At 34.7% G+C, this 142,236-nt stretch overlaps 18 protein-coding genes and 2 pseudogenes across 23 annotated transcripts; 9 read left to right on the top strand and 11 right to left on the bottom strand.

The window, feature by feature from the left end:
* Nucleotides 1–1,179: 1,179 nt before the first annotated feature.
* On the top strand, nt 1,180–5,200 carry LOC105157197 (serine/threonine-protein kinase 52). The gene is made up of 6 exons (XM_011073532.3): nt 1,180–1,751; nt 3,530–3,651; nt 3,807–4,003; nt 4,108–4,282; nt 4,562–4,696; nt 4,775–5,200. Exons 1-6 carry the CDS (start codon nt 1,424–1,426, stop codon nt 4,979–4,981), a joined length of 1,164 nt encoding a protein of 387 aa, XP_011071834.1. The 5' UTR covers nt 1,180–1,423; the 3' UTR covers nt 4,982–5,200.
* A 2,481-nt stretch (nt 5,201–7,681) lies between these two features.
* ATVEX1 (Nodulin MtN3 family protein) lies at nt 7,682–10,515 on the bottom strand. Its single transcript, XM_011073531.3, has 6 exons — nt 10,081–10,515; nt 9,648–9,684; nt 9,343–9,559; nt 9,068–9,229; nt 8,831–8,950; nt 7,682–7,837 (listed from the first exon to the last, which is right to left on the bottom strand). Exons 1-6 carry the CDS (start codon nt 10,121–10,123, stop codon nt 7,682–7,684), a joined length of 735 nt encoding a protein of 244 aa, XP_011071833.1. The 5' UTR covers nt 10,124–10,515.
* Nucleotides 10,516–19,402: 8,887 nt separating this feature from the next.
* Nucleotides 19,403–20,260, top strand: LOC148788599 (RING-H2 finger protein ATL66-like). Its single transcript, XM_088879017.1, has one exon. The coding sequence runs from the start codon at nt 19,684–19,686 to the stop codon at nt 20,137–20,139; it is 456 nt and encodes a 151-aa protein (XP_088735143.1). The 5' UTR covers nt 19,403–19,683; the 3' UTR covers nt 20,140–20,260.
* Nucleotides 20,261–27,346: 7,086 nt separating this feature from the next.
* Nucleotides 27,347–28,819, top strand: LOC105157400 (UDP-glycosyltransferase 90A1 pseudogene; annotated as a pseudogene).
* A 9,769-nt stretch (nt 28,820–38,588) lies between these two features.
* On the top strand, nt 38,589–40,234 carry LOC105157399 (UDP-glycosyltransferase 90A1 pseudogene; annotated as a pseudogene).
* An 8,870-nt stretch (nt 40,235–49,104) lies between these two features.
* On the top strand, nt 49,105–49,521 carry LOC148788598 (uncharacterized). Its single transcript, XM_088879110.1, has one exon. It carries the CDS (start codon nt 49,105–49,107, stop codon nt 49,519–49,521), a length of 417 nt encoding a protein of 138 aa, XP_088735236.1.
* Nucleotides 49,522–52,718: 3,197 nt separating this feature from the next.
* On the bottom strand, nt 52,719–55,702 carry LOC148788597 (uncharacterized). The gene is made up of 4 exons (XM_088879109.1): nt 54,560–55,702; nt 54,078–54,368; nt 53,808–53,994; nt 52,719–53,320 (listed from the first exon to the last, which is right to left on the bottom strand). The coding sequence occupies exons 1-4, from the start codon at nt 55,700–55,702 to the stop codon at nt 52,719–52,721; spliced, it is 2,223 nt and encodes a 740-aa protein (XP_088735235.1).
* Nucleotides 55,703–57,314: 1,612 nt separating this feature from the next.
* LOC105157194 (UDP-glycosyltransferase 90A1) lies at nt 57,315–58,991 on the top strand. The gene has a single exon (XM_011073529.3). The coding sequence runs from the start codon at nt 57,422–57,424 to the stop codon at nt 58,895–58,897; it is 1,476 nt and encodes a 491-aa protein (XP_011071831.2). The 5' UTR covers nt 57,315–57,421; the 3' UTR covers nt 58,898–58,991.
* Nucleotides 58,992–62,348: 3,357 nt separating this feature from the next.
* Nucleotides 62,349–64,366, bottom strand: LOC105157193 (protein DELETION OF SUV3 SUPPRESSOR 1(I)-like). Its single transcript, XM_011073528.3, has 3 exons — nt 64,209–64,366; nt 63,911–64,007; nt 62,349–62,669 (listed from the first exon to the last, which is right to left on the bottom strand). The coding sequence occupies exons 2-3, from the start codon at nt 64,002–64,004 to the stop codon at nt 62,527–62,529; spliced, it is 237 nt and encodes a 78-aa protein (XP_011071830.1). The 5' UTR covers nt 64,005–64,007; nt 64,209–64,366; the 3' UTR covers nt 62,349–62,526.
* A 384-nt stretch (nt 64,367–64,750) lies between these two features.
* LOC105157192 (U-box domain-containing protein 19) lies at nt 64,751–67,092 on the bottom strand. Its single transcript, XM_011073527.3, has one exon. It carries the CDS (start codon nt 67,010–67,012, stop codon nt 64,961–64,963), a length of 2,052 nt encoding a protein of 683 aa, XP_011071829.2. The 5' UTR covers nt 67,013–67,092; the 3' UTR covers nt 64,751–64,960.
* Nucleotides 67,093–74,460: 7,368 nt separating this feature from the next.
* On the bottom strand, nt 74,461–78,602 carry LOC105157191 (benzaldehyde dehydrogenase, mitochondrial). Its single transcript, XM_011073526.3, has 11 exons — nt 78,153–78,602; nt 77,533–77,670; nt 77,296–77,438; nt 77,032–77,185; nt 76,681–76,910; nt 76,471–76,560; nt 75,967–76,140; nt 75,753–75,890; nt 75,492–75,629; nt 75,006–75,067; nt 74,461–74,873 (listed from the first exon to the last, which is right to left on the bottom strand). The coding sequence occupies exons 1-11, from the start codon at nt 78,220–78,222 to the stop codon at nt 74,600–74,602; spliced, it is 1,611 nt and encodes a 536-aa protein (XP_011071828.1). The 5' UTR covers nt 78,223–78,602; the 3' UTR covers nt 74,461–74,599.
* Nucleotides 78,603–84,675: 6,073 nt separating this feature from the next.
* Nucleotides 84,676–87,753, bottom strand: LOC105157190 (uncharacterized). 2 transcript variants are annotated; one of them, XM_011073525.3, is made up of 4 exons: nt 87,315–87,753; nt 85,914–85,994; nt 85,209–85,358; nt 84,676–85,118 (listed from the first exon to the last, which is right to left on the bottom strand). In XM_011073525.3, the coding sequence occupies exons 1-4, from the start codon at nt 87,627–87,629 to the stop codon at nt 84,984–84,986; spliced, it is 681 nt and encodes a 226-aa protein (XP_011071827.1). In that variant the 5' UTR covers nt 87,630–87,753; the 3' UTR covers nt 84,676–84,983. The 2 variants fall into 2 exon arrangements, with proteins under 2 accessions (XP_011071827.1, XP_011071826.1); XM_011073524.3 differs by having other exon boundaries at nt 85,219–85,358.
* A 4,320-nt stretch (nt 87,754–92,073) lies between these two features.
* LOC105157189 (pyruvate decarboxylase 1) lies at nt 92,074–94,980 on the bottom strand. Its single transcript, XM_011073523.3, has 6 exons — nt 94,341–94,980; nt 93,803–93,966; nt 93,059–93,709; nt 92,848–92,965; nt 92,573–92,761; nt 92,074–92,485 (listed from the first exon to the last, which is right to left on the bottom strand). The coding sequence occupies exons 1-6, from the start codon at nt 94,863–94,865 to the stop codon at nt 92,315–92,317; spliced, it is 1,818 nt and encodes a 605-aa protein (XP_011071825.1). The 5' UTR covers nt 94,866–94,980; the 3' UTR covers nt 92,074–92,314.
* Nucleotides 94,981–97,443: 2,463 nt separating this feature from the next.
* NFD2 (Ribonuclease III family protein) lies at nt 97,444–98,937 on the top strand. Its single transcript, XM_088879009.1, has 4 exons — nt 97,444–97,627; nt 97,715–97,802; nt 97,968–98,062; nt 98,342–98,937. Exons 2-4 carry the CDS (start codon nt 97,734–97,736, stop codon nt 98,742–98,744), a joined length of 567 nt encoding a protein of 188 aa, XP_088735135.1. The 5' UTR covers nt 97,444–97,627; nt 97,715–97,733; the 3' UTR covers nt 98,745–98,937.
* A 3,641-nt stretch (nt 98,938–102,578) lies between these two features.
* On the top strand, nt 102,579–103,620 carry LOC105157187 (uncharacterized). Its single transcript, XM_011073520.3, has one exon. The coding sequence runs from the start codon at nt 102,795–102,797 to the stop codon at nt 103,284–103,286; it is 492 nt and encodes a 163-aa protein (XP_011071822.2). The 5' UTR covers nt 102,579–102,794; the 3' UTR covers nt 103,287–103,620.
* A 1,569-nt stretch (nt 103,621–105,189) lies between these two features.
* Nucleotides 105,190–107,579, bottom strand: LOC105157398 (B3 domain-containing protein REM16). The gene is made up of 5 exons (XM_088879106.1): nt 107,469–107,579; nt 106,770–107,346; nt 106,609–106,671; nt 106,198–106,374; nt 105,190–106,037 (listed from the first exon to the last, which is right to left on the bottom strand). Exons 1-5 carry the CDS (start codon nt 107,577–107,579, stop codon nt 105,814–105,816), a joined length of 1,152 nt encoding a protein of 383 aa, XP_088735232.1. The 3' UTR covers nt 105,190–105,813.
* A 1,637-nt stretch (nt 107,580–109,216) lies between these two features.
* On the bottom strand, nt 109,217–113,859 carry RDR2 (RNA-dependent RNA polymerase 2). The gene is made up of 4 exons (XM_011073519.3): nt 113,203–113,859; nt 110,383–112,286; nt 110,145–110,295; nt 109,217–110,072 (listed from the first exon to the last, which is right to left on the bottom strand). Exons 1-4 carry the CDS (start codon nt 113,767–113,769, stop codon nt 109,293–109,295), a joined length of 3,402 nt encoding a protein of 1,133 aa, XP_011071821.1. The 5' UTR covers nt 113,770–113,859; the 3' UTR covers nt 109,217–109,292.
* A 1,021-nt stretch (nt 113,860–114,880) lies between these two features.
* LOC105157184 (RING-H2 finger protein ATL46) lies at nt 114,881–116,911 on the bottom strand. The gene has a single exon (XM_011073518.3). It carries the CDS (start codon nt 116,227–116,229, stop codon nt 115,264–115,266), a length of 966 nt encoding a protein of 321 aa, XP_011071820.1. The 5' UTR covers nt 116,230–116,911; the 3' UTR covers nt 114,881–115,263.
* A 3,983-nt stretch (nt 116,912–120,894) lies between these two features.
* LOC105157183 (protease Do-like 9) lies at nt 120,895–131,864 on the bottom strand. 2 transcript variants are annotated; one of them, XM_011073517.3, is made up of 9 exons: nt 131,201–131,864; nt 126,725–126,924; nt 126,464–126,644; nt 125,082–125,273; nt 124,020–124,252; nt 121,877–121,978; nt 121,735–121,785; nt 121,510–121,614; nt 120,895–121,403 (listed from the first exon to the last, which is right to left on the bottom strand). In XM_011073517.3, exons 1-9 carry the CDS (start codon nt 131,781–131,783, stop codon nt 121,305–121,307), a joined length of 1,746 nt encoding a protein of 581 aa, XP_011071819.2. In that variant the 5' UTR covers nt 131,784–131,864; the 3' UTR covers nt 120,895–121,304. The 2 variants fall into 2 exon arrangements, with proteins under 2 accessions (XP_011071819.2, XP_088734770.1); XM_088878644.1 differs by lacking the exon at nt 131,201–131,864 and adding an exon at nt 128,336–130,138.
* A 5,083-nt stretch (nt 131,865–136,947) lies between these two features.
* On the top strand, nt 136,948–140,930 carry LOC105157182 (rac-like GTP-binding protein ARAC10). 4 transcript variants are annotated; one of them, XM_088878773.1, is made up of 9 exons: nt 136,948–137,089; nt 137,300–137,434; nt 137,896–137,983; nt 138,133–138,242; nt 138,342–138,405; nt 139,717–139,781; nt 139,859–139,924; nt 140,327–140,421; nt 140,698–140,930. In XM_088878773.1, exons 2-9 carry the CDS (start codon nt 137,330–137,332, stop codon nt 140,735–140,737), a joined length of 633 nt encoding a protein of 210 aa, XP_088734899.1. In that variant the 5' UTR covers nt 136,948–137,089; nt 137,300–137,329; the 3' UTR covers nt 140,738–140,930. The 4 variants fall into 4 exon arrangements, 3 of the variants coding, with proteins under 3 accessions (XP_088734899.1, XP_011071815.1, XP_011071817.1); XM_011073513.3 differs by having other exon boundaries at nt 136,948–137,093; XR_002286717.2 differs by lacking the exon at nt 136,948–137,089 and having other exon boundaries at nt 137,100–137,434; nt 140,260–140,421.
* Nucleotides 140,931–142,236: the final 1,306 nt, after the last annotated feature.

Here is a 142,236-nt window from a genome sequence, read left to right as displayed (position 1 = left end):
ATTATTATTATTATTTTTTACTACCTTTTTTTACAAAGTGAATCAACGTCAGTTTAACACCAATACATCGATTTTTTTATTGTATTGACAATACTTTAAATTATTACTTTTTTTTGAAAATGTGATTTATTGATTTATATATTTTATTTTTATTTATAATATATTGTATGCAAGAAATGCGTTCGGCCCAAATGTTGACCTGATCCACGTTGAAACCCAATTCATAAAAACTTCGTAAGAGAGCCCTGAAGTGAACAAGGCCCAAGAGAAAGTAGTCCCCATAACGTGGATACCTGCACCTAGACTCAAGGGAAAATGGGCCACAATCAACGTCCATCGGCCCAGGGAGCTCGGTGCTGACCTGGCAGTTAGATTGGCCACTCTCCTAGGTGGCAAGAGACCATTCGTGTCAAGAATGAGCAGACATCCATGTAACGAGAATAAGAAGATAATTTTGGATGTTCATGCCCCCTCTCACCTCCCCAATTGCCTTCTAAAAATTTGGGGTATATCCCTTTGAAAGCTTATTCCCTTAAAGATTCCCCTACGATCAGAACTCTTTGGAAAATCTTTGTTAAACGATTTTCAAATTTTAAAGAGGCTTATCCATAGGATCTGTTGGCCCGAGATTAGACCTCTTCAGCTACCACTGACTAAGGTTATAAAAGCCGGTCTTCCCCTTTCGGTTAAGGGTAACGTTCTATTAGTACAAGCAAGCATATTGATTCATTATTCGAGTACTCTTATTAGCAAAACTATTGTTTCATCTTTTAAGCAATTATTGTTATTATTCTTAGAGTTTATCTTTTTATAGTCGATTACGGACTTTATTCTAATATTTTTTTTGTAGGTCCCTTTTTTAGGTTTACTAAAAATTCAACCCAAGAACTTCAGGTTCAAGGACTTCATTAGTGAATATTTTTTTGCTCATATCTATATATTTTAAAATATAAATAATTATTTATTATATGTATGTAAAGATAACGTATCACAATGGATAGTTATTAAGAAAAAAAAGTAATTATTTTTTAGGATACTATTTGGGGGTGTAATAGGAAGTAGGATTTGAATGAGAAAAGAAAAGGAAGTTGTGGCCTTGTGGGTCACGTACACACGTTGTCTTCAGGCAATTCCATGTGCCCACATGGCGCTGCCTTCTCATAATGCACATCACATTACATTACATACATTCATATTCACACACAATCTCCCTCTCTCTCTCTCTCTCCAGTCTTCCCCTTCCCTCAACTATCAATTTTTTCCTCCTCCATCGATTCTCCTCTGACGTAAACTCAAGAAACCAAGGAAAATCAAGAAAGTTACTTCGCCATACAGCGCAGATTCGTATGTATGTATTTATTTACATATGTAAGTAGATAACACCATTTTTCCAAGTATCAGTTCAAGAAAGAAACAGGCAGAGATGGAGAAAAGCAGTAATGGGTTCGTGAGAGCAGATCAGATTGATTTGAAAAGCTTGGATGAGCAGCTGGAGAGGCACTTAAACAGGGCTTGGACTATGGAGAAGAACAAGAAGAAGAATCAAGAAGAGTCCTACTCCAGCTCCACCACATCTACCGCCGCCGTCGCCGTCGCCGCCGTCCCCGCCCCCGTCCCCGCCGCCATCACCCCCAGGAGGCAGAGGCAAGAGTGGGAGATTGACCCCTCTAAGTTGATCATCAAGGGCGTGCTTGCGCGTGGCACCTTTGGGACTGTTCACCGGGGCATTTACGACGGCCAGGACGTCGCCGGTCAGTCACCGCCTTGTCCCCTTTTCCTTTTTAATTCAGTAGTTTCCAGTTACAACTTTTGTAAAGTTCTCAACTTTTTTGACTTTCACTTTTTGTCATTTTCTGGGCTCTTTTCAATTTCATAGTTATGGTTATAGTTTAATTTAATACATCTCTGTATGTAGAATAGAAAAGTTTACCACTTTCTTGATTGTCTTATGTTGCTTTAGATGATAATAATAATAATAACAATTATGTAGCTGTTGAAATCTGATTGAACTCATATGACAAAGTGTTGTTTGTGCCTAAGATTCCATGTATTAGTTTATTGGTGTCCGAATTAATATATAAACCTGAAATAAATAGTAGCAAAGTTAGTGTTCGGAGCTATCATAACATGGTCGGTTCAACATTAATTTAGTGGGCCTTTTTGATAAGTCAGCTTTTAAAGTTTCTTGCTCTTTGTGGGGTAGTGGCAAGAACTCTAACATATCTCTGCCCTTGGTTTCTTTTGATTGCCCTTTCTTTCTTTCTCCATTTTATCCTACACACACACACACACACACATATATATATATATGTATTTATATATATATATATTGTTGGGGGGTGGGGGGTAGGAGGGAAGGGTGTAGACTGGCATAATGAATGCATTCTTATGGAATCCGTGACTTACGGCACGGGTTGGATTTGGAGGTGACTGCAATAACTTGGACTGGTATTTCTCAACTTTCATGTGATTCAACCAGTTGCCAAAGTTTTGACTTTTGTATCTCAACAAAGATAACTGAGAAACATTGGTGTACAAAAAGTGGACAATTATTAACTATAATAGTACAGAGAAGTTATTTTAGTTAATAGTTAACCACTGCCTAGAATGTAGGATCTTGGTTATCTGCCTGAATATTATATTCCATAGGACTTAGTGATGTTAACTTCAATGAAAGTTACTGTGAGGCGTAGATCAAGTGGTAAAATTTTCTTGTAACAGTGAGGCCCCAAGTTTAAATCTTTGGTAGCACAACTTCTTGTTTTCGACGTCACAGTGTTAGTAAACTGATTCTATATTCATTGATCTGCTCAAAGAGGATGAAGTATTCAGCCTCACAAGATGAAGCTTTTAACTCAGTGATGAAATATCTATCTCTGATAAAGAGTTGCCAGTACTAATACTATAGACTGTATTGACAGTGGAGTTTGAATGACAAAAGAACGGAAGGATCCAAGGAGCCAGAGGAGAAGTTGAGGTACAATACTACAATGTCTAGGTTAAGACCAACCAAAGATATAATAAACATTTTTTCCAAGTATTGCCATGCTCACATGGTTTTCCATATCGAGGTCTAACAAATGATTCGAGTTGGAAACAGTTTGAGGGAGAAGAATGTCTTCTTTCCACTCCATCTCTGAGTTAAATGAAACGAGTAATCAATGACATAAACAGGGGAAATCATTAAAGGACATAAATTTACTCTCCGGAAGGATCCTAAAATAAAAATCAACCAGTAATGGGATCTAATAGAACATTGAAAAACAAGCTCGTGGCACCTTAACCTTTGCAGCTTGAAGCTCGGTACGAGGTGCTGTTCTAATTCTTGGAAGTCAGTTTAGTTTCCTTATTATTATAAGTAAATATGTCATTTAGACACGGCCTATTTGCTAATGGTCATTCTGGAAAACGGGATTGATTATCTTTATTCATCAATAATTTCAGACATTTCCTAATGCAATTCATATATCTCTGCCTACTTTGTCAAGAGTTTCCTCATTAATAGTTGGTAGCTTCCTCTGATCCTCAGTTAAACTGCTGGACTGGGGGGAGGAGGGCCATAGGACAGAAGCTGAAATAGCGTCTCTAAGAGCAGCTTTTACGCAAGAAGTTGCAGTGTGGCATAAACTCGACCATCCTAATGTAACTAAGGTTAGATATCTTTTTCTGATTCTTTGAGTTTATTTTCATATCAGATTCTTTCAGTTGATCTGTGATAGCTGCTGTAATCATTTGAACTTCAACGAACTTTGTCTTTGTAGACTCTTCTTATTAATGGTCTGATATTTGTGGAAATCCATTTGCAGTTTATAGGCGCGACAATGGGCTCTTCGGACCTTAACATTCAAACAGAAAACGGTCACATTGGCATGCCTAGTAACATATGTTGTGTTGTTGTGGAATATCTCCCTGGAGGTGCCTTGAAATCTTACCTCATAAAGAACCGGAGGAAAAAGTTAGCGTTTAAAGTAGTTGTCCAAATGGCACTTGATCTTGCTAGAGGGTATCTTTCTTTCTGGATTTTGCAGTTTTTCCTAATTATCAAGTGGCTTCAAACCTCTTTCTTTCTTTTTCACTAGAATTACGGCTATTTGTTTTGCTTTATAGGTTAAGTTACCTTCATTCTCAGAAGATTGTTCACAGAGACGTTAAGACGGAGAATATGTTGTTAGACAAGACACGGACCGTTAAGATAGCTGATTTTGGTGTTGCTCGTGTTGAAGCCTCGAACCCGAATGACATGACGGGGGAGACAGGAACCCTTGGTTACATGGCTCCGGAGGTATGTAGCATTGGAGCTGGATACTGATTTCTAGAAGTTCATGTACTTTCTTACATCTCCTATGTGTCTTCGTCAAATAGATTTTCTGGTAAGAAAGATGATATAGCTAAAAACCCAAAGTCAAACAAACAACATTACAACATGGTAACTAAGGTAGTTACGATCATTTTGATCGAGGTCTGCTGTTTTCTCTTCTGTAGTAACTCAACGTGACACGAGCTGTCTTATTAAAAACACTGTCTTATTAATGAAGCCATGTGTCTGAACAATGAACTGCAGGTCCTAAACGGCAATCCATACAACAGGAAATGCGACGTCTACAGTTTTGGCATCTGTCTGTGGGAGATATATTGTTGCGACATGCCATATCCCGACCTTAGTTTTTCCGAAGTGACGTCAGCTGTCGTCCGACAGGTAATGTCTCTTTCTCTCCTTCCCAAAATTCATTGGCTCATGAGCTGGTTTATTACTCTCGTCAAACGTTGTCTGCAGAACCTGAGGCCCGAAATACCAAGATGTTGTCCCAGCTCCCTCGCAAACGTGATGAAGCGATGTTGGGATGCGAACCCAGACAAGCGGCCTGAAATGGACGAGGTAGTTTCCATGTTAGAGGCTATCGATACGTCGAAAGGTGGTGGAATGATCCCCGTCGACCAGCAACAAGGTTGTCTCTGTTTCCGCAAGTACCGTGGCCCGTGAAAAAATTTTCTGTGTACAACTAGATTTCTTGTGTAATGAACGAATATCAGAGGAAACCGGAATTAATGAAGCCAGAAATATATTTGACAGTGGTGGGTATAGGCTGAGAAGCTGTGCTGCATATCTCTGCATGGTGTGAAGCTTTGAAAATGTTTAAACGTAGTGTTTTATCATTGACAAGCTATCATTATTAATTCATTTTATTCTCTTTTGTTTTGAGTTTTTTCGGTATACGTAAACAGTTTTAATGGAATAATGTTGCATGGATACGGATACGGATACAGGGATTTCGATTGATCTGATGCAAATCAGATTGGATTTTATTTTATTGTTTTTTTAAATTTTATGGTATTTTTTATTTTATTTAATATATATACACAACTTGTAAGTAATATGATAAAGTCGAGGGGGGGGGGGGGGGGGCTTGCAAAAATTGATGTCTCTAGATCTGTAAATTAAGGGATGAGTTCAAACAGCCCAAAAATGGCCATGTACTGGAAATAAAATGAGCTTAGTTCCCAATAGCAGCAATAGGTTATGATCATCTTCACTTCTTTCACCCCATCCTCAAGTTGGAGTTGAGATGGATCAGTCAAGCGCAACTTGAACAGTAGAGATAAGAAAAATGGTCTTGTAAGTGTCTTATTGAAGATATCCGCCAATGATACTCGGAAGAAACATGTGAAGGAGAAACGAAATTACGTTTGTATTTATCCCTCACCTAATGACAATCAATTTCCACGTGTTTTGTGCGTTTGTGAAAGTCAAGATTGGTTATAATATGTAAAGTTGTTTTGTTATCACATAAAAGAGAATAGGTGTAGGAATTTGAATATGCAAATCTTGTAGCAAATAATAGATTCAAGTCAATTCACGCATTGTACTATATTCTGCATTTGCAGTTGACATAGAGATTGTTGTTCGCTTCTTTGTTTTCCATGAGATTAAGGCTGTCCCAAAGAAGATATAGTATCCTGTAAAAGACCTCTCAATGTCTGCGCAAGTAACCCAATCAACATCACAATAGACATTCAAAGAAAGAATGCCTCTTACAGGAAAGAAAAGGCCTTTGTTGGGAGTTCGCTTAAAGCATCTGATTATGTGGGGGTATTGCATCCCAATGTTGCTCGCAATGGTGTTGAGTAAATTGGCTTAGTTGTTGTGATGCATGAGATTTATCTGGCTTAGTAAACCCCAAGTACAACAACCTGCCAACTAGCCTTTTGAAAGCTTTAGGGTTGGGCATTGGATTGCCTACTTCTAAAATGAATCTGATTCCAGTAGGTAAAGGAGTAGTAACAGTCTTGGCATTGGTAAGTCCTGTGTATGCAACTATATCTCCAATATATTTTGTTTGAATGATGGCCAGTCTCGTTGAAGATCTTGCAAGTTCCCAGCCCCAAGAAATATTTAGCAGGCCCATGATCTTTGATGGTAAAGAGTCTGTGTAGATATTGCTTACTTTCTACGATCATATCTTCAGAAGGACCTACAATAAGTACATTATCTACATATACAAGTAAAGTAAAAAAACCCGAAGGAGTAGATTTTGTAAAGAGATAATGGTCATACTTTGATTGTGCAAAATCACAAGATTCCAACTTGTATGTAAACTCTTGATTCCACTGTCTAGAGGTCGGTCGGTTTCAACCCATATAATAATCTTTTCAACTTGCAGATATGTCCTGCTGGAATTGAGTAGCCTTTAGGAGATTTCATATTTATCTCTCCATCCAGATAACCATGGAGAAAAATTTTATTTATCTTAATATATGTGCCAACCTAAAGAAACTGCAATAGCTAGAAAGGTCCTCACTGTCTCTGCCTTTGCAACAGGAGAAAAAATATCAACTTAATCAATTCCAACTATTTGATTATAGCCCTTTGCCACCAGTCTAGTTTCATGCCTTCCAACAAATCCATTTGCCTTTAACTTTAACTTAAACACGTATATGCAACCTATTGACTTTTTCCCTTGAGGTAGTAGTGTGACATCTCAGGTGTGATTCTTTTCCAATGCACATACAAAATCTTGCATCCAACCTGATTTAGTAACAGTCCTTGTGGGCCTCCTAAGGTCTTCAATGCTACCGTCGGTAGGAATTTCTGTTTCTGTATTTGTGCTAGATTCAGTCTGTTGCAACCATTTCAGATGTATCAACGGTGCAAATATTATGTCAATCACATATCAATGCTCTTGCAGCTTACAATAAATGTTTATATTTCGTCTCCACCACCTCATTTTATTTGAGTGTGTAGACACAAGACTTTTGATGGATAAAACAATTAGTTAATAAAACATATAGCTCTTTGGGGCAGTGCCAAAACTTTATCGTATCTATATAATTAGTTAATAAAACAATCATTCTTCACAATTTTTATGTTATCTTATAATTTTATCCAAACACTAACAAAATTTATTCTTGAAATAAAACCCTGTATCTTATAAATAATTTTAATAAATTTAGCCAAACACCCTCTTACCGAGCGTGAAAATCAATTAATATCTGCACATTAAAACAACTGAAATACTTTATAATATATATATATATACATTATTACAATTAATTATCGCATATATATGTAATAAAAAAATTATCCAATTAGCACTGACAAACATATATACGTATATATATATATATGAAAGAAGAATATGATCATAAAGAAGGAGAACAAGAAACAAGTAGTACTAGAAAAGTTCTAGGGCTGCCCGTCTTGCCCCGTTTCAGCAGATTTCTGGAGTTCAATCTCCTGTTTGTTGGTCTCCTCTTCCTCGCCCCATTTCGTCGTCCTATAGTACGTTGCGAACAGCACCAGTTGCACTAATCCAGACAGTGTCCCCAAACCATTTGGAACCTGTCCCAAAAAAGTATTTAATGAAAATTGCATTTTACATCCTGCAATTTAGCTATTTTATAATTTTAGGCTCATTATTTTTAATTCACCATATTTAATCTCATAACTCTAAAATTTACAATTTTAGTCCCAAGCATTAACCCTTTAACTTTCCGACGAAAACAATAGATGCATGGATGAGCTCCGTTGAGTCTTAAAGGGAATTAAGGTTGTTTCTGCCAGAAATTTTTCGAAATTAATGTTTGAGAATGAAATTGCACAATTTATAAGGGATAATTACATTTTAACCCTTAACTTATAGTTTATTTACACAAAAAGTTATACATACACCAATCAGAATTCACTAGAAGAAAATTTAATATTGACTATAATTTGATTGGCTGTGGACCAAAACCATGATAAACAATTATTATTAATCATAATTAAATAAAATAGATACAAAACTTAAGTTATCTACCATGAAAACTAGTTTGTCATGACCATGAGTCATAGCGAATATTTTTCAAATCGCTTTTAGCCGTGAGAAATATTTTAACCATACTCGTAAAAATCACAACTACAACAACAATTGCGTAGCCGTGGTCAATGACTGTTTATTATGGTAATTTACCATTAACCATGGTTAAAATGTTAAATTTCTTCTAATGAACGTCAACATCATTTACACGAACCATCCTTATTGTTTGAAAAATTATACATACAACCCCAAGAAACATCAAAGATATTACACAAACTACCACTAGTTTTTTACTGTCATAGATGGTTTCTATAATTAAGCAAAAAATAAGGATCGTGTGTGTAAATACACCATCAATTAAGAGTGTAAGTATATTATCTCATTTTATAAATTATGGGATGCAATGTGATGAATTCAAAAGTAATGGAACCAAAATCATAAAAATACTAACTTATCGAATGAAAATACAATTTTCTCAATAATGTATATATATATATATATATATATATATGTAAGGATTTCATATTTGGTTTTACCAGGACGAAGGGATCCAATTTGATGAGCGCATAGATGGACCAAACTATGCCGTTTGCAAAGTTGGCTAGTGATAGAGAAAATGGCATGTACTTGACACTCTTCGTCTTGATAACTCGTTTCTGCGATATTTTCAACCAAAAAAATAGCTAACGTTAAAAATAAAAAAAAAAAAAAAATCAATAATGTATTATATTAATCAATCACCCTTAATTAACTAGAGGTAAATATGTACGTACCATGACAGTTAGGGGCGAAGCGTACATCATAATATTGAAAATTACACACAGTATTCCAACGAACAAAGACCTCGACTTGGTCCCGTGCAGACCAATCAACGTTATCACAACCACGATGGCGAAGAAAATTGCCTCAAGTAGTAGAGCAATGAACATTTTTCTCTGGAATAATTTCATATACATTAAAAATTATTTTATTCTATTTTGTTGAAAAAAAAAATGTTAGTTTGATCGAAGAAATTAATAATTAATTATGTGTGTGTTATTGTACTAACGCGCTTGGCCCAATCAGAGAAGGTGATGAACATGGAGAGATAGAAGACTTCGATGAAGAAGCCGGTGCCGTTGATGGTGATGACCAGAAGGCTGTCGGGGTGGACGATGGGCAGGCCGTACAACACCCACATTGCACAGTTGAGCACCGTAGCAATGTAAGGGTCCGGTTTGAATGATTGTACTGATTTTTCTTTCCATATTCTGTAAAATGTAGGCCTGCATTCATGCATGTATGTCATCATCAATACATATATATATATATATATATATAGAGAGAGAGAGAGAGAGAGAGAGAGAGTTTTACATAGGAGAAAGGAAAAGGAAGAAAGAGATGACATTTCCTGCACATAGAAGAAAATAACAAAATTAAATTAAATGTTCATGCAATTGAATAATATCGAGAAATATAAATTAAGTAAGATGATTTTCGTATTACGTCCCATGAAATAGTTAATTAAATTTTAATATATTACGAATTAGGGGGACAATTCATGCAAATGCATTTTTTTCTTGTGTGTTAATAAACATATGTACGGGTATGCTTGATGCTGTATTCAGTATATTATACATTAATTGTAGCTTGTATGTTTTTGATAATCGGATAATGTATCTATATACATGAACATATATATATGGTACGTGTATGTGATAATCAAATGCCCTAATGATTCTTGAAAATCAAAAAAAGGGGAGAGAAAGAGAAAGAGAGAGAGAGAGTTATGTCAGAAAATACGAACCTATGATTCCAATAATGGTCCTCACTGTATCAGGGTCCGCCATCTTTAAATCTTACAAGAAGGTATTAAAATTAAAGCAAAATCGTAGACAATAGCGACAGATTAAACGAAGGGGGACGGGACGGATACGATGACGGCAATCGAACCGACAAGAAAACGACGATTTTTTGTGTGTATGTGTGCGTGAACCACATCAATGAAAATGGGATGCTATAAAAAGAAAAGAAACAAAAGCACTTCGTATTGCCAAGAACAATGTGTTTGTATGTGTGCGTGTGCTTTTTTTGTGGTAATTTGGAAGAAATTAAGAAAGAGAGATGTAGGTATAAATGTATAGGATACGGATGGGAAATGATTATGAAGTGTATAATATGAGTATAAATACCTGTATTTTTTATTTTGTGTTATTATAATCAACGGTTCACAAATTTAGTTAGAAAAGTACAAGGATGTGTACGTACCATGAAAATTTTCGGGGAATTTATGGTTGTCGATTTACCACCCTCCCTCATCCAAATAAGTAGTGTCCGTCTCTTATTTCAATTATTTTCTTGAATTTCTCTTAGAAATTGTGGCACGCGTGGGATATATATTTATATTGACTAGGAGATGAAACAGAATTACAATTTTCAGGAAAGGATAGGAAATAGAAAAGACCCACTCACTTCCGGATTTGATTCCGTGTTACAATTCATGTTGTAAAATTTTTATTACATTTCATGACATATACACAATTTGTGTATAAAAATTACATTATTAATTTTATTTAAAAAAAAGTATACACATAATGTGTAAATATATGTGAAATAAATGGAACACATGATAGGATTAAATACAGGTTAAAAGCAAAATACTCCATGTGTTATTGAAAATGCCCCTCCATATATTTGAAAATATTACTGACTGCTAGTTAAACTTGGGGTTTTCATCTATTGTCCATTTTGTTTCTGGAGAGAGAGGAAGAGAGGCGATTGAGAGGAACCATAAACACGAAATCACTCAAATCTTTGAAAATTCACCACCTCCGCTGGCGAAATCCACTCAAACGTTGTCGCCCGTGGCTGCGACACCGGATACCATCAGTGCCGATCTATTTCGAGCTCCGATTTTCGCTTCTTCTTCTTGAAAATCCACCACCGCCGCTGGCGAACTCTTTTGCTTCATCCCCCACCAAACGTCGCTGTCCGTGGCTGGACACCAGACACGGTCAGTCTCTTAATCCCACTTGTCGATATTTACAGCTTCATATTTCGATACATAAACTTAACAACCGTATCTATGTAGTGGGTGAATATATATATGGATGAATATCTATGTAGGCTTGTACTGCTATATTTTTGAATATTTTTTTCTTTTTACGCGTTTTGTTGCTGACTTTTGTATTTGGTTTTGGGTTTAATGGAGGTTTTTTGTGAGGAAAAAGCTGAGCGAACATCAGATTTGGAAGCAGTTAAGGTAGACCTTTCTGTCTATACTGTTTTTTTGTTCATTTGGTTGGGATTAGGGTTTTGTATATTTTATTACGTTTTTGGGAGATTGTAGATTTTGCCATATTGTCCCAACTATGTTGGGTGTATGTATGAAAATGTTTAATAATTTACGATCCATTTTGTAGTCCCAACTGTGTTAGGTCTATTTTTTTAGTCAATCTATGATTATATTAAATAATGCTATGTTTTTATTGTTATGTACATGAAAAGCACCATGTGTTAGGGTTTTGCTTCTTGCTGAAGCATTATTGGTTTTTTTTTTTTTTTAATTGTTGGAAAGTTACTGTGCTTTTATAGTTATGTGCATTTGTACCCCCTGTGCTATGCTTTTGATTTTTGCTGAAGCATTATTTTTTTGGGGTTTATTTTATTTATGTGCAAATATTTCAGACACATGACATAAATTTTTGGTGGGGTGGGAAATTTGTAAAACATTCTAAACTTAGTTATGTAAGAGGGCATAAGAAAGTATTTGATAAATTGGATTTCGATTGTTTGGGTTTATATGAATTAGGAGAAATGTATGAACATTGTGGGGGGGGGGGGGATAGTGCTTAAATTTTATTATAAAGATCCCACTCTACCATTAGAATGGGGCAAAAGACAAATTAAAGAAAAATGTCCTGATATTTATTTGGTTGACCTAAAAAATTGTCATAAAAACTTAGAGGTTCTAGTAAATATTTATGTAGAGAAAAAGGATGTAGAACCTATTCAAGCCGTAGATAGTCAGGATAATCCAGTTGAAAAGGAGCAGGAAGAAGAAATTAGATACTTGTTAGATGGAATAGATTTTGATGAATTGGATAGGGATGAAAATTAGAGTGAGGGTGATGGGAGGAAGGACTGTGAGGGGCAGGTATAGAGATTGAAAGGGGTTAAGTTTGAGAGTGTTGACTGTGAGGGGAAGGGGGGTGTGGCATTGGGCTGAAAATACTAAAAGTCAAAGTGAGGATTGGAATTTCATTTCAGTTCAAGAAAATGAACCAAATCCACCTGAAAATGAACCAAATTTCACTGATGTTCCAATAACTGAAAATGTTGAAAATCCAATTGGTAATTTCACTAAAATTTCAATTCAAAACAATTCAGAAAAGATGACTGAAAAGGAAAAAAGAAATATATATGAAAGATTTTTGAATGAGTCATCATCAAAATTTGATGATTCATCTGATGAGGACTATGTGCAAGGTAGCGAGGGGAGTGATAGTGAGGCCCTTAGTATGGTTTTAGAAGATATTGAACGTGAATCTGATGATGATATTTTCCTGTAAAAAAATCCAAAAAAAAAAAAAGACTTGATGTAAAAATTGAAAAGAGTGATGAAAGGCAAAAATAGAAAAAAATTGTCTGAAAGAGTTGAAACTGAAGTTGGAGAAAATGAATAGGCTAGTGATGATGGAAATGAGGATGATTTGGTTAGTTTAGAAGGTAGTGATAATAATGAAAATGAAAAGCACCCAATTTTTAAAGAATCTGATTCAATTAAAAATGTAAATTTGGTAGTTAGGATGAAATTCCAAAATGCTGCACAGTTTAAGGGGGCTTTGAGGGACTGGTGCATACAAAATGGGGTAGATATTGAGTTTTTAAGAAATGAAGCTGCAAAAGTGACTGCAAAATGTAAAGTGGAGAGTTGTGAATGGAGAATCCATGCCTCACCAATAGAAGGTGGACCTACATTCCAAATTAAAACATTGAAGGGCAAGCATACATGTGCAAGAACATATGAAAATAGGTTTGTCAATGCATCCTATCTTGCAAAAAGAATTGAAAATGCAATCAGAGATAATCCTACAATTCCTGTTCAGCAATTGAAAAATAGAATTCTCTCAAAATACAATGTGGATGTGAGTAGATTTAAGGTGATGAGAACCAAACAAGAAGCTTTTGAGAGAATCAGGGGGGATGATGCAACGCAATACAAACTGTTTTGGGATTATTGTGAAACTGTCAGAAATGGTAATCCAAGGTCTAAGCTCATACTTAAAAAATTGGAAAATTCTTTTCCCCCAGTTTTTGACATAATGTATTTCAGTCTCCATGCTTTAAACAAGGGGTTTATGGAAGGGTATAGGCCAATCATAGGCCTTAATGGTTTTTCTTAAAAACTGTTTATGGGGGTCAATTGCTTGTGGTTGTGGGAAGGGATGAAAATGATAATATGTTCTCAATTGCGATGGTTGTAACACAAGTAAAAAAAGGGACACTTGGGGTTAGTTTGTGAGTGAGCTTTTGGATGAAATAGTGGATATGAGCACCACAAAATACTCTTTTATTTCTGATAGATAGAAAGGTCTTGTTGAGGCCTTAAAAGATTTGGTGCTAGATGTTGAACATAGATTTTATTTGAGACACATGTATGAAAATTTCAAAGTGAAATTCAAATTTGTTGAACTAAAAGAATACTTTTGGAAGGCAGCCTCAACTGCAAACAAAAGGGAATTTGAGGGTTTTATTAAAAAAATTGAAGAACTTGATCCAAATATAAAAGTTGATGTGGAAATAGCTGCTGAATGGCTAAGAAAGATAAATCCACAATATTGGGCAAGATCACATTTTCCAGTTCATAGCAAATGTGTTATTTTGGTGAATAACTTGTGTGAAAGCTTTAATAATTACATACTTGAGACAAGAGACAAACCAATTATAAGTATGTTTGAGTGGATTAGAACAAAATTGATATCTAGGTTGCAATTGAAAAGAGAGGGAATGGAGAAGTATGGAGGATCAATTTGTCCTAACATCCTAAAGAACATAAACAAGCAATAAAATGCTGCAAGAAACTGTTTCATTAGGTGTTGTAGTGGAAGAGAGTATGAAATTGACCACTTTTTGAACAAGTATGTGGTTGACTTAGAGAAGAAAACATGCAGTTGTAGCATATTTCAGTTAATAGGATACCCATATTGTCATGCTTGTTCAGCAATTGTTTCAAAAAGGGATAGAATAGATGATTATGTGGATGATTTTTATAAGAAGACAGTTTACCTCAAAGTGTATGACATGATACATGTTGTCCCTGGGGCACAAGATTACACAAAACCAGCTTTCGACCCGTTAAACCTCCTAAGATTAAAAAGAAGAGGGGTAGACCTAAGAAACTTAAGAGAAAAAGTCCTAATGAGCTGCAGTCAAACACTTCAACGCGAAAAGAATTAACGCATATTTGCAATAAATGCCTCTAAATAGGCCACAACAAGGACAACTGCAAGAATGAAATACATCCAAAGTCAAAGTTTTTCAAGATTTGTGTCAGTTTTTTAATATGTCATATAATAATTTTAATCTGTTATGTAACAAAATTATTGTTTTGCAGGCAAATGTTGTTCCTGAAGAAATCTCACATGGATCTCAAGGCCCCCGCCCCCTATAAGCCAAGAGCAACCAAGTAAAAAGGTAATATCAAGCATGTTCAATGAATTATGCTCTTTTGGTTTTATCCCTTCATCTTTTTTTTAAACTTATTTCTTATCATAATTTGCAGGCTGCAGCAAAAGAAAAGAGAAAAAACAGCAATGTAGTACAACCACCTGCACCTGCATCAAGCTTTGCAACCCAGGTATGTTTTTCTTTATTAAAATATTTTTAAACCAATCCAGCTGCAGCAAATGTTTTTCTGAATTCAAATTTAATGCAGCAGCAAGTAGGCTATTAAGGCTCTAGAAATGCATCTTTGCCCTTGCACACATCGGCGGATCTTCCCAACGAAAAAACCACACCCACTTCTTTTTTTCGTACACCCAAAAAACCTCCTACCTGGGTTGTCGTTGGTCCATGAGATTTTCAAAATCGCAAGCCTTCCACAATGATAAAAAATTTCTCTATTACTAGCCATATTTTGTGATATTTTTTTCCACTAAATGCAAGAGAGAAATGAAGAAATAGGACTTAAATAGAAGGAAGAGGGTATAATGTAATTTTCCACCAAGTTGCTGATTTTCTCTCAAATTCTCCATATTTTCCCTCCATATTTAACAGCAACAGGCGATTTCAGCAGTTGCCATTAACTTCTAACGGAAATCCCCATCTAGTACTGAAATTGAAAAAAAATTCTACATACGGGACTAAATATGCGAATTCCCTGAGTATGGGATTAAAATTGGAATCCGGTCCACTTATGGGACCAAAAATGTAATTTACCCTATAAGTGGTCCTATTTGCAATTCAGTCCTTCTGTTCGATTATAGTTTAGACGGAATGGATATATGTAAAGCATGTGACTGTTAAGTTGGATTTTTTGTGTCCATATTTCACGTGAAATGCACGTGGTAGAAGGTAGGGTTTAGAGTAAAATTCGATTTTACAGTGGAAAAAAAATTCACTATTCTGGAACCCTAAATCAAACTTCACTTTTTTAAAACTCTAACCATAATCGAGTTTTCTCCCACAAATCATTCGAAATTATCTAATTCACCCCTAAATATTTATTCAGGCTGCTATTTGACCATAAAAATTGATGTTCATGGCATTTATTTTCCAAGCCCTAAAAGATAAAATTTGGTCCTTACATGCTATGGAGTTAAACCAAATTACTTTAAGACTAGCAAAGCCACATCCTATTACCCCACTCACTGTTATTAGCATGTTGAAAAACTACCAGCCCAACCAGCCTAGCCTATATTGGCCTGCTGACGGGAAAATTTTCAATCCAAACCTAATATTAGCAAATTTAGGACTTATTAACCTCATCCAACACATCAATATTACACATCAAATTACCTTAAAAGGATGCACATGCAATTGGATCCAGTTGGATAAAGATTACGTGTGGCAAATTTCAAGATTTCAAGTTGTTTTTCTGCTATGTTGGAAAGATCTCTTCCTATTGATGTGGCGTTTGTATGATGTTGCCAACAGGGGATCTTTCAATGATTTTAGAGATATTTCGACCTTCCTTAACCGATTTCAGAATCTATTGTAATTTGTTTCGAGGGCTCCAGCTAAATCAATCAAGTAAGACAAGCTTATTCAACAAGTCCACTCAAATTCTCTATATTCTCTGCACTTTTCTTCACATTTTCATCACTCCAGACTCTCAAATTTATATATTCAGGTTAATGAATATGTTTTTCCTTAGTTCTTTAATTATCCATCTATTAACACTTTATTGATTTAAATATTAACATGTTAATCCATATATTACAGGTTAGTCCTCTGATTTTGTACTAAATCTTAATATGCATCAATAGTATTTTTCCGTCTCTTTATCATTGCTATTTCCTCTTTCGATTTGTTGGAATTATCTTTATTTTTTCGCAACTCAACGATCTCATCCTCCATTCTATTGATATTTGAAGCAAACCATGTACCACGCCCTTGATTTTGCCCACGTCGATTTATCTTCTTACTCAAAGTAGCAACAACCGTCACCACTCAAACGAGCAATCTTCCCATAATTGGGGTCGTTTATATCGCACCATTTTTACGTACCCCTATAGTAATCTATGTGCAATAATGTATTTGTCATGTTATTTTGATAAAATTTTTAAAATATAATCAATTAAATCTGATTTGATAATATATATATATATAGATATATTGTAATTAGACAGTGGTTCATCCCAAATAATTTTAATCGCTTGGACTAAACAATAAGATGGGTAGGTAAATATTTCGATAAAAAATCAAATACATCAATATATTAAGATACTTAGAATTATATAACAAAAGAATTATCTATAAATAAAGAAATTCAATGAATTTCATGAATAAAATTAATATATGATCACTTAGACTGATAACATTAATATTCTCACTTTGGATAGATTTTGAAAGTGGTTAGGTATAGTACTAATATATATTCTTTAAATATTGATCCAGATTTGTATGGGAAAAATGTATGCCAGATAAGGGAATATAAATGATTATATTAATAGAGATATATAACTAATTATCCAAATATATAAGTTATTGATATAACTAAATTAATCAAAGATATTTAATATTTATAATGATCGATGAATAAATCTTAATATTTTATTTACTAGAAATAATTATTTTAAGGCCTTAAATCTTAATATATAGTATAAAACAAGACTTCAGATCGTATGAAATTCTTAATTGCTAGTAATATCTGGCAAATGTGGGAAAAAGGCATTATTTTCCAAAATTATGCGCTTCTTTTTTTAATAATTTATTGCAAATAATTAATGTCATACTGCAGCACTTTTGTCAAGATTTTGGTAGGTGGGATGGATGGCAACATTTGTCTTAAAACCCTTATTAATTAATCAGACACTTTTCTTATGAAAATTAAATTTAAGAAATTTATACACTATAAATTAAATTGATTCTGACAGCCCCCCCCCCCCACCCTATCCTACACTACATATACCCTATATATATTATTTAAGAAAATTAAATAATAGTATATATTTTATCAATCAACTATCATATTTTTGTATCACACTCACCCATAATTGACACGTGTCTGTTTTCAAATTAAAAAATTTAATTAAATTGAATTATAATTTAAAAGCAATACACACAAATATAACATCAATATATGACACAAATGTACACTAGAAGATTCATTATAGATATTTGGGTACGTAAGGATGTTAGCAATATGACAAAGGGATTAATTAATTAATATTAACAATGATGGATGTGATTCCTCATCTTCTGATATAACTACAAGGATTAGTTTTTCAAATTACTAATTGATGACGTTTTGGAACACTTCAATTTCTCAATAATTGCCTAATTAAACTTTTCAACCTTCTTTTTAAATTTTTTTCTTTAATCTTCCGCCTACTACCAATGAATTAAAAGATCACAATGAAATTGGGGTTGGGTGGGGGGAGGTGGGGGGGGTGGGGGGGGGCAATGACTTGGTCTTTTTGCATATACTATTCTTTTCCATCCAATAGTTCACTTAAACTATGGATAGTTGTGATTTAGTAATTAAGATCGAATGTGGGCACAATTTTAATGTTTATGGTTCCACTATAAAAAAAATAATCAATACAAAAATCAGTGTCGAACTAATTAGCAAGTAAAATTTTTGTTGTTAAGCTAAATTATTTAATATTTTTTTCAAACAGTTCGTTGCTAAATTCATAGCAAGTTAATTTCCCTTACTAAATTCATTGGCAAGTAAACTTTTTGTATTAGATAATGTAGATTAGCAATGAGAGTTTTACTTGCTTATTATCTCGACACTAATTTTTTCGTTGCTAGTGAATAATTTTCTTGTAGTGTTCGAATCTTTTTCAGTTCAGATTAAACGCACATTTTACTCTGTATGTTAATTCTCACGGAATTAGACTTGGTTCTTAACGATAATAAGATAATTACATAGACTCTAGTCAGCACAATGGTGCAAGCGTAATTCTCTCTTAACAAGTCAGGTATAAAGATCCTGACCGATATAATAGTACAAATGCAATTCTCCTTGGTAAGTTTGTGGGGTGCCACCTTACTTTTCCATTTTTGTAATCACATAAAGGAAAAACAAAATATAGTTGACTTATGTATTTAAATTTCTTCTGCCCCCTTTCCTACTAATTTTCATTGGTCAATAATCTATTTATATTTTTTTTTACTTTCTTATTCAAAATTTAATAGCCCATCATGATGACCAATAATTCAAATAATTAAATTTGGAGGCCAACTAATAATAAGAAACAAATAATTGTCAACTCTCTATAGTCAATATTTTTCCTTCAAATTTTATTTATTTTTTTCTTACATGTTGATGAATCATGTGATTTCATGAAAAGATTACACCAACTTGATTATCAAATTCTTGATGATAATATTATCCAAACCTTATTTTAATTTCATTTTTTACAAGTGACTATTCAAACGTCTCTAGCTACTGAGGATGCTTCCAAACCCCCACAAGAGAACAAATTTCCACGCCCACTTGTACCCAAATGCCATTTTCATCTCCTCTTCACCTACCAAACTTTCTCAGAGAACTTCCTCATTCCAAGAACTACTATCCCGGAATTCAGTTTCGATTCGATTCCATCAATTTCCAAAAACCAGAAAAATTAAATGAAACCCTTCTTTGATTTCAATGAAATTAAGTACCTGTAATTCAGGGACAGGGATAATGGAATCCTGATTCCTGGAATTCAGGTGGGGATTCCAGCTGAAGGCCATGTTCATGGAAGTCATCATATCAGTGATTCTACTCTTCGTCGGGATAGCTATTCTGATTGTTATTCACGTCTGCGTTGTCGGGAGAGCTTTCAGGGGGACCGATTCCGTCAACGGGACGGCGACGAATTCGAATCCCATCCAGGCCCGGCCCGACAGGGTTCCAAGAATGGATGCTGAGGACATCATGGGATTGCCATGTTTCGATTACAACGTTGAAGGGATGACAGGGAATGGGAATGGCGAGTGTGCAGTGTGCCTGGAAAATTTCAGGGCTGGTGAAAAATGCAGAATTTTACCTAAATGCGGCCATTGCTTCCACGCAGAGTGCATAGATTCATGGCTGCTGAAGACTGCTGCCTGTCCCGTTTGTAGAACTGGTGCCAAGTCCCCGCAGTCGGATAGCAATATTAGGAGAAGCTATTCGGGTGATCGGCCTGGATTGGAATTGGAATAGATTTCTGGTTTTGATTTGTACAGACTCTCTGCATTTTTCATCTCGTCTTGATAAAATTACAGTGTAATACGCTTAGGCCATCTTTATTTTGAATTATTAGTAAGGATATCCCGTTTAATCACGTGTAATTTTGGAAAAATTGCAAGCAACCTCCATGTGATATTATAAATGATAAATTATCCTCTATGAAAAAATAAATAGTAATTTACCATTTTAAATAGAAAGGTAAATGGTAAATTTCTATTTTTTTCACAGAAAGATAAATTGTTATTCATTCTTTAATTTTTTATTAACCACAATAGAGCCCTGAAGGACGACGGCCCATCCAACCGAGACAAAAACCGGTGTGAACAACGTATAAACACCTTGTGAGGAGAATGTACCCTAAGAGCTCCTCCGGAGGAAGTCGAGCAATCTCCACTTTGGGCCACCTGTTATCCAAAACGGGGAAATTGTTATCAGACCTTCAATAGAAATTATGGATGAGGGGGCTAAATGATGGCAATCGACAATGGTGGGTATTTTCTTGGAAAGAAACCCTTTTTCCATAGTCTTGAGGCATTCGCTAGAGCCAACTGGCCATGCTTGATTCGTGTTACTGCCACCATAAATTTTTTTTCTTCTTCCAATTTAAAATAATATATTTATTTTCCATAAATACTATATTGAACTATATATATATATATATATATATATCCTAAAATGATCTGAATACATATTAAGAGAGTGTTTTCGAGCATTTTAAAAAAGTAATTTTTAGCTTTTGGCTCCCAAAAAGTACTTTTGAAGTATTTAGAATGCCAACTTCTACTTTTGAAATCGCTAAGAATAGTGCTTTTAGGCCAAATGTTAGAAGCACATTAGAGGTGCTTTTAGTTGCTTTCGTTTCTTCATAAATAAATTTAACTTTATTTTTTTACTACTATACCCTTATTATATTATAATACTTTTTAGATTTAACTTTACCGTTTTAATTTATTTTAAAATTGTACATATAGAGTTGATGTCCGAGTTTTCAAATAATTTGAATAATCTAATAATAATTAAATTTACACTTTCACATTTTTACTATTTTAAAATTTTTATATTTATTTGCTATATCATCTAGTTATATTATTTTATTCACATATTATTATTTGATTAATTAATAAAATATTTTTTTATCAATCATACAAGTTAATCAACAATTATATTACTTAGTGGGAGCATTATTAAATTAAATATATACTTTTTAATATTTTTCAAAAATTTACTATGTGAAACAAATTTATTATTTTTTATGAAAAATAATCATTATCGACAAATAACAAGTGAAATTCTAAACAAAAAATAGTATACTTTTATTCTAGAAGTGATTTTTCTCCAAACACTGTCCAATTTAACATTTATCTACTTTTCACTTTTCTTGCAAATAATATCCACTTTTGATTCTGCTACAACTTTCAAATTTTTCGACTAGAATCACTTCTCTCAATGTAGAAATTTTTGCAAAAACTCCCTAAAAAATAAAAAGGATCTAAAGAGAGAGAGAGAGAGATGGAACATTAAAAAGAAATTTTGATTTAGAATAATTTCAAAATACCAATATCATTTAATCAATTTGAACCCAAAAAATATAAGTGACTTATGATGAAAAAACAAAATAAATATAAATAAAATGACTAAGTTCATTCAAAATAAAAACATAGCAACATTATCATTTGAAGGCTTTAGAATAAAGAAGAAAATAAATTCTCGGTTGTGATATAAAAAACTTTAGAATCAATTATTGGCAAATACATGGCGTGAGATTTAATTTTTTCAAAAATAAAATTAAAAAGGAAAAAGAAATAAAACGTATATTGTATTTTTCACATCATCTTCATATACAAGTACGACATGTAAGTCTAGCTAATACATACTATTTTCCCTAGTTTATGTCGGTGTCAGAGTAAGACTCCGCAGGCCAATTGAGTCAATCTTTGCATATGCACAAGAGAAAATGAGTCTCTCCCACATCGGAGATTTATTACGATGTCGTGCGTTTATAAGGAACCATATCGCACCTCGAAGGACAGGCAGCTGGAAAAGTGAAAAACAAAATCAGAACAATCCACCAGACTTGCTGCCTTTTATGATGCACGGCCAAATACTGTTATGTTAATTTGCTGTTTCTTTTAACCCTAAATTTGAACGTTTATGATGCACGGCCAAATACTGTTATGTTAATTTGCTGTTTCTTTTAACCCTAAATTAATAAACGTTCAAATACTGTTATGGTAATTTGCTGTTTCTTTTAACCCTAAATTAATAAACGTTGTTGTTTCATGAGTAATTTAAATAAAGGAATAATTGCATATTTTTTTTAATTTGGTGTAATTACGTGTAGATATCATCTATTTAAAAAAATTATATTTAGCACCATTAAGGTTGCTTTCATCTAAATAAGTCTTATCACTAGTCAAAATTCACTTAATTTGATGATATTATAAAAATAGAATAAAAATTGGCATATACCATCGATTGACTAATTATTGATTTATTGCGGACCAAACAATTTTTTCAGACTAAGCTATTCTTATAACGGTGAAAATATACCTCTTCACATGTATTAACACGGGAAGACGTATGTGGGTAATTGATCGTAAAGGTATTTATTTGACCTGCAATAAGTCAATCGGGGTTAAATATAAATTTTTCTTTGATTTTTTTGTTAATATCGGCAAATTCGGTGAATTTTGACAAATGTGGGACTTATTTGTTAGACGAAAGCAAATCTCGTGAATGATAGATGTAATATCTCAAACCAAAAGAGATATACGTATAATTATACCAAATTTTAGAGGAGGGGAGTGTAAACATCCCTTTAAATAATCTATATTAGTAATTATTGGGCCCAAAAAGTATTATTTATATCTTTGATTATACAAATGAAATAAGTACAAAAAATCGTTGATTAATTTTATTAAATTAGGGTCAAACTAAAAATATAAGTGAACAGAAATTAAATTATTTATTAAAAATGATGTAGTAGAATCCTTATAGAGCAAGTACCCACTAGTGCGTTAATCAAAATTGGACATATTATTATCAAATATCTTCTAATTACTACTATCTAGATATAGCTATATAATTTTTTTAAATAAAATATTTTATAATATGTTATTTAATAAAGGAATCGATTTCGTCAAAAAAAAAAAAAAAAACTTGTCATTTTTAATAGATAAAACATAATAATTTTAAATTTTTAATGTATCTTGATTATAATTAAATATTATATTTTTCTACACATACAATATATTATACCAACCAATATTTGTATTTTACGAGGATTAGTTTTAGAAAATTATTTCATAATATTTAATATACAGATGTAAATATTTAATATTTATATGTAAATATCCAACTTTATAGAAAAGTATAAAAATTAAAGAATTAGTTATATTTATTTATTTTTAATCCACCATTCATCTAAAATGATCTTACTTTTTAAAAAATAAAATAAAGTAAAAAGCAAGAATAAAACTTACTTTAATATGTTATAAGAAAAACAACTGAAATACAAACAAAAATAAAAATAAATAAAGATGGACCATAAAAAATGTATTTAAAATAATCTCAATACTCATCTCCACGTATTTCTTATGTAAATTTTATTAATGAAAAGCTTATCTAAATTTATTATTTTTTGCGCTATTCGAATCGAGCTTAAAGAATTATTAAATAAAAAATATATTTAAATAATTGTTTATCTATCAATTTCAATTCAGTATCAAAAAATTGGATTTAATTTTCAGCTCAAAGTTCAATGTAATAGTAGTTTCCAGTTTCCAACTGGATCAGATAACTCGAATATTCAATCTGTTTCCCCACAGCAATCGGATCCAAAACGGTACTTGGATTAGAATCGGATCCATTGGCGGCCCAATATAATATGGACCTATTCAATTGAACTCTTGGACAACCCAGGCACAATACTTTAAGGGTAAATTAAACTGTCGAAATTAGATTCAAATACACAAATATTTTTTTTTATTTTTTTACAGAATTATAAATATACTATTTTGTTAAATGGGAACCTTAGGATCCTAACTAGCGGACGGAAGATTTTAATTTGGATCTGACTCGATCAAACTTTAATCAATTATATGGTAATTGTAATACACTTGTTGTATGATGGTGTATAGTTTAGGAAAAGTGATCAATTATACACTTACTCTATAATTGGTTTGGTTCAACTGAACTTAATTTGAACAAGAATATCCACTGGCGGAGATAGAAACGAAAAGTGGCGAGGTGAGAACAATTACTTACTAAACAAGTTAAGACGAGTTTTGATTCACATTTTATACACTGTATTGAAAAAATAGTTCAATTAAGTCCAATATAGAATTTTGGTGTTAATTTTTCGATCAATTGAATGGAAATTGATGATGTGTCAATTAATCGCTTATTTGTCCAGTGAAATAAGCCATGTCATTGTTTGACGTAGTTAATAAATACACCGGGGATCCTGCATGGCCTAATTGTATATGAATATATACATTATTATAAAATAAAATTATTATATAATTAATACAAATTTAAAAAATTAAATTAAAATAAATCTCTACTGCCTCCACCCCTCTCCACGCCACCCCCCTTCTCCGTCCACCTCCATCGCCCCCAGCAGAGGGGGGGCGACGCACCATTGCCCAGCACATAATTAGGTGACCGTTGGGCGTCACTGGGCAATTTGCCGTCGCCTAGTTGTGCTTGTCGCCCTTCTATAGCGGGTGAGGGTGGGGGGTGGAGGATGGGGTGTGGGGGTATGGGGGTTGTTTTTTATTTAAATATATATTATATAAAATAATTTTTTTCATTATCTATAACAATTTATAAAATAATAATTTTAATTTTATAATTTTATGTTTATATGATATAAAATAAGAATTTTATTTTTTATAGTCTATAAATATTTATAAAATAAGTATTTATAATTAACTATAATTTTATGTATTTTTATAAATTAAAAAATTTTATGTATTTTTTATCTATAATTTTATAATTAAATAAAATAATTATCATTTATAAAAGAAATAACTTATATTTATCTATAATTTTATGTATAGTTAATATTTATAATCTATAATTACTCATGACATAATAATTACTTTTATAATCTATAAGTATTCATAAAATAATTATTTATAATTTATATATAATATTATGTATTTATTTTTTTGTGTCAATGATATTTTTTTGAAGCTGGTATATTAAGTAATATATTTTATTTTAATTTATAATATATTTTAAAATGTGTAAGATTATTTATTATATGAATATATAGACGACATTTTGCAAAGTTAGTATAAAATATAAATTCAAAGCTTGTATTATACAATTTGATCTGTTTTTTTTTTTTTTTTTCTGTAAGTACTTATATGGGAGGAAAGAAATAAAAAAAAAAAATCCACTTCAAGTGCCGAGTCATTCTTTAATGCCACATGGGATAAATCAAACCATAGACATAAATAATGGACTAAAAAGTATAATTACTCAAAAATATAAGTCTAGTTCATCCGTCAAGTCAGACTTTTGTACCACATGGGATAAAAGATCCCCAAATTTATTGACATGTGCCGTGCACATGTTAATTTTCAGAAAAAACTAAAAAAATCCGCCATTGTAGTACCTAATAAATATTTTTCCAATATAGTGTATAAAATATAATAATTATCACAATTAATAGACTGAATTGAACGAAAGCCAAATTAGTGAATAAAATATAATAATTAACACAGTAAAATGATATTATTGTAATCGTCTTTATAATATATTAAAATTTAATAAAAATAATTATAATTAATAATAATTTATTATTTTTACTTTTTCTCGATAGTCTAGACACAAACGTCTTGAGGGGAAAAAAACATATATTATTAAGTTTAATTGTATTTGTCAAATTTATAAAATGTATATTTTCTAAAATGTCTTTTTGTCATAAAAGAATTACTTGTTATAAAAAGATGCTAAAAAATAAAGAATATTTCCTAAATTTCGCCATATTTATATCAAATATATTGCATTTCCTGAATTTATATGTTTGTTGTCATATTTGTTTGTTCAATTTTGGAAGAAAATCATCATGTCCGTACAATGTATAACTAAAATTTGAATGAAATCTTATTATATAGTTTGAATTGAGTTTTCTATTTTAAATCATTGCATACTTTATTCCAATTAGTATATGCATACCAAATATATATAATCTTTTTAAATAAATAACTGATATAATCTTTATATATATAGTATGTATATATTAAATAAAATAAAAATACAATAAAATTTAGAATAAAAAATTCTATGAGTACTTTTCTACATGTAAATACTCAAATTTCTTCTTTATTAATTTTATTTCTTCCCTTTAAAAGAATTTGGTCAGATTAATAATTTCAATATATTTTAATAATCTCATAATTATATACTCTTTTTTCTCTTTACTACACATTTATCTCTCACTTTATTTCTCCATATTTATTATAATTTATAATTGTTATTTTTTATTTTCATAATTTTTTCCCCTCACCTCACATAAAGATTCTTTTTATATACTTTCTCCACATTTATTACGATTTATAATTATAATTATAGTTTGTCCTTTTTACAGATTTCTTTTTTCTTATCGTCTCACACTAAAATGCTTTTTAACTTTCTCCACATTTATTACAATTTAAAATTATAATTTATTCTTTTCACAAATTTTTTTTCCTCCTCACCTCACACTAAGATTCTTTTTTATATGCTTTCTAAATATTTATTATAATTATAATTATAACTTATTCTTTTAAAAAAAATTATTTTTTTTCATCACCTCACACTAAGATTCTTTTTATATACTTTCTACATATCTATTAAAATTATAATTATAATTTATTATTTTCACAATTTTTTTTTCTCAACACTTAATACTAAGATTCCATTTATATGCTTTCTCCATATTTATTACAATTTATAATCATTATTTGTTCTTTTACACAAATTTCTTTTTTCCTCATCACCATACGCTAAGATTCTTTTAAACTTTCTCCACATTTTATTACTATTTATAAATATAATTTATTCTTTTTACCGATTTCTTTTTTCTCATCAATCACTCGGATTTTATTATATGCTAAATGTGCAACAATAATTAGTAGCTATAAAAAGACACTCACATCAAGCAAATTAATTAACCGAGCAAGAAATGAGTATGGGTTCTCTTCCAAGCCCACACTTCGTCATCTTCCCTTTCATGTCTCATGGCCACACCATCCCTGTCCTCTACCTCGCCCGACTCCTCCACCGCCGATCCGCCGCCGTCACCATCTTCACCACCTCTGGAAACTCCCCTCCCATCCGTGCATGTCTCGAGGACACCGATGTCTCAGTTATCGAACTCCCTTTCCCTCAGAACATAGAGGGCATCCCTCCCGGCGTAGAGAACACTCACAAATTGCCATCCATGGCCTGTTTTCTCCCTTTTGTCGAATCCACGAAACTCATGCAGAAAAGCTTCGAACAGGCCTTGGAATCCCTTACCACTCCTGTTTCCTGCGTAATTTCTGACGGGTTTCTCGGGTGGACTCTAAAATCTGCTAAAAAATTTGGTGTTCCGAGGTTTGTTTTCTTCGGGACGGGCAATTTTTCATTTACTATGTACCAGATCTTAGGCACGGAAAGGCCTCATGCAGGCACGAATTTGCTGGATGAGCCCTTTCCCATGCCTGATTTTCCAGGGCTGAAGCTGACAAGAAATGACTTCGACCCACCGTATAATGATATGGAGCCGTCGGGCCCGTATGTGGAGTTCCTGGCGGAGCAGATGGCTGCGGCGGCGATGAGCGACGGGATAATCGTGAACAGCTTCTACGAGTTGGAACAATGTTACGCTGATTATTGGAACAATAAATATCGCCCAAAAGCTCTTTGTGTTGGCCCACTCTGCATGGCGGCGTCGCCGCCGTCACAGGCCCTGGCAAATCCAAGTTATACACAATTCCTGGACGAAAATTTGGCTGCTGGTGAACCTGTTTTGTACGTTGCTTTTGGGACTCAAGCAGAAGTGTCAGCGGAGCAATTGCAAGAAATCGCAGCGGGATTGGAACAATCTCAGGTGAGTTTCTTGTGGACTTTGAAGCCCAAAGGGTTGGGATTCTTGCAGAAATTTGAAGAGAGGGTGAATAGTAGAGGAATCGTGGTGAAAGACTGGGTTGATCAGCAACAAATCCTCCGCCACGAGGGAGTAAAAGGGTTTCTGAGCCACTGCGGATGGAACTCAGTGATGGAGAGCATCTTCGCCGGCGTTCCCATTCTTGCTTTGCCTTTCATGGCGGAGCAGCATATGAATGCAAGATTTGTGGCAGAGGAAGCTGGCGTGGGGCTGAGGATCGTGCCGAGGAGCGGATCCGTCCGGGGATTTGTGGCTGCGGAGGAGGTGGAGAGAAAGGTGAGAGAGCTGATGATGGGCGTTGAGAAGGGAGCGGAGGTGCGGAAGAAGGTGGCGGAGTACCGCGACGCTGCGTGCGACGCCGTGAAAGAAGGCGGTTCATCCACTCGCACGTTGGATATGCTGATTGATGAGGTTGCCCGGAAAAGACAGACATTTTCCTCTGGCGGGCGTGCAGTGTGTTGTCCTGACGGGCAACGTTTGGACTCTGATCACAATAGGCAACAGGCATAGTTTTAGACTAGAAAGGAGGCCGAATTAATTCAATCACAAATATACTTGTTTTGTAATTGATAGTTTTTTAAAATTGTATAATAATCATTATTGCATTATATAATTGATTTAAATTTGGCATAACCAGATGCGATCAAGAATTTCTCTAAGTGTAAAATATCACAGCGAAAGCATATAGCAATGAAAGAATTTCTTGAATCGAATTTCTGATTTGCAGAAGGGAAAGCAGTTGTTGTTCAAACACAACTGTAAAATTTTGTAATTCTGTTATTTTCGCTCTTGAGAAAGACGAAGGCACAATTCCCTTTTATAGCCTTCCTTTACAATCGTTAACTATACTCGCATTTCACTAATAGAAGCGTGAACCTTAGGAAGAATTTCTGCAAATGCGATTACAAGTAAAACTTAGACAATTAAGAGTCCATTTGGTTGTGTTTTCACTTTCATTTTCATTTTCAGTTTCCAACAATTAGAAATGTGTAGAAATGTTTTATTGATTTTTGTGCGAAAATTGAGAATATGTTTGGATTAGTTGTTTCCAAATATAGGTATATAGGTGTGAGAATGTTGAATATAGGTATATGTATTTTTGATGTGACAGATGACCAAATTGATTGAATATGTGAAATTATAGAATAATCAAAGTGAATCTTGCCATTTGAAACAATTTTAATTGATTTGAAACAAGGAAAGACATGCTGATAAGATAAGACAAGTATGACAAACCCATGTGACCTATAATTTCAAAAAATTGAGAATTAAAATAGGAATGCATTCTCAACGAAAATGTCTTGACCAAACAAAATCCCAACTACCTAAATAGTGAAAAGTGGAAAAAATTCTCATTAAAAACACAACCAAACGGGCTCTAATAAACTCACGTTGGATATAATAAAACACGTTTCCTCCATTCAGCGATTACAAGCTCTTTCTCCCTCTTTGAGTTCATCTGTTGGTTCCTGCAGCTGCAACCAAAATCTGTCCACTTTTACACTAAGCAACATTATATTTTATATTTTGTTGAATATATAAATGTTATGTGAATAACAATTTACATAAATTATATATTAAATAAAATCAAAACAATTACCCAATAAGATATATTAGTAATTATCGAGCACAAAAGGTATTATTTATATATTTGATTATACAAATGAAATAAGTATAAAAATAATTGATTAATTTTATTCAATTAGGGTCAAATTAAAAATATAAAAAATTATTTTTTGAAAATGATGATGTAGAATTCTTATAGACCAAGTACCCACTAGTGCGTTAATCAGAAATTGGACATATTATTACCAAATATCTTCGAATTACTACTATAGAAAAATATAAAAAATAAAGAATTAGTTATATGTATTTTTTTTTTGAATAATTCACTATTCATCTAAAATGATCTAACTTTTTAAAAAATAAAATAAAATAAAAAAATAAGAATAAAACTTACTTTAATACCCCGTGTCTATTATATTAGATATTGTATATGATTCTTAACAAGTTAATTTATTATTAGCCACGATGAGACCTACTCATCTCCACCTATTTCTTGTGTAAGTTTTATTAATGAAAAGCTTATTTGAATTAATTTGAGATAAAGAAGAAATCATGTGACTTAATTACTAAGTTGGTAAGATTAACTAGAAAATAAATTATAGAGTATAATTTGAATATAACAAACTTTAAAGGACTAAATTAAAATTCTATAAGATTTTTAGGGTCAAATTATACAGGTTAAAGAATTAAAGGACTAAATTATAAATTTTATAAAATTATCCCCTTAGTTTGATAAAGGGTGGCAGAAATCCAAGCTGTCTCTTCCTTTTCTTCTACATCCCTTGACCAAGAACAGAATTTGGCCTCAATTCTGTAAGTGTTTCCTAACTATTTCAATTAATTGGATTAAATTAATATATATAAATACCTTAGTTATATATATATATAAATATTTATATTTTTTATTCGCTATATATATATATATATATATTTACTGAAGTGGGTTATATTATCTGCTTACCTTTCATAACCATTAAATCATGTGATAATTTGGAATTACCTAATCAATTAAATTTATACATATAAACTTTATGTTATATTTTAATATATATTTGTATTACGTTATAATTTTTTTAATGACAGTAATTCACTTATGATCTTTTATTATTTATAAATTTATGTCAAAATTTAGTAATTTCTATGAATTAATCTAAAAATCATAATAATAACAATAATAATAATAATAATAATAATTATGATGATGATGATAGTTGAATAATTCTAATTATTATTTTTATTATATATATAATTAGACTAAAAAGTTTAATCAATAATTACTATTCTTAAAATTCGGACACCCGATTCATAAGAAATTTAAATATATAGAAGACTGTGTCCATTAGATCATATCAGACGGTATGATTTAAAATCACACGGTCTGATTCAACGGTACACTGTCTTGAATGATTATTCTTATGTTTCGAGTATGATATTTCGACATCCGTATATCTAATAAGTCTAAAACTTTACCAAATATATTTTTCTGTAAGTTTTATCATATCTAACGGTCTGATCTGAATTTTGATGGCCCAATTAACTCATGTTGTTCAACAATGTAAGATTATAGTTGCATCAATGTTATACTAACATTTATAAATATATAAATTTTGCAGATTGTGAACATATATTAATTTCAACTATAAAATATTTTTATGTATCTCAATTGCATTATTTCAGATAATTGATACTTTTCGAATAACTTTAAACTGTTCAGAATGATTTTTTTTTTTTTTTTGTACAATTTACTAATTATACTACTACTAAACTAATCAGTAGTTTATATTTATAACAATAAATTAGAACTTCATACTATATTTTGGTATATTTATAATATAGTATACATTATACAATCTATTTTATTACTTATAAATTTATATAAAAAATTGGTGATTCCCATTATTTAATCTAATAATGATAATAATAACAATAATATAGTATGCATTATACAATTTATTTCATTACTTATAAATTTATGTAAAAAATTGGTGATTTCCATAATTTATAATAATAATAATAAATAAAAAAATTAAAAAATTAAAAAAAAATAGTTTGAGCTCGAGCTCATCAAATTGAGCTCAAGTTCGAGCTCGAGTTCGACTCATTGCCACCCCTACTCTCACTTTATTAAGACTCGAATATTTATTTTTGCAGATATTACAGACCAAAACACTTGCAAGAGATGTCAGTTGTGAGGCATCATGCACTTCATTTAGATCTATCCTTTGGAGTGAGGTCCCAAGGTGACATATGAAGCATTTGTCCCCTCCACACCGCCAGCATCAACATGTTGCACTTTTAGGGCATAAATGAAATGTTCTTTTTCATATTCTCTCAAACATAAATCTCCCAAAAGATCATGGATTCCACATTTTTTTTATTTTTCCATCAAACCCAAATTTAAGACTCAAAAATAGATTTCTATTAATAAGGTCTCTTAAGTATTTCTCTGCTACTTCTTCCAAGCTTTTACCTCTTATTGGTTTTAAAAATCTTTCAGCAATCCATAATTTGGTTAAATTTGAAAATGTGAATCTCAGAATCTTCACGAAAAATATTCATATAGAAAAAATATGGTTTAAGATGAACGGACAAATTGTTATAGCTCAAAGACAATATCTTTAGACATCCCTCATAATCTTTTGAATTACGAAAAGTGCTTACGTTTATTGCGTCAGACTCCCAATATTCCCGTGTCATGTTGGAGTTTGCGAGCAGCCTCCCGAGTACAACAATTGTTAGTGGAATTCCATTGCAAGATTTTGCAATGTTCTTACCAATTTCCTCCAATTCCGGATATGGACAATCTTTTTATGCAAAGATTTCTTGGCAAAACAAATTCCAACTTTTTTCCTTATTTAGAAAATCTAACGAATAAGATTCCTGAGAGCCTAAAGAAATAGCCAAGCTTGACTCCCTAGTAGTCAGCATAACTAGACTTCCTTTTCCGTCATTTGGAAAGAACAACTTTAAATCATCCCAAGCCTCTACACTCCATACATCATCCATAACTATCAAATATCTCTCCCCGAATAAACTTTGGTACAATCTTTGTCCTAATCCGGCCTCAGTTTGACTACTCTCTTGGTTTTTTTCATTACCAAGAAGGGATGAAAGAATTTCCAATGCACTACATTCTTGAGATATTGTAAGCCAAATTCGTTTAGAAAAGTAGTGCAAAGTATATGGATGATCAAAAACATTTTGAGCTAAAGTAGTCTTACTAATGCCTCCCATCCCTACAATGGAGAGGATCTGGAGATCAGGTTCACCTCTGGTGAGCTTATCCACGATTGGATCTCAAGTGTTCCTCAAATCCCACCACAGTAGTCTTCTTGGCACTGGAAGGAAGCATTTTTGGTGATTTGACAGGAACAGACACTATACACTGCTCTTCTTGGGCGTCGACTGCCCATTCTTCTTTCACCATCTTCGTCAACTCTTTTGTGAGGGAATCCAACTTTCCAGTTACTTTGTCAATATCTTGAGAGAACGATGAGAGGGCTGCCATAAAATGACTTTCTTCCTCAGATCTAAAGCGAAGCTGATCCACTACATGGCGGTCAACAACTTCTTCTGCTTCTACAGCAGCATCAGCAATTTGCCTAAGAATAATATTAAACACAGCTTAAGAATAATATTAGCTTAATCACATAATTCAATTTTTTGTCATATCGTGCAAGGCAATTACTACTATTTTTTATATTCAAAGTCTATTTTGTTTCAAGGTTTTAATGATATCATGTGGCCAATGGCCATATTATATTTTCTTCTGGTGTTATATTATAATAAGGATTGACAACTTTGCTTGTAAGTAATAATGTCTAAATGCTCTCATACATTGCACGATGCTTAGTAATTGTCAGTAGATTTATGTGAATTAACAAAGCAGTAATTTGTCATATAATTTATTATGTGACATAATAATATGAGAGAGTCATGTGATAGAGTTAACATAATATGGATGGAGTCAACGGACCCGTTCTATTTGCGGATCACATTGACTGACTATTAGAAAATTATAAATATTTTGTAGGGGAGCGGTGGTACTCAAATCAACATAAAAAAATATTTCAGAAGTAATAGACAAATTAAAAAATAATAAATAATGGAATTGGGTACTTATCAATTATTTCAAAATGATACTACAAAACAAATTACAGTTGAAATTCTACTGAGATGAGCTTGCGAGACCTCAAATTCAATGGAAATCCTCCTCCACCATCCCACTTGATTCGCTTCATTTCAAGTTACAGAAATATGGGACGGGTGTGATATAAACTGGAGAGAAATCCCCTTTCTTGCCTAATTTTCTTTAATTTTTATTTTTTTTCTCTTAATAGTAGTTATATTATCACTCATAATGTTACCAAATTAGAAAACGCCTTAATTTTCCCTCCAACGATTTTGTATCGCTTTTCTCCAATCGTTACAAAGAAATCATTATAAATTCCGTATTTTTTTATATTGATCTTATAAATATTACTAGATTAATATTCGAATATTCATAATAACAACACTTTGGTCACAAGAATAAATGAAATAAATATTAAATGACAATAATTTTAATTTTTATCAAAACTATAAAATTCATAATTATGATAAAATAAATTTTTTATCACTAAATATTTTTATTTAGTGGAAAAATTAATTAATATCCTCACTTGATTTGATTTGATCGTGGATGATGAGTTCATTATTGTCCATTACTTTTTGTGACAATATCGTGCAATTGCTACTATTTTTTATTTTCAAAGTCTATTTTGTGACAAGTTTTCTTGTAAGTAATGTCTAAATACTCTTATACATAATAACATGTTAGTCGAGTCAACCGCAACGTGATTTCATGTGATATTACTTACAATTATGAGTGTAATGTGTGTATTCTTTTCATACTGATGTATTGTAAAAGTCGACTGAAATAAATTAAGAAGGCACTAGCTGGATGATAGTGCTATAAAAAATAATTGGGAAAAGTATTATTTTAGTCCGCTAAATATGTCTAATTTTAATTTTAGTTCGATAATTATGTCCATTTTTGTTTTGGTCCAATAACTTACAAAATTGCTTATTTTTAGTCCTTTGGCAGATTTTCGAACAATTTCACCCCTATAAGTGCATATGAACTAAAATTGCCTTTCAAAAATTGCATAGGGGTAAAACTGTCCGAAAATCTGTCAGATGACTACAAGAAAGTAATTTCGTAAGTTATTGGACTTAAACAAAAATGGACATAGTTATCGGATTAAAATTAAAATTAGGCATATTTAACGGACTAAAATAATATTTTTCTCAAAATATTTATAATACAATAATAATTTTAATTTCAGAACTACTAGAAACAAAAATTATTTAGTATTACTAATCTTAACACGTCTATCTTACATACAAATCGTGTATGTGAAAATTTTATTTTCATAAATGGGTGCAAGAAAATCAAATTCGAATTTGAAACCTTATGTTTTGCTTAATTTTGATAATGGGTCAAACAACCCATTATTTAAGAATTTATATTATTAAAAAGAAAAATAATTTATATTAATATCTTAATAAAAAATATTTTAAATAATTTAAACCAAATGATCAAGAACAATATTAATCATAGCTAATTGTTACCGTTAAAAATGAATACGTATAGAAAATGTCAAATATAACATTTTGTTGATTGGTTTTTTTTTTTTTTTGTTTCATCTGCCATATAAACGCTTATTTGAAAAAGAATATTAAATGACATAAAATAAATTTTGAATTATATTATAGATCAAATTATAAATTATAAAAAAATAATATAAATTTAAAATGAAAAGCTAAAATCCTTCCATTCTAATTTTTAATTATATTTTGTTGAATATTGATGGATTTTAAATTCTTTTCGAATGTAATTATTTGAAACTTTTTTTTACTTACAATAAGTTAATCTAAGATAAATAATAATTTTCATTCAGCTTTTGTGTTGATATCAATAAATTTTAGTGAATTTTTATTTAACGAAGGGACCTATTTGTTATACAAATGCAAACCTTAAAAATACTAAATATAATTTTTTAAACCTTACGAACGAGAAGCGTAATTATCCCTGTATACAATATTCATAAATCATCCATTATTATCTATTCATCGCTTAGATAATGTTGCGTATATGACTTTTTAAAAAATAAAATTGAAATACGTTGTTGCGAAGAGAACCAGCATTGCATGTGCTTAGTAATTGCCAGCAGATTCATGTGAATTAACAAAGCAACAACTTACCACATAACTTTCCCCCACCTTCGGGTGTTAAAAAAAAAAACTTACCACATAATTTATTTGGATAATATTAATTATATTATATTTTTATTGTTATTTGATAGGTCATTCGAGAGAGTTGATATAATATGGATGGAGTCAACGGATCCCTTCTATTTTCGGATCAAAGTCAAACTTAAATTTTAAATGCAAAAGATAAATAATATTAATTTATATAGTGTGTGCGGTGCGTGGTAATATTTATGTATGTCACATCAAATGGATTGATTATTAGAAAATTGCAAATATTTTGTGGGAGAGATGGTACTCAAATCAACATAAAAAAATATTTCAAAAATAATAGACAACTTACAAAACAATAATTGACCTACCAATAAAATCATATATTAATTAGAAAAAATTATTATTTTAATCCGCTAAGTATGTCTAATTTTAATTTTAGTCCGATAACGATGTCCATTTTTGTTTAGGTCTAGTAACTTACGAAATTGCTTACTTTTAGTCCTCTGGCAAATTTTCGGACAATTTTACCCCTATGAGTGTATATGGATTAAAACTGTCTTTCAAAAGTTACATAGGGGTAAACTTGTCGGACAATCTGCCAGAGGACTAAAAGTAAGTAATTTCGTAAGTTACTGAACCTAAACAAAAATGAACATAGTTATTGGACTAAAATTAAAATTAGACATACTTAGCGGACTAAAATAATACTTTTCCATATTAATTATACAGTTAATAAAGATTTGAATCGATGATTTGAAACATAGGATTGTAAAATAATTTTGTAATTTTTTTATATTTTATAATTTTAATTCTTTTGATGTCAAATCTTACAAAAATTATCGAGATTAATCATGTTCCACTCGCAATTTTGATATCTTTATTCTTTATGTTTTTAGGAGATGCAAAAGACTCCTAGTGAAAGTTTTCGGAATGAATCATGTGCCACGTTATTTTCTTCTTTTACTTTTTTATTCATATTGGCAAAAGTGAACCAATTATATTATTATTTAATTTTACTATAATGGGATAGTGAAAATTAAACAGGAGTATAAAACTATCAATTGATTTTTTTTCTCAATAATTTTTTTTTCAGTGAGAAGAGGCGATAATCCAAATATTTAATTAGTAGGACGTTTGAAATTGTTAGTGTTTTATATTGGATTGTTGAATATACTGATTGACAATCCACAGGCTGCCAACTTATTTGTCTAATTTAATTTTTGTCTGTTTTTTACTTTTGATACAAACATTATCTCTGCTACAACTGTCAACTTTTCTCAACAAAAATTATTTATTTCAAAGTAGAAGTTTTCGCAAATTCTTTTTAATAACTCTAGGCAAAAGCCCAATCTCACTAGGACTCGATGGGGCCGGCTACGCCCCTGTCATAGTATTTATTTTTTCGATAAATATAATTTTTATAAATAGAAAAAGATATAGTACAACACTTATTATTAAGTGTATTTATTAAAAGTCATAGCATTTATTACTGAGTGTATTTTTGTTAGGGGCCATTTTCTAGATATTGGATGCAACGGAGATTTTTTGAAATGATTAATAACTAGGTAAAGGTCTGAAAATTGACTGGGTGGTCGAGTGGTGGAAACGCTTCTTTTTTCTATATTTTGGACCTTAGCTCCATGAAACAATAATCAGTATCTTTATTACATTAATTAAAACTTATTTGTTCTTGCATGCCTAATTTCCCTTCTTCAGAGGGGAAACGTTTATTATTGAGTTTAATTATATTTATCAAATTTATAAAATGTATATTTTCTAAAATGTCTTTCTCTCATTAAAGAAATAGATGCTAAAAAATAAAGAATATTTCCTGAATTTATGTCAATTGTTATTATGTTTGTTCAATTTTAGAAGAAAATCGTGATGTCGGTGCAGTATAACTAAAATTTGAATGAAATCTTATAGTTGGAATTGAATTTCCTATTTTAAATCAAATTACAAACTTTATTCTAATTAGTATATATATATATATGTATATATACCATATATATAAAATTTATTTTTAAATCAAATAATTAATGTAATTTTTATATATGTGGATATATATATTAAAATAAAATAAAAAATAGAATAGAAAATTGTATGTGTATTTTTTTTGTACCCGTAAAACATCATATTCTTCCCTCGACCATTTCCATTAATACAAATTGCAATATATATATGAGGTGCAAAATCAATTTGCAATAAAGATGTAGCTTGCATATTATTTAGTTCCTCGTCTCAAATTGAATTTTTTTATTTCATTCAATATACAGACATTATATATAATATTTTTTTTAAGTAATATATATGACATAATTTAATTATATATATCATATGTTTAATATTAAATAAAATAAAAGATACTACATCTCTAGATCTCATCTCACCGTCACTCACCACTCCACTTATTGCAATGGTCATTGATGACAATTGGTTAGGCCACCCGCCTCTGTTAGAATTTTCTGTCTGTTATACCTATAAAAGAGGACACTCGCACTGAGCAAATTAAACCGATCGAGCAAGAAAAATAGTATGGGTTCTCTTCCAAGCCCACACTTTCTCATCTTCCCTTTCATGTCTCAAGGCCACACCATCCCTATCCTCTACCTCGCCCGACTCCTCCACCGCCGATCCGCCGCCGTCACCATCTTCACCACCTCTGGAAACTCCCCTCCCATCCGTTCATGTCTCCAGGACATCGATGTCTCAGTTATCGAACTCCCTTTCCCTCAGAAGATAGAGGGCATCCCTCCAGGCGTAGAGAACACCAACAAATTGCCATCCATGGCCTGTTTTCTCCCTTTTGTCCAATCCACGAAACTCATGCAAGAAAGCTTCGAACAGGCCCTCGAATCCCTTAACCCTCCTGTTTCCTGCATAATTTCTGACGGGTTTCTCGGGTGGACTCTAAAATCTGCTAAAAAGTTTGATGTTCCGAGGTTTGTTTTCTTCGGGATGGGCAATTTTTCATTTACTATGTACCAGATCTTGGTCACGGAAAGGCCTCATGCAGGAACGAATTCGCTGGATGAGCCCTTTTCCATGCCTGATTTTCCAGGGCTCAAGCTGACAAGAAATGACTTCGACCCACCGTATAATGATATCGAGCCGTCGGGCCCCTATGTGGAGTTCATGGCGGAGCAGATGGCTGCGGCGGCGATGAGCCAGGGGATAATCGTGAACAGCTTCTACGAGCTGGAACAATGTTACGCTGATTATTGGAACAAGAAAATTGGCCCAAAAGCTCTCTGTGTTGGCCCACTCTGCATGGAGGGGGCGGCGCCGTCACAGGCCCTGGAAAAGCCGAGTTACACACAATTCCTGGACGGAAAATTGGCTGAGGGTGAACCCGTTTTGTACGTTGCTTTCGGGACTCAAGCAGAAGTGTCAGCGGAGCAACTGCAAGAAATTGCTGCCGGATTGGAACAATCTCAGGTGAGTTTCTTGTGGACTTTGAAGCCCAAAGGGTTGGAATTCTTGCAGAAATTTGAAGAGAGGGTGAAGAGTAGAGGAATCGTGGTGAAAGACTGGGTCGATCAACAACAAATCCTCCGGCACGAAGTAGTAAAAGGGTTTCTGAGCCACTGCGGATGGAACTCAGTGATGGAGAGCATCTGCGCCGGCGTACCCATTCTTGCGCTGCCGTTCATGGGGGATCAGCATTTGAATGCAAGATTTGTGGCGGAGGAAGCTTGCGTGGGGCTGAGGATCATGCCGAGGAGTGGATCCGTCCGGGGATTTGTGGCTGCGGAGGAGGTGGAGAGAAAGGTGAGAGAGCTGATGATGGGCGTGGAGAAAGGAGCGGAGGTGCGGAAGAAGGTGGAGGAGTACCGCGACGCTGCGTGCGATGCCGTGAAAGAAGGTGGTTCATCGACTCGCACGTTGGATATGCTGATTGAGGTTGCCCGGAAAAGACAGACATTTTCCTCTGGCGGGAGTGCAGCGTGTTGTCCTGACGGGCAGCGTTTCGATTCTGATCACAAGAGGCAACATGCATAGTTTTAGAATAGAAATATCTAAATAACATTTTATTTTACATTTTGTTGAATATATAAATGTTATGTGAATGAAATTTACATAAATTATATGTTAGTCAAAACATTTTACATACCATATGGGATTCCTAAAATTAAATAAAATAGAAAATACTTACACTTATCGAGTTAACGTATTATATTAAATACAAAATGTGGATATTCATATTGAGTTAGGATCCATGGTCGTGACATTTTGGTCAAACGCTTCCATCAATTTCTCGTGGAATTTTAATATATTAAAAAAAATAGATTGATTAATTTGCACGAAAATTATATTTTCTTAATTTAAGCATTGTGTGGAGAGATTATAAGTTATTGACTTTGCAACAGGATCAAATTAGGACTTCGTCCAACCAATTAATTATATAATAAGTGTGATACACGTATTATGTGATTAATTATATTTTTTTATATTATACGCATATTATAAATGTATTATTATATAATTGATTCAAATTTGATCAAATTCCATTTAAGTTATTATTTGTGGGAGTGTCTTATATTCTGTAATTTGACTTAAATTAAACTAATCAATAATATCTGATCCTCTGAAATCAATTATATTATCTTTTGTTGATATGGAGTTGGAATAAAAATAAAAAAAATAAAAAAGAAAAAACTTATCCATGTGATATTTAATGTTATGTGCGTTATGTATATAATTGAATGACACACGCCCCTTATACCGTTAATAAAGATTTGAATCGATGATTTGAAATATAGAATTGTAAAATAATTTTGTAATTTTTTGATATTTTATAATATTAATCCTTCTGATGTCAAATCTTACAAAAAAATTGTCGAGATTAATCATGTTCCTCTCGCAATTTTGATATCTTTATTCTTTATGTTTTTAGGAGATGCAAAAGACTCCTAGTAAAAGTTTTCGAAATGAATCATGTGCCACATTATTTTTTTCTTTTACTTTTTTATTCATATTGACAAAAGTGAACCAATTATATTATTATTTAATTTTATTACAATGGGATAGTGGAAATTAAACAGGAGTATAAAACTATCAATTGATTTTTTTTCTCTATAATTTTTTTTTTCAGTGAGCAGAGGTGATAATCCAAATATTTAATTAGTAGGACGTTTGAAATTGTTAGTATTTTATATTGGATTGTTGAATATACTGATTCACAATCCACAGACTGCCAACTTATTTGTCTAATGCTTTTGCCCATTAAATGCCTAAACTTGAAACACAACTGACTAATTTTCACTTTGCATTACTTGTATAGAGGGGAAATCAGCATAATAGTCTAATCAAACTACTGTAATGATGGATTACGAAACTCCTTAATAATTATTACAACCTAAAACATTATAGAAATCACAAAGTATAGTAATAAACAGAAAAATAAAGAATAACACTGTCAGAAGAGATATGGCTCAGAAAACAGCCAGATCCAAACCATTATAAGAATAGGGATCACGGTCACAATAAGTACCGCACCCACCAACAACCGACCCGCGACTGCACTACTATCAATGACCGCAACAACTCCAATCACAAAGATCTCACACTATCGTATGGTCACGAAGACCCTCAAAGATTATATAGTTCACACAGAACTTTGAGTGAGGAAAGGAGATAAAGGTAAGTCATTTTCTGTGTATTTGGCCGAAGGGGGAATCACCCTTTATGAAAGGATGACAAAGAAGGAAAGCCTTGGTGGCTTTCCCAAAGCCATCTCGTTGGCTAAGAAAAGACACCATAGTTGCCGGTGAAAAGGAGGGGAATGAGATCACAAAGGATTTGAGAAAGGAAGAGAGCAATCGACACAGGGAATAGAGAAAGGGGGAAATAATGGTTAGGGTTAGAGTTAGCAAAAATAAATAGTGTAAGTAACCGGTTCGGGTCAGGGCGATATGAGTCGGTAAGTAGGCCTGTGCAGGTGGGTCGATTAGTGGGCCGCCTGTGGGCCTTTTAAATAAGTCATTGGGCCACAAAAAATGTTACAACTTGGAATTTGAAAACTCAATTACTAAATAATATTGTATATTGTATACCCAATTGATGAACTTTTATTTTCTTAAAAGAATAGGGACAACACCATGATCTAAGATCGCAGTGCTTTTAATCTTTTTTAATAGAAATGGCACTGCAATTTGAAATCGCGAGGCTGATAATTTTTTTCTTATATAAAAAATGGCAGTACAACAATTTATTTTCAAAAAATTCAAAACAACTCTATTTTTGTAATTTTTTTTATATTATTAAAATAATTTCTCCAATTTTTTTAATGATAACACATAGGGATGAAAAATCTATTTTTCTCGAATTTTAGTGACTAACATATCCATTATAAAGAAAAAAGCATTTTATATAATCGTATTTAGAACAGCTAAATTACTAATTTTTAACAATTTTTTTAATATATAACGATCTTCTTTTGTAATATAACCCCGTATCGCGGCTATTTTGGGCTTTCAGAAAATATTTGTAGCGACCATATTAACGGCCTAAGGAGAATGTTACAAAGATAGTTCAAATGTTGAAAATGTATTTTGACTTGTTTTTTAACATTGTTGGTCGGTAGTATGCACTACATCGTAAAAAATGGTCTACCAATTTTGACGGATAATCATAGGGGCCACCTCCATAATATTAATGAGGACCGACATTAATAGGGCAGAAACTCGTACCATCATCTAGGGGACCACCGTGAGAAAAAGAAAAATAATTTGCCCCGACTGCATAAAAAACCATCCTCCGCACCCACTGTTGTTCATCACCCCGGTGTGAATAATTACCCTCCTCATGAGTAGCTGGGGTTTGCTCCTCCGGCACTTGAGGGGCAGTCACAATATCAAACTACTCCTGTACCCTCTCCTCGCCATGACAAATCCAATTATAATATTCTAGTAAACCCTTGCATACACAAGTGATAACTGACATCATTGAATATTTTGAACTTTGTGTTTTTACACTTCTGGCAAGAACACCTAATTTTATCTCCATTCCTCATATGACCACGCTGACACTTGGCCTATTCTATAATAGTCTTAATTCCATCCTCAAACTTCAGTGTAAGACCTGTAAGGAGGTTCTTATGATACATCCATCTTCTTAGTTGTCGTAACATGATATATATATATATATATATATATGTATATCACTGCATATATATTGACACGTATATATATAAATATAATTATATAATTCAACCTATAAATTTATAAATACTAAATTACACTAATTAAGAATGCATAACATATATAAGATCAAAAAAATTATAAAACTAAAATAAGTAAACTATAATTAATTTAATTAACACAAAAGGCTGAAATTAATCGTTACTTGGTCAACCAACTCAATCGAGATCAGCAGTTGACGGTCCAAAAATTAGGCAATCTACCTTATCAAGTGTATATACAAGGTTGTTAGGGTCTAACTACCGGAGATAGAATCCAAAAGTGGCCAGGTGAGAGCAATTACTTATTAAACAAGTTAAGATGAGTTTTGATTTTATTTTTTATTTTCAATGACATGATAAGCTATGACCTAGACTTCGGGAGTGTTTGCTAACGCTTTAGAAAAATATTTTTCAGCTTCTGCTCTAAAATATCACTCGTGAAGTGTTTCGAATAGCAACTTATGCTTTTGAAACAACTAAAAAAAAAAATTGCTTTTAAGCCAAAAACTCAAGTACCTCGGGAGGGATGCTTTTAGCTGTTTTTTGTTTTTTTTTGGAATTAAATTTAACTTTATTTTTACTACTTTATCTTTATTATAATAATCTTAATTCAACTTTATCATTTTCAATTTATTTGTAAAGTTGATATCGTAGTTTTCAAATGATTTAAATTTTAACAATTATTAAATATATACTTTCACATATTTAATATTTTAAATTTTTTATATTTTATGTGTCGATATCATCTAGCTATATTATCTCATTCACATATTATTATTAAATTGATTAATAAAATATTTTTCTTGCAATCATGCAAGTTTAATATTGTGTATGAATCAATAATTCTATTACTTAGTGGGAGCATTATTAAATTAAATATTATTTTAATATTTTTAAAAACGTAAATATGAAATACTACTAATCAAAATAAAATTAATGTTTCTTTGTGAAAAAATAATTATTAGTGACAAACAAGTGAAATAATAAGCAAAAATATGTATCTTTATAACACATAGGGACAATACGGTCTTTTAAGTTAATTTTGCTACAACTTCTAACTTTTTCTACAAAAATTACTTCTTTAACAACAAATTTTTACAAACATTTCCTTATGCTTGGGGAGTGTTTGCGCAAGCTTTAGGAAAGCGCTTTTCAGCTTCTGGCTAAAAAAAAAGAAAGTACTTTTGAGGTGGTGGAATACCAACTTCTGCTTCTAAAACTGCTAAGAAAAAACGTTTTTAGGTATTCTTGAATTTTGAATTTGAAAGTTTTTAGAGAAATATGGACTCTCCTAATTCTCTCTGTTGTCTGTCACACACTACTACACCACACTTCACATGGAATTCACGTTGACGCCGCAGCCGACGAGGATGAAGACGATATGGTAGTGGGGATAGATGGCGGCGAGTTGGAGAATGTTGTTAACGCATATGGAGGGCAGGCGAACAGCAACAAGGCAGCAGCGACCGAAGACAGTTTGGATGGGGAAGATGCACCGGCGATTAATCTGTCCCCCATGGAGTTTCAGTTTGCAGATTTTATTGTTTTGGCCAATAGAGTAATCAACAAAGGGGATGACGAATCTGTTCGCGCACTGAACGATCTCCACCAGTGTTGGACAGCGAAATATGGAGATGGCGACAAGAATTTGCAGGAGCTGCTGTTTCGCCGTTTGGTGCGCTTGACGGCTGAACAGGCGGCGGAGCATCCTCCTTGCTTGGCGCCGTCGCGGTAGATCTCTGACGGCAGATCAATTTTAGGATTTCTATGGCGCTGCTAGCAGCGCGAGACGAAGCTGCCATGGTTGCCCAGACTCCCACGGCTTTGAAGACAGAAAATCAGCAACCTTCGCTGCAGGTTTCAGCTCACCCACAGATGATGCTTCCGAAACTGCCTACTGCCGACGCTATTTCAATTGATGCTGCGCCAGTGCACCTGACTGCAGATGCCACGTCACAATTACTAACATTTTCACCCACCGGAATCTTCGTTGGTAATGTGCCACTACAGCCTTGTTCGAACTTCATGAATTATTACGATAAAATTGCCAATATTTTCCATAATTCATCTCGAAAAATATTGACTTATGTACCACCTATGATGCAAAATGGTGAAATTATTGTACGAACCATGTTGGATATGGTTCGAGATGGTTCATGTTGCTGGAATGCGACAACAGTGGGTTATTTTTTGGGCAAAAGACCACATTTTCATCACTTAAAGGACTATGTCAAATCTATTTGGCCATTGCTAATAGATGTCATGGCCACGACAAATGGATTTTTCTTCTTTCGATTCAAAATTATAGTAGCAATGGAAGAAGTTATAGAGGACGGACCATAATTGTTCCAAGAACAACCAATCGTGTTGCATAAATTGGAGCCGGGCATGGTCTTATGTAAGCTGAAACTTACCCAGGTCCCAATTTGGGTTAAACTTCGACAGTTGCCATTTGAACTGTGGACTAATGATGGCTTGAGTATGGTGGCAAGTGGCATTGGATGACCTCTTTATGCGGATGTGATCACACGAGCATGCACGAGACTGGATTTTGCTCGTGTATGTGTCATGCTTGACATCAATGCCAAACTCCTGAAGCATTTGGTTATTATGTCGCCAACAGAGGAAGGTGGAGAAATTGCATGCAAGGTTGACGTAGAATACAAGTGGCCGCCCCCTAAATGCACCACTTGCATGAGCCTCGGACATGCCACGAAGAATTGCCCTTCCATGAAAGTACCTAAACCGCCAGTCAATGTTTACGTGCAGAAGGCACGAGTACAGCCGCCCATAGCTAAATCGGGTAAGACTGTGGAGGAAGACAAAAATAACTCATGTGGAGATATTAATCAGCACCATATCGTATCTAAGACTCCGAGTACCCTTGTCGCACAAGGAATCAACAAAGGAAGGAACAAGAGTAAGGAGTTAGTCATCTTTAACACTTTTAATGCACTTAACTCCCTTGATAATGCAGATGATACCATTCGGGGTCCTAACACAAGCAGCCTCGCCACGGGTGATCCATGTTAAATGCTGCTGTGTGGAACGTGCGTGATCAAAACAAAAGGGACCATCAGCTGGCACTAAAAGACGTAGTAGCTGAGTTCAGGTTACAATTTATTGGCCTTCTTGAAACGCGTGTACAAATTACTAATATTGCTCGTATACAATCTTTCTTACTGCCTCAATGGAAGTGGTTTGTAGATCCTGTGTTTGTTGGCAGTCGTATATGGATTGAATGGGACGACACTATTCTTGATGTTAATGTCATTAAGTTAAGTGATCAATTTGTACACTGTCATGTAACTGTTAGAGCACCCCATACGAATGTGATTATTACTGTTGTGTATGGTGCCACTGAAATTGCTGAGCAGCGTGAGTAGGGGTGCTTGTGGGTCAATGTGTGGATGACCCGTGGATAGTAGGAGGAGATTAATGTTGTTCGTGACCTCAGTGAGATGTGTGATAATTTTGGTGATATCAGATTGGCGATGGATGAATTTAATACATGCATACAGGATATGAGATTGCTACAAATGCCTATGCAGGGTGAATGGTACACATGGCATAACTGGAGTTCGAATTCGCGACGTTTATGGAAGCGTTTGGATCGGATGCTCATAAATGACATATGGCTTGAGCATTTCCCTAACTCATACTATTAAAGCCTCACCCCACGCACCTCGGATCATTCACCACTGGTGCTTTGTGGGGATCGACAACAACAATTGGGAGGTATGTTCAGATTTGATAATTACCTTACTCTTTCACCAGATTTTATTCCCAGTGTGCAGAATGTCTGGAAACACGACATTATTGGAGTGCCTATGTACGCGATTATGCGGAAACTAAAAGCTTTAAAGCCAGTATTCCGACAGCAACGGCGCAATAAAGGAGATCTTTCGGAAAATGTAAGACTGGCTAAAGGATTCCTTGAGGAAGCACTGATCTTGGTTAGCTCGGATAGACAAAACGACCTCTTTCTACTCCTGGAACACTGTTGTCATTTGGTATACGCCAAGATGGCAAAAATGGAACAAATCATGTTACAAACAGCGAGCTAAGATGCAATAGATGAAGGATGGGGATCAATACTCACGAGTCTTCTTTTGCAAGATAGCTCAGCAATGTGCCACTCGAATAATTTTGCAAATAAATGATGAACACGGGACCTCCTACTCAGAGCTAGGAATGGTTATTCATGAGTTTGTCTCCTTCTATCAGGCTTTGTTAGGCTGAGCAAGACGGAGGTAGGTGAAAGATATCCGGTATTTAAGGTCATGGGCGAGACATGTGCTCAATGAGGAGGAAGGGGTTCAGCTCCTTACACTCGTCACTGCAGTTGACGTCAAATAGGCAGTGTTTGACATTGCTGAAGATAAAGCACCAGGACCGGATGGGTTCTCATCGGGTTTTTAAAAAGCTGCCTGGCCAATCATGGGTCTGGAGGTTACGAAGGCAATCTTGGAATTGTTTACCAAGGGAAAACTGTTGAAGCGAATCAACACCACACTTTTGGCACTTATCCTTAAGCTACATACCCCTATGATGGTCACAGATTTTCGCCCTATTTCGTGTTGTAATATTTTATATAAAATTATTGCCAAACTTATTGTGCAAAAGTTGAGTAGGGTATTGGATAAGTTGATAAGCCCTTGTCAGACTGATTTTATTCCTAGTCGTAGTATTGGAGAAAAAATACTGTTAGCACAAGAACTATTTACAGGCTACAATCAGGCGCGCCTACCTCCTAGATGTGCACTGAAAGTGGATATCCGAAAAGCTTATAACACGGTAGAATGGGATTTTCTACTTGTAGTGTTACACCTATTTGGATTCCCCACTACGTCCATTAGGTGGATAGAGGAATGTGTCACGACACCCTCATTTTTCGTCGGGCTGAATGGAAAACCTCATGGTTTCTTTACGGGATCGAGAGGCTACGGCAGGGGGACCCTTTATCGCCATATATGTTCGTTCTCGTAATGTAGGTTCTGCATTTGATTCTTCTACAGATGATTGATCAGGACATGCGTTTTTCTTTTTATTTGAAATGTGAGCCTTCTCGATTATTTCAGCTTGAATTTGCAGATGATCTGTTGCTATTCTGCAAAGCTGATATGGACTCTATAGGGGTCTTTAAGCAGGGGTTGGACCTAGTCGCCTCCTGGTTAGGTCTCTGGCTTAATGTGCATAAGAGTTATCTTATCATCTCTCGATCTACACAAGAGATACGAGAGCAGTTGTTAGAGATGCTCGGCTTCCAGGAAGGGCATCTTCCAATGAGGTACTTGCGACTTCCTCTACTTTCCTCTAGATTATCGTCAATAGACTGCCAGCCTTTATTATTGAAAATTGATCAACGCATTAAAGGTTGAGAAGGAATGAGATTATCGTATGCTTGGAAGGTGCAGATTATTAAATCTGTCCTTATGGCGTTAAGTATATATTGGGCTTCTACATTCATCCTACTTAAAGGTGTTATAGGGGAGATTGAGAAGAGTCTGAGAGCTTTTCTGTGGAAGGGCACAAGGATCGGTGGATATGTCAAAGTAGCATGGAGGGATGTCTGTAGGCCGGTGTCGGAGGGGGTCAGGACCTACGGGACATCGCCACTTTAAACCGTGCCTTGATGAGCAAGAAGTTGTGTGATGTTATTCGATGTGATAGAACATCAATTTGAGTAGAATGGTTATATAACGGGCGGCTACGTGATAAATCTGTATGGACGGTCATTGACAATGGGGATTCGTGGGGCTGGAGGAAACTCCTTCGTCTATGCCCCTTGCTTCGATCGATGGTGGACTATCAGATTGGTGATGGAAATTCATTTTATATGTGGCATGATCCATGGCATCACCTTGATCCCCTTATTAAGAGATTCCCACAAGGTCCACGTCTGTTTGGGTTTCGGACGGCGGACAAGCTCACCAGTGTTATTATAGAGGGGCAATGGCATTGGCCTCTCATTATGGAAATTGAGTGCTTGGAGATTTTGCATGCGTTGCCAATAATTCATGGCGAGGCAGATTGCATTATTTGGCTATTTGAGACGGGACGACCTACAATTGCATCTCTTTATAGGCTATTGGACCCACCGGGACCCAAGGTAGGTTGGTCTTCACTACTCTCGGGTTCCTTGAAGATCCCCAGGCATAACTTCATCCTATGGCTTGCGATTTTGGGGAAACTATCCACAACTGATAAACCATGACTAACATACCTAGGCGCCTGTATATTATGTGATAAGGGCGCAATGGAAACACATACTCATCTATTCTTTCGATGCCGTTATGCCAAAACACGCCTGACAGCGATTCGGCGGATTGTTCGGTTTGAATGGCCTAATAGAGAGTGGTCACGAGACGTTAAGTGGGCTGCAAGGAAATTGAGAGGAAAACATATCATTAACTTGGCTTATCGTACACTCCTCACTGCTTGCATTTACCACATTTGGAGGTAACGAAATTTGAGACACTTTGAGCATACGGAGCGACCACCGAATATCATAGCCACCATTATTGTGGAAGATATTAAATAGAGAATTATTAGTGTTAATTTATCTCATTCTGTTAGTTCATGTGCGTTATATAGATTATGGCGTATCCCTTGGCCTGTCGAGGGAGAAATCACCAGTTGAGCACTGTTGTACTGTACGATCTTATTTTATTAATTAAACTTACATTTATAAAAAAAAAAAAAAACACTTTTAGGTCAAAAAGTAGAAACACTTTGGGGAGTGCTTCTAGCTGATTTGGTTTTTTGTAAATAAATTCAACTTTATTTTTAGTTATTTACCTCATTATAATAATCGTAATTCAACTCTATCATTTTTAATTTAATGTAAAATTTTTATATTTAAAGTTGATATTAAAATTTTGAAATAATTTGAATAATTTAACAATAACCAAATTTACACTTTCACATATTAAATATTTTATAATTTTTATATTTTATTTGCTATGTTATCTAATTATATTATTCATTTATCATAAAAAAATATAAATTAAATATCTATTATTAATTAAATTACTATGATTAATTAATAAAATAATTTTTTTATTCATACAAGTTTAATTATTACGGATGAATCAAAATTATATTATTTAGTGGAAGAATTTTTAAATTAAACATTCCTTTTGTTATGAATAACATTTCCAAAAATTTGAATATAATAAATACTTGATCAAAATAAAATTTATTATGTTTTATGAAAAAATAATTATTATCGACAAACAACAAAAGAAAAATATGACATACAATAGTATCTTTTTAACGTAGGTGGACAAAATAGTTTTTCAGCAATTAAGTTTGTTTTATAAGTAATTTTTTTTTTAAATACTATCTAATTTAATTTTTTTATCTATTCTTTTACTTTTTATACAAACATTATCTTTGCTACAACTTTCAACTTTTCTCAAAAATATTATTTATTTAAAAGCAGAAGTTTTCGCAAATATTTTTAATAACTCTAGGCTAAAGCCCAATCCCATCGGCCGCTAGGACTCGACAGGACCGGCTACGCCCTAGCATTTATTTTTTCTTTTTTGGGAAAGGTAAATTTCATAAACGGGAAAAGGAGGTATAATACAACAGTGCTTGTATGTTTCACTCGATAGGCCAAGGAATACGCCATAATGTATAAAGTGCACTAGAGCTAACAGAGCTAGGAAGATTTTTGCTAATAATCCGTAGTCTAACATCCTCTATGATTAAGCTAGCTAACGTAGCCGACGACCTCGAAGTGTGCTCGAACCGTCTCATGTTGCGTTCCCTCCAAATGTGACAAACGCATGCCCCAAGTAGCGCACGGTATGCCATGTTAATAATGTGTTTGCCCCTCCACTTCCTAGAAGCCCATTCAATATCCATCCGCCACTGTCTGTTAGGCCAGAGAAATCGAATAGTTCGCCTGATAATAGTCAAACAACATCTACTATACTGACAATGAAAGAACAAATGCGTTTGTGTCTCCAAGTTGTCCTCAGTACATAGGACGCATCCTCCTAAATGTGATAACAATTGCTTGTCTATTGTAGCAAGCTTTTCCTGAATAGCGAGCTAGAGAATGAACACGTGGCGAGGAATTTTTAGAGGTCCAGAAAGTAGTGAATATCAACCTACTTTTGGACCCGGGGGATCAAAATAAGCGATAGAGGACTTGTATGGTGACAATATTGCCCGAGAACCGCCACAAAATTCGGTCATTACCTCTGTAAATGATAGGTAGTACCTGCAAGATCTCCAGACATTCGAAGTCAGTGATACAAGGCCATTGCCACTGACCCTCGTGAATGATAGCCCATAACCTAGTGGATTCCTGCAATCCCGTAACAATAGGTCCATGGGGAACTCTCTGAATAAGAGGGCCTAGATGGTGCCAAGGGTCCTCCATAAATAAAAATCACACCCATTACCGATGCGGTAAACAACCTCCGATCGCAGCCATGCCCTTAACCGTATAAATTTCTTCCAATGCCATGAGCCTTTATTTTCAGATATAGTCCAAATAGAGGAGTCCCGAAGTCGTCCTTGGTGTAACCATTCCATCCAAATGGATGTCCTGTCACAACGAATAACATCGCATAATTTTTTACACATGAGGGCCCGATTCATCGTCCCAATGTCTTTCAATCCTTGACCCCCCCCCTCATCTTTCGGTTTACACACCTTCCTCCAAGCAACTTTTGCATACCCACTACTCCCTGTGCCTTTTCATAGGAACTTTCTTAAGCATTTTTCAATTTCATTAATGATAGTTTTTGGGAGAATGAAAGCCGAATACCAATAAATACTAAGGGACGAAAGCACAGATTTAATAATTTGCATTCGTCCTGCATATGTTAAAGCCAACCCCTCCCATCCAGCAATACAAGACTTAATTTTATTCAGCAAGGGTAGGCAATCAGATATCGAAAGTCTAGATGATATTGAGGGGAGTCATAAATACCTCATCGGCAATTGTCCCTCCTGTAACTCAAGCATCGTCAGCAGCTCCTCTTTCATTCCTTGAGCCGCTCGGGACAGTATGAGATGACTTTTTTGCGCATTCAACCAAAGCCCCGACCAATCACCAAATCGATCCAGTCTGTCCTTGAATACACGTATAGTGTCCACCGCTGCTCGACTGAATAAAATAACATCATCGGCGAAACTCAGTTGGAAGATATTGGAGGATTCACATTTCCAATGAAATTGGAAGCGTCCATCTTGCTCAATAATTTGGAGGAAGACCAAGTGCATCACTTCCATAACAAGGAAAAAGAGGTATGGAGATAGAGGATCACCTTTGCGAAGCCCTCTTGAGCCCACAAAAAAATCGTGTGCCTTCCCATTCAAGCCCACCGAGAATGATGGTGTTGTAATACACTCTTCAATCCATCTCATAAATATGACCGAGAACCCGAATAATTAAAGTGTGGCAAGGAGGAAATCCCACTCCACAGTATCATATGCTTTACGTATGTCCACTTTCAAGGCACACTGTGGAGGTAATCGCTTCTGATTATATCCGGTGAATAACTCTTGTGCCATCATGATGTTATCCCCGATACTCCTATCAGGTATGAAAGCCGCCTGACAAGGACTAACAAGCTTGCCTAAGACCACACTCAAACGTTGGACCAGTAGTTTAGCAATAACCTTATAAATCACATTGCAACAAGAAATGGGATGAAAGTTAGCTATTGTAATAGGAGAGTGTACCTTGGGAATAACCACCAAGAGTGTACAATTGACATGCTTTAAAAGTTTCCCCATAGCAAAGAAATCCAAGAGAGCTCTAGTGACTTCATCACCCACGACTGTCCATGCACCTTTACAAAATCCCGACGAATAGCCATCCGGCCCTGGAGCTTTGTCCTCTGTTATATCAAACATCGTCAGTTTCACATCCTCAGTCGTGAAGAGCTTGATAAGGTGCGCGGCTTCGTCCTCATCCAAAAGATGTCGTGCCCAAGACCTCAAAAACCGCAGATCCAGCACTTCCGTTGTCAATTTCCACCAAGTAAGGACTGATAATAGGAGACAAACTCCTCACTCACCGCATCAGGATCGGTCTGGGTGAATCCATGACCATCGTTAATCTATAACACCCTCTTCACTGCACGTCGATGTGCAATCTTGTGAAAGAATACACGTGTGCACTGGTCTCCTTCCTTCATCCACTGCATCTTTGCCCTCTGTTGTAACATATTATGTTCCAACTTGATTGATTTTGCATACACTAATCGACAACAATGCTCTAAATATATGTAAAACTCATCATGTCTGTTCAAACTTACCAGATTTTGCGCCATGTCAAAAAACCTTTTGCAAGCTGGATGTTATGTGAAAGGTTCCCTTTCTCCCTTCTTAATTCACAGAAAATAGATTTCAAGGCTTTCAACTTTCGAGTGACCGCATACATAGGTATACCAACTATCTCATGCTGTCAAATCTGCTGCACTCGTGAGATAAAAGACGGTGGGAGCGTAAGGTAGTTATCACATCGAAACATACCTTCAAACTGCCTCTGAGAGTCCCCGAAAATCACCAAGGGTGAATGATTAGACGTACGGGGGGTGAGGCATGTATAGGACAGCGTCGGATATCTCAACATCCAAATATCATTCGTGAGGATCCTATCCAGCCGCTTCCAAAGGTTGCGTGGGCTAGCACTGTAGTTATGCCAAATAAACCATTCACCCTGCATAAGCAATGGTAAGAGTCCACTATTCTGAATACAGGAATTAAATTCTTCCATCGCCATCCTTATATCGCCCGACGTACCACAAACTTCAGTAAGATCTCTACTGCGTTGAAATCCCCTCCAACCATCCATGGGATATCAACACAATTTAGCACTAGAGCCTCCAAGGTACCCCAAAGATCCCTCCTAGAAGGCACCTCATTAGCACCATAAATAATAGTAATGATAATAGGATTATGCGAGGCTCTAAATGTAATACGAGCATGGATAAATTGAGATCCCAACGACAGCACATCAACATCAATAAAGCTATCATCCCATGCCAACCGAATACGGTTACCAACAGTTGCATAATCCACAAACCATTTCCACTAAGGCATTAAGAAAGACTGAATACGAGCAATATTATTCAACTGAACACGAGTTTCAATAAGACCAAATAAGTGTAACCTGAACTCTGCAACTAGATCTCTAACAGCTAGTTGGTGGTCCCGCTTGTTCACGCCGCGAACATTCCATATGCCAACACTCAACATGGTTCAAGGCATAAGGGGCTGCATGCTTTAGGACCCCCAAGAGCTTCATCTGCTTCATCAATCAAGTGTAAATCATCAAAAGCATTATAGGTAACAATGGCCTTAGCCTTATCCACTCGACTCAGCCCCGTCTCCTTCGTTAGTATGTCTCGATTTTCAACTTGCTCGCTATAAGCTGACTGGTTAGTTCCCTTCTCACAACCGTCTCGAGCAGGACCCAATTTTAGTACATAGACAGTTACCGGAGGCTTGATAGATTGGACCACTTTCTTCACCTCACACTCTTTGGCACTATGACCTAACGTCATACAACTGGTACACTTTCGCAACAACCACTCATACTCAATGTCGATCTTACAGTGAGATTCTCCTCCATCTTCATCAGGACTCATCATGATAATATGTTTTAGCAGTTTAGAGCTGATATCAAGCATCATACACACACGAGCAAAATTCAGTCTCGTGCATGCTCTCGTAATGGCGTCCGGATACGACGGTTTCCTCACACCACTAGCCACCGTGCTAAGCCCTTCCTCAGTCCGTAGTTCCATTGGAAGATGACGTAATCGGATCCAAACAGGAACTTGCGTATGCTTGAGCTTTCTCATCACCATACCCGGTTCCCACTTTTGCAGGACAATAGGTTGTCCTTGGAACAACCACGGTCCCCTTTCAATAACATTTTCCATGTCAATAACCGTTTTGAATTGGAAGAAAAAGAACCCATTTGCAGTCGTATTGACCTCACGCAAAGCTGGCCATACAAATTTGGCGTATTCCTTCAAGTAATGAAAGCAAGGCCGTTTCCCAAGGAAATATCCCACAGCCGTAGATCTCCATCGTCGAGAACCCTTCTGGATAGAATCTAGTGTCTGACATACAATGATCTCACCATTTTGTACCATCGGAGCAATATACGATAAAGTTTTTCGGGAGGAATTATTAAAAGCATCAGCTATTTTATCATCCACAACAGGCTCAGGACATGCATGCAACGGAATATTGTCAATAAATAATCCGATGGGGCCAAATTGTACCTTAGGGGCTTGTTTGTATGCCATCTCATGAACTTTATCCACATCATGCACCCGTTTCTCCAACTGGACAGCAGCATTTATCGCATTGTTCGAACCCATGCTGTCCACCTCATCCTTCCCATTACTCGCCATGTCAGCCTCCACGTCAGCACACTAATCCACATGAAATTCAGCCCGATTATCATCGTCAACGCACCGCCTTCGCTGATCGAACAAATTGCTCGCTAACCTGGCCGCTGGCCCATCTGTACGGCCTTTCGTCGAAACAGTCTGCGAGCAACCAGCCGGAACCTGCTGCTTGTCTCCATACTATGCTGCAGTAACATCTTTCGCATGTTCAGGCACTGCAACCCTCTTTTCTGGTGGGATATGTATTTTTCCGGTCATAGACATTGGCACCAGCATTTTCCTTGGCTGTTGATGCATAACCGGCGCCACAACCTCTTGTCTCAAACCACATCGGCCAAATTTGGCTTCCCGCCGCACCTGCAATTTTTTCAGTGCATCCATGGACGCATAGTCACCATCAACCACTCTGTACGCCAGATTCAAGAACTCCTCAATATTGAATTCAGCCAGCGACTGGTTTGCATCACCTTCTTCATTGTCATCGCTAGGGTTCGTTTGGCCAAACCCTAGATACGATTTATCCCCCCCCTCCCCCCCATCATCAAGACTTTTCTTTTATCCATAGGAATCCGACCTCCATCCCCAATATTACTAAAGCAATCGTCTGTATCCGGAGAGGAGCCAATTTCTGTCGTCTTCCTCCCCAGCGCCGCGTCTCCCATGCAAAACCCTTATTTCGAAATTCCTCAAGTTCTTGGATTTTCAAACACAGAATCTTCTGCTATAGCAATTAGTTTGGAATCGCGGCCTGGCTGAAACAGCACAGCAATTCAAAATCAAAAACCGCTGCCCAACTTGTGATTCTTGCTGTTACTTCTCAGACTCTTGGTAGCAAAACACAGACTTATCGTATTCAATGCAGCAGCAGATTTCTTCTCATCCCAAATAATATTGGTCACATCTAGATACGTATTAAAATCTTCTTGAATATATGGTCAAGTGCGACTCGTAGTTTCCGCCCTAGCATTTATTACTGAGTGTACTTTTTTTAGGGGTCATTTTCTAGATATTGGATGTCAATTATTATTATGTTTGTTCAATTTTAGAAGAAAATCGTGATTTCCGTGCACTATAACTAAAATTTGAATGAAATCTTATAGTTGGAATTGAATTTCCTATTTTAAATCAAATTACAAACTTTATTCTAATTAGTATATATATATATACACCATATATATAATTTATTTTAAATAAAATAATCAATGTAATTTTTATATATGTGGATATATATAGTAAAATAAAATAAAAAATAAAAAAAAAATATAGAATAGAAAATTCCATGTGTTTTTTTTGTACCCGTAAAACATCATATTCTTCCATCCACAATTTCCATTAATACAAATTGCAATATATATATGAGGTGCAAAATCAATTTGCAATAAAGATGTAGCTTGCATATTATTTAGTTCCTCGTCTCAAATTGAATTTTTTTATTTCATTCAATATACAGACATTATATATAATATTTTTTTAAGTAATATATATGACATAAATTAATTATATATATCATATGTTTAATATTAAATAAAATAAAAGATACTACGTCTCTCATCTCACCGCCACTCACCACTCCACTTATTGCAATGGTCATTAATGACAATTGGTAAGGCCACCGGCAGACCAAACAGGCCACCGGTCTCTGTTAGAATTTTCTGTCTGTTATACCTATAAAAGAGGACACTCGCACTAAGCAAATTAAACCGATCGAGCAAGAAAAATAGGATGGGTTCTCTTCCAAGCCCACACTTTGTCATCTTCCCTTTCATGTCTCAAGGCCACACCATCCCTATCCTCTACCTCGCCCGACTCCTCCACCGCCGATCCGCCGCCGTCACCATCTTCACCACCTCTGGAAACTCCCCTCCAATCCATGCATGTCTCCAGGACACCGATGTCTCAGTTATCGAACTCCCTTTCCCTCAGAACATAGAGGGCATCCCTCCCGGCGTAGAGAACACTCACAAATTGCCATCCATGGCCTGTTTTCTCCCTTTTGTCCAATCCACGAAACTCATGCAAGAAAGCTTCGAACAGGCCCTCGAATCCCTTACCCCTCCTGTTTCCTGCATAATTTCTGACGGGTTTCTCGGGTGGACTCTAAAATCTGCTAAAAAATTTGATGTTCCGAGGTTTGTTTTCTTCGGGATTGGAAATTTTTCATTTACTATGTACCAGATCTTGGTCACGGAAAGGCCTCATGCAGGAACGAATTCGCCGGATGAGCCCTTTTCCATGCCTGATTTTCCAGGGCTCACGCTGACAAGAAATGACTTCGACCCACCGTATAATGATATCGAGCCGTCGGGCCCGTATGTGGAGTTCATGGCGGAACAGATGGCTGCGGCGGCGATGAGCCACGGGATAATCGTGAACAGCTTCTACGAGCTGGAACAATGTTACGCTGATTATTGGAACAAGAAAATTGGCCCAAAAGCTCTGTGTGTTGGCCCACTCTGCATGGAGGCGGCGGCGCCGACACAGGCCCTGGAAAAGCCGAGTTACACACAATTCCTGGACGGAAAATTGGCTGAGGGTGAACCCGTTTTGTACGTTGCTTTCGGGACTCAAGCAGAAGTGTCAGCGGAGCAACTGCAAGAAATTGCTGCGGGATTGGAACAATCTCAGGTGAGTTTCTTGTGGACTTTGAAGCCCAAAGGGTTGGAATTCTTGCAGAAATTTGAAGAGAGGGTGAAGAGTAGAGGAATCGTGGTGAAAGACTGGGTCGATCAGCAACAAATCCTCCGGCACGAAGGAGTAAAAGGGTTTCTCAGCCACTGCGGATGGAACTCAGTGATGGAGAGCATATGCGCCGGCGTACCCATTCTTGCGCTGCCGTTCATGGCGGAGCAGCATTTGAATGCAAGATTTGTGGCGGAGGAAGCTTGCGTGGGGCTGAGGATCATGCCGAGGAGCGGATCCGTCCGGGGATTTGTGGCTGCGGAGGAGGTGGAGAGAAAGGTGAGAGAGCTGATGATGGGGGTTGAGAAAGGAGCGGAGGTGCGGAAGAAGGTGGAGGAGTACCGCGACGCTGCGTGCGATGCCGTGAAAGAAGGCGGTTCATCGACTCGCACGTTGGATATGCTGATTGATGAGGTTGCCCGGAAAAGACAGACATTTTCCTCGGGCGGGAGTGCAGCGTGTTGTCCTGACGGGCAGCGTTTCGATTCCGATCACAAGAGGCAACATGCACAGTTTTAGAATACAAATATCTAAATAACATTATATTTTACATTTTGTTGAATATATAAATGTTATATGAATAAAATTTACATAAATTATATATTAGTCAAAACATTTTACATACCATATGCGATTCCTAAAATTAAATAAAATAGAAAATACTTACACTTATCGAGTTAACTTATTATATTAAATACAAAATGTGGATATTCATATTTAGTAAATGCCCACATATTTGTTAGGATCCGTGGTCCTGACATTTTAATTATGTTTTTTACATTATATGCATATTATATTATAAATATATTATACTTGTTATATAATTGGTTCAAATTTGACTAAATTCAATTTGAATTATTATTTTTCGGAGTGTCTTATATTCTCTAATTTTGAAATCAATTATATTGTCTTTTGTTGTTATGGAGTCGGAATTAAAAAAAGAAAAAAAGAAAAACTTATCCAACTGATATTTAATGTTTTGTGCGTTAAGTATATAATTGAATGACACATGCCCCTTATATTTTTAAAAAAGAGCAAATTACAAGAATTTTCAGTAAAATTTATTTAATTACAAATATTCTCTGGTTATATAAAAATTTATAGATATTCCACCTGAAATTACAAATATTTTAATAAATTCCCCCTACAATGAACTGTTAAATGAGGTAGTTGTTAGGGTATTTTTTTAAAAAATATTCAATCATCTACCTGCACAACGTATTTTGCACTAACTATCGTATCATTTGTAAGTTCGATTGATTGACCTGGAGTCATTAATTGTCTCATAAAAAGGATTTTACTTTGAACCTCGAAAAATATTTTTTTTGTCCGAAGCTGTACGGTTCAAATTAAATTATTTATATTGTGATTATATTTATCATGTGATTGATGTACGATTATCAAAAAAATGACGGAAACTTTGGATTTAGCAAGGCGTATGGAAGCAGCTCACGAGTCGCAGGAAGGTTGCAGTCTTCCACACTGCGTCGATTGCCTGCCGCTCTGTTAGCAACTTAGTCCTGAAAGTTGCGCCCCGTTCCTCGTACCGGCACACATCTCAATGGCTGCGCTTCTCCAAAACTATATATAAAAAGAACTGTATTATTTGATGATGTCAAGGTTGCATGTATCAGTTGTACGGAGAATTCTATACATTCATGTTCGATGACGTACATTTGGGTACCCAAAGAAGGATGGGTAGAATTCTCGATGTTTATATAACCCCAAGAAGGCGATTCTACAACCTTTTTCTTTTTTTTTTAGAAGAAACATATATATAGAGATAATTAAATTTTTTTTAAAAAATTTAATGTAATTAAATGTAAATTATTTATAGTTTGAAAAATTATATCTAATATCTTGATGTGTATTTTCGTTTAACAAATAATTAAGTTTTTTAACAATTAAAATTAACTGAATTTGTTGATATTAATAAAAAATTAAAAAAAAATTATATTTACCTCCGATTGGCTTATTACTGATTTATTGCAGGTTAAATATATATGTTTAGGAAAAATCCAAGAACCCCTATGATTTCATAAATGTTTAAAAAATTCCTGTGAAAATTAAAGTATCAATTACACCTTCTATGATATAAAATAAAGTTAAATATTGAGCATATTTAACGGACTAAAAGAATAATTTTTCTATATAAAATTTAATATAAATGATTTTGAAGATATATCTTTTCCATATAAAATTTTTTCTAAATAAGTTTTATATATTGTAGGCATATTTTAATAGGTCCAGGTTGACCAGAACGGGCATTTTAGTAATTGTCTCTGAAAAAATAGATTTAAGTTGACCAGGGAGTGGTATGAGTCATTATTCATAATATATGGGTGATTTTTTTATATTTAAATCACAAGGGGTTTTTCGATATTTTCTCATATCATAGAGAGTCAAATGAATTTAACTGTATATTCTTTTAACTAAATTACTCTCATACATCTTCACGCGTTAATGCATGTGCACATGTATATCTTCACCATTATAAGAATAATTTAGTTGGAAAAAAATTATTTGACCGGCAACAAGTCAGTAATAAATCAAGAGATGGTAAATATCAATTTTTATTTAATTTTTTTTTTTTGTTAATATCAGCAAATTTGGTGAATTTATACTAATGAAGGGATTTATTTATTAAACAGAAGCAAATATCAAGGGTGCTAAATATAATTTTCTAAACCACAAAAAATTTTATGTAGTTACACCAAATCAGAGCAAGTGAATGTAATTATTCCATACACACACACATATATATATATATATATATATATTTAAAGGTTCAAACTAAAATTTTAATTATCTTACGAATAACGGGATTCTTGTTTTCTTTTTCTTTTTTTTCCTATTTATGAAGCAGTTTGCGGGTATATAATGGTATCTAGACTGCATTAAAATGCTAGTGATCTTATCAAGGTACTCGTGGTTCACCTCATAGTAGACTAGGGACGGCAACAAGTTCAACTTCATTTATCTATGAACAAATTTGGATCTCAAAAGATCGTTATTATAAGGATGGCAATGAATTGGGTATTGACTCAAACCATCCCACTTGTAGATGGGCTCTCTAAATTGTATCTACAAAATTCAATGAATTACGTCTTTTGAGTTTAAATAAAACGAATTACGTCTTTCCATCTCTTGAGTATTACATAATTATAAAACTCCTTGTTCCTTGTACAAATATTACAAAATTTAATCCCGCACACACACGCATATATATATATATATATATATACGTATTTTAAAAATATTCTTGCACTTAACAGGTTTTTAGAAATTGCAAACTTAGTGTAGTTGTCCATTTCAATCCATTTCAATCCTTGAGGCGGCAGCAAAGTCCACAGCACAATCAAGCCTTTTGACCTTAGCATGAATGAAGACAACTTGGAGCGGCCACTTGCTGAGAAGTTTATAACTTCTTTGCCTATGAATGAATATGCTATGAAGCCCCTACAGCACCAATAATGCCCCTCTCCTCAACATAGCAATTTAATGCCATTCTTGTCAATTGTCAGACTCATTCTACAGAATCCATTCATGGCATTGAAACCTTCTTTTACATGATTTTAAAGTTTCAGTATGACTTAAAACCACAAAACGGAAGTTCTATTTCCCCCAACTGTTTAGTATGTCAAGAATTTTTCTTTTTTCCTTCTTCACTTTAGCTTTCATGGAGTTATGATCCATAATCACATGCCGGTAGCAAACACCAAGACGTGAGCAACCAATTAAGTACGCACCCGTAATCGGGCCCAAACACCAACACTTGAGCAACCAATTAAGTAGGCACCCATAATCGGGCCGAAGACACAAACATACCACAGCTTATGCCACTGCAAAAGTACCGAGCATCCATTCTTTAAAATTCCCAAGTCTTTCACATCTCAGACATGTGATATATACGTGTGGGTGGGTGTTGGTGTGGGTGTCCAACAGGAAGCAAACAATTTACAAAAGCATATGGAGTAAAAAATTTCAGAGATTAGAAACATAGTAACTGCATCAACTTGGGAACAACAAGACCCTGTTTAGAATCTTTAGATCATAACATTGATTCGGTAGAATAAAGGATGTGCTAATAGTAGCTAAAGTTTTATATCAAAGTATCACAGGTGGAAACATAGCTCACAGCAATTCAATCATGTAGATTTAGCCTCACTCTTCTCAGGGTTGCTCTCCAATTCCCTCCTCAGCTGCAGGGAGAAATCGTCGTTCACATCATCATCATCCCAGTCATCTTCCCATTGCTGAGTTATTTCCTTGCCTTCTTTGTCATCCCACTCTACAGATTTCACGTACGTGTAAAACGAAAATGTTAGAGGAGTGCAAAAATATGGAGTACTATAAGTAGGTTCTAAGACAAGTTGAAAAATAATTAACATATCGTCTTAAAATAAACTCAACCGGAGAGAAGTTGGGGGGGGGGGGGGGGGGGGGGAATAGTCCAATCAGAACAAGACAAGAACAAAATAAGGGGAAATAACATTTTTCGTTTAATAACTTGGGGCATTTCCACTTTTAATCCCATTGGTCACAGGATTTTCAGTTTTGGTACCATAACTTTAAAAAGTAGCACTTTTGGTCCCATGACATCTTTCCGTTAGATGTTTAACAGAAATGCCACATGGCAATTAAGTGCATGGGACAAAAAATTGCTACTTTTTGAAAGTAATGGGACTAAGAGTGAGAATCCCGTAACATATCGGACCAAAAGTGTAGAGACTCTAACAGCCACTTGCTATTTTCCGTTGAAATATATAACGGAATGTGTCATGGGACAAAAAGTGCTATATTTTGAAGTTACGGCCCTTATGGGGCTAAAAGTGAGAATCCCGAATCAATAGGACCAAAAGTGGAAAGGCCCTAAATTACGGCACAAGAAGTGCTATTTCCCCACAAAATAGCATAGCAGTTGAATCATTTACCAATCAGGAGTTAGAGTTACTGATGCAACTAGCTTTTCTTGCATCATATGATCTCAGTTTGGAATTGAATTAAGCGTGGCAAATGTAACCTCAACCCACCGGATCACATGCATAAAAGGACAACTAACAATCACCTCCCAATATAGCAAAATACTTTGTGTTCAAAGAAATGGTGGGAAGTCATCCAAGTATAATACCATCAATAAGAGCTTTATAACTTCTAAAACACTTCTACTTCAGCTCGAACTCCATTTCTTCGCTATTCGTTCCATAGGAAACACCATTACAGCAAGAAAACTTTTCCATTGTTATTGAACAAAAAGAAAACAGGGAAGGAAAATTTCAAAACTATTTATACAAAGCAAAACAAAAGTTGTTCAATAGAACCCAACACAATCTTCCATCATCATCATCATTGCAAGCTCAAACAAGAAAACGTAGCAAGAAGACAATGAACAAAATAATAACAGAAGAACAGTCTCCATTAATCACAACAACTCCTTTTACTCAATGAAATGACATGCAAGATTCAAAAGCATACAATTTTTTCTCCATTGTATATATTTTGGCCCAAAAACAAAAGAAAGAAAAGAACCACCTTGATCAATCTCAAACTCCTCGAACTCATCATCGTCTTCAAATAGATCCATCTTCACTTCCTCAGTAGCGGGCTTTGGTTGTTCGGTCGCCATTGTCTGCAACCACCAAGACCAACAAAATATTCAAGAAAATTACATATATACAAAAGCATACGCAACTACACGGAATAAAATGCACAAATAGCAAAAATCTACTCCAAAACCTAAAACCCTAGCCTACCGTTACCATTTTGTGCGTGTTTGTCAATTACATGTATAGACAACAAGAACATCAGATTTAGAGTACAATCAACTTACAGAGATTTTTTCAGCAAAGAAGAATCCGAATTCCTCGCGCAAGTTTTCGGGAGAAAAATGTGTCGATCATTCTGGAACAACGAGGGTATAAAAATTAAAAACCTGCTAAATCCCCGCTCCACGACGTCGTTTAGTGCGTTTGAGCAATTTCTGCCAAATTTCACACTACCCCCTTAAGAACATAGAAATAGCACTTCACTCCCCAACATTGGCAACTTATTAGCAGTTTGAACCATATGGCCAATTTGTGCCTACAAAAATCACTGAAAATTTGGAGATCCCATCAACATTGCTTCCATTGTAGCTCTTAGACCAATTCCAACTATGTTCGATCGATCGTTTCCATCCCTTCTCAAAATTTCGAGCACGTCTCTTACGTTATTCTATCAAAGAAAGGATATATTTCGACTAAATTTCATGCTGAAATTATCAAAGTTTTGAAGTAAATAATACAGTCAGCCAACAGCATAGGATCAAACATGATCTCATGAACTGTAATGGAAGAATCAATATTATTACTATCACAAAGGTGCAATCTTGGATAACCAAACATATTACTTATCACACTGTTTTATTACAACAAAGAATTGGTACAGACGTGTATCTATTCCTCACCAATGAGGCTACTTAGCTCCCAAAAAATCGAGCTAATGTATCTGAGCAATCAACCTACAAGCTATAAATGTTCGACACAAACATCCTGTGTGTTCGATGTATTTACACGTGAAATGCAACTAAAGTGCTTGAAAACTTCACCACACATTGACAAATTGTTCTTGATGGACCTCCTTGACCAGACGAGACGACCTCATTTCACAAAATTTCTGCAGGATTTTGATGAGGGATCGCGCTTTTCTGCCAGCATGTGATGTCCCTTCAGTCAAAAGTGAATACAGTGTGGACATAAGAGAGGTGTCCGTTGCTAAAATGGACACAACGTCTGCTCCACAGTTGAGGCACAGAGAATGTAGGATTGAAACACAGTGTTCTTTTCCAGCACGGCTGTCTATCGATTGCAGCAACCTCAGGATTAAGGGCAGAGCTGAAGCCTGCAGAATTTCCATTGATCCATCAACGCTATCTGCCAATGTGGACAGAACGGCTAACACATCAGTCTTGAGCTCCACTCTGTCAGACGACTCCAATAGGCCTAATAGTGCTGGCACTGCTCCGGCTGCTATGGCCCTCTGTCGGTTTCTGTGGTAGAAAAGTAAAGCGAAAAGAGCCACCACCGAGTTTTTCTTCCCACAGGGTGTCCCTTCTTTGATCAACTCTAACAAGGCAGGGATGGTTTTGCCGTTTTCTCCAATCATCTTGCGGTGTTCATGAACTGAGGAGAGGTAAAAGACGGTGGCTGCTGCGATTTGCCTGGATTCTAACCTCATGCCGTTTTGAAGCACTGCTAGAATTGAACTCAAGCCCCCATTTTCGATTATTGCTTTCTGCCCCCTTGGCTGCTTCGATAGCTTCAAGAGAGCAGAAATCGCATTTTCTTGTGTTCCTGGATCAGTTGAAGCAAGCAATTCCAGGAGTGGTGGAATGGCACCTGACTCGATCAAACAGGACCTGTTGAACAAATTCGACTTGGCCAGCAGCCGAATTTCGTAGGCTGCCTTGTTCTTCTGATAATCCGCCCCGTATCCAAGGCTCAAGGTGAGAAATTCAGATAGAAATCTGATAGCTTGTGCATTGGCAGGACTTCCCGGTAAAATCGTCCGGGAAATATCATGATTTTTCTTGCTCGATTTCGCAAGTGAAATCCCATATTCTGCACAAAACTGTTGAATAAGCTTCTTAAGGCTTGTGTTAGGCACCATTTCTGTGCTTGTGAGCTTCTCTCCTGTTTTGGGACACACCAAATTCCCCGATCTCAGCCATTTCTGTATCGACACACGGTCATATGTCTGCCCTGTCGATACCGTCACTGGATCAGTCATCAACTCCAGGGATATCGGGCAACGAAAATCTTCAGGATTCAAGCAAGTAAGCACTTCAAAGTTACTGTTTCTCCCTTCTGACCGATCAATAACTCCAAAATCACAATCCTCAAACAGAACTGCTCTGCAGTAGCTCAACAACCCAAGCAAACTGCTCAACAAAGGCACCTCTCTCTCATTTCCATCCAAATACTCGGCCCGAATCTCCTCATCCAAGAACCTGATCTCCCTGTGACACTCAGCCCATGTTTTGATATCCAGATGGCCAAGAATCCTCCTGATCATAAACGGGTCCGGCTCAAACCTGTTCTCGAACTGGTTCAGAACTAAAATCACTCTCTTCATCGCTGTTTCGTCTGCCGGATCAATCTCCATTTTCGCCTTCCTCGCCTGCTTGGTCAGCATCTCCACCAGCTCTTTAGTTTCAGACGAAACTTCAATCGAACTCAACGGAAGAACATCCAGGGCAGTAGCAACAGCCCGAATCAGAGACCGGAATTGAGTCGCCACGAAATGGGATTTCATCAGAATCAAGATCCTCCCCCCTTCCCGGGCGCAATCCTCCAGCAAGAACTGAATCTTCTGAAACGTGAGGTGGAGCTCCGACAAGCAAAGAATAACCGAGTCCGGTAAACTCAGGCCATGGTCCCTAACCTCCTCGAAAAACATCAAAAGAATCAAAATTTGTCGAATCGTTTCGCGGGCTTTCCGTCTTTGCGTCGCGAAGAACCTGAACTGGTAATTGCATATAACCTGTGAAAGTGCGATCAAAGACTCCAGAAGGGTCGCCGGAGATATGCCTTCACAGGGATGAACCGCCGGAAATTTCAGAATCCGGCGATCATTCCGGTCAAATTTCTGGATCATTTGCAGCAGAAGAAGATTGGTTTGGGTTTTGTCACTGTCTTTCCCTTCAGAGTTGAGGCAACTGAAAAATGGGAGTATTTGAATTTCAGTTGGTGAAAATATATGCGGGGGGTTTAACCGCAGGATATTTTTGTGACACGTGGCGGAAATCTATGAGTGAAATGATTGATACTTGTCCTGGGAAGATACTAGACACGTTCGTCGGACACGTGTGCGAAATGAAGTGGGCGATGATGTTTCTTGGATCTTGTCATGTCGAAAGCCCTTAAAGGCTGTGTTTGGTTGGTACATTAGAATAAAAATTTATTCAAATTAAATTTGACCGAATCATATCAGTCATAATATTTTAAAAAATGATTTCATATTATCCGAATTATGGTTTATTAGAATATGACAATACCGTAATAAAGTGAAAATGACAATATTGTCATGTACAAATTTTGACATTTTTTACGTCCTATATATGCACATAGGTAGCATTCGATTTTCCCATTTTGAGATTTTAATTCATTGATCAAAGGGTTTGACTCAACCTACCTACTTATATAGATTATAATTCAAGTAGAAGAAATTGCAATACATATAAACTAAACATAACAATAAATTACAATATATTCATATAAAATGCGATAAATAATATCAACCCGTCTGTTGAAACTTGAACGTTTGACGTCATACTTACTTATGGGACCCTAATCTTAATTCCGATATTAAAATCTTATTGTTGGAAGCAAAATTATGTGATGTTCAAAAATTCGCGTATCGAGTTAAAAAACATGGTAAATTATAATAGGTTGTCTTAAGATTTATCGTTATTACAAATACTTTTCGTTATTTGAAAAATTACAAGTGCCTCATTAAATTAACTATCGTCTTACAAATACCCTCTATAACGATGGAGTATTTGTTAGATGACTGTTAAAACCAGAGGAACGTTTATAGTTTTTTGAATAATTAGAGGATAAATTACAATGACATCCTCTAAGGTTTGACATATTTACGAATGCCTCTCGTTGTTTAGAAAAATACTAATACCGTCCTGATTTTGGTGGTCATCTGACAATTAGCTTATTCTGTTAATCCCCGTTAGGTTTTCATCCATTTTTTGTGATGAACTAACTAAGACGCTCTTTTGGATTAAAATTTGTAATTTTATTTATTTTCTAAAAATGTTTTGATTTTTTTTATTAATGGAGTGAATTATTTTTTATATAATTTTTTAAATTTTTTCATCCACATCGTTCGATTTTGTTATGAATTTTTATTTTTTTCTTAAAAAAAATGCATTAAGTGCATAGTCGACAATTTACGCCTTCATTCAAAAATTATATAATTACATCAAATATCAATGAGACATTTATAATAGAGGATATTTATAATTATGTTAAATTTTAGGAGAGGTCGTTGTAATTTGTCATATAATTATAATAAATTTTTGAAAAGCCCGTTATTTTGCGCCAAACATGTCCTCCAGTAGCGCACTACAAAATTTGTCGTTGCAAATACTGTATTGGAATTATTTAGCAACGGACGCGTACACGTGGAGACTGATTAGACAAAAACCTGTTCTTTCAGAAACGATTTGAGGCAATTAAGATTACTGCCGAAAGTGACAAAGAGTTTGATTTTTGGGCTAAGTTTGATTAATAATTATTAATCATTATATAATTACGTGTGCTTTCTTCTGATCTCGGAGAATTTACACGTGTTTATTGCTAAATCTTCACATGGTTGAGGATTAATCATGGGATTAAGAATAATATTCTAAGTCGTGTTTGGCTTAGTTCATGCACCAATTGACTTGTGAATGCTGCATCTCTTCATCAGGATTGTTTAGCTTTAGATGCAATCAATGCCCTCACATTATTGATGGGTAAAATATAACGGGTTCTTTTTTATTTGCAGAGTTACAAATATTTTTTAAAATTAATAATCGTCTAATAAATACTCCCTTCTGGCAGTAGTGTATTTGTTAGTCGGTCGTTAATTCTATGGGAGCATTTATAATTTTTGAAATAATGGGGGGAGTATTTGTAATTATGGCAAATCTTTGAGGAGCTCGTTATAATTTACCATATTTTATTCTTATTATCAAAGTTTAAAACGACTGTATCAAGAACATCTTATATCAAGTGGGCTACTGTGACTCTGTTGTGAATAAATTATACACAGATTCACGTCGCACATCAATTGTTACATTCTCTTAGTCAAATATATAACACAATAAGAACTATTTTTCAATAGAACACCAAAGGGCTTCACAGATTTCGATAATTGTGGGCATTGCCGAAGATACTGGCCGTCTGTTTTTGACGGGCAACGATTCTATTGGTTAGATCCGTTCGTGATTTGAGAGCGAATTTTCATAATTTACATTATTTTTAATCGATTACAATTATTAATATCAAATATTTGTATTTATATAACAACAACCGACAATCATAACAATCGTATACTAACCATAAATATTAAATACATATATCTCATCAACAACTGCTGTTAAAGCATAACAACACCTACTATTAAAATAGAATACATCTCCATACAAATTGATGGGATTTTCAACCCATAATTTTAAAATCGTAGCACTTCAATTTTATCAATTGAGCTAACGTATCGATAATTCAGAGTATTGGTCAAACTGGAGTCGGTACGCATGCAGACAAGTCAATGATATATGTTATGTTCCTTCCCTTGTAGTACGACATGATGCAGTTTTTTGCCTTTATTAGAAAGCAATTCTATTGCTTCAAGCAATATTATCTGGTTTTCTCCTAATTTCTTAAAAAATATATTTTGGACTGTTATGTCATTAAATTTGTCGAATATTCCGTATATATCGAACTAATATTTCTTTATCGTAGTAGGGATAATTATCATAAAATAATCTCGTGTTTATAAAATTATGAAATTGTTTCATTTTTTTTTCCCCGATTCTTTTTAAGAAAAGGGTACCCTCTAAATATGAAATAAGGAAAAAATACAAGCAACCCTGTTGTGATATCGCAAAATGAGTAAATTACCCCCTTGTGAAAAAATAAATAGCGATTTACCTCCCTATATTTTTTAACATACAACAATTTATCCCCCTATGATTTTTAAAATGAAGCAATCTACCTCCCTATATAAGGAGGTAAATTATTCCATTTTAAAAAGTATAGAGAGGTAAATTGCTATATTTTTTTCATAGGAGGTAATGTGCTCATTTTTAATATCACAGGAGGATAAATTACTATTCACGCTATAAAATAATACCGACGGAGCAATTTTATCACTTTATATGGGTTTTTGTCTCATTTTATGTTAGAAAAAAAATCAATCAATCGTAGTTAGTTTTGAAATCAATCAGATAATAATATAAATAGTTCTGAAAACCAATTCGCAAAACAAACACGTTAGATCGAAATGAGAACAACAACAAATTACAAATATTGTTTTAACAAAAATTAAAATAGAAAACTTAGTTGTATCATAACAACTCTTTGTCCAAACAGGATACCAACTACATCACATAATATTTTTATTTGTTTTGAAGAAATTATACGTCCAATATAACCATGCACCGGGTACTACGCCTCCTTTTAGGATAAGACGGTTCTATTTTTATATTGCGATTTATAGAAAATGACACCATCATTTTTACCCTCAATCTAACCTATGGATTCCAATATGAATTGATATCCACAGTTAGATTACATGTCGTTACAATTAAAAACTAATGCATGCCAATTACAATAAATTATATGAGTTTACTGTAATTTATTTTATTGTTTTAAGTTATATTTATGTATTGATCGAATTAATATGTAATTAAATTTTTTATTAATTGAGATATTGATACAATTATATAATTTTTATTTTTTTAGTGAAAAAAAAAATTCCAAAGGGACACTACATCACTATTTATTCGAGTGCCGTATGCCCACAAAATTGAGGTAAGAAGTCCAGTCAGCAGCACAAGTCCAACGACCAAAATTTAAGACGAAAATGACTTGTTAACAAATCTAGAATTTTCACAAATTAATTTAGAGTAAAAAAATTTATCCACCTAAAAAAATAATATAAACTATGGGATGTTTTACTATTCTAAGATGATGTATGATACAATTTTTTTTTTTTTGGTAATTTCTTTTAAATCAAATACTCTTTTATAAAATTATTGTTAATTTCATTTCAAGGAAAGAGAATATCAGTGAAACAATTAAATAATAATATTGAAATTATCACTAATTATAAATATATGAAGTACTCGACATCAATATCTAACAAAAACTATTACAATAATCATATCCTGCTCAATAACACCTACTATTACAGTAGACAATAATTCCTACTATGCAGTAGACCAACTTCTGCTATACAGCAGACAACATCCCACGCACCTAGTGGAGTTCGAAACCATGAAATCTCAAATTATGGGGGCTTAGCTTCCCCAACTGAACTAGGCCTCATTGGCCAAAGTTGCATAAATTATTTTTAATAGGGATAATGTTTAGGTAAATATTTTCACTAGATATAATCAGTGACAAAAAAAAGTATACGAAATTGTCACTAATACCCTCTCAACATTTTTCCCGAAGCCCCAAAACGAAGGACGTAGGCCCTTACTGTGCAACCTAGGGGGGTTGGCCTTGTTGGCTCGTGAGCAAAGTACCAAGTTCATAATTCATATATTTATATTAATTTGACAAGCCCAAAAGTAAGCAAAATACAACATAAAATTAAGCAAACAACAGGGATGCACCCAAACACGTTCTTGATATTTTGGGAGACATTATACTGAAAAATCTCTAACAAATTTACTTAGATTTGCAGCAATTGCCCTGTCAATGGCAGGTAAAACAACCATAGAGGTAAGTTGTGCCATTTGCTCTCACACACTCTTTACTCTCAATTGACAGCAAGATTCTTGCGTATTTGTGTACTCCACTCACATATTTACACATGTATTTCAGTATTTTATCAAACTATCAGCCCATATTCTTATTTCAAGTATTTCTTTTTTTATTGTTGGCAATTCATTTACTGATTTAAGCATCGAAATTCTAACACATATTTTGCAGGTTAGTCCTCCATTGTTCTTAGAATGTTTATAAAGATCCTTCGATCATTGTGGTGCTACTGGACTCCAATATGAATCATTAATAATAAAAAAATTAATAGTTACATACGTACAGCAAGCAAGAAGCACACCAAAATAATTGAAAACTAGTTTGATATCTAAATTAATTATACGGTGAGTATAATATATTGATTATATAATTATTTGTGTATAATTTTAAAAAAATAATTAATTACATGATAAATATATGATATTTATTGGGAGTATTTGCAAAAACTTTTTGCTTTTAAAAAAATAATTTTTGTAGAAAAAGTTGACAATTGCAGCTGAATCAAAAGTGAATAGTATTTGTAAAAAAAGTAAAAAAACAAACAAAATCTAAATTGAATAGTATTTAAGGAAAATTCACTTTTAAAACAAATTTAATTGTTTAAGACCATTTTGTCCCATTTGTTAAAATGATACTATTTTTTTTATTATATATGAATTTGTTGCTTGTCAATAATAATTATTCTTCATAAGAAATAATATATTTTATTTTGAGTAATATATTTTATTTTTAATTTTTTAAAAGTATTAAAAAAAAGTGAATGCTTATTTAATAATACTCCACTAAGTAATATAATTATTGATTCATACACAATAATTAAATTTTGCATGAATGCAAAAAAATTATTTTATTAATTAATCATAGCCATTTAATTTATATTTTTAATGGTAAAAGAATAATATAATTAGATCATATAACAAATAAAATATAAAAACTATAAAATGTTTAATATGTGAAAAGTGTAAACTTTATTATTAAATTATTCGAATTATTAAAAATTTCAATATAAACTTTGAATATGAAATTTTAAAAATAAATTAAAAAAATAGTAAAATTGAATTAAAATTATTACAATGAGCGTAAATTAGTAAAAAGTAAATTTGAATTTATTTAAAAAAAAGTTAAAGCAGCTTTAAGCACTCTCCAAAATACTTCTAACTTTTTACCTAAAAACGCTTTTCGTAATAATTTTAAAAACAGACGCTAATATTCCAAACACCTCAAAAATACTTTTTTAAGATTGACGCAAACACCTCGTGATGCGAGTAATTTATATATATATATATATAGAGAGAGAGAGAGAGAGAGTGATGAAAGAGAGGATGTGAATATTGGCAAATCATATCAACGTCATGGTGTGTGAGTTGTAATGGAAGAGGGGTTTACGTGGACGAACGACGTCGTGACAATCAATCACAGCGCGTTTTGGAATATTTATAGGTGTTTAATTACGTATGAACTGAAGATTAACGAGCTTCGGCATAACCGCACGATGAGGGTACGTGGATTATTTTGAGCTGTTGATGTATTAGTGATGTGATATGGACCATTTTCCCATATATTATCTTATCTTATCCTAATACTGGTGAGTATGTACTTGGAATCCCATGGAAAATATTTATTTATTTGTTTATTATTAGAATGTATTTTTAATAAAAAAATATAAAATTTTAATTATTATTTTAAAACATACAGTCTAATAACAATTATTTAAAAAAAAATCGATTAGCATCGTTACTTCAAATAAAATCACATAATACGATTGTTATCAATTCTGCAATATTAAATTTATTATTAATTAATGATTAGAAAACCCATTAATTAAAAAAAAAATATGTAAAAGTTGTTATTCCAAGAACGCTTTGCATTAATACTGCAAATTCAGTTTGCAGTATTTCTACAATTTTTTTAAAATATTAAAATTATAAATTAACTCATAATGTACCTCATAATCATCAACATGGAGTCGGGAAAACTGCAATTTACATCCCATAACTAATTAGTTTATTTGTGATTTTAATTTTATTATTTTACAATTCAGCAAATTTAATCCCACAAGTCCAAAAACATTGCAATTTATGTCCTATCACCCATATCAGTTAAATTGTTAACGGAAGGAGAGCGTGCACGTGCCTAACAAAGGAGTTCCTTCTATTAACAATTTAACAGAAATGGATAATGAGACGTAAATTGTAATTTTTTTGGATTTATAGGACTAAATCTGTTGAGTCGTAAAATAATGAAACTAAAATCACAAATAAAGTAAGTTATCGAATGTAAATTACAATTTTTTTCACTCGGAGTCTATTAGAACCAAAAAAGCACCCAACACCAACACATTGACTTGAAAAATTTGGGGTCGTAGATCTTTGGTCGCACTTTCATGCCAGTATTGATGTCACGTTAATATGTGATTGAACATGTTCTCTTTTAAATTAAAATTAATATAATTATATTAAATATAATTTAAAAGTGAGACGGCGTATAATACGTGTTGTATCATAATATAACACGAATGTGTAATAAAAAATCTTCACCGAATTCAGGAACTTGGACTTTGATATGCCATGAGAAACCATATATTTATTGGGCAAATAGCACAACGGAACAAACACATCATCAAGTGAATCAAACTCCACTTATTGTTAGCCCTTTCAGTTCTTGCATCAGTTCCATACATGATGTTACCAAATCATCACAACCATGCAGGATTTGTCAGAGGAGAAATAACAGCTTTCACCTGCAAGTAGTTCTTGAGGCTGTAGATCCCCTTCTCCCGCCCAATGCCGCTCATCTTGTACCCGCCGAAAGGGATTGCAGCATCAAACACGTCGAAGCAGTTCACCCAGACGGTGCCGGCCCTTAGTCCTCTCGACACCGTGTTGGCAATATCGATGTTTTTCGTGAAAACGCCGGCTGCTAGGCCATAGCGTGTAGCATTTGCTCTTTTGATCACTTCGTCAACATCCCTGGTTTTAGCAACATTACTTGTTAGTGCCTACTAAAACAATTTCGTCGCTGATTCGTTTTATCAATCTGTTGGTGCTGACATATATATAGCAATTAGATCTTATGAGGTAGCTGCAGAATGGTAAACTTACTTGAACTTCAAGATGCTCTGGACCGGGCCGAAAATCTCGTCCTGTGCTATCAGCATGTTGTCCTGATCCAACATAGACATACATCAATCGTCTCACTTTCTGTATTAATTAGTGTTCGGGGGTGTAGAACCTGACTCAACGTTGTATATTTTATCAAATTTTGCAAAGTAAACTTGGTTGGCGGCACACTTCAGTACTAGGCCTTTCTCGCAATTTTATAATATTTCACATGCATCGCAGTTATATGTATATATATAATCGATGGCTGGTGGTCTACTACATTGTACGATAATTCTGTCCTGGTAAAAGACAGTTTAGCGATAATGAACATAGGAGCTGTATATCTTCTGACCATGTAAAAGTTACGTGCATTCGTATGTAACTTTAATTCTTATTTTCACTCATGGTTTCGTAACCTGTCTTTCAATTTCCTGAAACAACAGTTCAGGCCTTTATACTGTCGGGAAGAATAGGAAGGGATAGTACCTCAACATTTGAAAATACAGTGGGCTGAATATAGAAACCTTTAGACCCGACCCTTTCACCTCCACACTCCAGCTTAGCGTTGCCATCGATCCCTGATCTTATATAACGAAGAACCTTGTCAAACTGATCCGAGTCAATCTGTTACATTCATCGAACCAAAATCATCACATTCAAGAACTTAGAAAAGTGAGGATAATCAAATCGGGGGACACGACAGACAACCTATTCAATTAGTTTTCTGGCAACAAAGAATAAAACTACCTGTGGGCCTTGTTCGATCCCTTTCTTGAAGGGGTCACCAACGGTACGTCTCGCAGCACGTGCCTTTGCCTTTTCGACGAACTCGTCATATACACGTTCATGGACGAACGTACGAGAGCCAGCACAGCAGCACTGGCCCTACACGTCAACGACAGGTCAAGTAGTTAGAATTCCAGGCTGAATTAGCTCAGGGGATATTGTAATAGCAACTTACCTGATTAAAGAACAGAGCAAAATGTGCTAGCTCCACAGCCCTGTCGATATCAGCATCCTCAAACACGATAAACGGAGATTTGCCTCCGAGTTCCAGCGTCACTGGCTTTAGATTGCTCTTTGCAGCCAACTCAAGTACAACTTTGCCAGTATCGGTTGATCCAGTGAAAGCAAGCTGCAGAAGAGCAGCACGACTTCTTAGTGGAATGTAAATCCAGAAATGGACTGAAAATAACAAATTGGTGCAAGAATAACTATTGATTGCATTATAGAAATCCTGTTCTTAGGAAAGATTAGTGGCCCAGACACGTTGTTCCTGTGAAAGATAGGTTACGGGTTCAAGCTCCACAGGAGTTTGGGAAATCAGCTTTGATCTTTTATGATGCTTAAGACAATATGAGGAGATTAATGAAATTTTTGGCAGACATTCTTTGTAAGGTACAGAGTGATGAAAATTTTCACACCGTTTGACATTTGGTGCACTAAAATGATGCTATGAGATTACCTTGTCGATATCCATGTGACTAGCAAGAGCTGCACCAGCAGTTGGACCATATCCAGACACGACATTTAGAACGCCGTCCGGAAGACCAGCCTGTCCAAAACTCAGAGCAGTTTAACAGATTCAGATACTCATAAAAGCAACTTTCTCGACCTGGTTTTGCACTTTGGAGTTGAAGGATGTTTGGAATATAAAGAGGATGCAACTACCTACCTCATGGAACAGTTTGGAAACATACAGAGCAGTTAATGGTGTTTGTTCCGCAGATTTCAGGACAATAGTGTTTCCACATGCGAGAGCAGGACCAACTTTCCAGGCATACATGAGAAGCGGAAAGTTCCAAGGAATGATTTGGCCGGCAACACCAATCGGCTCGTGCAGAACTTGAACATGGTGCGGTCCATCAGCTGGCACCGTTAAGCCATGAATTTTATCAGCCCATCCTGCAATGATCCGAAACTATGATCTCAGAAGGAATTCCAAGAATGTCTGGAGAAAGCAAAGTCTCATACAATGCCCAAATTCCGCGAGAACCTTAAGATTTGATATAGCCGAGATTTTTACCAGCGTAATAATGAAACAGGCGCACGAACAAGGGGAGTTCTGCCGTCAGAGCCTGCTCGTAAGGCTTGCCATTGTCCCATGTCTCAAGCTGAGCCAGCTCTTGCATGTGCTTCTCGACCAAATCAGCAAATCGTAGTATTATACGAGATCTTTCCTAAAATCACCACCGTCCCGCATAACAACAATCTTCAACCATTACAACCTCAAATTCATAACAACTAAAGAATCCATTACACAACATTGAAATCCAAAAGACATCCTTACATAAGCACTCATTTTCGGCCACGGCCCCTCATCAAATGCCTTACGGGCGGCCGAAACGGCCCGATTGACATCCTCCACATCTCCTTCGGCAACGTGTGCAATAACCTCTCCGGTCCGAGGGTCCAATGTAGGAAATGTTTTTCCTGCAACAATTTCAAAGGTGTAGGAAAATCTAGTTAGTTCATAAACAACTGAAAGATCCAAAGTTTCAGGAGAGACAATGGGATTAATTATTACCGGATGCTGAATCAACAAACTGTCCATTGATCAGAAGCTTGGTGTAATTAACTTGAACTGGAGGGGTTATTGGTTCCTCAAGAACAGTAGCAGTTGTATACCTCTGCATTCCTCTTCCCCACAACCCATATTTTCTAGCTGTAATAACATCAAAATTATGGTTCGAAGAAATTGATGTTGTATTCTTTCCAAAATGAAATTTAAAAAAAAAAAAAAAGAAGAGGAAATTTACTAAGTAAATCATCAAAAGATGAAATTCAACTCCATTTTAACGAAAAATAGCTAAAGAAAGGGAAGATCAAGCAAGAATCATCAAGAAAGTTGAAGCCTTTTGACATGGGTACTCCTGCATCATCAAGATCTTTTCTTCACTCCCTTCAACTTCTTCAATCTTCAAACACACTTCCATACATGCAGATATAAATACAAGATATATATATCCACACACATACAAACCAGACAAACAAATACCCACATTCACACACACACACACAGGGTTTCTTGCAAACATGCAAATGTACATACAAGATATCCACATCCACACACAACAAAAGTATCCATATCCCCCCCACCCCCCCCCCCCCCCCCACACACACAGAGAGAGAGAGAGAAGCAGTTACCAAGAGAAGCAGGAGAAGTAGGAAGGGAGAGCGAACGAGAGAAGAAGTAAGAAATTCTGCGAGCTGCCATAATCTTTACCAAAACCCCTTTAATCCCACCTCCTGATCTCCCCGTCCAGGTTCTTGCGACACCCTTTCACAGAAATAACAGACAAAAAATTATAGGTATAGAATCTTACGTTCGCCAAACTTGTCTCTACCCCAAGTTGTTCGCTCTTAGTAATTATCCCCACCAAATATTAAACCCATCAAGCAGACATCGTTTGTCCGGGCCCGGCTTTCTGCTTTTGAAACATCCACCCCTCCATAATTCTTGATCATTTCATTTCCAATAGGGTGTCCCATTAATCACGACTTTTCAACAAGCTGATCATTATACATACGATCAATTATTAATCACCAAGAAACAGAAACTCGATGAACTCAAGAAAGCAGCTTTTGGTGGTGGGTACTTTTGGTCTCATGTTATATGGAAATATTCAATAAAATATATTAATTTCATTATGGAAATATTGAATAAAATATATTAATTTCATTTGTATCCATAAATTTGGACTTAAGAGAAAATCGAGAAGAAAATTTTTAAATCATTCCATTTCAAAAAAAGTATTAACAGTTTATAACTATTCAACAAAAAATTTAAAGGCTTAAAGAAAATTTTCCTCCCCTAATTTCAGGTCATTCTCGTTTTAGTCCCCTAAGTTATTAGGGCTCCATTTTGGTCCCGTAAAATTGAAAAAATCTTAATTTTGGTACAAATTTGATCAAAAAGTTGAATCACTCGCCCGAAAATCTTTTAAATTTAAAATATCCTAACAAATTCTGATAAATTGAATTATTCCGATGAACACAGATCAAGAACTATAATAAATTAATATTATTAATCATGAATTGCTACACTTATCCAAATTTGTGGTAAATTTTTCATAAAAAGATAATATAAGGTCTAAAAATAAAATATCATGATTTTATAAGTCTTTAAAAATATTTTTTTTCAAAGTAATCATAAATTTAGTATGACTAACATCTTATAAGCTCTAATCTTATACTATTCAAACACGTTCACGAACTTAGTTTTAAAACAATTAAGATCTAATATCTTATAAAATCTTGTAAAATAGACGAGCTTATATTATCTTTTAAATAAACTTGGTGAAACACCCTCTACATAAATATATCAATGTGAAAAGATAAGTATTTACTGCAATTTATTAATATTTGTTATAGTCTCAACTATAGAAAAATATTTACTATTATTTTTAATTATAGTCAAAATATTTATGGTACGTCTAAATATAACTAATATTTTAACTTAGGTACTGAAACAAAAGTCAGTAACCGGTACACAACTCTTTACCAAGTAGATCATTATTCATAATAATAATATATATAGTTCAACGGACACATCACACCAATTATATAAAAATTAGGATTAAAGTTAATTTTCGTCCCCTAATTTCAGGGCATTCTTGTTTGAATCCCTTAAGTTACTAGGGTTTCATTTTGGTCCCATAAAATTAAAAAAATCTTAATTTTGGTACAAATTTCATCGGCACTCGTCGGTAAAAGTCTAATGCCAGGCATGACTTTTTAAATTGGAGCTTGCATTGTGATTGGTTGAAAATAAAAGACTTAAAGGCAATTTTCGTCCCCTAACTTCAGGCCATGTCTTCACCACATCATCTTTTTCAGTCAATCGCAATGCAAGCCCCAATTTAAAAAGTCACATGCCTGTCATGTGACATTTTCCGACGAGTGACTCAACTTTCCGATCAAATTTGTACCAAAATTGAGATTTTTTCAGTTTTACGAGACCAAAATGGAACCCTAGTAACTTAGGGGACTAAAACGAGAATGATCTGAAATTAGGGGACAAAAATTGCCTTTAAGCCTAAAAATTATATACATATAGTTTAATAGATCCGATTCATATATTTCTAAGTCATTCATTACATTTAAATTCAAATACTAATTTAATATATTATTATTTCTAAATTGACAAACATATTTAAATTAAACAAAGAATGAAAACCTACTATGAAAAGTATATATACCCATGCCAATTTTATACTTAAAAAGTATTTAAAGTACGACAAATAATATAATTGAAATTGTAAAAATTATAAAAATATAAGATAAAAAGAATATTTTAAAAAATTAAAAAATCGATGAAAATGCTAAATGGTCTAAATTACGCGATCAAAAAACCATTGTAGCCACAAAAAACCTATAAAATATGACCAGAATCCAAAAATTAAAATTCATGACACAAATAGAAGAAATATCGAAGAATGGTAGATAAGAAATTGCTCCTTGATAAGCATACAATACATGACACTATGTATCTATATATATATATATATGGGTAAAATTCATTTTAGTCCCTAACATTTGATTTTATTTTCAAAATAGTCCCTGTCTTTTTAACATACTTCAAACTAATCCATCCAACATGTAGCTTTGTCATATTACCCCTAAAAACTTTTTTTTTTTCACAAAATCATTTTAGTGTTTCAATTTTTAAAGTTTATTGCAATTTGGTCCTTCATACATTAGTTTATAAAATAATAATTATTTTAATTGAAAAAATTTATCATTAAGTATTTATTCAAATGTTTGTGCACATTTAATTTTAAATTTTAGAAATTATGCATTGTTTTTAAAAGATATATATTAATTGGATAATAAAAACATTAAAAAATTAGAAGAAAGTTAAGAGAAATTATTAAAAATGAGAATAGAAACTGAGAAGAAAGCAACACAAATTAATAGAATAATTTTAAAAAATAAAAAATGGCAAATAAAAAAAAATTAAAGACACAAAATGGTAATATTTAATTTATGTAAAACTATAGATAATGGTTTGATTAATGACATAACATAATTGTTATGAACTTATTTAACTTCTGAAAATTTTTAAATAAAATAACGTCTAAATGAACTAAGGAGTTTTATATAACATTCTTCAATATTTTAGCCGACATATTTATTTTCTTAATTTACCCTAATTTATAATTTTTTTCATTTAAATAATTTTCTCTATTTTTAATTCTAACTATTTTCTCCAACTTATTTATTCAGATTTATTTAATTTGAAAAATTCGATAAGTTCATTAACTCACAATAATTATATTAATATATCAATGATCAAGTTATTATCTGAGGTTCAACAATAAATTATTTCAATTAAAGTACTTATATTTTTCTAGATTTAAAATAGAAGGATCGAATTGTAATGTATCATATTTTGGCATTATTTGCATAAACAATAATTAATAGTTATTGTATAGCTATAATGAATTAATATCTTACACGATCTTTATTTTCGACAGTGTAATTAATCACGATAAATAATTATATTCTTTTTCTTTTTTTACTAACGTACCATGACCGTCAAAGCATTTTCACTGAAAGCAACCCCAGTACCTCTGACTTTTGTATTGGTTTTCAGTTTATTTCAGAAACCCGTCACCATCAATATCATTTAAATAAGTTGGATCAAATTTGACTTAGGGGGCATTGTTTAAATCAAGGAAGATTATCACCTTAGGCTAGGGCACGTCTGCCTGGGCGTCTTGCATCGCGTCAAAAAAAAAATCGGAAGATTCTCACCACATAACATTTTTCATTAAAATTGTTTTGCATACCTATATCCCAAGAAAATAACCTTCTAATATAAAGTTCTTGTTATACTAGAAACAAAGAAAAAGAAAAAAAAAGATAAATCGATATCATGACAATATCTTTCACTATAAAAAAATAGATTATTTCCCTATATTATAAATAACAATTATTTAAAAATTATAGTAAATTAATACTATGATCAAACAAAATTAATACAAAAATTTAAGTTTTGAGTATGGTTATAGTTTTTCAATATATGTCATAATTTTTAATTATAGTCAAAATATTTATCATAATTCTTAGCTATGACTATGTTTTGGTCGCGTCTGCGGAAATAATAATTATAGTTGTTGCGTAGTCGTGGTTAATTAATATTTGTCATATTTTTTTTTTTATTTTTGACCATGGTAATGAATCATAACAAAAAAGTTATATTTTTTCTATTGTCGTGTTTGAAAGTTACATTATTTTTTTCTCCAGCCGATGAGGCTTGGCTTAATTTTAAGGTCATAGGTTCGAACCCACTAATATATGGGATATTAATCTACTTTAATAATAATATATTGGTGTTAGATATAAATATCTGATAATTATTATATTAAAAAACACTATAAATTTTAATACAAATGATGAACTTCAATAAGATAAAAAATATTACAGTAAAAGTATGCGCACAGATACTGCATGACACATTATCTAGTAATTAGAATAGACAGTTGCGATAAGGAAATGTTTGGAGTTATGTCGGAAAGCAGATAAAAATTGGTTGAAGCATTGTAATTACGTGAACCAATTAAATTAATGTGTTATTCAAGTAAGAGTGTTAGGTGAAAAATCAAATCAGTAAAGCACTTTATTTTCCTTTCACAGTTAATTATTTTCTTCTTATCATAATCGCTGGAGTTTCCATGCATATATTGCTCATACCCACAAACCACACCATTCTAATTACAGTAACATAAAAGGAAATTATTATTATCATTAATAATGATCTTGATCGAAATATGCGATCCTCCACGATGATCTCGTTCATAGCCACGTACTCTATCAAGACAATGCTGGATCCTGAGGATAAAAAAGCACGTGAGGCTCGTCGGGTGCGACTTCGACCCTCCGACGCTCAAGTTAGTAAGGTCGAGCAAAACATGTGCGGTCAGTAACTAAGTAGGTCGAAGATAATTAAATGCCAATTACCTCAAATGATGATGCGTCGGAGTATTTATAAGGTTCAGGTGGTTACTGTTGTTTGAGCCACGTGTCCTCGTCTAAATAGTGGACATCTTCAATTGACGGTCCTCGGTATTTCGGGGTCTTCTTTCTCCAAATGGATCTGAATTTCGGACTATCTGACCCGTTTCCTTGGATAAGTGGATTCCAAGCTCATAATGACGAAAATACCTTTCATTAAGGGTATTTTTGGCATTTCGCCTTAAAATTGGGGTTTTTCCATCAAATAATAATAATAATAATAATAATAATAATAATAATAATAATAATAATAATAATAATAATAATAATAATAATAATAATGATAATGATAATAATGGGGCCATTCAATTATTCACATCATTACAATGAAATTATATTGACGTAGTATTTGTTATTATTTTAAAGTTAATTACACTTAAATCCCCTTTAAACATATAAACTTACATTTTTCTTGAAAAAAAACTTTTATAATTAATTAATTATAATTTTTCTTGAAGAAATACAAGGAGTATGTATATACAATGAGGCATAACCTCCTCTAAATATTGTTACAGAAAAGACAAAAACGATTATTGTGAATCTATCATGTATTCAATGAAACTATAATAGAATCGTTGGTGATCTGGCGATCTGCGACCTCGTGATGAGTGGGAGCTAATGCCACCTCAAAACTTGTGACCTGATGTTGGACTTCACTGTGACCGGTTGGTAAGGCAACAACCTCACATCCTGCGACCTCATGATTTGCGACCTCTAGGCGATGGGAGGTCGAACTCTCGACAAGTTGTTTTTAGGTGTTTTGTTTTTTAGGTTTGAAAACATGAGATTTCCAATTTTGAGAAGTTTTAAAATGTGTTTCGGGAAATGTGACGAGCAATGTTTTAAAACTCGAATAGTTGGTCGTATCAATAGGTCAAAGGTTTTAAGTTCAACCATCGAGTGAATCATGGTCGAACCAGTGATATTAAAATTATGTTAAATAAATTAATACATAATATGTTAAAATTTTATTGTCGATAAATAGTTAGCATCTCCTAATTTTAAGATAATATGTAGATATTATTTTATTAATTATGATTTAAGCAACTTAGATAATCAAATAATAATGTGGGTGTTGGTTTGTTGGTATTCTTTTCAATTTTCATATGAAATGTCATGGATTCAATTTCAAATTGTATCAATTTTTTAGATTAAAAGAAAATTTCATGAACTGTTCGATTCACTTAATCCGAGACCGAGTCAATCGAATCACAGGTTCAACTGACAGTTCGAGCGATTTCAAAAAAATAAAATAATTTTGAGACTAAAATATTAAAATATTTCATGGATCAAATGACAGTTCTACTATTCCAACTGACTAATCTGGGCTGAGTTTTAAATTATTACAACTTACGAGTGTTTGATATTCTATATATTTGGTTTTATTTTCTGGCCAATTTTGAAAGTTGATCGCAAACATAATGAATTAGGGTTTTGATTGGTTTAAAACCATCCCAAAACTCTCATCAGTTCCAAAACCTACCCTACTCCCTCTTCTTATATTATTTACTAGCCGTTAATGGCACATCGTACTTAATATAAAAATAAATAAATAATATAAAAAATTGATGTGATGGTATCATTAACTATTATTTGGCAGGAACGATAATTTTTCTTTTTTCTATATATTAATATAAATTATATTTATAAATTAAAAAAATATTTTTAGATTAGATCACGTTAAAGCTCAGTCAAAATTACAAATTTCACCCCTGATAGAAAAAATTATGACAAACTTGGGTCAGACTCGACACTCCACCCCAGCATCTTATTACTGCTTAAAAGTTACAACCGGTATATATGCTGTGGCATGATGATCGAAGTCGATAAATGCTTTTCTAAAGAGGGAGTTGTTCGGCGGAGTCAACAACGTCCCTTGAGTTCATCGACAGAATGCAGAGCCAGTGAGGGAGGAAGAAGAACACGCCAAGGAACACAAGAACGCCAAGGTCGGCCTCCTCACCGACCGCTGGCCGACGAGGACTGACCAAATAAATCTGGCTCGCGCACCACAGGCAGTATGCACTTGCAATTACTAGGATCAGTCTCAATGATTTGTGATACTGTTTTCTTGAAGACTTCAAGGGCTTCACTCTGCAAGACAGGTAGCAGCTGAGAGCTAAACATCTCTATAACCATTTATGGAAAACTTGATGATGCTTATGAAATTCCTTCATGGAACACCTCAGTGAACCTGTAGATGTAAATGAAACCTCCGATTAAGCTTGCACACAAAAGGCTAATCACAACGACAGCATCGGGATTGATTGGTGCTCGAGTTTTCCACCAACCGGTGCTCAATATCCATGTATACATGGAAGAATGTCCATTCTCCTGTAAATTCAAGAAACAATGAGAAAGGAAACAGAAAAAAGGGGACATATTCAGAAGCTGCAAAAGAACTCAAATGAAGAATTAGAAGCATGATATGTTAACAGATTTGACAGCAATGTAAACAGTCTCTCATGACTACCGTAAACCTTCTGGACAGATGCAGTTGGTTTCACTTTTCTGATTAACTACATTACATTTCACAATGTCGAATAAAATAGTTTATGAGAGAGTTTTATCTTTCATTTCCTTTTTTAGACTTAGCAGCTCGTTCCTCAGCCAGCACTGGAAATTATATGCTCGTGCAAAACACACCAAAAAGCACAAAGGCAGGTTATAGGACGTCTCTTAATCTCAAGAACATGTTTAAGGGACTTGTTGCCTCAAGGCAAGCCTACAAAATCTTTACCCTGAAGAAAAGATCATAACTCCTGAATAACCACCAATACCAAAATGATTCCGACATATAGAGACAGCTGCTGTGAAATTAAACGTAGTTAAAACCTTTAAATTGAAGTCAGTTCATCAACAAGGCAACACACCCAATTCTAGTATTACCTCAAACAAATGATCTAAGAAAAAGTGCGACAAAGATCCGGCAAATACCAACAAGAAGCACTGTTTCACCGTTAGGGGCACCTGAACCAGAAAACTCTCAGTGAGCAAGAATCAACAATCAGAATAAGCATTATAAAATGTTGCGTAGCAAAATATACCCTATCAAATGATGCAATAATGCAGACTGAATTACGGCTCAGCATCATAAAGTCGACAAAACAGCTGAGTAAACTAAGAGCTTCAATAAGCAGATCTTGTTTAATTGGACAGAGAGGATTCGAGTCCCATACAATACAAGAATACATATACTTTCATCCTCCAAATCTATCACCATGCACAAAATGAAATACAACTTTACATTTAGATTCCTGTGGGGAGCTTCAACACTGAATCTTCTATACAAAGTAATAGACACCACACGAATGCCTCAGCAGAACGACGGAATCAATTTCTGCTTTGGGTAAATTCTTATACCTAAAAACAGGCTGCATAATTGCAGCTATTCTAACTCTATATTTTTAGATTCTTTTGCCCATTCCTTAGGGATATAATCCCCCCAAAACTCTACTTCCACAATAACTTTGGGTCTAAGCAAAAACTATTCAATAGTAGAACCAAAAACCTCCTCACCAGCTCAAATGCAAGCTTATGATAGTAATCAAGTTCTTTAAATTATTTGTTAGGCTAAATTACAGTTATCTTTCATGAGCTTTGCCATAACTACGAATCCCTTATTATTTGAAAAATTACAATTTTCCCATATAATAATATGGCCCCCTAAATAGTGAAGAGAATATTATTATTTTACCTTTGCTCAAATGTTTTAGAAAATGAAAAAAAAAATATTTGAATTCTTTTTAAAAATATAATTTGACGGAAGGTAAAAAAATTTGAGGGTGGATAAAACAAATAAGTTATAAAGAATATCAGTCCACAAAAATATTTTAGAAAACTATATAAAATATAAAAAATATTAAGTTATAATTAAAATGAAATTTTGATGGGTTTACAATAAAAATTGGATAGAGACGTAATGGAAGCTATCGGAATTGGTAACAACAAATGTTAAAATCAGAAATTATTTATAATTTTTCAAATAATAAGGAGATATTCGTGATTACTATAAAAATATGGGCGTAATTTACCCTATTGGTTAACTCCAGTACAGAAGAATTCTAACAAAACACGGCAAGCAAGAACTTCAAGTAATTAGAGGAAGCAATGAAGTGACACTGGGCAATCGCAAAACACAGGCCTAAATCACAACAAGCGAACAGTAAAACAGAGCATCGGATTTCCGAAATTTTAACTGAATTCAGCTCAAAAAACCTTCTAAATAACAAGAAGCAATCTTGGCAATAAAGCTCATTAAACTCAAAGTTTCTGTCTTTGCATACTGACCCCAGAAAAGGAATCAAGAACGCCCTTATGGAGCACAAATCGGGAGATCCAACCGTAGAGCAGCGACAAGGGGAAACCCAGAATCAAGACATAGTAAAACGGGTCGTGGATCCAGCTCTCAACGGAGGAGCCCAAGACCCGGCCCAAACCCAGAGTTGAAGTCAGCCACTCGGAGAAGGACCCGATGTCTGGCCCGAAGAAAGCGTTGATAGCGTAGGTAACACAGTGGTGCGGGCCGAACCTCCCGTTTGATACATGCATCAGGGCCTGGCCGGAGCCGAGCGTGTAAATCATGTGCGGGCCCGGGCCCGGCATGTTTGGGTGTGAAAAAGGTTGAATTGGCCCGTAAGAATTGCAGAGCTGCAGCAGGGGTTGGGAGTGCTGTTGATGAGTTTACTCTTAATTTCAGGGAGACTTTTTTATGGCATGTTTACTTAGATTAATGAATTATATGATTCAGGGAGCATTAAATGTGTGATATTATTATCTAATAAAATTATTATTTTTTTATTTCTTTTATTATATTAAAAGTATAATTAAAATAAGTGATAATATAATATATCATTAATTTTACGTAATTATTTTAAGTATTTGTAATTAATTTTAAAATATTCAAAAGAGCCCAAGAATAATGGTTAAATTACAACTACATTCTCTGAAGTTTAGTATAATTACGAATATCCTTTCGTTGTTTGAAAAATTACAAATGTTCCCCTCAAATTAAAAATAATTGTGTAGCCCCTAGACGATAAAGTAGATATTACTATTTTATCTTTTTTTATTTTTTTAAAAAAATAAAAAAAGTATTTGAAAAAACATAAAAAAAAATTGTGGGTGGATAAAATAAATAATCTAGAGGGAATATTAATTTATAAATATATTTGAGAAAATTATAAAATAAATATAAAATTATAATTTATAATCCAAAAGAGCATTTTTGTCATTTCACCATAAAAATTAAATGAAAACCTGACGGAATGAGTTCGTTGTTAGACGAGCGTTAAATTTAAGGGAGTATTTATAATTTTTCAAATAACGAAAAAGTATCTTTGGAAGGTGATTGTAATTTACCCAAAAAAAAAAAAAAAAAACTATTTGGAAATATGACATGACCCGAAATTTTCAATATGTATATCGAAAGTGTCTAATATTAGTAAAATTGTAGAAAAATATGAAGAGGTATAAGTTTCACAATATTGTAAAATTGTCTAGACTTGCTATATAGTTTGATGTTGCATCTGAATGAAATGGGATAATTATTTTAATATTATTAAAAAAAATATAAAAATATAATTTATATAAAAATTATAATAGATTTATAACAAGTCGTCCGTGATTCGAATTAAAAAATATTTTTTTATTAAAAAAAAATCTGCATGTCGTGGACAGCATCCACGAAACCCCTTTTTTATTTTTTATTTTTTTTCGTTTAGTTTATTTTTTATAAATTAATTATATTTAATTAATTTTTAACAACATAATAAAGTTAAAAAAATATAATATTAAAATTGTATTAATTTAAAAAATACAATGAACTACACAAATGTAATAGAGTATATTTTTTTTTATACAATTCTAAAAAACATACAATGTAAAATGTAAATATAAAAAATGTCCACCCGTTCCACTATTGCGTATGTGGCATTGACGCCGAGGTCTTCTTATTTCCTTGCCCACATTTTGCATTGGCTCATTTTGTGCTTCATTATCATCACCATCGGGATTAATGTCCAATCGACTTGATGTTGTTGCAGAACTAGACTCCATATTATCACGATATACACTAAATGCTGGAAATGAAATTAGTGAAATGTTGTATCCTGGTGCATATAGTTGATTAATGTCAAAGCCAAGGTCAAGATAGAAGTGTGAAGAATAATCTTCTGTATGGGTTGGCATATATGGAGCCGATTGAAACCAATCATCTTGTGGCGGTTGAGGCATGTAGTACTCTTGAGGCGGTTGACACGTAGTAATCTTGAGATGTATACACTGTAGAAAGACCAACTATTTCCACCCCAATACCATGACGTTAAACTGAACTAGTAAACATTCAGCTAGAACTTTTTATTTGCCTGTGGGATGTGGTGGGAGCATCATTGGATAACATAGGAATTTGTTGTGGCTGATGGGTTATGGCTTTTTTGATAATTTGTAATCCATTTTCGAATATTTCCATCAATTGAATGTACCCTTCAATATTTAGTGGTCTAGATTGTCACAAAACTTCAAGAGTATTAACCTCTTCTGCCTTAAGAATATAGAAAAATAATGAATGTTCTGTTGTAAAAAAAAAATATTTAGAATAAAATATGCGATACAATATAACATACCATAATTTGCAACATAGATGCATCTCCAAGTTGGTACCCACTTTCTACACGTCTATCAGTAGATGACTACATGAAATTTTGTGTTATGTTATAGTACCATTCCTGATACCCTCGTTCTGTATCTCTTCTATTGGAGAGGTGGCCTTTGTACAATCGTGGCATATCGTTTTTGTCATCTAATGATGTATGTATGTGTTGCAGTTCCAAGCTATGCCCATATTATTTTTACTAGAGATCTGATGTAGGCTCATGTCTAGTATCCGTTGCTTGTCTCATCCTAAATTGACGGAGGACCCGTTCGGGACGATGTATTTCTGCTATTGCTAGAATATTAAGGGACATGATGACTCCATAGCTGGGGGTTCCAATCTGTAGTGTAAGTCATAATGGCATTTGAGTCCATGTCATATGGTGGCTAGATGAATTCTAATGAATGAAACGATGTAAATTAATGTGCATTTAATTCACGGTATAAATGTACATATTGTATTAAATATAAGTATTTGATCCGCCTGCATCTCATCCAATATATCTCTTATGACCCAGACAGTAGCTCCTACTGTTCGGGTGAATTTGTGCTCACAATTCCATGTGGCACAATACAGTGCTGTTGGGAGCAAGCGATTATTATCTGTTTAGACTTAACCCATATATAATCGTTCTACTCCAAGTCTGGGGCAAAGTGGTGTGATCCATGACCATACTCAAATCTATATAAATAATACAAGCATGTGTTCTTAATTAATAGTTATAACAAAAAAAAAATTGTCTATAAGTTAATAATTAAATTTTACCTGTAACAATTGCATCGCGCCACCAATTGCAACTTTGCCTTTTGTGCTGGCATTACATAATTTATAATATAAAAATATAAGCACAACATTGCCCCAATTGTAGTTCCTGGCAGTTTTTATATCCTCTAATTTTGAAAAATATACTAATGATACCAAGTTTTCTAATGAATCCGGATACATTACCCCACCCAATAGGAGCAACACCAACTGCACGAGCATACTGGACAACAATTTCGTGGGTGTATTCTGTGTAATTTTGACCACCGCTAAATGGATATAATTGTCTTAGTTGGCAATCGTGACCCCTTGAACGCATTTGCATCCGACCAAAAATCTAAATAAGTCAAACAGTAGTCCTACCATTGAACAGTGGTTCGATCGAAATCAATTACTGTCACAGGCTCGCCATTTATTGAGAGTGCCCAAATTATTTAAACATTTTATAGGATAATTGTATAATCCATTGTATTTTTTAAATTAATACAATTTTAACATTATGATTTCTTCAATTTTATTATGTAATTAAAAATTAATTAAATATAATTAATTTATAAAAGTAAACTAAACAATAAAAATAATAATAAAAGAAAAGGGGCGTCGTGGATTACATCCACGGCATTCAGGTTTTTCTTATAAAAAATATTTTTTAATGTAATCCACGACTCATCATAAATTTATTATATATTTTATATAAATTATATTTTTATAATTTTTTAATAATATTAAAATAATCAATCCTTAATGAAATGGTGTGGATTTGAGGAAAAAATTTAAAGAAATAATTTAGTCAATAAAATGTGTTTTTTTTTTTTTTAAACGACACGTGCTGCTTTCTTGATCAACTTTGAAAATTTTGGCAAATATATCCTGAAATTTCAATATTAAAGAAGGCGAATAGCCATTTTACAATCCTAACAAATTTTAAAATTAAATGTCAAATAGCTATAGCGACCGGATTAAAAATACAATTAAGCCGTATATAATCCAATGTCTATAATAATCAATTATCTTTATGGTAGATTATAACTATTTTCTATGAGATTTGACATTATTATAAATATTTATTTGTTGTTCGAAAAGTTACAAACACCCCATTCTCCTTAAATGAAAAATAATTATGCAACCTCTAGGCCATGAGAAATGAATTACACTTTACCCATTGCTGATTTTTTTACTTTTTTTAAATAATAAGAGTGGGTAAAATAAATAATTCACAATGCATATTAGCCCACAAGAATATTTTAGAAGATTTTGAAGTATATAAAATTATAATTCACAATATATAATGACTTTTGATTTGTTTACCATAAAAATCAGATGAAACCCATCAGAGACTAACAGAATGGATTCATCATTATACGGACCATAAAACCAAACAACAAAAAATTATTTATAATTATATCAAATCTCATAAAAAATAATGGTAAATTTTCCTTACTTTTATAATATGATAAAAAATCATTATTCATTATTTACGAGCCCACACATTAAAATAAAAGTAAAATAGAGTGATATGAAAAAAATGTATAAAACAATTAATAAAAAATAAATATATAAATAAAAAAATTCTGAACAAAATTAAATTTGATCGAATCAATTTTTCGATATCAATCATTTGGATCACGACAATAATGGAAGAACAGTTTGCTTATTGCCTTCATCGAAAACCTCGAGAAATTCAAGAATGTCCTCTCACTTCATCATAAAACTCCTCATCTACACAGGTAGCTAGCTGTTCATGAACTACTGCTCATGTATCAAAGCTCTAGGGAAATTCCAATCTGAATCAAATTAATTATACAGTAAATGTAGGATTAATTTGATTCAACTAAATCTAATTTAATCGATGATTTTCCCAAAAGACTAACGTAATTTACTGCGGGTTGGGGGGGCGACTGTTGGCAGAACACACCCTGGATCCCCACTCAAGAAGCTCTCTGCTAGTATCGTCCTTGTGAACTATCAATTCTATAAAGCACAGGCAGTCCTGCTTCTCCCCCGTAGCTGTTTCAATCGCTGCAATAAGCTCCTCCTCGCAGTACACCTACAAAGCCGAAAGAAAAGGGTGTTTAGGTACTAAATAAGTCGTGTGATTTCAGCCTGGAAAACTATGACGACGTTGTATATATACCTTTGTCGTCCAGCATTTTCCCTCGCCGTTGTGGATGGCGTCCACCAGTCCGGTGTAATTCCAGTTCTTGATCACATTGTATGGCCCGTCATGGATTTCGACTTCAATGGTGTATCCGCCGTTGTTTATCAAGAAAATTATGGTACGTTGCCCGCAACGAATCATTGTCGATACGTCTTGTGCAGTCACCTGCATATGAAATCATTAGTCACATCAGTATAGTTAATACGTCATGTCAGTATAATGTAAGGTATAATCAATTTTGACGTACAAACCTGAAAACTCCCATCACCGATGCAAGCAATGACACGTTTCTTGGGCACGGACTGTGCGTAGCCGAGTGTAGCACCGACGGACCATCCAATGGAGCCGTACTGCATCTGGAACTCGTATCTGCAACACCAACTTTTGTCCCTCTAATTTTCGTAGAACAAAAAGAAAACAGGCGCAAGATTTGCATCAAAACCAGACTAATCAACGACATACCCGCATCCCTCAGGCAGTTTCAGCTTCTGGCAATTGAACCACGAGTCCCCCGTCTCAGCGATCACTGCAGTGTCCGATGACAGCATCTTCTGTATGTGCTGGAAAAGCACATTGACCCTCAATGGCTCTTTAGGCTCACTCTTGCGAGGCTGGCCTTCAGGGACGTAAATACGCCTGTAATTCTCGAAAGCAGCTGTGTTCTTGTTGATTTTCTTGGCGAGCTCTTGTAGGAAGTCCTTCATCAGCACGCACCCGAATGTAGGGCCGTGGCCTATGACAACACGGTCGGGCTGCACAATGACTGCTTTCTCCTTCTTGAGGAGGAGTGAGTATCCAACGGAGCTGTAATCATTGAAGATCGGGCCTACAAAGATGTAGGCATCGGCTGATTCCACAATCTCACCGCAGAAGGGAGTGCCAACTGCCCCCCAATACGTGCCCATGAAATGGGGATGACACTCCGGGACGAGCCCTTTTGCCGAGGGCATCACGCCCAGGGCGTAGCCACAGGCGTCTGCCAGTTCCACAAAAGCAGCACAAGCCTTTGCCACTCGGAGTTTTGGCCCTCCTATCATGACTGGCTTCACTGATTTGTTCAGGAAGGCGGCCGCTGCATCGACTGCTGCCTCTAGCCCTTGTTTGTTGCTCAATCTAAGTCACATTTTTTTGCAGTCATTTCGATCAAAACTCTTCGACACAAAGATCAGAAAGGGAATTCGTTGCGGTTAGTGTATATATACCTACCTTGGTGAGATGGAAAAAGGGATAGGTTCTCTGGCAAAAGTTGGATGAGGGATTCCGGCCAAATTACAGCTGATGCTAATGTAGACTGGCTTGCTCTCCTTTAGAGCTGTGGCGATGGCTGTATCAATTTGTTCATGTGCATCATCCAAGTTATTTACAAGAGCCTGGAAACGTAAAATGTATTCAAATCAAGATCAAATGCAGATCAATTATTTCACTGAAATGAAAATCACAAACAGAAAATTTTGAACTGGAGATCAAACCCCAGAAACCTACGAGAATTTAAGAAGAACATGATAAAGAATTTCAGATAAATAAACAAAATGAGTTCAGATCTTGCTTGCTAACACACACTTGAAATCTATCTTCAATATAGAAGGTAAAATGAAACACAACATAAAATGAAGGAGTCATATTCAATCATCAAAATCGTCCTCCAATTAAGAAACAAGTAGTGAAATTTTACCATTATAAATCAAGAAACAACAAATATATATATATACGAAAACGACGTTAGATTCCCATGCAATAATTTTACCTGATAACAAGTTACGGTCTGGAAACAGCGAAACTCCTGGCTGAAATCCGGCAACCCAATGGTATGATGCAAAATCCTGTTCGTCCCGTAATCGTTTGTGTTCGGCCCTCCAACGATACAGATCAGCGGCAGGTTCTCACTGTACGCCCCGGCGATGGCATTGAGCACGCTCAGTCCACCGACGGTGAACGTCACCACGCAGGCCCCAACACCCCGCGCCCTGGCATACCCGTCCGCGGCGTACCCGGCATTAAGCTCGTTGCAGCAGCCAATATTGTTCAGCCCCGGCTCGGCAATCAGGTGGTCGAGAAGCGTAAGGTTAAAGTCTCCAGGCACGGAGAAAACGTCCTCCACCCCGATCTGCACCAACCTGCGGGCTACATGGCGGCCGAGGGTGGCGTCGGGGTTGGCGGCAGGGCTCTGATGGGAGCCTTGGACGGTGGAGACGGAGCCGTTTCCGGCGGGGCATGCGACATTGGTGTTGGTGGGGTTGATCTTCTCCGGGTTGCTCAAAGAAGTGTCCATGATGACAGTGAAAAGTGGTGGCGGTGGAAGAGAACAAGACGGATGGAGGGAGTGAAGAAGTAGCACGGGAGAATGGGTAGATATATAGGGGTTTGGATTCGTGAAAGTAGGAAAATGGTGTTGAGTGCTGGTTTTTTGCTTGGGAAGAAGGTCTTTCCTTTGTGGTTGTCTATTAATTTTCTTGGAGAGGAAGGAGGACAGTTTTCCTATATTTTGTAAATGTAATTATTACATCTTATAACAACCTTTTTTTTTTTTTTGAAAAAAAAAGGTTGAATTTAGAGAGGCTTAAATGCAATTTTCGTTGTGTACTCTTTTTGCATTGTGATCATTTTAATCTTTTATTTTTCTAAAATAGCAAATAAATTTTGTAACTCTTTAATATTTTATAATTTTGATCCTTCAGTCGTATGAGTTTATAAATATTGTCGGAAAAAAGTATGTGTCCTTTACGTGCTTTTTTTTGTTTGGAGTTTTTCTTTTCATTTGTCAATTTCTGCTAGCATTAAAGCAAAATTTTGGTCCTGAATTTTTTATATTTTAGTGTTTTAGTCTTTTATCTTTATAGAGTTCGTAGCAAATAGGTTTTGTAACTTTACACTTTTTGCAATTTTGGTTCGTTAAGTTGACCAACTGTAATAAAACACCAAATTAAAGAAGACACGCTTAGAAAACATTTTTTTTTTTTTTGGCGGCATTTGCAAACACGGATGGCTAAATGACCAAAATTGTAAAAAATAAAAAAAAATTATAGAACCTATTTGCTACTACATCTCCTCATCGATTAATCAAAACCTGATAAGATAAATATCATATGTTTTGATAAAAAAATTTAAGTGCATCAATTGAATATTCTTGTTTGACGAGTCTTCAAATGTACTAAGTGAGCTATGATGCATGGATGTGGAGACGGTGACATAAAAAATTTAAAAAAATAATAGGACACGACACGATACTGTCACGGCTATATATAATATAATGTATTTTTAATTTCTCATAAATTAAAATCTACAATATTAAAAATATTAAATAAAATTTAAAATAAGTATGTATTACATTTTCTTAGCCAGATATGGCTTAAAACTATACATAATTAATTTAAAATATACAATTAATTTGACATGTTTGGTTAGTGATCGATGATAAGTAACGTCGTTCCATTTAGTGTGAATCATTTAATAAGTATTAATTTGACATGTTTTAAGTGTAGTTGTGCTTGAAAAGTATTTATTATGTAAGTTTTAATGCAGAATTCAATAGGGAAAAAAAATGTAATTTATCGTATCTGATATAAAAAAAAAACTCTCTGCTATAAAAATTAAAATAATAAATTATTTCCTATATTTTAGAAAATAAAGTAAATTACCCTTTATAAAACCATTGATATGGGGTAATTTGCTTCATTTTTTTAACTATAGAGGGTCAATTTGCTAATTCTTTTTTCACAAAGAGGTATTTGCTCATTTTACATATTATAAGGGGTAAATTGCATTTAATCCGAAATTTAATACTACTGAATAGAAAGAGGTTTAAAAATACATATGCAGTATGTTTGGTTTTGATTTTGGCCCATCTCAAAATATAGAGTATGTTTGGCTTGTTTGGTTTTGTAAATTTTAGATATACTTTTTATTATTTTGAAACAATTTTAGTTACTTTTTGTCCAAAAAATACAATTAAGTAAAAAATAATATTTATTTTAATCCACTCACAACTAAATAAATTATATATATTTTTATACATATATATAAATATATATAAAAAAAGAGACATGATTTGACAATGAACAGTACTTTTTATCTCCCCACTACCCAACATCAAACATACCATATTTATTTTATATTATCTCCAAAAATAAATCCAAATATACACACTATCTCTAACTTATTTTTATTTATCTTTGTTTTTCTCTCTCTATCTCCACAAAACACCACAAAAATAAGTTAAAAACAAAACCAAACATTATAATGATTTTTTGTCTGTGATCGTAAGCCTTTAAATGATCCTATTTTGGGCGTGGACCAATCGCTAACCAAAGTTGGTTGCCTATTTTATTTTATTTTATTTATAAATTGGAATATTTTTTTGAATAATTATTTAATTTTATGATTGTCTTACAAAATAAATAAATAATAAATTAAATCAAATAAAGAATTATGATTAGAAAAAAAATATCAGTTAAACCTACGCAATAACTTAAGTAATAATTTGACTAACAAGTTTACAATAATAAATTGATGATAATAAACTCAAAAAAAACTTCAAACTGATTTCGAGAAAAATTAACAAAAGTATGAATAAATTAATATACTAAAAAATTGTAAATAGTACAACAAAAAAGGTTAGAAATTGCAAAAGTTTAAGAAACCTATTAGTACAGTCAATTTAAAAAAATAAAATAAAATTAAAAAAAGCTGAATTAAGACAACCCAGTGTCCGAACTAATACACCTAGGCTAGGATCCGATCCTAGACCATTAGGTTAGGCTGGTCTTAGGTATTGATACTTGAGGTTGGCAAGATAGTTTGATTCTAAGTATTGACACTTGGGACCAGGCACCGTCGTGAAATTTTATGGGTCAATCGTCTCTTGGGCTGGCCGGGCTAGGCCGCTGTGCATCTTGGGCCGGGCTCCGGGCTTGCAAGTTGTGAGGCATTAGAGCCCATTCTAAAAACTGCTCGGGAAAACACAACACTACAACAGTCTTCAAATTACTGAAGAAAAGGGATCTTTTACTCGCGTGACTTTGAAATTTGACGAAGGTAAAGTGAAAGTGTGAAACTGAATCATCGTCACTCTCATTCTTCATTCTTCACCTCTTCAGTTTCACTGTTTTGGTTTTGTCGTAGAAAAATTACAGAGCAGAAAATGGATTTCCGGAGTTTTGTTTCCCTTGCCATCTTCTTGTCCGCTCTGCTGCTCTCTTCCTCTCCTCAGGTAAAGAAGTAAATTTAAGGAGGAAAAAAATGCAAAAAGTGTAGTGCGTGAATTCGCAGAGGGACGATCACTCAGAACCCTTACTTTTAATCGTAATTTTTGAGAACCCAAATCATGTAAACTTTGTTTTTGTGTTTATACACACACACATACATGTATTATCAGGTTTTAGCAGAAGATGTATCATCAATGGTCGAGGCATCGCTTAAAGTATCGACTCCGTTTTCCACTGAACTGGATACTCTCCAGAAGCAGATCAAGTAACTGCCCACTTCATTTCTTTACGTTCTTCTATCTGGATGTAATGCAGTTAGCAGATGTTTATGTGTTTTTTGTTTATTTCTATGTAGTTTTTATGATATCTATCTTTATGTGTAAATGCAACTATACATGTTAAAATTCTGCTCTATTGTGCTTGAGTGTTAATATTTGCTTGCTTTTGATTATGTTGCCATATATAAGCACATGTGTGTGTGCGTCTTTCTCTGGTTACTGTAATTAGGAAATGCTGATAGTGAGTTTTTGTTGTTTTCTATTAGTTATACGTTTAGGAGTGTTGGATTGTTGCGACGCCCAATGACACATGCCTCCTTTTCGGAGGAGAACAACAAGGCATTGAGCATATTGGGTGCAAGCATAATTGAGACCTCCGTCTCGCTTCAATCACTAATCAAAGATGTGGATATTTCAGCAAAGGACTTGAACGTAAAGATTGCCGATGTATCTAAAGTGGAGAGTTCCTGTAATTCAGACGGAACCCGTCTGGGGCTGCAAAAGATAGTGAGGGTCTCACATAAGACAAATGTCACGTCTCCAGCTGTGGTTTGTGGTGCATTCCGTGCAATTTTCGGGGCAATTGCGATTGATGCTGTGAGTTCTGATGAGGCTGGGCGGATCTACGGGAAAGTTCATAGTGGCATCGGGAGAGCTGCGACTATGTAGGTAAAGATTGTGAATATTGTATATGTTATTAGTATGCTTGGAACTTGGTTGACATTTGTTGCATGTATGTATATTTGCTTGCTAAAGTTGGGCTGGGAATTTATGGTTTTTGAGTTTGATCTTAAGGACGGTACTATCTGTAAGTTGTGCTGTGTTTACCGCTGGAATGATATTTGAATTTGTAGTTCATTAATTTGGTGTGAGCATTTTTCAGTGAGTCCTATTATTACGAGATACAAGTATTTCATGGTGGAATTGATGTGTGGACCTTATTTTGATGGGCTAAATTCTTTGACATATTTATAATATGATTCGCAGATGTTTTTCCTGATTTACATGATCACGTGAATAAATGCCTCTAGATTGGATTCCTAGATCAACCTTTCGACATTGAGTAGGAGAAGGAATCCAGTTGTTTAAAATTACTAGAAACAATCTGATAAAAATTTGACGGGAATTCTCCTTATAAGAGTAGCCCACTAGTAGTATATATTGGTAAAATTCTGAAGCCTCTTCCAATGCTATCCCCTTTTTGTTGTCAACCCTCGCACTCTCACTTCTTTCCTAGGCCCCAGGTATGGGGCTTTGTATCCTGAAATTTGCGATTTCATCTTATATTCCAATTTATAGATTCATGTCTTTTGTATGTGATCCACACCATACATATTGAAGGGGAGTTTCTATACATTTGGCATGCATGAGTTTTAATGAAAATGAGATGCAAAATTGAAATATATGATTGGAACTGGGTGTGGAGGATTTGATTTATCTTACAAATTTGATGTATGTCCCCGTTTGGGTAGATATGGAAGTAAACAGTAGGCTAATCCTGCTGACAGGACAGAATAGAACTTGTGCGGCATCTATTTAATAAGATATCTGTTCGTGAAACAGTAGCTAGATGCTACCTATTAAGGCGTCTCCTGTTTTCTTCTTCTTTTGCTTCTGCCTAGAGAGAACTGCACTTAACAATGAGAGAAGTATAGAGAAGATTTTGTCACAATACCATGGTGGTGAAAAAGTTTCGAAGCATTCATGGACAAGGTCTGTTTCTAGTATTTGTCTAAAAAGGAATGATATGTGTCACATAGAAGCCATCATGATTGCTTCACCAGAAATCATAGACATTTTATGTTAATCATTTTCTCTCCATGAGTGAATAATGGGTATCAACAAACAAAATCTGATTATATGATATGAATTCAAGAGACTTATGTAATGTTACTTGAATTATGCTTTCTTCTTTTCTTGGACTACTTCAAATCATAAGTCTGATGTTCTCAGTATTTGCCTCGTGAAAATTCTTGGTGTTGGGTTGCTTGATCAGTTGCGACACAATGTGTAACAACTCTGAAGTCATGATTGATTTTAGGCTACCGCATACAGTTAAATTCATTCGTCCCGTCCATTCTACTTGATTATTAATGTTGTAGGCCAGATAATTGCATTATATGTTTATGACCAATCTTTTTCCGTTTGGTTGGAATTGATTCTTTATTTAAAGCTGTATGCACCCATATCCCGATTTTGTATTGGTGTTTATTCTTGTCAACACTTCAATATGTACCATATATGTTAAGTTATACGGTTAAAAGCGAATCGAACTACCAAACAAATAGATTGTTATTTAGGATAATCGATCTTGATGCGGGCATTATTCTGATACTAGAAATTCCTTGTGGACATGGTGGAAGTGAAACCTTCTGAAAATACAACAATGTCTTAACAAGTGTTACTCTGATGTTGATGATAATTTAGATTCACATCCTTATCATATTATTGCAAATATGTTGCCCTTTAATTAGAAATTGATGTTGCCAGTTTCTGGCATTGGAGCTATTACCATGATGTTACATGTCAAATTTTGTGCGCTCTGTTGCTATTTCTTCTGGTTATATATGTAGTTCTGTTAATGTACTCTGTCCCATACTCCCATTAGATTGCATAGTTTGTTTTCCTCAAGCAGGACTTTCTTCTGTGATTATGATTTCTGGCATTTTTCTAGACTCTCACCATCTCTCTCTCTCTCTCTCTCTCTCTCTCTCTCTCTCTCTTTGATGGTCATATGATCAGTGTCTTGTACACAATGGATATTTTATTGGAAACCTTATTTCATTTTTTATTTCATTTAGTATACATATATACGAAGATGACATCATGTAATTTATTTAAGAAAAGATTTTATACATATAGGGTGTATATTTATAAATGAAGTAAGAAATAGAATATGATTTGCAACAGAATATCTGATCCGCTGTCAAATTATTTATATATTTAAGAAAAAAATTTATACGCATAAGATAGATGTATAAAGCATAATACAAGATAGAAATATTAATTTATAAGTAAAAAAAAAAAAAATTATGTAGCTTCCGAGAATGCCCTTGGCAGTAGTTGTCCAAAATAATAATGACAGAGCCACTCTGGTTATAGGTGGGAGTTGGACCACCTTTTGACTCTAGACAGATTTCCCTCATTATTCATGTGAAATTGATGGGACATTATTATCGATAGAATCTTTAATATCATTTATGTATATCTAATCTTACCTATCATAAGCAAAACTGTAATATTTAACTATTCAAGACGTTATTTGCGTGAGTTTATAAATTTTTTTAAATATCTTATAATATTTTTAAAAGTTTATAAAAATGTTATAAACCGTTGCGTATTTTTTTAGAAAAAATATTTATAAGCTCTAAAAATAGAATGTTAAGAGGTTATAAATTATTTAAATGAAAATAAAGAGTTGCTAATTTATTCATAAGATTTTAACAATTTTTTTAAAGTTAATTATCAATTTTATTTTTAAAATAAAATCCATCATCTAACTACCTGAAATATTCTGCAGACATTGGAGGAATAGGTATTTGCAAAAGCAGGTGACCTTTTTACATAATTTGAATGATGTAATAAATTCAGTTTAATATGTTGTTAAACTTTGAACAACAACCTCAATACTCTTTAATTTTGAGAATGGAATTTGCTATGAGAAAGTTACATTTATGCCCATGATTTATAATCCATTTACACAAATAATGTGGTAGTGAAATAGATGAAACGAGAATTTTACTCTCGATACAACAACACATCAGCTGTCATTAACTCTAAAAAGAATGAGTTATATATGTTCAAATCAATAAATAGTAGGTTGGCATAAAAAAATAATATATTGAGTATTTATAATGGTGTTGGAAGTTATGTTGTGTGGTGTACCTATTTATTGTATGATTTATATACATTAAAATTACTTTTTTACCCTTATATCTAAATGGGTATTATCAACGTATACATCTATAAAGCATTTAGAAAAGTAATGGTGTTAAAAAATTTTACGAGTTTATGTATAATTTTTTTAAAAAATAATTTATATAAATAAATCATAAATTAAGGATATAAATGTAATTATGTGATTTGTCATTTTGTGGTAGGTGGGAGTGGAGGGGTGAGAAGATAATGGAATAAAACTCATCTTTATTTCTCTGACGATAACCCCTTCTCCTAACTATTTGACTTTTTTTTTAATTATATCTTAAAAGGTGTATTAAGGATTTAATTACTCCTCTAATAATTCACTTTTCCAAAGTCTTATCATTTCTGTTTTTATATATATATTAAATAAAATTTATAGAGAAATACAGAGGAGGTGAACAGCTGGAGCTTATCGCCTGCCTCGTCATCACCCGTTCCAGGTCACACTGCACCGGATGCCACTTGATTCTGGCCCGCTCTCTTCGTCTCCCATTTCTTTTTGTATTACTATTTTACCCTCTCTCTGTCCCCCCGACACCGCCACACTTTGAAGCCCACTTTCGACAATTCACAGGAAAAAGAATTGATTTTCTCAACCCTGCAGCCGTTATTTCCTGCGAAACCACCACCCTTCCGTCTCACAAACCCCAAGAACACTGAAAAACATATATATATATATATAGAGAGAGAGAGAGAGGTAGGAAGAGAGAGATAGAATTCTACTAGAAGCCCTTCACAGTCAAATCTTTGTTTTTCTATAGATTCAAGTGTGTAGATATATGTGTGCTCATCAAATACATGGAAAGCCGTGAGTTTTCGCGCCAAAGCTCGGAACCCATAGTCGTTGACGAGGAGCTCTTCCAGAGCCGTAGCCGCCGGTGCTGCTGCTTCTTCCCGTGTTTCGAAAGGCCCGGGAACTCCTCCCCCTCTCCGGCCGTCGTCGGATTGACGTGGTGGCAGAAGATACGGGCGGTTTCCGAGAGCGGGAGCAGCAACTCACTGTGGGCCCGTGGCGTGGGCGCGCTGAAGAAGATCCGTGAGTGGTCGGAGATCGTGGCGGGGCCGAGGTGGAAGACGTTCATCCGGCGGTTCAATCGGAACAGGAGCGGGAGCAGGCACGTGAATTTCCAGTACGACCCCCTGAGTTACGCCATGAACTTCGACGAGGGGCCGGGGCAAAACAGTCATTTCGACGAAGAGGAGGAGGACGGGTACTACTCACGCAACTTCTCCTCCAGGTACGCCAAGGGATCCATGGACCTCGGCAAGGACGGTCCCACTTTCGTTTAACCTGCGCCCTCCCCGCTATCTTGCGCCGGAGCGCATTGTATTTGGAATTTGATGGATGCTTGCTTGCTGGGCTACGCACTCAACTCAATTATTGCTAATCCACAGCTCATAGTTGTAAGTCTCATTTTTTCTTTTTCTTTTTCTTTTATTGTATATATATATATAGAAAAAATAATAATAATTAAATTAAGAGTATGCGTGTAATTATTTGAGGATTTTGAGTGGGTTTTTGTTTATTATTATTATTAGTGGATGTGTTGTTGGATGAACAAAGTTTTGATGTGAGAGTTTTTGTTTGATCAGTCAAATGTGAGTTGAAATCACAATTTGCTCTTCCCTTTTCTTTTTAAAAAAAATAATTATTTTCTTGCATTATCTCTTTGGGTAAGGTATATTCTGTATCTTTTTCCCTTTATTCACATCCAAAAAATCTAACCTTTTCTTTCCATAAAGAAACCTTAAATTATTTAACTTGAAAGTTTCAACAATACTAAGCAAAATCATAAATTATTTTTATTCTTTTCTCCACTTACTAACATAAACAAAATTATTAAGGTTATGGGTTGGAACCCAATCATCGCATCGATTCTTTAATATTAGTTTGATTAAATATAGTTGTGTGAATAGTTGTCTAGTTATTAGATATAAATCTAGATATTCACGATTTTAATAGATTTATTTAAAAAATAATATTATATAGAATCTAGATATTCACGATTTTAATAGATTTATTTAAAAAATAATATTATATAGCTTTCACTTAAAAAATAGATAAATAAAATGAAATAGAGTTATAAGTTGGAATTTCAGTCATTGACAATTTTAGTCAATTCGTACAAATTATTTTATTAATTTTATCCTGTAATTTTGAAGATTCTGCGTGTTTTAGGATAAAACTCATTAGTATTTTTTGCTAAAATAGCCAAAAAAGTGCGGCAAATTAAGTTTGATCACGGCACTTTTCCAACCATTTTAGCAAATTTTGGTCATTTTTATCAGCAATGTCCTAAATTTTCGAATTACAAGATAAAATTGACAATAATACGAGTAACTAAAATTATAAAATTTTCTTTTTCTATAATACCATAAATAGAAAGCATAATAAGGATTTCTTAATTTCATGAAACTTGTTCCTCTGCTTAATTTTGGACGAAAATTGAATCGGACCTGTTTACATTTTTATTTTATTTTATTTTTAACTGGGCAAAAGGTAATTTTCGTCCCACAACTATAGGCCATTTTCGTTTTAGTCCCGTAAGTTTCTAGAGTTTCAATTTGGTCCCGTAAAACTGAAAAATTCGCAATTTCAGTCCAAATTTGGCCGGAAAAATTTGTGGGTCGCCGGAAAAAGTCACATGCGATGCATGTGACTTTTAAAATTGGGGATTCGATCCTGATTGGCTGGAGAAGTTGATGTGGCACATATGTGGCGCATACGTGGAAATTAAAAAAAAAAAATTGACTCATCTCAAAAGAATGGCAAAGACGGAGGACGGCTTTTGTCGGATCTTTGCACAGAGGTGATCAAAATTGATAGGACTGGTCTCAAAAGATTCGCCAGAATGAGAGGCGTTCAACGATGGTCTTTCGAGCCGGTGGTTCGTTCAGACGAAGGAGAAAACGCCGGCGGAAGGTGCAGTCGCGGCGGACGACGACTGAGATCTTCAAAACGATGGATCTTTGCACCTAGTTGATGAAAATGGATGAGACTGGTCCCATTAGAATCGCAGTGAGGAGACGAATCCAATGGTACCAATCTGCAATCGTGGGTCGTCCTGTCGCCGGCGAATCGACGAGAATAATCCGCGGCGGTCAATTTCAAAGCCCAGTCGCTGTCGTGGTCGGATCGCAAAATTGGTTGAGGGGTTTTGTTCTCCTTACTATGGGTAATTGAATGGTATATGTGGTGGCTAGAAATTCCAAGTAACGGCGGCGGAATTGAAGAGAGAAGGTGGCGGCGAATGGCGGGGATTTCACAACTTTGATTTCCCATCAGTTTTTTTTTTTTTTAATTTCCACGTATGCGCCACATATGCGCCACATCAGCTTCTCCAGCCAATCAGAATCGAGCCCCCAATTTTAAAAGTCACATGCATCGCATGTGACTTTTTCCGGCGAGCCACAAAATTTTTCGGCCAAATTTGGACTGAAATTGCGAATTTTTCAATTTTACGGGACCAAATTGAAACCCTAGAAACTTACGGGACTAAAACGAAAATGGCCTATAGCTGTGGGACGAAAATTGTCTTTTACCCTTTTTAACTCTACTCCTTGTTTTGAAATGAACACAATTCTATACGAAATATTCAAACTTCATCATTTCTCCCTATGTTACTTATCCCTAATAATACACACAAAATTTGAAATTCTTGGTAAACAACTCAAACCGCCAACTTTGTTTTTTACATAATTTGAAACATGCAAATAATTTTTACATCAAATTTGTGTTGCATGATTCATTATTCTTGGGGCTCCAATTGACATCATCGGCTACGCGAAAAACACGAACGTTGATAGCAACGGGATGCTACGACCCGGGAACGATGTTGAACAAACACACGTCGTCCTCTTCCAACCCGTTGTCCAGCACAAACGTCTTCCAGCCTCTCGTTAGTCCGACCGACGTTTCCCTATCGTAAAATTTCACGTACCACGACTTGTCATCCATGCGAAGTTCCAGTTCTTGTTTCCCCTTCAGGCCTTGGCTTCTCGCCCATTTCAATGAGAAAACCTTCACCAAACATTCAAAAACCATCATAAATATCAAAAGTTAGCTTAAATATTAAAATGGCCAAATTTTAAATTTTTTATAAATTCTGTCCTCAAGTTACTAAATTTACAAAATTAACAAGCCAAATGGCAGGTTTCATTTTCAAATGTGCAAAAGATTAAATACTTATAATTATAGGACCAAAATTACAACGAAACAAGTACATCGTTGGCCTTACCAAGAAAAACCTAGCATAGACATAGGATGCTCGCATGGGTATTAAGAGACCATTGTCGTTTAATTCCTCAAACGCCCTCTCCAGTGTCCGTTGCTTCTCTATATCTGTGACGACTCTACGTTTTGGCTGTTGTATATCATCTGTGAACATGGTAGTCCCTTGAAATTAAAACTTAATGATTTAATTTACGTATTAATTTGTTACGATGAATTTAAAATTCTTTAACTCATCAAATTATTACATGTCCAAATTTTCTCGGAAAAAACTAGGTTTATTTGAGTAAAGTATCTTTAAATTTATTCAAAAGATTTTCGATAAAACGTAACGATAATTTATTTAGAATAGAAGGAAAGTAGATCATTTATCAAACTTACTTTCACAATCTTCTCTAATAAAATTCTGTTTTACTTCAACGCTGGATATGTCGCACGATCCACCTATTATTTCACAAGTAAACACAACACTTATGTTACACAATTGCTTAAAACATTACCCTACTTACATCATATACTTCAAAACTTGCTCATCAACATACCTTCAAACAATTTTGTGGCCAATTGCTTCCTAGCAATCGAACCGCTGATTGAACCGCGCATAGCTCTCATGATGTTTTTACCCTTGCGCGACGATACAAAGTCAATATCATCTTCGCACACAGTATTTTTACCCGACCGCTTTCTTGTTGTCCGACCACCAACCGAACCGCTAATAGTCGAAGAATTCTTATTATCGTGCGGGGAAATCAAGACGCAATCATCTTCACATTTGCTTTTATTAGTGTTTTCTTCACTCACGCTTTCTTTTGCATTATGAGGCGTCTCGACGAGATCCTCTTCCTTCCTGACAAAGTAACTGCATACCTTTTCACAACCCGTTTTTCCATCGAACATAGTAGCATCGAATTCAGAATTGCCATGATACTTGAAAATCAAAGTATCGTCCTTTTGCAAACAATGCGCATCTGCGAATTCCTTCCACTTACCTTTCAATAACACGACACCGTCTCCATTTCTCACCAATTCAACGACATATTCCCCTCCCTTGGGCGTTTTCAAAACAACACTTCCCGCCAACTTTTCTCTTAAATTTTTCACAAAAGTTGTAGGTAATACCTACAAAAATAACCACACAAAAACCCGTTAAACAATTGACGACGACAACAACGAGCAATATTATATAATAATAATAATAATAATAATAATAATAATAATAATAATAATAATAAATCACTTACTAAAGCATGATTTGAATTATCAGAAACTCTTTGTAGAAATTGAACAACTCGAAATTGGGACCAGTAAATTTCTTCTTCCAAGCTGTTGTAACTCTTCCGATCGCCACCCATTTTATCTGAAACATACAAATTCACACACAATTTAACTATTAATAAATATGCAATAATAATTACGACAATTTTTTTTAAAAAAAATATATAAAATGAAGCCATGAACCAATAAAATATTACGAAATTTACAAATTTATATACCACTTAAGTTTTTAAATTTTGCTAAAAAGAAAAGATAAATCACATTAAAAACAATTCATTTGTTATGTATCCGACGTACATTTTAATAAAAAATATCAATTTAATTATATTTATCGTATAATTCATTTGGTATATATAACTAAATCTGACTCGAACTGAAATTTTTGTGCTAATTAATGTTCCCAGTAAAGTCTTTTATTTTTTTTTTTTTAAAAAAAAAATTAACATATAAATCACTCTCACAAGCAGAATTAATTAGAAAATTCAATCGAAATTCTGCTTACCACATGAAATAAAGTTGTTGGTTTCTTTGCCAGTTCTCTACTCTCATAAATTGCTCATTTCTTCCCAATTAGCTGAAAAGTGGAACACAAAAATGGTGAGAATAAATAAATGGAACTTTAATAGAAATATGAAATTACTCCCCTAAAGAAGTGAAATATTTCAACTTACCCCCAATAACTTTTGAATAAGTTCAATTCATGCCCTTTGAGTCGGCATGCAAAGTTGTCGTCAAAGATGGTGAAAAATAAAAGTATTTGGGCTAGAAATGTAATTAAAAAAAATAAGGAAAGAAAGAAAATTAGGGTTTCAGATGTGAGTGATGGAGAAATTGAGAAGAGCAAAATTAATTAGGGTTCTTGGGGAAAGAGATTTTTCCTAATGAAGTGACGAATGAAAAAATATATAGTGAAGAAACTAAAACTTACCGAAAATCAAGGCGAAATGAGTCCTGCAAAATCTGAATTATCGATTTTTTGGGCTTTAATTAAGGGATTTGTTATTATAATTACAATTAATTAACCAATTAAGATAGGGATTTAACATAATAATATTTTATTAAATATTTATAGGTAATAGTCTTAATTTTTCAAAAATCCCAACCGTGGGGCCTTGTCCCTCTCTGCATATAATAAATAATTTTTTATTTTTTAAAATATATCATAAATAAAAATAAAATATCCAAATCCAACAAATGAGAGAGAGAGAAATAAAAAAAATATCAATTTAAAGTATTATCGACACAACAAAAGAATTTGTGTAGCTATATTAAAACAACGTGAAGTCACTTTTGTAAAATTAAAAAAATAGTTACAGTTAATTCTTAAAAATTATCTAATTAGGGGTATAATTGTCATATTTAAAAATTGATATAGTGGTGTCATTTTTATCATTATTTTTTAGTATAGAGAGTTTTTCTTTTTTATATAGTATAGATATATATATACTAATTCATTGAATTACAAAAAAAAAATGAATTGGGTCTTACAAGTTAGATATGTCGGGTCAAGGTGAATTATGAGTCCCAATGGGGTCGAGGGTGTTAACAGTCCGGTTAAACCTGTCGAATCGAATTGATCACCCCTTGTCTCAAACCTCTTTGGTCGGCTGGTCAACTGTAGTTTTTTGCATTTAAGAAAAGACACTCCCACTCCAACGCACCAAACACACGAGAACAGAAACCAGGTAGACAAAGAAGGCAGTAAACATAAAGATTGAGCAAGATGAGTAAAAAAGTTTAATAGAAAAGTACCGCCAGTTACAGTTATACAGAATATGTACATTACGATGTTATTCGACTGAGTTGTCGATGTGCTTAACGTTCTTGGCCGACTTTATGTCGAGCAAGATGTTACCCACAGCCCATGGAAATCCCAAACAATTTGCGCTGCCATGAGAGTAAGTCGGGTGATAGGTCACAAAATACCAGGCTGATGCCAGTTTCTGTTGCTCAGCTTCGCTGCAGCTGCTCCTGAACCACCCCTTGACCTCTTTCATCAGGCTTTTAACGGACACCATGATCCGATCCTTCACCTCGCCGTATCTACGGTTATCTCGTTGCAAATATGCCGACTTCTTCTGCATATCGCCGGTTAGTATCTCTACTTCACTCTCCGCCCCGTAATAGTTCAACAGTGTCTCCATTTTATCCAAGTACTGTGCTTTGTGACTTTCAGCAGTTTCGAGGAAATCCTCATAGCCATCTACGAGAAGATCGTGATCAAATGCATCTGAAGAAATCTTGTTCGAGACATTGGTGGTTGGCTTTGTTTTATGAATGAATTGGATTGTGGCACGGTAAAGCTTGCCTAATACGCCTCGTGAGATGTACATGGGCTTCTCCCACCTCTCCATGAAGTCGGGGAATTCTCGAGGTTTCAGAGTTCTGGGCATCTCGGCTGGAGCTCCAGTTTTGGCGAAATCAACGGCCATAGAGTGAAGGGTCGCTAACTCGAGACATTTGGGACTCAGAGCTTTTTCAGGCTCACGGTCTGCATGGATCAGATGTGCAGTGGAGATGGTGCCTAGAGTATCGCTGATCATGTAATCGGCGAAAAATTTCTCAATTTCCTGAAATATCAGCAGAAACAATAGTATCAGAGATATGCTGTAACAGACCAAAGAAACAGGTTTTCAGATTACCTCTAAGGTCACATCGTGATCCATGATTCTTGGTCGTCGTCCAGTGTAGTCCATTGGGTCCACAGTTCTGGGGGGGATGAGATTTTCGTCCCAGCTTATAAAATACAGATCACCATCAAGGTCACCACCAGAGCATTCATTTGGGTGAGGCCTGTAAAATTACCAGCACTTTCGACTTACCTTTTCTGATGTAGCTAAGAACTAAACAAAGAAAGAGAAGTGTGTGTGCACACTCTACCTATCTCCTTTCTGGGGGAAAACAAGGCAATCCACTAGATTATTCTCCTGTAGTTTTATATCGCATACAGCTTCTAGAACCCTGACGTCACCTGGATGAAGACATGGATTCTTCGTGACCACAACTTTGCCTTTAACCACAGAAGTCGTCTCATCCACCCTCTGGAAATATCTCTGATCACCGCACTGTAGCTCAGACTTATTCATGGTTAGTCGAACATAAACCTGGCCATACTCCAAAGTTGCCGTTTCATCCAGGCATCCGACTAAGACACGGCCCCTTGGAACAAATATACGACACCTGCTTCTCAGATCAGAAAGCTGGTTCTCGAGATGTGATTGAAGCATTGTCAATAGGTAAGGCTCCTTGTTTGGCTCATAGCCTTGAAGCAACATCCGTGCTAAGATGCTTTTCATTTCACCTCCACCAGTACTCTCCAAAACATTCAATGCCGCCTCTTTTTTTGTCAGCATTTTGCCCAGGTGTTGAAGTTGTTCGTCTTGCATTGCTAAGAATATGCAGTCCTCTACACCCAAGGTCGATAACAATGTAATAATCTCCCTGTTCAAGTAGCAAGGCTGGGACTCACTCCACTTGGTAATGTTAAGCATATAGTTGTTGGACTCAAACTTACGCATGCTTTCTCGTAGTGCTAGCTTCCGGAAGGATTTGCGGTCAACAGCTATTACCCCTTTATAGCCACCATAACGGATCTGAAATGCTGAAGGGATATGAGGCAAACCCAACTTCCTGGCAATATCTTTAGCAAATGCATAGGAAATCTTCCCAATTCCATCAGAAAAGCAATATTTCACACCATCGGTTGTTACTTCAATATCAGGAATAAGATCATAATCCCGAGGGTGGACCTCCAGAGTTTGCATTGACGAGCTAAACAACTGACCCATCCTAGCTGCACATTTTGAGATGCTTCTGATCTTGTTAAAGCAGCCCATCCACTCTCTGATATCTTCTGCTTTAACATGATCATTTGAAGCAAACATCCAAACCGCATTTGAACGTAGTTGACTGGCAGAAAAGGCCAAGAATTGGAAGTTTTTGTCTCCAATAATAATCCCATCTCGGAGAACAGATAGAATCCGATGATAAATATCCGTTCTGTAAGGCTTTGCAAAGATGCCTTGCTCAATACTCATAGAAACAGCAGTGGCAGGAAGCCTTCCCCAATCTTCATCAACAAAAGTGACCCTCAGGAAGTCTGAAGCGTATGAAGCAAAGTTCTTCACTATGTAGTTGGAAGTTTCGAGTTCAGGACCCATGCAGTAGATCTTTGATGGAGTCACAAGAACTCTATGACAACTCATCACGTTCTGATCCGTTAATCTCTTAGAAGCCACTGCAGTCATACTCTTACCACTCTGACCGGTGATGGAAGATTGATTCTTGATAAATGACTTAGGATCATAACAAGTGGAGTGCAACTTGTGCATTTTGTTCAGAATTAATAATGCAGTGTCCACATCTAATCTGCCGAGGATCTGAAAAAGATCGGTATCGACTGCAGCAAGGCTCATCTTTTGAGTATGTACAAGTGAAATAAGCTGAAAAAGGACCTCATACGGTAATTTGAAATCAGGGTAATTTGTAACAAGTGGAACTAAATCAGAGGAGTGATTGAATTTAACTCCTCCTTCAAGTGTTAGTTCCATCACATCTTTAGAATAGTAGGGCAACGAGGAATATATGTCTGAACTAGATAATCCTTCTTCAATCTCCCAACAGAGAGAAGACAAATATCCAATTGACTTCAAATTTGAAAAATCAGTCGTTCGAACCCAGAGAAAGTCAAAATCTTCTTTGCATATGTGATATCGGTCAGTAGCGAATTTTGAAGCAACCTTTGGTCCAGAAATCTTTCTATATACTTTCGGTGCATGTTTGAGCTACAAACAGAAACAGTTTGAAGTAAGATTTTAACCAGAACTGAGTTTACAAAGTGTTTCACAACAAACTGCCAACACAGATGAAAAGATGAACTCATGAAATGTAGTTTATGTAAGAGTTAAAAGGAAAGATTTGAACTCAATAATCTTATTAGAAGTTTATACACAATTCAAGAGACCTCAAAGCAAATTCATACTCATTTCCTCCATGAAAGTTGATAACACTCATCTCCTATATGAAATAGCACTAGGAACTGGCAAATAATAAGTTTTAGTTTCCCTTCACACCAATTCTTATCAGGACCAGATTGGAGGTGAATAGCAGGGAAAGCACCAGCATGAAGAAAGGCCTATCCATAATATTATGCGATTTTCAACCCCAATTACAATGAATTAAACGGAATTTACCTATAAAGAACTCTAAATTTGCCAAAAAGGACAATTTTGAGACGAAGATTCTCAATAAGGTGAACTTGACGGGTATACATCAATGTAGACAAACTTCTTAATTGTATAATATTACTCTCTCGAAAAGTACTTGATTTGCTTAGCATGTCTATAACAGACTCACAAGTCCTTGCTCGACAAACGGTTTACCAATTTCACAACACAAGCTCTCCAAGATGAAATTGACGGGCAGTTATGTGGCTCATGATTCTACACATCTATTAAGTCACACCCACAGTAGAACTCCAAGCTGAATGATCCTAGAAAACTCACATAGAATTTGAAAGAACACCGTGAACAATTTAGTCTCACAATTAACCAGACAGCAGTGTCCAAGATTCACTGATAGGTCAATACAGAAAATACAACCCGGAGAATGAAAGAAACAAGATTAAAGATCACAGCATTGTACACACGCTCACACACAGATAGAAAGAGAACAATGAATCAAACTAACATAGTATACTACCTTCAAAAGGATAGCATCAACTTTCTTACCATCCCCATCCAAATAACACCCTCTAGTCTCCAACACATCCCCAAACTGAACCTCCAACTTATAACACTCCCCCTCATGATTCACGAAAAACTCAAGCTTCTTCCTCTCAGGCATAAACCACAACCTAACCCCATCCCAAGATTCCAAGATTCCCATGCAATCAGCTCTAACCATAACCCCGGCAAGCAAAACCATACCCCCACCATATCCCACCCTGTTTCTTGGCTCCACGGGCCTAATAATAACATCCTCAAAGGAGGGGGAGATCGAGATATAAAACCCTTTGAAAAGCAGCTTTCTTTGTTCAGACAGTGATAAAGCTTTGATCTTGGCTTCTGGGCTGTCGAACTGCACGCGGCCATGGCCTCTTGACTTCCAGTTCTTGTGCTCTGTGAAGATTTCAATAGCAAAGACTGTGCCTTTCCCGAGTGTGGACTCGAGGAAGGACAAGAGCTCTTGGGCTATGGCTGTTTGTGGGATGTTTGATACTTTTACTGTGAGTGTGGGTCTTGCCATGTCCATGTTGGTGATGGTCATGGTGGTGGTGGAGAGAGGAGAGAGAATTAGAAGGGTTTTGACTGTGGTTTACTGTGAATTCTTGTCTGCCACTTTTTGGGGGAAATTTTCTTTTTCTTTTAATTAATTCCCTTTTATGACCCATTATTGGCCTTCTCCCAAAGAGAAATCTATTTATGTATATTTATATTTTGGCCCCCAATTTTTGGTAAAATGTCAAATTGGAACCAGGTGATGCAGAAAAAGGTCAATAAAAAAGAGAATCTTGGCCTATCTTATCTTATTACCAAAGTGAAACTTTAAGCAGTTGGGATAAAGTTAAAAAGAGGTGAATTTTTCATCTTGAATTAGTCCCTTATTCCTTTTGGTTTGATTAGTTAGTGGCATCAGGTTCTTGATTTACATAGTTGAGGATATAATTTCCTGATTCTTGCTGGTTATATTAGATAATTGATATGCTGATACAAAAACACAAAAAATAAATCAAATTACTTGATATTTACCTCATTTTCTAAATATAATTTTTCATTTTTCCTAAAGTTCATCTTAACTAGCAAAAGAATCATAAAATATGTTTGAAATTTTTAGTTACTCAAATTCAATCATACTCAATTTAATTAAAACACGTTGAAACTCAACTTGAATAACTTTTGGAATCTAAAAGAAACTCAAACGAGTATGATAATAATGTGTTCGTCTTGATTCCAGTGGTTTGCACCCATACTGATATGTTGGGGCATGCAAGGCCCTAAATTCAGATTATTAGTATTGTATACACATAATAGGTCCTTTCCTTACTGTTTCTTCAAATCAATATACAAATATTCTCTATAGGAAGCTATTGTGGTAAGTCACTTTCATTGGAAATCAATAGCTAAGATGAATCTTTAATCTCAATATATAGTGTCATGAGAGCCTATTCACCACAAAATTTAGTCAAAAGGGTTTTCATGCCTAGTGCAGAATAACCCATAATTACACCTTTCCTTAAGCTTCAAACTACAATAATTCTTGGACATAATCAATCTACACATGAAATAAAACAGAGTAAACCTAGTGAAAACAAAGAACATTTGCTCACACTTTTACTTTGAGCAACTACAAATATGAGTAACAGCATATAAAACCAATCTTGAAAGTGTGTGTACTGTATTGCAAGTTGTAAGAATGTATGTTGTTCTGATGCAGCAGTTCATACATTCAGGACATGATGGATGCAAGTGTCAAACGTTGGATTCAGTTCAGTACTCAGAAAAGGAAACGAAGCCTAGATATAGGTTTCCTCGCTTCCATCTATGCGTAATGTGTGTGAGGAACGACATGTGAGCTCGGATTGTAAAATGCAAAATCAGAAAACTTGGTTGGAGGACAGTTATCCTCGGGTAGATGACATCCGAAGAGCAATATCCAGAGCAAATTACTGCCCTTTGTTTCCTATCGAATGAACTTTTAACTTACAAAAACAGACACTATACCGGTTTTTCCTGGTCCAATATCAGATCAGAAGAAGCACTTTCACACTAAATTACTTCCTTTAGGCATAGGTGGTGTGATGTTTTCATTTGTATCCGAAGAACTTGGAAATTTGCCTTTCTTGGACCAGAGCCAGATCTTGGAAACAGAGAAACTATCACCTCTACTCCTAGGATTAATCTTCTTTGTATCCATATCTGTATTATTGGCAAATTGCTCCTTATTGTATCGAACTATTGCTTTCATACTAACACCAATTTCCCTTGATAACGCGACTTGCAGATTCGCATCAGCAACTATGTACTGGAATGCACCCATAGAATAACATCTTCTAGCATCAATACTACTACCGCAGCTGCTAACCTCATTTTTTCGTTTTTCTTCACTTTCTACTCCTTCATTCGAGCTTCTGAACTTTCCTAGCCGAACAGAAAATATCCCTGCTGGACCAGCATTTTCTTGCGAAATTCCCGGCCAACGGCTGGAGGAAGACGAGTCGTTGCCCCCATCAGGACAAGATAAACTCCATTGATCGATTGCATGATCGAAATTGAACATGGGGCTTTCCATAGGATTCCAAGAACCAATGAAGCTTCTGCATAAAGGGCATGTTGAGTTTGACAACAGCCATGTTTCTATACAATGAACATGAAAGGCATGACTACAATTGGGAAGAAACTTAAGCTTGTCACCGTCCGAAAACTCACACAGACAAACAGCACAATCAAATGGTTCCTTTAACCCCACTATGTCCTTATAGTAGAAGACTGGCAGAGCATCAATCAAAGCCTGGTCAAGACCAGAATCGTGCAACCGGAAGAGCTGCTGCAATTGCCTCTGAAATGTGTGGGAACCGGATGCATCTGTGAGTCTATTGGACTGTGAAATTGAAGAAAATGATGGCCTCTTGAACAGGCATCTGATGAGAAGCTGGAGTAGGCCAAGTATGAAGAAGCCAATAGCTAGAATCACTATAACCAAGAGAACAACTGGGCTAATTCTGCCCATGGATGAGAATTCAAAACAAGGGCTCTTCTAAAATTTTCTTCAAGAGTATCGCAACAGCAAAAGCTACAACTTTCAAGATCTTGGCTCGTATAAAAGGACCAAAAGCTAACATGTAGAGGGCCAAAACTAATGCAATCAGAATTCAAGAAAATCTAAAAGAACCAGCCAAGAAACATGTTTCTGAAATCTTCAGAGGACAAATTCAAGCCCTTCTGCTAGAAGTCAGGCAGGCAGAAATGAGAAGGGAACAACTAAAAATTTCTGGACATATCATTCAAAGACATATCGAACTGTAAGGAAAGAAGGTGACAGAAGGAGAATTATCAGGGAATAAATGTCTTAATTTGCAGGTCACCTACCTCTTTTCTGTAGACTCTGATAATTAAACAGACAGCAAAGACAAATAATCTGCAGAAAATACAACTTTTGTTTGGTTGGTTGTAAATGGAACTATATTGTCGAGAATATCAAGAATTTGGCAGAGGACCATGTATGTCAAACAAGATAGGCAAACTACTAGCAATTTGTGCTAGTGTGTGTTCTGTGTGTAAATTGAAGGAAAAAAGAGAGGGACATAATTGAGAGTATGAATGGAAATTTTCAAGGGCAAACCAGAACAGAAACTCAGTGGAGAAAAGGTTTGATGAGAAACATTTTTTCAAGATTATGGTTTTCTCTGTCTTCACCTGATTTCAGCAAGGTAGCCCACATGTGTCATTTTCACCAAACTTATGGCATGTTGTGTCCCATCTAAGTTTTTGGACAAATTTACCTGTTTTTTATTTTAAAATCATTTATGTCAATCCTCTGTTTTTGTTTGTTTTCTTTGGTGTTGTCATTTTCTGAATCATGCTCATGCTGCCTTAAGATATTAGACTAGGAAACAATTGTTTCAATTTATGTTTTGTGTACAAGAAAAGAAAATGGTAAGAGTAAAATTAGCTTTCCAATGTAAATTTTTTGTAAGAATTTTTGTTAATTATTCTCCAAAAATAGTTATTGAAAATTAGTATTATCACATTATTTCTTACAACGAGATTGTTTTCCACAATAAGAAAAGCTTTACTTCGTTATATTTCTAAAACAAAATACAAACGATGAACTTAATACTTACAGGACACTACTTTTCTGTATAAAAATATCTTTTTAAAATAAAAAAATAAATATCTTCAAGAATCACAAGACTAATCTTTATTCTTCTAAAAAAAAGTTGTTGAAAATCAGTATTATCACATTATTTCTTACAACGAACGAGACAATTTTACAAAACAAGAAAAGCCTTAATCATAATATTTCTAAAATGAAACACGAGCAATGAACTCGAAATTCACGGGGCACTACTTTTTCGTATAGAAATAGATTTTGAAATAAATAAATATGTGCAAGAATTGCAAGATTGATTAATTAAGAAGAAGAGGAGATGGAGTTTGGAGGGTCCATGAGAATAATAGTGTTGTTTTCCCTTGCACGCATTCCATTCCAATCTAATTGCTATTCAAACCGGTGATTATGAATCATCATACATTGCTAATTCTTTTTACAAAAGTTTGTTTCCCTCTTCCTTTTTGTGCTTTACACATACACATGACCACTAAATTTGACTTGGAAAAAAGGCAAATCAAGTCTTGGCCTTGCTTCATTTTATTCTACAACGAAGCTACCTATTATTATTCTTGAAATTTCAAGAAATAATTAAAAGAAATTGCATTGGATAGGAATGAGGTATCCTCCATAATCTAAAACTTATAAATAAATTAAATTTCTAAACAAATAAATACCGTACATCTACGAGTATTATAGAATTTCATTACCTTTTTTTACTATCCATTACTAATAATTAATAGTGAACCAACTGTATCAACCTCAATCAAATTCATTTTCATTCAAGTTAAGTTTTGGAGTATTAAAAAACATAAATCTTATCGTTTCATCATAATATATATAGGAAAAAATGCAAGCAACCCCCTTATGATATTGTAAATGAGCAAATGACCCCATTATGAAAAATAAATACCGATTTACCTCCCTGTATAAGGAGGTAACTTGCTTCATTTTAAAAAGTATAGGAGCGTAAATTGCTATATTTTTTTTATAAGGGGTAATGTGCTCATTTTTAATATCATATGGGCATAAATTGCTATTCACCTTCTATATATATATATATATATATATATTTGTGTTTAATGTTTGGGCTTAAAGGCAATTTTCGTCCTCTAACTTCAAGTCATTCTCATTTTAGTCCCCTAAGTCAATAAGGTTCCATTTTGGTCCCATAAAAATTGAAAAAATCTCAATTTTGGTACAAATTTGGTTAGAAAGTTGAGTCACTCGCCAGAAAAAGTCACATGCCAGGCTTGTGACTTTTCAAATTGGGGCTTGCATTGTGATTGGTTGAAAAAGATGATGTGGTGAAGAGATGACCTGAAGTTAGGGGATTAAAACGAGAATGATCTGAAGTTAGGGAATGAAAATTGCCTTTAAGCCTTTTATTTTCAGCCAATCATAATGCAAACCCAATTTAAAAAGTCACATGCCTGGCATGTGACTTTTTCCGGCGAGTGACTCAACTTTCCAACCAAATTTGTACCAAAATTGAGATTTTTTCAGTTTTACGGGACCAAAATGGAACCCTATTAACTTAGGGGACTAAAACGAGAATGGCCTGAAATTATGGGACGAAAATTGTCTTTAATCCTAATGTTTGTGCCTTCAATTGTTATAAGAAGAAAAACATACCTAATCCACAAAAATAGAGGCTTATGAATAGTTCCATAAAATTAGGTAGCTTTTGCCATGAGAAAATGTAAAGAAATTTTTGCTTTATTCATTATGTTCTTATTTGCAGCAAAGATTGAGTCAATTTAGTGAATAAATTAATGCTTTTCTGGTTGGGATTTTGGATTATTTATGAGTAGCATAGGAAAGAGTTGGTAGAATAGGTTATAATGCCTCCCTAATGATTTTCTTAAGTGGGATTGCCTTTGTTCTCTTCTATCGTCATTCCATTAATTAAGAAATATTAGGGGATATACTCCATGTGTATGTGAATATAATATAAAATATTTTATTAAAATAATAATTTTTTTGTCAAAATACAATTAAATAATTAATATACAGAGATTAAATAGATGAAAGAAAATTCAAATTTAGATAAAAAAATATAGGTTAATGGGATAAGGGTTGACTGAGAAATAATTGATTGAACATAGTAAGTGAAAAAAATTTAGAAATTAATTACATTAACTATAAAACAAAGAGTTTAAGTACAATAACTACCTTCGAAGTATCCATATCATATCAATTACCCTTCTAAAGTATTAAAACCTTTTAAAAACTCTCTTGAGCTTTAGTTGTTAAGTCTGAAAAAAACCCATTTTACCGTACATATCAAGTTAAAAATAAATTTATACATACATATAATTACCACATTCATATAATTACCTATATAAACATATGTTATAAATATATATTAACTGTATATTCATTTTGTTAGTTCATCAACTCTTTTGGTTCTATTAATTACAGAAGTTTTAAGTAAATATATAAATCTATATGTACGTATGAATTATGAAAATAAAAGAGTTAAGTGAAACTAAAATTAGAACAAATCTCGAAAAAGGATAATTTCAACATTATAGAAATATCTTTTATTTGTTTTACAAAAAGCAATTCTTTTAAGGGTAAAATGATTTTTTCAAACATAAATATTAAAAGTCAAGAAGATTTTTGAAGGTTTTAATACTTTAAGCCCTTGTTTGCATAATTTTACTACAAATGGATATTGTAACCCCTTTTTCAGGCGAGTGGCATGTTTACAAAATATTTTAGCGCTTACTTCACCTGGATTTGAATCCCGCTTATCTAAGTGGGACTATTATGTGATAAACCCAATAATGAAGATAAGAAGTAATTCACAGGATTTTCGTTGGATTTGGCTTTTAAAAGAAGAAAGCCTACGCAGTAAATAAAAATTTCAAATAATGCGAGTTGGCTGGAGAAGATCTTTTGTCTTATTTGTGGGCAAATAAGTAAAAACAAATCATAAACCTTGTGGCTGCTCTATCATTATTCATTACAAACTAAACATAATATAGTTTAACAAGTTCCAATTAATACGAGAAGCAATCCCAATGCTATCCACCATTCATTTATCCTATACTGTCAAACAAACAAGGCCTAACGAGTAATTGATGTGGCGTGGGCCGAATACTTCACCAATAGGACAAAAAATAATGGGAGATTGTAAGTTAGATAAAACAAATAAAAATTTAAATAAAGTATTAAAAAATATGAACACTACAAGAAAGGTAACAATGAAAGTAAGCATACAAAATCAGAGCTCCATCGAATAAAATGAAATTCTCAATTTTACAACACCAGTCCATTACACTTGTGTGCCAAACACAGCAATATCAACATACTCACAACAAGCATGTGTTTTTTCTCTATAAATTTCAAACACAGATTAAACATACTGAGCATATACTACTCTGAACTCCAATTCCGTTCAGTAAATTCTCATCACTGATTTACAACCATATTTACCATCTGCTAGGCAATATCACACAGCCTTTATATTCCTAAACTAGTTCCCAAGTGTCAGAATGCTGTATCGACAAACTTCCAAATAGTTCTAGATGACTTCCAGGCATTAGCAGCATAAAGTCAGAAACTAAATAACATCTTTCACATTGAAATTTCAGTAGCAAAACAGGAGGCCGCAAGCCCCACATGTCCAACGCACCAAATACACAAGAAAGGAAACCAGATAGACAAAGAAGGCAGTAATAATAAAGATTGCGCAGGATGAGTCAAATAGTTGAATAGAAAAGTACCGCCAGTCACAGGTAGCGAGTTAATCTCTCACTAAGAAGTCGACCCAAGCGACTCTAAGAGTCCCTTGACAAATTACTTAACTAGGTACCTTTAAATTTGGAGTATGATTTTTATGGCCTATTACTTTAATAATGGACATTAATGTCCACAAGAAAATAAAGATGGCAGAAAAACTTGTCTGGCGAAGTATCGCATTGCGGTAACCAATAGACATATTCCAGGTGATGTTATCAACTTATTCATGTCTTGAGATCATCTGACATGGCTGAGGGTATACAGTGGGTGGAAAGAATGTCCAAGGTTGCTGCTTTTGCATTCTTTGTTCGGAGCACAACAATCTGCACAAATATTATAAAAGAAGAAAGAATTGATGTTCAAAATTTACTTGGCTAGATGTCATGCGTCAGAGGTGACAAAAGCTTGAAAAAAACAGAGAAAGCCAACCTGTTGGTATTCCAGATCAAATTTCAAATATTCATCATCACAGTTCTCCACCATATGAGCCAAGCTCTTCAGATTCTTCACAGGCTTACCATTAAAGGCATGAACCTAATGCATCCAAACACCCAGACAGGCAATAAGAGCTTGTAGTTGGAGAAAGCACAATACAGTTTGAAAAAACTGAGCAATTCAGTAGCTGACATCAAAAGTTTTGTATCGAGAACTAACCTGAGTATTAACAATGTCCTCATATCCAATGTTGATGTCAGCCACAAGCACCTTTAACAAATTGCACAACAAAACAAAGGGTCAACCACAAGACAAGAACATAATATATGAAACCCCATCATTTCAGAGATGTCAGGATTACCTGAGAAACAACAACTATTTGTTCCTCGGGTGATTGTGGCATTTCATGCAAGAGTTTGTCCAACAACTTGACTGGAGCTTCATACTCGTAATCTTTTCCATACTGGAGATGCACAAAGACACGCATAAATTATAAAGCAATTAAACTAAATATTTGACCACACACCTTTTTGTTCGTTTAAAATATTTCCTTCACTAGATTAAGACAAAATTGCTAACCATGCAAATAGAAAATAAATACTGTTAGAAAAGCAAGCATCTAGTAAAATAAAAAGATATTGGTAAGAGGCCCATGGCAGTGAACTGATGAAGATCATGGCACCATAGCATGGAGAGTCTTTTTCCTTCACAAATCAAGGGTGCTGGAGAACAGTAGCTCCAAAACCAAAAAAGGACAAACCAACTAGCAGATTGCCACGCTCAAAACAATCAAGCAAGGAAATCAACGAAATTCCACTAAACATCAGAGGAACATGCTGTCACTGGAAAGTGTTTTGCATACAATACAATGTAAGAAGTGTTTCTGTAAAGGAAAATGGTAGTCAAGGGAAGGGCACATCACACATGAGATTAGCGTGGACTCCTAGAGCCTCTAATAAGTACTAAGTCATCACTTTTTGCTTTGATGGCACCTTCAGACACCATGTAAAGACTCTGACAATAAGAATACGATTGCACAGATAGTGCAGAATGTAATGACCAGCAGATAGGTCATTGTCTCACTTTCTTTATGGCTGCTGAATTTGGAATCTGGAGCTAGGGTACATGATGTATGACCTCAATCTATGCAACCAACACATTACAAAATGGAGAATACAGAGAGCAGTAAGTAAGTTATTGTTCAACAACATCCGAGGTTTCACCGCACTAATCATATATAATATATCTCCTTGAGTCATCATGGAAAACTGGCTGATCACAAGCCCGCTACACAACGCCACCAGAAAACCTCTATTTTAACTATACATTGCCTCTTTTTACATGCAATTTGTAGCCTTCATATACCAAGCAACTAGTGGAAAAGACATGATAGAACAGAAGTCCAACACTCAAAACAAGAAATCACTACTTTTTTTGGGGTAAAGTAAAATCTCCTAACAAAAGAAACGATATACAGAGCATCTCTAGCAACTCCATCGATAGAACCAACTAGGACTAGACGTGATCACTGCTTTGTTGATTGAAGTCTGACCTTTGACCAAAAGATGCATGTATGTGCTTTATATTCATATACATACATACACGAGATATAAACAAGCATACATACATGAGTATATATCTGTTGCAGTCCCAAATATTGAAACACATTATACAATAATTTTTATTTCAGTCTGAATATATGGTAAATCAGAATCCTCACAAACCAGTGCCCTTCAACATTTGAGATATATCTCGAGCTACTTGGGAAGGTTCATCCTACTAAACCTGAGAGAAGGGCTGCATGAAGATTTGATCCATTGGGCCCCTTCATTAAACCGCCAGCAGCCCAAGGAAGTCAGCACAACAATTGCAGATGTGCTTTACAAGAGTATTTGCCACATGATATTCGACAGTATGAATTTTACTCTCCTTTTTCTCTCTTTCCTATGCCTTCTTGGCATTCTTAATATTAGGTAACCTTCTAATATTCCAGAAGCCCATTGACTTCAAAAACCTTGTATAAATTACTTGCCACAGAGAAAATCACATTAGGTCATGTGATGTACTAAAAAACAGCCTTCATTATAAGTAGCGCCGTCTATGGCAAAACTGTCCCAGTAACCTTCCACAATGTAGTACAGACACATCAGATAACTTGGCCTTCATGGTTATTGGGAAAAAAATACCTTTAAAGGTGAACAATCATGCATATAGGAACACTTTGCAGTAGTTGTCTAAACATAGAAATACAGGAGTGGACATTTTACATCATTAAAATTGCTATCATACTGGAATTTAGCCAGCTGATATAGAGTAGTCCACCTTCTGAGTTCACCAAGGAAAATAATTAATTAAAAAACTAAAAGAAAGGCCATAACTACATCTCATGTTCTAGGCAGAATTGATAGATCCCATAAACTTCAGCAGTAAAAAGGTCTGAAATGACACTTACACTCATACAGGAAGCAGGTAGATAATAACACCATTGGGAGCAGAACACTAACCTCAGAACGGAGATATGGAACGGAAACAGTTGTAAAAACAAATCCAGCAACAATATAATATGAAGGAGGCCTGCCCTTGTTGTGAGCTGGAATGAGCCTTCTGTGTGTGCCAAGTTTGACGTTGAACTTAAGAGTTTCAGAATTACGAAGCACTTCAATGGCAGCATTATCACCAGTGTACTTCTGGGACACAAGATAGCTAAAACCAATGCGTTCTCCATGCCTAAATGGGACTGCAAGCCACCACACCATGAGTTATGAGCCTTATTATTGCCAGGTAAATTAAACAGAAGAGATGTTCTTAAAAGCTTATGGCAATCAAATTAAAAATAAAGTCACATCCATGAATATCCGATAAATAACAGCCCCAAACACATCAAAGCATTACATCAACATATATAGGCAGGGGTACCATGCCAACGCTTCAACCAATCTTCATTAGCACCCCTTATCTAGCACTGCCCCCAGCAGATGATCTTGGCTAGGTTTCAGGCACATGCTTTATGCATACCTTGTTTGCATGAACATCTTGAGCAGCTTATCAACAGGAATGAAAGTAAATAGTCACCTTAAGTGAAAAACAAACTGTTGAATGTAAAAAATCCCAATTCATGCACATTTCATGGGTGCAAAGACAGGGAGCAGGATTCAACTTTACAGTGGTGCTATATGCTTAAGGGTGATGTGCAACATGACATGTGTGCCATGCCTGTGCAACTAAATGGATCAATAATTTCTCATCATTAAACAACTCCAATAAGCCATGCTAGAAGTGCAAACACCTAAAATTGATGTATAAGGAACTTCTGGATCTTCAATGTTTTATCGGGAACTTCTGTGCGTTCTATGTAGATAACCTCATTCCACATGCCAGGGTTTCATTAACCATGTTCAAGATCAGAAAAACACAAGGCATTCAGCATTCAGTTTCATACAAGTCAAATCTCCTGTTGATGATACACAAAACATTTCAAAAGATTACATGAGGCAAGAGGTGAAGGGAGGGTCAGAGTAGTAAATGTATTCATCACCATGTCCTCGTAACCATTATCTGAATCTAACCTGTTCCATCATTAGCTATATCAACCCCATCAAAGCTAAGGATGATATCTGATGGTTTCAAAACCTTGAACTCTGGAGCAGTGGGATCGATTCTTCTTATACGTACACCCTTTTGATCAGGTTTCATCCCCATGGACAACCGCAAGTCTGGATTTTCCATCTTCTGCCACTCAACCCCAAGAATCGGAAATCCTGGCAGACAACAATCATATGGTTGAAAAAACAGGGATTCTAAGATATTGATTTAAACTGAAAAAGACTATTCAAGAAGGGATTAAATTACAAAAACACAGTAACATACACATCTACAAATACATGAAAGACAAGATAAAGCAAAACCACAACAGTCCAGGAGGATATTGATATTTGGAGAATCAAGCATCACCAGGAGGGAAGATATTGAATTAATTAAATTTATTACTCTCCCATATAATCAGTTTGAGCAACACCTGTCTTCAAACTAAATAAAGATTCATCCAGTGAATTGGAGGCAATACAAGCAGATAAATATAACATACAAAATTGTTTGCTCATGCACAAAAAATATCTTCAAACTGAGGAAGCTTATTTGAGTGTTGGGTACAGAGGAAGCATGAAATAATCTCCCTTCCACCAACTCTCCCTCTCCCTCTTCAATGAGATAAGATATATAGAAAAAAGAAGAGCCACATGTCCAAGCCAAAGCAAAGGCGAGCATGCATCTGTATTTTAATGTCAATAATGGATGCTTTGTCCTACTATCACAATGATCTAGTGCCAAAAAAAAATATAAATAAAATATACTCTTTGTATTCCACTTAAATCACGTATTAGGTCAGAATCACAATCAAAGGTGGGCCAGAATCTATAGCAAACAAGAAAATAAAGGATGAACAGGCGTATTTGTAGCTGAAACCCGATATACCCTAGGTTCCATGTAAATATATTATAAAGAGTAACATCCATTATAAAATAGCATGTCCATAAAGAATATGATGGTTCATAAGATGTCTCCCAACCCAATTAGTCAAATTCAAACGAACTTTTTAAATCCATCAAGTGCGTCAAAGACAAGGCAAAACTGAGAACTTAAATCACAGACAAGTTGCCAGAAGATGCAGATAACGCACAATCCAGAAGTGCAGAGCAAGTCAGAGATTGCACATTACATGTTGTGTGCAAAATGTGGAGGGCAAACATGTCTACTTTCTGACTACTCAAATTTTCTCTCAGAATCCTCTGGTGATCAGTCATTTCTCCAACATATAAACCCCAGATCATCGTTGTGTTGATGGAATAGAATTTCATCATAATCAGATAAATCTTACCCCCAAAAGTCCACCACCAGGGTGTTCATACAACTACAGGAAAATTAGAAAGAGAAAGATGAAGACCAAGTATACCAGTATACGTTCCATGCTTCTCATAATCTTGGATAAAGTGCATGATGACTGGTGTTGGAATAACATAACCAATATTCTCCACATCCTCATGCTTGAGTGATTGGAAGGCAATGCCCACACAGTTTCCTTTGTCATTAAAAGCAGGTCCCCCAGAATTACCTGAGTTGATAGCGGCGTCTATCTGCAAAACAAAATTTCACAAACATCGGCTCATTTTTATGTAGAAACTACAATGAACGTGGTTGGATTGAAAATAAGCACCTGCAAGCCCAGAAGTTCAGTTGATCCATGGACATATGAAAGAATTTCTATTCGTGACACAACCCCACTTGTTACAGAGATTGTGTCACCCCCAATTGGGTACCCCACAACAGTAACAGCATCTTGAAGTGCAGGCAGATCCCCAAACTCTACAGGTGACACCCCTTCCCAGAACTCATCATCATCTACTGTAAGCAGAGCTGCACCATCATATAAATCAAAGTTAACCTCAAACATGTGGATTGATTTACTTCTATCAGATGTACATTTTTCAATCTAACCCCAGCTCAAGAATCGGTAAAACATGTTGCATTTGAATAAAATAGGACATTAACTGCAAACTAAAAATTGCATATATGAATCACCACATCATCTTGTGTTCCCCCTAGTCCAAGACTCCTTTTCAGCATCAGGGGCTTTTCTTAATGAGGGGATGTTTAGCATGATTTCCAAATGAGAGCCTGTAGTTTTATCTAGGGGTGCTAGGACAGAGAAAACACACCCTGAAGCAAACGAGTAATCACATGGCCTCCAAGGGGAATATAAGTGTCCAGTACTAAGCGACACTACCCTTGTTTGTACATATTTACAATCCTAACCCCAGGCTTGTTCCTGGCAGACTGTAGGGGTTCAATCTGTCTTGTCTTGAACTGCTTCTCATCAACATCCACCCAGCACAACTCTCTTTTTGGTTTTTCCTATTGGACTCGTAAAATAAGTTTATCAATATCTACTACTCCACCACATGTCACACATCTACAATAACAACCAAATCCAATGCCTGATACCATTATGTATTAAAAAATTGCCAAAGAAGAGAGCCACAAACTCCATCACATAAACATGATAATGAGTGTTCTGATACTAAATTTCTGAAAAACATTACAGAAACAAACCGATTCAACATCCAGAGGTCATGCTTTGCTTCCTATATTATTATTTGCAGGAACATATACCAGTTTCTCATATATCATTGTTCAGAAATTCCACTACCATTAAGAAAATTTCACAAGCAAACATTTAAAACTTACTTCTATGCAAAATCTTATAGATGTATCATTCCCAGTAAGTTTCCATTACAGGGCTATTCCAGGCTGAATTAGACAAACAATCATATGGCAACAGTGCACATTAAATGTTGATACGTCTATCTAGGAACCAAAGAATCAAACAATCATTTAGCATGTCAAAAACACAATTATATGATTATTAAAAACTCAGAAACCTAAAAAGAGGAACTGTCCATTAATAGCATTATCAAATACATTAACTGCTTCTATCCAGTCTTCTAATTATTGCTTTTGAGTGATTTAGGCAACAAGGTAACTATTTTCACGCTTTAATAGCCAACAAACAATCCCACAATTAGCAACCAAAGTTGGTAACAACACTAATGCCCAACAAAGCATCCTGATAAACACAGCATAAAGCATACCAAGCAACTATTCCAGACTAAAAGAATTCAGCAAGAACAAAACTTTCAAAAACCCACTACATTAAATCGCCCTATCTCCAAGTTTTAGCAAAGGTAAGAAACATCCTTTCAGAAACCGAACCATAAAAGGAATATAATAAAGCTAAAATACCCAATCAACAAATTCAAACCCTCACCAGTGTCGCACTGAGATCCAATAGCTAGCACAGTAGCCACATACTTAGTGTGTGAACCCCTCTTCAACAAATTAACATGTGTGCAATTTTCCACCGAATGAGCAAACGTCAAAACCCTCCTTCCCTCAATCACAACCCCACTACTGATTGAACTGTACTGCCTTTTCATCTGCCATGGCATTGAGAAATTTGGGTGGGTATGTACACAAAAAACCTTCACCACAGCGTCCAGGTCAGAAACCACCCTAGCCACCCTACTGAATGCTTTGATCAACAAGAAGTTGCCAATGGTAGGAGAAACAGCCACGGGTAGGCGTTTGCGGTCAGATTTGGAGGTTCTGATAGGGAGCCTGGGAAGCGAGCGGCGACGCTGGTGGGAGGAGGATGCAGGAGAAATAGCGCTGATGAGCTCCACATTCCTCACAGAGAATATAACACCCTTGTTGGTGGTGGTGGGTGCAGGGGAGATTGTGGTGCTGGTGTCAGCCAACCTTGTTCTGGATCGCTGGCTGCATTTTTGCTTCAGGCGGCTGCGTTGTTGGGAGGAGGATGCAGGAGAACTGGGGTTGATGAGCTCAACATTCCTCCCAGAAAATATATCATTGGTGATGGTGTTGGTGAGCGGGGCAGAGACGGTGTTATCAAGGATGGTGGTGTCATCCAACCTTGTTCTGGAGCCCCAGATGCGGTTTTGCTTCAGGTGGTGCTGGTGGGAGGAGGATGGGGGGGAATTAGGGTTGATGAGTTCTACATTCCTCAAGGCAGTGGTGGTGGTGTCATCCAACCTTGTTCTGGAGCGCCGGCTGCGTTTTTTCTTCGGGTGGGGCCGGTGGAAGGAGGATGGGGGGGACTTACCGTTGACAGGGTCCATGGTGGTGGTGGTATCACCTGACCGTGTTTTGGAGCGCCGGCTGCTTTCTTGCTTCGGGTGCTGCTGGTGGGAGGAGCATAAGGGAGAATTACGTTTGATGAGCTCTGGACTCCTAGCAGTGGTGGTGGTGGTCTGAGCTGACCTTTTTTTGGAGCATTGGCTGCTTTTTTGCTTCAGGTGGTGCTGGTGGGAGGAGAATGGGCGAGCATTGGGATTCACGAGTTCCACATTCCTCACAATGGTGGTGTTGGTGTCATTCGACCTTGTTTTGGAGCGCTGGCCACGTTCTCGCTTCGGGTGGAGCTGGTGGGAGGAGTATGGGGGAGAATTAGGGGTGACGAGGTCCACATTCCTTGCAGTGGTGGTGGTGGCCTCATTCAACCTTGTTTTAGAGGGTTGGCGGCGTTTTTGCTTTGGGCAGTTCTGGTCGGAGGAGGATGGGGATGGATTAGGGTTGACAAGTTCCAGATTCCTCAAAGGGGCGGTGGTGATGGTGTCATCCGACCTTGTTTTAAAGCACTGGCTACGTTTTCGCTTTGGATCGCGCTGGTGGGAGGAGGATGGGGCAGAATTAGGGAAGATGATTTCCACATTCCTCACCGAAGATTCGTCGTCATTGGTGATGGTATTGGTGGGTGGGGGGGAAATGGTGGTGTCATTCGACCTTCCTTTGGGCCGCCGGCTGCGTTTTTGCTTTAGATGGTGCTGGTGGGAGGAGGATGAAGGAGAATTAGGGTAGATGAGTTCAACATTTCTCACCGAGAACACAACAGTATTGGCAAAGCTGTTGATGGTGGGGGGGGAATTGGTGGCGTTGAGCTTGTCAAGGACAAGGGTTTCAGTCTTCTTGTTTTGCAGGCGGCCACGGCATTTCCGCTCCGGTTTGGTTTGATCGCACATTGTTGAACTGGATGGAAAATAAGGTTTTGAGATTCAATTTAGAGGAGAGAATGAGGATAGGTTTTGGAAAGAGGTCATAAATATCTGTCAGGCAACCTACAAACGACGTCGTGCGTTATGACTTAGTCCTTACTGGGACAGTAGTGGGTGTGTACAGTTAGTTCTGTGCTTGGAGAAGCTTAAAGTATTTGAAATCCAATTGTGGGCCCTTCTTTTGTATTGGTAACAAAAATCTTAAGCTCGAATCAGCTTTGATTTCTTTAACACTTGATTTTAAGCCTATATTTATCAGAACCTAAATCAAATGAAAGAAATATAATGGTCTGTTTCCTTATTAGGCTTTTGCTTTCAGGAGAAGTGGGCTACTTCTCATAATCTATTGTACAGAAACTTACAAGAGGCAGTTGCTCCAGGATTTAATTACTTTAATCCAATATAATAACATATTAGTATGTAACGTTGATAGAAAGACTAGGTCATTTTAACACTAGATAAGGTAACAATATAACAGCATCAAAGCTTGAAAAGTCTTATCTAGGAACCACAAATAGCACCAGGACAAATCATTTGGAGATTTGGCATATTCTACTGAAATAAATTCCATAAACATTGACGAGGAACCACCACAGCAATATAACTATTCCAGTACATGAATTACTTCTACTTAGATGTCATGACGGCAACAGAGGGTCATTCTTACATGTGATATCCAAGAAACAACAGCAAAAAACATTATAACACACTCTATCTAGCATTCTGGTGCACTATCTTACAAACTCCAAGACAAGATCACATCAGTTACTTCACATTCAAGCACCCAACTAATGAAAACAACAATAACCATATACTCGCGGCAAAAGGTCAGACCTGAGATACTACAATTATGAGGTACTGGATCTAAGACCTATTTCTTTTTATTATGCCTTCTTTTGTGTCATAATAAAGGCCGTGCACTCGTAGTTACCTAGTTACCGTTAGATATTTCTTATGTAATCATGTGTTGCATATAGGATTCATTTCATCAAATTCTTTAAAATGACTGGATAGGTTCAAAGGAAAGTATAAAATGGATACAATGAATAAACAAGCCTCACCTATATCGCACTCTGTCCCAATTGCAAGCACAGTAGCCACGTATTTCGTATCTGAACCCCTCTTCTTCAACTTAACCTGCGTGTAGTGCTCCACAGAATGCGCATTCGTCAACACCCTCCTTCCCTTGATAACAAAGCCACTACTACTCGAACTATACTGCCGTTTTCTCTGCCACGGCAGCGAGAAGTTCGGTTCAGTATGAACACAAAAAACCTTCACCACCGCGTCCATGGCAGGAACACCCCTCGCCACCGCACTCTCCGCATTAATCATCGCCGCAGCCACAGCGCCATTAGCCATCGGCGGAACCGGCATCGCTAGGGTTTTGGCACTGGTGGCGGTGATGGAAGGTTCGTGTTTGGGGGTCTTGGGAGGGCGACCCCGGCGGCGGCGTCCGTGATGATTGGAAGAGGAGGGTTCAGCAGCGGGGTTAATGAGCTCCACGTTGCTGACAGAGAACACGACGTCGTTGTCCGCGGCTGGGGGGGAACTCGTGTTGTTGCTGTCGAGCATGGCGTTCTCCGGCGGCCGGATTTTCAGGCGCCGGCCGCGCTTCCTCTTCCGTTTGGTTTCACTGCACATGGGTGAATCGGGTGGAACGGAAATGCGGGGGTTTTGATTTGAAGAGAGGATGATTCGATTTAGAGGGAACGAGTGAAGATACGTTTAAATGAGGGTTTAAAAAGATTGTGCTGCACCAGGTCCCAACGACGTCGTCGTACTGTCCTCATGTCAGCTTCTGCTTCCCTATTTTTCTATTTCATTTCTTTTTTTCTTTTTCCCCTAAATTGTCATACCGAGTTAAAATTGTTTGTAAATTATTAAGTATTTATCAATTTATTGTCCAACATAAGATTAAAAAAAGAGATAATTACAGTTTTTCTTTTATTAAATTCAGTGTAATCACATAATTTTTTTTATAATTTAAAAAATTATATTTAGTATTTTTGAAGTTTGCTTCTATGTATCGAATAAGTCCATTCGTCAGTTAAAACTCTCCAAATTCGATAATAGTATTGGTTAAAAGCCATATTTATCCCCGATTTACTTATTGCTAATTTAGTGCATGTCAAATAAATATTTTTAAAATTAAATTAACTTTATACACCTTTACATGTTTATGCACGTAATGAGGTATATTTTCACCATTATAAAGATTGTTTAGTCGCAAAAGATTCGTTTGACTTGCAATAAATTAGTAATAAGTCAATTGAAGCTAAATATCATAGTTTTTATTTATTTTTTTTGTTAATATCATCAAATTTAGTGAATTTTGACTAATGAATGGACATATTTATTATATAGAAGCAAACCTCATAGGTACTTGATGTAATTTTTTAAATTATAGGTATCTACGTGTAATTGCACAAAATTTCAAGGGAGGGGAGTGTAACTATTTCTTTAAAAAAAGCGTTGCTTTTTTACCATTTCTACTTTTAAGCTATTCAAATTATATTAAGTTAAATCAAAAACTATAAGCAATTTTCTATTAATTTTGGCAACTTATTTAATAAAATTATAAATTTAAATAAAAATATATAAATATTAATTAAATTTGTTTAATTATAAAATATTTTTTTTAATCGTCGAGTATATGATGAACGAAGAAAACAGATTAAATGGACATAAGTTTGAGCAAATAAACAATAATTGTTAAATACATAAGTTTATATTGGCATGCATAACTGTCACTATTTGTATAAATAATCTGATTTACGTAAAAAAAAAAAAATTAATCATTGCATGTAAGTAAATGATTTGCGGACTAAAATAATATTTTTCCCTAACTAAAATATATAATTTGTTAAAGTGAAAATTGAATTTACGGTGAAAAATCTTTAAAGAAAACACTTTATCCACTAAATATACATATTTATGTACATAGGGTAGTTTTTTATATTATTTGGGGGTAAATGGTATATTAATTTGTTTAGGGACCCAAATGCAATATAATTTATCGTTCAAGTGGGTAAAATGTATTTAACCCTGACTAAGATATTAAGCTCAAACATTTTTACTAAATACATTATATTTTATAATTGTTAATTTGGCATGCATATGCGCGTCGTTCTTAGAGTTTCTATGTGAGTTATTGTCTATTTTACTCGAAATTACACATTTTTATTTTGAAAAAAGAATCTTAAGAACCAACATTGTTCCACGTTGTGAGGAGCTTTGGAAAGGGCATATGATACCCCACCCAAAATGTACAGTGGGTCGAGTTAGGCCAGCCTGCTGGCTCAGGATGGAATTGAACTAGTGGGCCGTCCTGGGCTGGTCCTAGGTATTGATACATGGAACCAGCCCAATCCGATTACTTTAGAGCACATAGTTTTGGGCTGAGCTTGCTGGTCAATTTTTTTTATAAAAATACATGGTATATAATTTTAATTTTATTCTTCTAAAGTGACTACTCTAATAGTTTTTTTTAAACGTTAAAAATTTTTATTTTTGTTGTTCTATTTCTAAATTTTTAGTATTACTTTAATTCGTTAATAATCTTTGTTTATTTTTTAAATTTATTTTAAATAATTTTAGAATTTACTATCATCTAAAGTTATTATTGTAAGCTTGTTAGTCAAGTTATTATTTAAGTTCATTATATAGTCTTAATAATTATTTTTGTAGTTATAAATTCTTTTATGATTGAATTTATTATTTATTTATTTCACAATACAACCATAAATTTAAGTAATTGTTCAAAAGAATACCTCATTTTATTTACAAATAAAAGCACATCAAAGCTTAGTCTGGGCTGGACCTGAATTTAAAAATGGAGCTAATTGAGAATTTTTTAAATGTTCAAGACCACTCCAAAACTGAAAATAAAGAATAATGGGCCAGGCTTTCTAGGGCTAGTCCGTGCCGATTCTAAGTCGTGCTGGCCCATCGTGCACCTTGTGTTCCCACAAATGGCGCCAATTAATCTAGCCTGCAATCATGCATCATAATTGTGCGCCTCGGCTAGGTATTATTGTTCTAGCTGGAGCAACACGATTTTATTTTTTAAAAAAAAAGCGTCTAACAATGTATAAGATCTTAAGTCCATATTTTCCTAGTGAAACATTTCTCAAGAACAAAGTTATAAATTAGCCAAAACGAACTACACCACATATAAAAACATCCAACAAAAAAAAAAAATGCAATTTACCCTCCTGTGTTAAGTAAAATGAGCAATTTACCCTCTTGTGAAAAATAAAACAACAGTTTACCCCCTTTGTATTATTCGAAATAGAGCAAAATACCCCCTGAGTCCAATGGTGAGCTATATGCACCCTATATGCATCTGGACATAATTTTTAACCAATAAAAATATTATTTTATATATAATTTAATATATTAATACAAATATATTTATAAAAATATTATTTAATATTTGAAATATTATATATTAATTATATAAAATTAATATATATATTTTTCCTTTCCTCTTCCTCTTTCTATCGCCACACCGCTGCCGCCATCGTCTTTCTCTCGTGCCCTTGTTGCCGCCACCCCCTCTACCTTCCCCCTTTGTCGCCACCGCCCTCTACTCGTGCCTTTGTTGCCGCCACCGCTACTGCTGCTTTCCTCCCCCGTTCCCACCCCCATCGCCAAATCAGCCCCCTTCCCCCTTCTTCCTCCCCCATCGCCACCCTTTCCAAGGCCCAGATCCCCCTTTGCCCCCGGTCTCTCTCTCTCTCTCTATGTATATATATATATATATAGCTATGTATATAAATAGTTTTGAGGGTAAATATTATATTTGGTTCCTTAAGTTTTTGTTTAAAATCACTATAGTCTTTCAAGTTTATTTCTTGACTTTAGCATCCATAAACTTTAATTTTTATCTCAATTTGGTCCCTCTAACCATTTTTCGGTGAAATGTGGCTGGAGTTGACTTTTTGGAGGGTGCAGTGGTTAATTTAAGTTTGATTTTACCACTTTAGTCCCTTAAATTTATAAAATTATCAAACTAGTCCTTTATTTTTTTAAAGAAAGCCATTTTTTTATATTTTTATATGGTGAATATGATGTGATTATCATGTATAAAAAATAAAAATTTTGAACTCTTATGAACATAATATTAATATATTGCTTAACTTAAAATAAAATAGTCTTTTTTTTGTACTCTCAAAAGTGACAAAAAAAAAGCAAAATTATAAATAAATTTTATAAAACTTATCTAATCTAAAAATATAGTAAAAAAATTTAAGTCGATTTTTTAATCTATGTCTAGTAAAATTAAATCTTAATGATGTTATTAAATATTAACAACTACGATTTTGAAGAAAAAGTTGGTGGAATGTACTTTTAATTAGATTATTTGGTAGATTTCAAATATATATAAAATTCATTTTAAAGGTTTTTATAGATCTTTTTCTATAAAAATGTGACTATATATTTACAAACCTCCTAAAATGAATTATATATATATGAAATCCACCAAAAAATCAAGTTAAAAAAAGCATATTTCACCAACTATTTGTTCAAAAACCAAACATTTAATATAGTATTTAAAAAAGTTATTTTTTTCATGTAAGAAAGGATTAATTTGATAATTTTATAAATTTAAGGGACTAAAGTGATAAAATCAAATTTATTGACCATTTTACCCTCCAATACCAAAATCCAACCACAATTTTTGCCGAAAAATAGTTATAGGGACCAAACTGAGACAAAAAGTAAAGTTTAAGGATGCTAAAGTCAATAAATGAACTTGCAGGACTAAAGTGATTTGAAAGGAAAACTCAAGGGATAAAATATAGTATTCACCCTAGTTTTTATTATAAAAGTATAAATATAAATTCAAATTTAATTTATATATAATATATAATTTTAATTTTATTAATTTAAATTTAAACCATTGATTTGAATACATAAAATCTATACCGCTGATTTATCTCCAACGGTTATTAAATAAGGATATAAATATTATTTTAAATTATAAATTAAAAAAATTAAAAAAGAGCGTGTGTGATTTACGAAACGCTTCAAGGGTGTAAATTGCTCTAATTCTGATAACACAGGGGTAAACTACTATTTAATTTTCCACATGAGGTAAATTACTCATTTTCATTAACATAAGGGAGTAAATTGCATTTAATCTAATTAAAATATATCAGATCAAAATTTATTTTTTCAATGGGTAAAAATATCTTAAAACATATGTAGGTGAGCCCTAGTTGCATCAATCATTCAATAAGCATTTAATGTCTAAATTGTTCTTTTTTCTCATGACCTGTCCTAAATAAAGAAAAGTTGTAAAATCAACTTAGAGGAAAAACACAAATATAATCTTCGTATACATTAAATGTGATAGAAAACACAATAAGAAATCCAAACCTCCATAATAACAATGCAAGAAACAAGGTCTTGTTGTCACGAAGCATTTCATAGTCTTTGTACTATGAAAATAAGAACAATTTTAGTGTGAATGAATTATTCTCCGCAGAATAATTTTTACCAAGGAATAATAAGAATTAAATCAAGAATGAAAAGTATCTATCAAATCCAGGCTGCCCGGATCAAGGATACGGATCCAAGTGGAGGTAGTTCAGACTTCTGAGAGAACAAAACTCTCATTAACTCCCACGAAATTAATTAAATTTACAAACAGACCCTTTTATTTCTGGGAATATTAAATGCTGGCTGTCTCTGTCATTGTCTCTTACTGTCTCAAACAAGAGAACCAAACTACAAATTGATATATATATATATGTGTGTGTGTGTTTATATAATATGATATGTATCTACTTCCTTTCTTTGTAATGTATTCTTTGATCTTGATATTGATAAACTATCAAGGAAAAAACAGAAAAAGGAAAAAACTTATCTTTATGTGCCAGAGCTGAAATTCAATACCCAAAGTACGAATTTCAACAACTCTGCTATAGAAAAGAGTTATTGTGAGTAAGAATCATGTGACCTTTGCTTAGGCTCTGACTCTCTCTCTCTCTCTCTCTCTGATAAAAGCCCATCAAGAAACCTGTCTTCCCAACCATTCCAACCACCAAAGGCCCAAGAAAGATTTAATCTTTTTACTGTTTGATTCTCTTTTTTGTACTAATTCATTGTTTTCTTTTCATTTGAGGGGTTTTTTATTTTTTCTTTGATAGTGTGTGTTCTGTGTGTGTTGTGATGCTACAATGGCTGCAAGTGCTTCAAGATTCATCAAGTGTGTGACTGTGGGTGATGGGGCTGTTGGCAAGACTTGTATGCTCATATGCTATACAAGCAACAAGTTTCCTACTGTTAGTAGTCTGCTCTTTTGGTTTCTTGTTTTCACCTGAGGGGAATAAGTCAGTGTGTTCTTGTTTTTTTCCTGAAAATATCCATTTGGTTTATGACTTTGGTCCTTTTAGATAATCGTGCAGATGTGTGGTGAAGGGAATGCAGTCTAATCATGCAGTTCATGTTTTCCTATTATGTAATTGTCTGATTAGGCTTCTGGACTTGCAGCTTTTCTCTGTTTAACCCTGCCTTTTTGAAGGGGTGGGTGGGTAGGGTGGGGACGGGGGGTGGGTGGATAAAAGAGGTGTCTTCTTTCATATGCTTCTGGAATTATACATTTGGTATCTTTCTTGAACTTTGTGATTTGGGTTTATTTGCTCTTGCTAGTTGAGATCACTAATTTGCATGTTTTTTTTTGGAATTATATCCTTAACTTTTAGACATTTGTTAATACTTTTTTTTTTGTTTTTTGGGAAATTAGGACTATATACCAACAGTTTTTGATAACTTCAGTGCAAATGTGGTGGTTGAAGGAACTACAGTCAACTTAGGCCTTTGGGACACAGCTGGTATGCTTCTGCTTCAAATCAAAATGCATTTTCACTATCTTGCTATAAAGCATGAAACTGTCTTATTTACTGTCAAGAAAAGGAAAAGAGAGAATCTTTTTCAAGTGTTGAACTAAGCATATGGATTTTGGTTTCTGATATAATAATAGGTCAGGAAGATTACAATAGATTAAGGCCCTTGAGCTACAGAGGAGCGGATGTGTTCGTCTTGGCATTTTCATTAGTCAGTCGTGCAAGCTACGAAAACATAGTTAAAAAGGTGAACATTGTCTACTTGAAAGCAGTGCTATGTTTTCTGTTGGCATTGATCTTTTTATAAAAATAGTTGTTATGACTCTTGATGGTCTATGTTTGGCAGTGGATCCCTGAACTTCAGCACTTTGCTCCTGGGATTCCCGTTGTGCTAGTCGGCACCAAACTAGGTACCTCAAAATGGTTGCCTGTTCCACTGAAAATTTTTTGTCATTCTCTGATAGCATGAGGAAACTCGATCGCCATTCTTTGCATGCCACTTTAACTTTTTCTGACTGTTTCCGTTATTGCATTACTAAATACGATTGATTTCAAGTGTGGATGCGAAACGGTGTTCCTTCTGTGAAAAATAAACAGATTTCAGATAGATGCTCTGAGGTCTCTTAGTAGGTAAAACATGTAACCTCTACTCTTTACCAAATCATGAGGTGCTCTAGTAATATTTCTCTGGATCTTCCTTGGATCGTTCCTCATCCGAATTTTCCATCATGATGTTCTGTTGGATTCTGCCGTAGTAATTAGTTATACGGAGAAAATACACGAATTATTTAAACCACAACGAGAGTAGTTTTGGCACCGTAGAGTATTGTAAGCAAGTGGTACCACTGACTTCCAAGGTTTCTATTTTTTCTGTTTGAGATTGGATACATTGGATGCAATATGCATTAAATTCCTTATTTTCAGACATACGAAACATCCACTTGGAGGAGACGAGTGTATATCGCCTACTGATTTTCCAAATTACTATACTTTCCAATGAATGCTCGAATTTCTGTACTCTCGGTCCTGAAGTCGTAGATTATCGTGGTACATTGTTCAACAATTCACATCCAGTTGAATGAATAGGTGAACTCAAGGATGACACAAGCAATATTTTCATGCCATAAATGGCATTGATTAGGCCCTAAGTCTCCATGAGCATGATCCATGACAACGTCCATACACACTGCACTCGTTTCACTTGCCAAGGAATGGTCTATGATTTTATACATCTGTTTAGGAGGTTCCTCTGTCCAGTATATACAGATTAATTCCAAAATGCAGGCTGATACTAGGAATTCGGAACAAGATAGTATAGCGTCCCAATCAAGAAGCTACTTATGTTGCACTGTCCAATGCTATAACAGAAATAGGGCATAAAACCAGAGATTTCCACATGGCCGTAATGGCCCTGAGACGAAGCATGTCTGAAATATTTCCAGCTTTACACTGGAATCATCTCACCATAGTACCTGTTTCAAGGAACTCGTCAATCATCATAATTCTTAAAAAAGATGAACGGCCTTTCCACTGTTTCTCTGCACAGCATAAACTTATATACTACTACGTAAGAGTGGAAAAAGTTCATCAATATCTACAGAATAATAATCAAATGGTGATTTCACTAATTTTTCTCCATGGAATTTGGAGTTTCTTTCTCCTCTCTCTCTGTGGGTCTGTGATATAATCTGAACTAGTGATTCTTTCTGTATGATCAATAGATCTTCGCGAGGATAAACGCTACTTGGCTGATCATCCTGGACTAGTTCCTGTTACTACAGCTCAGGTGTGAGTCCTTATCATCTGCTGCTCACTCTTTGTTTCTTACATCTTGAAATAAAATGATGGGCATCCCATAATCAGGGGGAGGAGCTCCGCAAACACATTGGTGCGTCTTACTACATCGAATGCAGTTCCAAAACCCAACAGGTATATACAAGCATTTATTTTGTTGCTTTTCTTGAGTTCCATGCCATTGAAATGCATGAAAAAGGGTTCACCTTCAAAGGAAACTTGTTTGATAGTAACGAGATATCATCCCACAAGACGAGTTTGTTAAGAAATGCATTTCGGACAAATGAATTGAGTTGAGCCGAACAACGCATGGTCATACTTGTTTGTGAGCTTTGTTCGATCATTAAACAACTTGAGCCTGAATTAGTTGAGCCAAGCATGAGTTAATTTGAGCAACTTGATGCTTTCACACTTATTATAGTGTAACTTCACTTTTTTGGTTGTAATGAAGTTGAGCTATCGAATAACAGACAGCTTTCAAGCTGGATCTGTCTGATGATGATGCAATGATTTCTGCCCCTTTAATGAGATATGCAGAACGTGAAAGCCGTTTTTGACGCTGCGATCAGGGTAGTCATCAAGCCACCACAAAAGCAAAGGGAGGAGAAAAGGGCACGTCGAGGATGTTTTGTGTCAGTAAATCTACTCTTATGCTTTCTGAAAATAGCTTGTAAGCTGAACAATATAGTCAAACACTCGAAACTCAATCCTAGATTTCGAAACTTGTCTGATTCCGTTTACTTCAAACAATGCATTATGATCTCGACATCTTAGGTAGTATTTTCCGATAGTCAAGTATTGTTTTCTGAGATTACAGAGTCGAACTTTGGAACTTAGACCGGTTTTAATAGTTGGACGTTGACAAATATTCATTTGACTGACCATCTCACGGGCTGCGATTATTGCAGGAAAATCTTCTGCGGAAGAAGAACCGCCTGTCTGGAGTGAAATCCATCATTAAGAAGGTCTTGATCTTGTTCAATTTGCTGACACAATTGTGCTTGTTATATTTTTAAGGTTGATCACATGTTCCCCAACTGAATAACCTCGGATCATGCTTTACTGTTGGAAAAACATGTCTGTTAACTGGAATAGGGATGGAGGAACAATTCTTGGCTATAGTATTCACTTTATTTCTACATTTGCTTGTCTTGTACGATGCAAGGAAACAGTTTACAATGTGATTGGTAGAATTCCACCAAAGATATTCGATAGCGGGATATCTATCTTATAGATCTTCGCCCCTGCTTTGCGCACACATAGAGTGCGCCTCCTCTGGTAATTTATAACTGAATCCTAAAGACAATGCCGAATTACTAAAATGTCCTTACAAATTACTCATACGAATTTAGCCCGCCAGCCAAATGTGGAATTCGTAAAATATCCCACTTCTCCATTATCCTTTGCTCATAATTTTACAAATCGTCGTTCCTATTATATACACACATCGAGTGTACTTCGTTATCTGATTGATAACTGAACCAAAAGAACAATGGGCACATAATTCATGGACCAAGAGGCTAGCACAAAGGTTACATATGTAGATCATGTTATGTTTTTGGGCTTGGGTAGTTTGGTCAATATGTCCTGTCCTGATTGTACTCCCAATGTCTTCTCTTTACATAGAATTGTTTGATCATTTGCAATTACCATTGGATATGGTCCTAACGGTTCAAATCAAACTTATACATTTGATCCTTGTTAAAGATTTCATACCATAATATTTAGTTTTGCTCATCCTTTCTTATAGCCTGAATAATCTCCAAAATACCCTTAAATCGCTTTTCACAATTAATGTTGAATATCGTTATTTAATTCGTTTTGATGATATATCAGTAAATAAAAGTCCACACATTCTTAATAGATGAGGATAAACAATTAGAAGGCCATATAAATTATTTTAAATATATATTTTTTTATTACACACACATATAGTTATATATATGTACATTTATATATCTATATATATAGTTATACATAATATAAATATTATAAGGCGGCGGCTGTGAGCAGCCACCAACGTCGCCTATATATATTTTTTTAGTATTTGATATTTACTTGATATATTTTATAAATAAATATAATTTATTAAAATATATTTAAATTAAATAATAATTTAAATTTTTTAATAACATATTTGTTATAATTGATTTTTATTTATATTCATATAAATATTTAAACTTTAAAAGTTAATATAGTATATTAAATTTTGCATTGTGCTTTGTTAATTAAAAATTTAGTTAATATATTTTATAAATAAATATTGATGGGTATGGCCCAAAAGCGGTTGGCCCAAAAAGAGATTCTAAGCCCAAATTAGACCCATCAGCCCATGATGGAAACAACCCGTCTAAAAGCGTCAGGCTTAGCCTAAGAAGGGAGCCTACTACAATAGGTTCGGCCCAAAAGGGGAGTCCGCTAGGCTCAGCTCAAGAGGGGAGCCCGCC

Source organism: Sesamum indicum, linkage group LG3 (genome assembly GCF_026168435.1).
Source record: "Sesamum indicum cultivar Baizhima isolate 11 linkage group LG3, ASM2616843v1, whole genome shotgun sequence".
Taxonomy (NCBI): Eukaryota; Viridiplantae; Streptophyta; class Magnoliopsida; order Lamiales; family Pedaliaceae; genus Sesamum; species Sesamum indicum.
Note: the sequence above shows the minus strand (reverse complement) of the source record. Positions and strands in the feature narration are given on the sequence as shown.

Excerpts from the sequence above, each read along its gene's own strand:
- LOC105157197 (XM_011073532.3), top strand. The coding sequence starts at position 1,424 with ATGGAGAAAAGCAGTAATGGGTTCGTGAGAGCAGATCAGATTGATTTG. Across the intron at positions 4,004-4,107 it reads GCACTTGATCTTGCTAGAGG|GTTAAGTTACCTTCATTCTC; the intron begins GTATCTTTCTTT and ends TTTGCTTTATAG. Across the intron at positions 4,283-4,561 it reads TTGGTTACATGGCTCCGGAG|GTCCTAAACGGCAATCCATA; the intron begins GTATGTAGCATT and ends AATGAACTGCAG.
- ATVEX1 (XM_011073531.3), bottom strand. The coding sequence starts at position 10,123 with ATGGCGGACCCTGATACAGTGAGGACCATTATTGGAATCATAG. Across the intron at positions 9,230-9,342 it reads TCTCTGATTGGGCCAAGCGC|AGAAAAATGTTCATTGCTCT; the intron begins GTTAGTACAATA and ends AAATTATTCCAG. Across the intron at positions 8,951-9,067 it reads CTTCGCCCCTAACTGTCATG|AAACGAGTTATCAAGACGAA; the intron begins GTACGTACATAT and ends AAAATATCGCAG.
- LOC148788599 (XM_088879017.1), top strand. The coding sequence starts at position 19,684 with ATGTTCATGGAAGTCATCATATCAGTGATTCTACTCTTCGTCGGGATA.
- LOC148788598 (XM_088879110.1), top strand. The coding sequence starts at position 49,105 with ATGGTGGACTATCAGATTGGTGATGGAAATTCATTTTATATGTGGCAT.
- LOC148788597 (XM_088879109.1), bottom strand. The coding sequence starts at position 55,702 with ATGGCGAGTAATGGGAAGGATGAGGTGGACAGCATGGGTTCGAACAAT. Across the intron at positions 54,369-54,559 it reads AAGCTCTTGGGGGTCCTAAA|TGGAAATGGTTTGTGGATTA; the intron begins GCATGCAGCCCC and ends TTAATGCCTTAG. Across the intron at positions 53,321-53,807 it reads CTCTCAGAGGCAGTTTGAAG|TCCTTACTTGGTGGAAATTG; the intron begins GTATGTTTCGAT and ends TCCTATTATCAG.
- LOC105157194 (XM_011073529.3), top strand. The coding sequence starts at position 57,422 with ATGGGTTCTCTTCCAAGCCCACACTTTGTCATCTTCCCTTTCATGTCT.
- LOC105157193 (XM_011073528.3), bottom strand. The coding sequence starts at position 64,004 with ATGGCGACCGAACAACCAAAGCCCGCTACTGAGGAAGTGAAGATGGAT. Across the intron at positions 62,670-63,910 it reads GGAGTTTGAGATTGATCAAG|AGTGGGATGACAAAGAAGGC; the intron begins GTGGTTCTTTTC and ends TGAAATCTGTAG.
- LOC105157192 (XM_011073527.3), bottom strand. The coding sequence starts at position 67,012 with ATGATCCAGAAATTTGACCGGAATGATCGCCGGATTCTGAAATTTCCG.
- LOC105157191 (XM_011073526.3), bottom strand. The coding sequence starts at position 78,222 with ATGGCAGCTCGCAGAATTTCTTACTTCTTCTCTCGTTCGCTCTCCCTT. Across the intron at positions 76,561-76,680 it reads TTTCCAAACTGTTCCATGAG|GCTGGTCTTCCGGACGGCGT; the intron begins GTAGGTAGTTGC and ends AGTTTTGGACAG. Across the intron at positions 75,891-75,966 it reads TTGCTCTGTTCTTTAATCAG|GGCCAGTGCTGCTGTGCTGG; the intron begins GTAAGTTGCTAT and ends GTTGACGTGTAG.
- LOC105157190 (XM_011073524.3), bottom strand. The coding sequence starts at position 87,629 with ATGCCGGGCCCGGGCCCGCACATGATTTACACGCTCGGCTCCGGCCAG. Across the intron at positions 85,995-87,314 it reads TTCTTGATTCCTTTTCTGGG|GTGCCCCTAACGGTGAAACA; the intron begins GTCAGTATGCAA and ends TTTCTGGTTCAG. Across the intron at positions 85,359-85,913 it reads TCTTAGATCATTTGTTTGAG|GAGAATGGACATTCTTCCAT; the intron begins GTAATACTAGAA and ends TTGAATTTACAG.
- LOC105157189 (XM_011073523.3), bottom strand. The coding sequence starts at position 94,865 with ATGGACACTTCTTTGAGCAACCCGGAGAAGATCAACCCCACCAACACC. Across the intron at positions 93,967-94,340 it reads AGACCGTAACTTGTTATCAG|GCTCTTGTAAATAACTTGGA; the intron begins GTAAAATTATTG and ends TTACGTTTCCAG. Across the intron at positions 92,762-92,847 it reads TCGGTGATGGGAGTTTTCAG|GTGACTGCACAAGACGTATC; the intron begins GTTTGTACGTCA and ends TTTCATATGCAG.
- NFD2 (XM_088879009.1), top strand. The coding sequence starts at position 97,734 with ATGGATTTCCGGAGTTTTGTTTCCCTTGCCATCTTCTTGTCCGCTCTG. Across the intron at positions 97,803-97,967 it reads TGCTCTCTTCCTCTCCTCAG|GTTTTAGCAGAAGATGTATC; the intron begins GTAAAGAAGTAA and ends ATGTATTATCAG. Across the intron at positions 98,063-98,341 it reads ACTCTCCAGAAGCAGATCAA|TTATACGTTTAGGAGTGTTG; the intron begins GTAACTGCCCAC and ends GTTTTCTATTAG.
- LOC105157187 (XM_011073520.3), top strand. The coding sequence starts at position 102,795 with ATGGAAAGCCGTGAGTTTTCGCGCCAAAGCTCGGAACCCATAGTCGTT.
- LOC105157398 (XM_088879106.1), bottom strand. The coding sequence starts at position 107,579 with ATGGGTGGCGATCGGAAGAGTTACAACAGCTTGGAAGAAGAAATTTAC. Across the intron at positions 107,347-107,468 it reads ATAATTCAAATCATGCTTTA|GTATTACCTACAACTTTTGT; the intron begins GTAAGTGATTTA and ends TTATTTTTGTAG. Across the intron at positions 106,038-106,197 it reads CTTGTTTCGTTGTAATTTTG|TTTTTGAATGTTTGGTGAAG; the intron begins GTCCTATAATTA and ends TATTTATGATGG.
- RDR2 (XM_011073519.3), bottom strand. The coding sequence starts at position 113,769 with ATGACCATCACCAACATGGACATGGCAAGACCCACACTCACAGTAAAA. Across the intron at positions 110,296-110,382 it reads TTCCCCCAGAAAGGAGATAG|GCCTCACCCAAATGAATGCT; the intron begins GTAGAGTGTGCA and ends GTAATTTTACAG. Across the intron at positions 110,073-110,144 it reads ATCACGATGTGACCTTAGAG|GAAATTGAGAAATTTTTCGC; the intron begins GTAATCTGAAAA and ends CTGATATTTCAG.
- LOC105157184 (XM_011073518.3), bottom strand. The coding sequence starts at position 116,229 with ATGGGCAGAATTAGCCCAGTTGTTCTCTTGGTTATAGTGATTCTAGCT.
- LOC105157183 (XM_088878644.1), bottom strand. The coding sequence starts at position 130,106 with ATGTGCGATCAAACCAAACCGGAGCGGAAATGCCGTGGCCGCCTGCAA. Across the intron at positions 126,925-128,335 it reads TGGATCTCAGTGCGACACTG|CTCTGCTTACAGTAGATGAT; the intron begins GTGAGGGTTTGA and ends ATGATGGTGCAG. Across the intron at positions 121,615-121,734 it reads AGGACATTGTTAATACTCAG|GTTCATGCCTTTAATGGTAA; the intron begins GTTAGTTCTCGA and ends TGGATGCATTAG.
- LOC105157182 (XM_088878773.1), top strand. The coding sequence starts at position 137,330 with ATGGCTGCAAGTGCTTCAAGATTCATCAAGTGTGTGACTGTGGGTGAT. Across the intron at positions 138,406-139,716 it reads GCTAGTCGGCACCAAACTAG|ATCTTCGCGAGGATAAACGC; the intron begins GTACCTCAAAAT and ends TATGATCAATAG. Across the intron at positions 140,422-140,697 it reads GCACGTCGAGGATGTTTTGT|GAAAATCTTCTGCGGAAGAA; the intron begins GTCAGTAAATCT and ends CGATTATTGCAG.